The sequence below is a fragment of the Macaca mulatta genome, chromosome 7, assembly GCF_049350105.2.
Source record: "Macaca mulatta isolate MMU2019108-1 chromosome 7, T2T-MMU8v2.0, whole genome shotgun sequence".
Lineage (NCBI taxonomy): Eukaryota > Metazoa > Chordata > Mammalia > Primates > Cercopithecidae > Macaca > Macaca mulatta.
Window position 1 is genome coordinate 15189351 of NC_133412.1, and position 121896 is coordinate 15311246.

At 38.5% G+C, this 121896-nt stretch overlaps 1 protein-coding gene and 1 long non-coding RNA gene across 5 annotated transcripts; one reads left to right on the forward strand and one right to left on the reverse strand.

The window, feature by feature from the left end:
• Positions 1-59772: 59772 nt before the first annotated feature.
• TMCO5A (transmembrane and coiled-coil domains 5A) lies at positions 59773-121147 on the forward strand. Of its 4 annotated transcripts, XM_077938702.1 has the most exons (14): positions 59773-59827; positions 60396-60487; positions 61455-61604; positions 62012-62135; positions 62511-62561; positions 63324-63395; positions 66170-66226; positions 66692-66751; positions 67214-67278; positions 68381-68438; positions 72630-72670; positions 75999-76065; positions 119521-119590; positions 120679-121147. In XM_077938702.1, exons 3-13 carry the CDS (start codon positions 61465-61467, stop codon positions 119536-119538), a joined length of 753 nt encoding a protein of 250 aa, XP_077794828.1. In that variant the 5' UTR covers positions 59773-59827; positions 60396-60487; positions 61455-61464; the 3' UTR covers positions 119539-119590; positions 120679-121147. The 4 variants fall into 4 exon arrangements, with proteins under 4 accessions (XP_077794828.1, XP_077794829.1, XP_014997325.3 ...); XM_077938703.1 differs by lacking the exons at positions 75999-76065; positions 119521-119590; positions 120679-121147 and adding an exon at positions 92872-94003; XM_015141839.3 differs by lacking the exons at positions 119521-119590; positions 120679-121147 and having other exon boundaries at positions 75999-76385.
• On the reverse strand, positions 107445-114376 carry LOC144329719 (uncharacterized). Its single transcript, XR_013395319.1, has 2 exons — positions 111701-114376; positions 107445-107796 (listed from the first exon to the last, which is right to left on the reverse strand). It is a non-coding gene; the product is annotated as an uncharacterized LOC144329719 (long non-coding RNA).
• Positions 121148-121896: the final 749 nt, after the last annotated feature.

Genomic DNA, 121896 nt, shown 5'->3' on the forward strand with positions numbered 1-121896 from the left:
GGCTGTCAGGGCTGCTGCTACTTTCAGAAAATAAAAAAGAAATGATGAATTTATGGAGAATCCAATTTAATAAAGAGGGAGGAGATGCAACTGCTAATTATTAACATCCATCTGCAGACAGACACCTGATAGTAAAGAATTAGATGGATACATTTACATCTGTCTGTCACCAAAAGAAATCTCACTAATGGTGTTCCACACTGTCACCAAACTCTCCCCATCCAGCTTAGAGAGCCTTGGAGACATGTGAAGATGTTTTAATCAACAGCAGGGCATGGAAGACACGCAAAGAACTTTAGAAATGGGCACTGACAAACACCAGCACTTCCTCCTGCACTCTCTTCCATTCCCAAAACACCAAATAATAAAACGTGGTGTGGACTTTCTCTTTGTATCTAACTGATGTGGGGAGCAGTGAGTTTTGAAAACTTTTCTATTGAAGCAGCTGCCAGGCACATCCCTGCTGACATCAGGCACAGCGTAGAGACAGAGGCATGTATGAATGAAGAATGTCCAGCAAAAAAGAGAAGAAATGGTTTATCGTGAGAGAATTTTGTTGTTGTTGTTGTTGTTGTTGTTATTTTATTTTGATGCTGAACCTACCTCTTGTCTTCTGGACGATGCTTTCCAGAACGGGAGGGAACAGAAAATGGGATGTTTTGAAAACTCATGATCCTGAGCTGCTGCCTTCTTTTCTTAAAAGGAGCAGAAGAGAAGGATAAATATATTAAGAATTCGTCAAAGAAAAAGAAATGCTCCGTGGCTGTGTGAAGCTTGCTGATGAGGCGGGGGGAAAAGCAGCCCTTCTCTCTTGAACATCAGTTTAAGTCTACAGACCCCTGAAAGGGGTCACAATTTCAACTTTGCCCGTGTCATCTTATTTTCAGTAGCAAGGTCATCTATACTTGGGAGGTTTCAAATCACCTTTGAAAAATTTAGGGCACTATTTTTATCTGTCACCCTTCTACACACAAGCCTTGGGCTGGTTCCCATATCTGCTATTCATAGATTTGGCAGTTTTTTAGCCTGAATTTTTGATGTGTTGTCCATCATGTGATTTTTCCCAGTTGGTCTGAATTAGCCAGACAGGGTATGGGAAGAGAGGTTTTTCCAATTCTCTGACTTTATCACATATTTTTAAATCAGGCAGAAGGAAAGAGTGGTGTGACTCTTTTCAAAATTTTGGAGATGCCACTTTATTTATAGTTTTCTGTGCTATCGACAAAGTAAGACTTTCTGACAAGATCACACAGCTATTAGTTCAAACCAGATTAGTTTTCTTCAAACATCCTTATATATTTTGTGGAAATTTCCCCAGTTAATAAAACTGCCTTGCAAATTTTGATGAATTTATTTTAAAAGTTCAGGAAACACGGATTTAAAAAACAGAGAGTGACTAACCAGTCCTAAGATTTCATAAATGTTTCATTCATTTAGTGTTTAGTGCAGGAAGTAACGACCATCCACAGGAAGCAATGACTAATGTCAGAGACAAAGACTAAATAAATAAGTAAATAAATAAATAAATAAACCACAACCTTTGCTCTTTCTGGTTGGATACGACCCCCCAAGAAAATGGGACAGGTAGAAAAACGGATACATATTTCGCAATTATCTACAGGTTGATTTTGATCAAGTTATTTTCAAACATTTTGTAATAATTTATGAAATGGAAATTTTAAAAAGTGTTTTCTCTTATTTTCACTTATCATTAAAGTCCTTGGCTCTTATCGGGGAAATTAAATGCTGGAAATATGGCTGCAAATCTCTATAGAGTTCCATACAATGGAAAGCTGACCATGAATTTAATGGGGTCACATATGGTGAATTGGAATAGATGGGCCTGTTTTTAATAGCAATTTTGTTAGAAAGGTACAGAGAGGTCAGCCAATAAATCAATCTAAAATAAACTTTTGAGAATTGTTCATTTCTCATTTTTTCCCCAAATACTTTTCATTTATTATCTGGAATGTATAAGATGTACAGAAATTCCAGAAAAAGCTTTTCTGACATGGTTTACCAGATGTCAGGGTTACACTGGGAACCCTGGGGACTAGAGGCTCAGGAAATACTGTAGAGTGGAGGGACCAGTGTGGGGACTCATGGCTAGAGAAGTGACAAAAGGTGGAGACCTGTTAGTGTCTGGAGTATGACCCTTGCCTTCCAAAGGAACATACTCCCTGGTCTCTAAACCTCTAAAACTTCTACAGAGGAGAGGGAAATAATTGAGATTTGGGGGAGTTGTGAAAGAAAGGAAAGGAACAAAAGTAGATTAACAGAGAGCACTGAAAAGAAGGAACGATTATTCTGTGGGGTCTGTGCCCAAAAACATAGCAATTGAATCCAGCATCCCTTTATCTAGACAGCAGATGTCCAGAGGCCTATCTCAGGGGCTCATTTTCACTTACATGGATCGCTTCTTGGCCTTTTGGCTAAGATCAACTGCACTTACATGTGAAATTCAGTTACTGAAGTTCTGATATGTATGCCTCCCTGGGCTTAGAGAGAAGAAAGAAACCCTGGTTGGAAAAGCAGAAATCCTGCTCCCACCACAAATTAGCTGGTGGATTGAGTAAACTGCTTCCCAAGAGTTTGGGCCTCTGTTTCTTCACTATCTATGTAAAGAACCTTGGCAACAGGCGTCTTGTAAGAGAGCTGATTACTGGGGGCTGAGTTTAGGTGATGAAAGAAGAAGCTGGAAAAAAATTACTACCTTTAGTTCTAGAAATTATATGTTCCTAGAATGTAGGCTAAGGATATTCTAATCTTATGCTCTCTCTTACCCATACATACACACAAACACCTGAAGAATAACCTACATAGACTTCCTTTTGGTATAAATCATACCATATATTACAGGAAGGTGAGCTTTCAACTTTTTAACATTTTTCTCTTATCTAGATGTATAAGTTTTCCAAACTAAAAATTAAACCACAACCAAAGATTTACAAAGAACAAATTCTCCACTGTTTTCTTCATCTATTTTCAAGAGATTCAACCAACCACACTTTTCTCAACAACTGAACTGTGGGCCTACAGAAGTCAGTGAATTCTCAGTATGTCACATAGCACAATAAATGTTTGACGAAGGCACTTCAAGTCCTGAAGATGGGAATCATGGAAAGGAGAATGCACATTCTTGTAAGAAATAACTCCAAATTTATGACATTTGATACTAAGATAATAAGATAGAGCTGTTAATCCTTTTATGCAAAACATTACTGAAAAAATTACTATGATTTCATCTTTATACTTACAGATTCTCCTCAATTTATGAAAAGGCTATATCCCAATAAACCCACTGTACATTGAAAATGCCATCAAGTCAACAATGTATTCAATACACTTAATCTACCAAACATCGTAGCTTAGACCTGCCTACCTTAAACATGCTCAGAACACTTACATTAGTTGATAGCGGGGTGAATCATTTGGCACAAGGCCTATTCTATAATAAAATGTTGAATATCTTATGCAGTTTATTGAATAAACTGTGCTGAAAGTGAAAAACAGAATGGTTGTATGGTTACTTGAAGTATGGTTTCTACTGAACATGCATCACTTTTGCACCACCGTAGTCAAAAAATCTAAGTTGAACCATTCTAAGCTGAGGATGCCTGTACTTCTCTCTCATACCACACACCAAGCTTATCTGCTCCATACCTCCAGCACCCATTTCTCGGCCTGCGCTGTTCCTTGCCTCTACCAGTAGTGTTCCTTACTGATTCTCGTTTTCCCCGCACCCAGATTCTATTCACTCCTCAAGACTTGGCTCCTACATAGGGGGGTTCTATGTCTCTAGTTTCTCCCAAGACAGTGCATACTTAATTCTAGTGTATACTTAATGGCTCCATATAAATATTAACAACTGTCCCTTTTGCTTTCTGGTTTAGGGAGCAAATTATAGAGTCACTGTGCTAGTTATCAACTTACTGCTTCTCACTTCCTAATACATAATATTTCTTTGCTCAGCATTATCATGGTAGAGCTGGATCCTGTAAACTTTCTCCTTGACAAACGGCACAATGCTAGGCTTTGTGTAGAGGACACTGGAAGGACAAGACCAGGGGGCTTTTCTTCCTGGTTCTGTTTTTTTTTTCTTGCCCAGACCATGCAGTGGCCAGCAGGTGGTTTCCTGGCCAGTGATGTGTAGGAACCCAGAAGTACACATCCTTCAACAAGTTACATGGACACTCATGCAGGTGGCATCTCCATGAGTTTTCATAGTGTGCCAAGGCAGTTCCTTGCTCACCCATACCTCAGCAAACTTCACCATCAAGTGACCAAAAGGAGAGTTTACAAACCTAGTTTCTGCCTTTTCCAAAAGAAGTATTAGACTGAGGCACTAGGCAGACACCTAACTGCCCCTACTCTGGGAAAATTTGTATGGGAGTTGACAAAGGTAAAGAAAACACTTCAAGATACAATACTATAATGAGACAATGTTAACATAATAACAGCCCCTTGGAATAAGGAAATGTAATGCGACTTTTTGTTTAATGAGTATTCCTGCATAATACAAAAACGTAGAATTCAAAATCAAAACTATCTGGTGAACTCAGTGGGAAGAAGTTCTCTAGAGTGTGGAATTACAAACATATGTATGCTTGTATAGCTACCTAAATTTATGAGTTTTTAAACCGTTGTAATTTTCCTTAAGGTAGGACTAGTACTTTAACTTGATTATTTGCCCCTAGTATGTGATAAGAAAATATTGGTTGGAGAAGAGACACGCAGAATAGCACAGAAATCTTAGTAAGATGGGAATCTTTTTAATCTCAAACTATTTTTGTGAAGTCAAATACAAACTGACAAAGGATAAGAAGTGAGAATTCCACTGGTCCTCTGAAGAGAGATGTGATCCCAACAAAATATTTCAGCGAAGTCTAAATTGCATTACTTTTTCATCGGATAGTCCACTTTTCCTCTTTGTACCCTGATCCCTTGACCTTGTGGACATCATGCTTGGCCATGTAACTTGCTTGGGACATTGATAGGTAAGCAGTAATATGTGTCACTTCCAAGACAAATCTTTCAGAGCCAGGATGTGGTTTGCCACTTCTCACTTCGCTGTTCCACGAAATTTGACCCATATCCACAAGGAATATGCCTCACCCTGGGTCCCACAGCGACAACATGGAGCAGTCAACCCATGACGGACATACAAAAAAATAAACGTTTGCAGTTGGAAGCCACGGCAAAGATTAGGTTCTTACCATAGCATAACCTGATTTATTCTAACTAATTTCAGACAGCAATTAATAATTGGAAATAAGGTAAAAAGGAAAAGGAAGACTCCAAGAAATAGGTTAGCAGCCTGAATGATAGGGAGAATAGAGGAGCCCACGGAGATTGCAGTATTTTACTAAGAACATCTCCACGACATAACACATGTCCAGGCAGCCTGTTCTGAGTGACTTTACTCTGGCCTCTAAGTTGCTATTTTTATAACAGATGTGGGAGCCCCTCCACACCTCCATCATTCTAACGAAGGCACAAAATATGTTAGATACCACATATAAACCAAATATATGAGGGATAGATATGCATTAACAAGAGGACTGAGGCCAGGAAATACGAAAATTAAGTTAAAAATGTGCAAATGTGATAGTATGTTCATACCCTTAAATATTTACCCATGAAGGTAAGCTAAGGAACATCTTACTTTTTCCACAGTTTGTAGGGCTGTGTGTTAATAGGGGCTGATAGTTGAGTCCTAATAATGCTGGCAGACTGATTATATTGGACAAATTAGTTTATCTACCTCAATCTTAAAGTGAGAAGAGTATTACATTCTAGCGTATATAAAATATTATTGTAAATATATATAAGAGTCTCTATTATTTAGCACAATAAGGGGATTGGGTGCTTAAATTAATCAAATATTTCAGTCTTCTATAGTTTGCCCGTTTCTAAGCAATCAGAAAGCAAAGGCCAGAAAAATATACCGAACACCCATACTATGTTGAATATAATTCTGTTTTGCAAAGATTCATATGACACCACAGGATCTTGCAATGCTTCATGATCATCATTTATTATGATCTTTACCAATGGGAAGATGCAGACATCGCAACCTGTGAGACACTATAGAGTAATGAACAGAGTCGGGAGACCCAGAGACAAGTTCTCACTTCGTTGCTTATTAATAGGATGACCATACACTGATTTTCTCAGAATGGTCCCAGCTTGTGCTGTTGAACTGGCATGTTTATTAATGGTATTCTCATTCACTCTCAAAACTATCCCTATTGGACAAGAAATTATATGGTCACCCCACTTATATATGACCTCAAAAATCCATTTAAGATTTTAGAACTCCAGTTTCCTCAATTATAGATCTGAGGATACAATTGAGATAATATTCATAAAAGTGCTTTGTGAGCTTCTTAAGCACTACATACATGTATGGTATCATTATCATCACTATTATTGGAAAAATTTAGTCAATAGAGTACCAAACAGTAAAGGGTTCTGTCTTAAAAATCACTGTGTCCTTTTCATTTCCATTATTCACTCAAAAAATATTTCTTAGCTTACTACTATGAGCCAGAGACTGTTTGGCGCCAGGGATAAAGATGAAAAAACAAACAAATAAACAAAAAGTGACCCATACCCTACCATTGCTTTTACACTAATGCCCCTGTGAAAATTAATCCTATTAGAAAAGACCAAATAAAGAAGAGCAACTCTATTTTATCCATCTAATTGGGAGACAACTAAAGTGCAGAAAGGTGAGATTCTCAGATCACTCGGCAACTCAGTCCATTTTGCATGAAGGCTAAAACTTGGGAATCCTAGTTCACAACCATGCTCTGGCCAGTTCATTATGTTGTTTTTAAAGGATTAATGGAAATTCTCTCAGAGTCCTTGATCTTACCTCAAGAGATCTCCTAGATCATCCTGGCCTCTAGGCAGGATTGCCCTTAAAGGCAAAATAAGAATCTGGCTAATCCTCACAACTGTGCAAAGTTGGCCAGTCTTGTTTATACAAACTCCACAAACCAACCTTCAGGATGTATTTTCAAGTTTAATGGCCCCATCCTCAGAACTTTACGAGCTGCCATAGTCCTATAGACCTCAAAACAATTCAACATTCTACACTGAGAATGGAGGACTTTGAAGAGAAATAAAAGGAAGGAGGGAAGTCTTCCATATTCAAATGTCCAAACAAATCACCACGGAACCGACCTTTGGCAAAGAGTCTACAAAGGTAAGTTTTCAGAGTGAATATAAATATTCGTCTTTTTCTGCAGTCAGGAAGACAGCAGCTCCTCTCGACATTAATATATCACTACTCTACAAACACACAGGGAATAAGATTATGATTCTCTAATATTAAATACACCTAAATAAATGCCTGTCTTCAGTTTCAAAAGGCCAAAGTCAGAGCCTAACAAACTGCGTCTTCAACATTCCTTCCAGGTTCCAAAACCATATTTTAATCAGATCTATTCTACGGGAGCAGGAAAACATCCCTACAGTCTGAGCCAAAGGCCCTGCTCTGATGCAGCTGTAACAGCTATTCGGAGAGCTCCAAGTGCCCTCTTTTGGCCTATAGGGAGAATTGCAATCCCCTTCTGTTGTCAAAGAAGCCCTTTGGAAAAAGAATGTGTTTATAACAAAGCCCTTTACTTATGAGCAAAGCACAATGATGACTAGACAAATGGAAGTTTCCTCTAGTCAAGGCACTTCTGCTTTCAGAAAGCCTCATTAAATGAGTTTCATTATTCATTATACATCTCTCAACCCTGGTTGGCAAACAAGGCTCATTCTTAACCCCCTCTAGTCGAACACTGAATTTTAAAAGCAATTCATCAGGGAGCACACGGCATTCTATGTTAGAAGCTGCCTCCGAGGATGAGTTGTGGCCAACAGTTACTATCCTCTTCCTCTCTCTCCACTAGCATTTATTTCATCTTGTCCTATACTATATTTCGTTAGCTATTTACAAAAGAGTTTGTGCATTCCTTGAGGGCATGAACTATATATTGTTTATTTTTCCATCCCCAGAACACGCCGCAGTACTTGGCGTGGAGTTGGGGCTCTCTGATGATTGAAAGAATCATGAGAGGCAGCAGAGTTCACTTGGAGAAAATATTCTGTTTCATCGTTGTTGGAATAAATGTTCTTCCTTCAATCTATTTTGTTCTAATTTCCTGAAGAACTTCTCAGTAGCTTTCCTTTTAGGAACTTGAGCACAGCAATAAGAATCCAATGTGGTGGCAGAAATCTTCAAGGCAAATGGAGGAACTCAGTTTTATGGTCTCCTTAGTAGGTCTCTACCTTTTACAAGTCTAATAAAATGCAGCATAAAGTTAGTTGTAATTCTCAGACTTATACTTTGGCAAAGAATTATACAGCTAGTTTTACTCAGGTAACAAGTTCAAAACCTACTAGGTCAATATAAAATCTTATAATATATTGTCATGGGAAATGCATCTTTGAGAAATATCCTTGAGCAACGATAATGTGTATTAAGCAGTATCTTACAATAAACATTTTTCTGAGGCAATCTGCATATTGGCTTTACCATTCTGATTAGCGCTACTGAGGAATATAATGTATGTAAAGGAATGTAATTCCTTTACAAATTACAGTGAATTTTTAAAAATATAACATACACCCCCGATATTATATCATATCTTTACTGAATGTGAGTTTCTGAAATTCAAAAGGACGAAGCAGAATATTCCTAAAACACATAGCACAATATACGCTCCTAATGGCCACCGCGAGACCAAATTAAGTTTCATCAGTAATTATCCCAAAAGCGTATTGAAGATTTACTGCGCACACTTAGATCAGACAGGTCCATTCTTTGTCATGAGTTAGCAATTAATGAAGAGCTGCCAAAGCCAAGACACCTTGGCAGCTGTCTCACTGAAAAGGCTAGAAAGGCAGTGGATGGTGCCAAGGACTATGGTTCCCACACAGTGGAACTCAGTCCACGTCGGTGACTACCTGAGTGGTTGATATTAACAGAAAGTAGTTGAAACGTAAGCCCAACTAAAGGTACCCCAACATAAATGAGTAGAATAAAGCCTATCCCAGCAAGATGGCAATGGATGACACATTCAAGTCTACTTAATATCTACCAGGATCATAGAAAACAAAATTCATCTTTTGAATGACATTTGTTGGAAAGGGTATGTAGACGGTATAAACTACCTTCTCCTTTCCCCAGTTCAAGAAGACTTTACGAAGTAGCTAAGACAGAAACGTTGCTTCCAAGTCAGAGTTGTGGGAAAGGATCAAAAATAAAAGGTTAGCGGAGAGAAAGATACTTAGGGTAACACATAAATGGAACAATATCTTTGCCAGTAACCAACAATTTGTTTTAAAAGTAAATTTTTAAAAATCCAAAGTTTTACCTCTTTTTTGTAATAATATTTGAGGAATTGATAACTAAATTGCAATGTGACATGGAAAAATAATGAGATAAAAGTAATTAAACTGTGGATATTTTATACATTTTATAAATTATTTTTTAAAACACCAGTGGATAAGAGAGTGATACATAAACAAGGAATACCAGTCTTTAAGGTAATGAGAAAATTTCATTTTAAGTCTTAGGTCTAAAGTATTAACATTAGTAACAATAACTTAACTACACAATAGATAAAACCTTGATATCAATGTATTTCCATGTATGTATACATATAGACCAGTGTGTACAGATGTACTTGTGTGTGTGTGTGTGTATGTTATGTGTGTGTGTGTGTGTGTGTGTGTGTGTGTGTGTGTGTGTGTGTATTCCCACATACATAATCATGAAACATAGTTGCTTGGAGAAATATTCAAATCAAGGGACAAACTGATAAATCTCTTTTGAAGAAATAATCTATTACCATTTCCTAAACACATATTCAATAAAGAAAATATGTTATTAAATATAATATGTTTATTAACATTTCCAAGATTGCTCCAGGTATAAATTTTCTCTCTGGGCTGAAGCATTTTGTAGTTGCTCACCATGAACAATCATTCAGTTACGCAGAAAATAAGGTTTTGTGAAAAATATGCCCAGTCCTTTGTTATGGCTATAACTGTCAACAATTTAAGAGTATCCACTGTTGCTGAATCATCCTCTGCTTCACGACAGTAGGGGAGGCAAAGGAGGAAGTCTGTCTTTAAGGTGATGGTATCCATCTGTCTATGTATTTCTATCTATTTATCTATCTATGTATTATTCTAGCTGTAATTCCAAACATTACCTAATCCAGCATTCATAAGCTTTTTTGTGCCATAGACTCCTTCGACAGTCTGGTGAGACCTGTGGATACTTTCTGAGAAAAAATATTTTTAATGTGTATAGTAAAATACAGAAAATTACAAAGAAATCAATTATATTTAAATGTGTTTTAAATTTTCAAATTTGGAGGTATTGTTTACCTTTAAAATCTTTAAGATATTGGCCTATTACGTGTTACCCTATCTTTTTCTACCCTTTATTTTTGATCCTTTGCCACAACTCTTAAGTAAAATCTACATTTCTTTAACCTGTTACACATCAATATCTAGCAGTTTATTTAATAACTACCATAATTTAAAAATAGAGATGAGATGAGCATAAATGACATTTGCGAGATCTACAACACCTATAACATGTTGTAAAAATGTCTGTGATTTCTATTGGTGACAAATTCACAGGTATTGCTAAAACTAATGTGGTTTGTTGCCTTATTCCTAATTGAAAGAAATGTTCAATTTCAGTGAGAGATTATCGAAAAGAAAGACATAATTTTTTTCCCCATCCATGCTCATGGACTCCTGTATCTTAAAAACCTTTTGGTTTTTTTGCAGTACAGACACACAAGTCTTCAACAGTCTGATTTGGATAAAGCCATAGTGATATATATATTCCTTGTTTAGGAATAAAATGTGTCTACATCTCCTTCCTCTGTTATTGATACGACTTACGTAAATCTTAACAATGCTGAACTTAAACAGAAAAAGCAAGGCTTAATGTTACACATTTTAAGATAACTCATGAAATTGTCAAGGGCAACAGTAAAGCAATGAATTGTTTGAAGACCTCGTGACACACAAGGAGAATATTAGAGAATTAAATGATAAAGGAATAAAAGAAAAGGGACTTTGATATATATGGATATTTTAATGGAATAGGGAAGGCCCAAATTAAATGATGATTACGCCGTGGTCTGGAGATTTCACAGACAAAGATATTTACTACCCAGTGTTTCTAAATGTTATTCTGTGGCTGCAGATCTGGGATTGCATAGCATGAACTACAGAATGAGATGTAGATAGAGTCTGGAAAAGCTGGAGTGAAACAAACGTCTGCAAGAATAGAAGGAAAGCATTGTTCAGGAGCTTAGTTTGAGAGGAGAGTAGGGAGAAATAGTAGAATCAAGTTGGTGATGGTAAGGAGTGGAGCTCAGCGTGAGAGAAAAAGAAGTCTGAAAACCTGAAACAAAATTGATGTTTCCCATTGCCTGGACATTAGTATCCACTGTCCTCTGGGTAGCAGTTGAGGCTTTATAATGCATTCCTTACTTCCAGGCAAAACTATTCATTATTTTCTAAATACACTCATGTGCTTTCCCATTAGCATTACCTTTTTAATGCTCTTCATTTAGTCTGGAATTTACTTTTCATTTCTACTTATGAAAATCTCACTCATTCTTCGAGGTGCAGCTGAAAAGTCAACTTTTTGAAGTATCTTCTAATCAATAATGTTCAGTTAGAATAAATCTCTGCTCATCCAACTTTGGTCTTTCATCATAGGACTCACTACACTATATCTGTTCATTGAATTTGTCATATAAATAACTCATTAGAATGACTTGATCTTTATAGCAAACATCTTACGTTCCTCATGTTTAGTGTTCTCTGCAGCACTGAGTATTATAGCAAGACAATAGGTACCCAATAAATGTTTATGTACTATCAGTGACATCTCATCAACATGAACTGAATCAAATGATTCTGCACCATTCATAGAGCCCTGTTGTTTCTGACAAATAGAAATGTCTAGGATAAAGACATAAACAGCTACTCATTAGATGCCAGCTCCAGAAATGACCTTGCCAGCCATGTCTCCTTTGTTGCGTTTGGATGATGACAAAATTCGAGTTCAGAAAAATGTTCACAAATTTCACTCTAAAGATCACACAACCAAAACAATGATGCAGATTTCTCAATACCCAGTCCACTGATCTTTTTTGGTTTCACCACAAAATCTATTAAGAAGAGAAGATAATAGAAACTCTGGATTGAAATGCCATAATTTCTACCACATTAAATTTAGCTTTTAGGGAGTTTGAGTCATGCTTTTTTATTTAATAGCTACAAAATTAAAGTAAGGGGAACAATGGAGTACTATTCAGCCATAAAAAAGAATGAGATCCTGTCCTTTGCCAGAGTGTGGAAGGAACTGGAGGTCATTATGTTAAGCGAAATAAGCCAGGAACAGCAAAACAGACTTTGCCTGTTTTTACTTATTTTCAGGAGCTACAAATTAAAACAATGGAACTTATGGAGATGGGGAACAGAATGATGGTTGCCAGAGGCCAGGAAGGGTAGTGGGTGGGATGGAGGGGAAGGAAGTGGAGATGGCTAATGGATACAAAAAAATAGTTAGAAAAATGAATAAGATCTAAAATGGGATAGCACAACATGGTGACTATAGTCATAATAATTTAATTGTACATTTAAAAATAACTAAAGGAGTAGAATTGGATTGTTTATGGCACAGAGGGTAAATGTTTGAGGCAATGGATACCCCCATTTACCCTGATGTGATTCTTATGTATTGTATGCCTGAATCAAAATACCTTATGCACCCATAAGTAGATACATATACTATATATGCATAAAAATTAAAAATTAAAAAATAGAAAAGATGGCAAATAACATGTCACAGGAAGAACTGGAACAATCATGAGCTTCAAGGTGAAAGATACAAATGAACAAGCTATAAAGAGTTGAAGAAGGCAAAAGAAGCAATGTGGAGGCAGAAGCTAGAGAAAGAATAAAGAGCAAAGGAGAAGCTGACATGTCTCTGTGATGTCTCCCATCATCACTGTGATTCTTTCATTTCCTCAGATCAAAAGCCTTGGAGTCATCCCTACTTCTTTCTTACCACCTCATCAGCAAATCTTGTTGACTCTACCCTTAACATCCATTCAAATTTGACCATCTCTCACCATTCCCACAGTCATCTCTTAACTTAATTATTGCAATATCCACCTAAATGATATGCAATTTTGTCTTGCAATCTATTCTTATAGTAAATAAGGTGACCTATTAAATGTTTGTGAGATCACATAATTTCTCTGTTCAAAGCTCTCCAATGGCTCTCCATCAGTGTCAAGATAAGTCAATGTCCCTTTAACTCTCTAACCTCAACTCCTACTGTCATGCCCACTCACCCAATTCCAGCCACATTGGCCTCCTCTCTCTCTCTCTAATCCAGATCCACTACTACCTCTAGTCCTTTGAATTTTCTCTTTCGAGGCAAGGAAGAGCCCAGCTGATTCCATATGGCTATTTCAAAATTCGAGTTCTCAGTGCAGTCTTCCCTGGCCACGTATCTAGATTGAACGCCCCTTCTTCTCATGATTCATCTGCCTGCCCATGCTTTCTTTTTTCTCCTTAGGTTTTGGCACTAAACAATTTACTCAGTTATCTTGTGCATAGTCTGATGCTCAAATAAAATGTTAGCTCAATGAGAGATTTTTGCCTTTTTCATTTTTTGGGGGGGGGATCACTGATACATCCCCAGTACCTGGAACACTGACTGATATGCAGTAGGTGCTGAACAAATATTTGTTGAATAAGTTAATGAATAAATGTGCAAATCACACTCTGCTTCCAAGGCCACCACCGAAATTTCTGTCAACATCGTTTTCCTTAGGGTCACTAATTTCTCCCACCACATCTTCAAGTGCACACATCTTCAAGCCTTGCACACTCTGTTTTGTGGCTTTCTCCAATGCATATCCACCTACAGAGTGGTGAGATCATCAGACCAAGGGAAATATGATGCTTTTTACAAATAACAATTATGTCTTTTCTTGACATAGTCTTACTCATATCCTTGGCAAATTCTTACAGAGTGATTCCCAGTGTTACATAGAGAAGTGCAGAGAAGTCCAGACTACCTGGTTGTCACCTGTCTCCATATGACTGTTTGGATAGGAACAGTCGAAGGATATGTTAAAGGGAAACTCTCCATCTCTCTCCAGAACCACATTCTTCACCCAGAGTTGGCCCCTCTTCCTGGACCGAGAGAAATTTCATTTTTATAAAATAGGTAAGATAATAAATTCACTGAAATAGTGATAACTAAACAGAATAACCTCATTAACATTATGGGATTGAACTAAAGATAATAATTCACAATTGAATATCAGAAACAGCCTCTTATAAGGAAGACATATTAAGCCTTGCTCCTAGATAAAGGAAAACTATACCCACACTCTAAACTCATTTAATACCAAGCAAATTCTCCAAAGGATAGTTGCAATTTTTTATTTTAGAGATAGATTGGACAACTTTCTACTGACTAAAGAACTACCTACTTGGTCACCGGAATTTATCAAGTATACCAAATTACCAGAGTATGCATAAAAAGAGGTATATGTGCAAGGAAAAGGGACCAGAGTCACATATTTTGCTCTGAGAGAGGCCACTGTTCTTCAGACCAAAAGATTGCTAAAGCCATGATTGGCAGGTACAAAATCGTTTGGCTACCAAGAAACTGGAATAAAGAGTTTGGCCAAAACTGGAGAATAAACTAAGGAAATCTCCAGAAAGGACAGAAGCTACATCTAGAAGTCAGAAGTCATTCTTTTAAGCCTTTGGAACTTTCTGTATTTTACCTTTCCCCTAGTCTTTACTGCTTACTTTGTCAGTATTTTCCATGATCACGAATTTTATTCATTTTGTCTATTTTATTATACAAATTCATACAGTTTTAAATCATATATGGAATAAGGCAAAAAAGCTGGCTAGCTAAATATAGTAGATGTACATGTATAAAGACATATTATCCATATTTTACAGATAAGGAAACTGAAACTCAGAGAATTCAAATGAATATGTTCAAGGTGACATATCTCATGAAATTGTAGAGCAGAGACACATATGAGGATCATTTAGCCCATGTTCCTTCTACCAAACCACACTTCCTTTCTGTGATATGCCAACAAGTGTAATGCTTTGTCCAAAATGCTGGTCCAGTATAAAACATATTACCTTGTATTGTGTTTGTTTGCACAAGGCTGTTCCCCTAGTTATGGTATGAACTCTTCAAGTTTTCATATGTAAACATGGAGCGAGCGGTCAGATTTGCCTCTCTGCACATAGCCCTGTGATAAGCCCAGTGCCAGCACAGCAATATTCATCCTGGCTAGAAGCATGGTCATGTGAGTGCACACGCATTCGTGTGAGCCTCAGTCTCCTAGTGCTCTGCCCTCTGCCCATTTCTGGTTCTCATCCAAGGTCATTAATGTGCACACCAGGCTACTGTCCAAAGTAATGTGTTGGACATGAATGTAGGATTTGGGGCTGTCTCTCTTGTCATGGTGCAGTACCAGTCATATAGTAGATGTTTAGTACGAGAAGTTGAATTACTTAAAATGATTACAATGTTAAAATGAGGGACATTTATATTATATTCAATTTTTTCTGGTCATAGTAACATTCTTAGCAACAATTCATCTATGACTTTGTGAACCCTCTTGAAAATCCATATGCATCAGGAGGTCCCACCACAACCATTCAAGCCAAGTGAGGGAGGCTTCAGGAAACCCCCTCAGAGAGCTCCACATGCAACCCCTAGAATTTGGAAGGCACAGAGCCTGGAGAACGACTGTAGTATGGAAGAGGCCAAATGTACAAGGCTTGCAGGAGTTACTGCCTTTTATGGTCAAGGAGAAGAGAGGGCTATGGTGAGAGCAGATGACACTTCCAGAGTTTATGGGACAAAAGAGCCAAATGGTTCCATTTAGTCAGAATGGATGCCAGGGAAAGTAGCAGAAGTCGAGTTACCATCAAAGGGCCATGCCCAAGTGGCCATCCTTCAGAGTACGATGACTCCAACAGAAAGAATCAGGTCCTTGGGTCAGCCAGAGGGTGCATCTCCTCTGCCAGAGAACGAGGCTATAATAGGGGTCTCCAAGGAGCCCCCAAAATATCTCATCTGCCACCCAGAAGGCTACAATATCCTATGAATGACTACTACTAATTAAGAAATGCCATTACTCCTCCTTCCGCTTCTCTCCCTCACCTCACCCTGATCTTGAAAAGTGCACAGAACAAGGTAAACATAGAAAGCGAAGACAGACGGCACATCCTCTTTCCCCACTGCAGGTTTCTGAAACTGAGTGGGGGTGTGAGTTATGGGGCAGAGATAGGGAGAGGATCTAAACTGAATGAGAGGTTAAATATTTAACATTCCAGACACTGGCCTTCCAAGTTGTTTGATCATGAGTTCTGCTGAGTATTACTGTCACTTTTTTTTTAATTCCATCATAGACAATTAAGCTACAATAGCTAGGAAGAATCAACATCAAATGGACACAACTATTCTACAGGCAGGTGACTCTAAGCCAGGATTGAGAACTACTGGTCTAGTTGAGATGAATACGATCTCGGAGAGGCAGAGATTAGTAAAAATCAATCTCTCTCTCAAATATTTTAAGGGTCCTCAGCCTGACCTTGCTCTGCTCCAGGTCCATCGAATCATTTGGAACCCACATAAATAGGATCGAGAATATGTACATTATATTAATTCCACCTGTATATAGACGGCCAAGTAATTTCAATGCTGGAAGGAAAAGTTCAGCTCTTGCTGCCTTGAAAAATGCCCAACAATCTGTCCTGCAAAAAGGTTGAAACGTCAACTCATGTTGCTTCCTACAAAAGTGAATTAGAATGTGACCTCAACTGTTAATATATTCAGATCTTTCTTCTACCCTTAGAAGGTCAAGTATTCACAACAGCCATAAAATCTGCACTAACCCATCCTCTCAGGATTTCTGAGTCTGTAGTAACAAATTATACAACTAAAGAAAAAGAAATCCCCTATCGAAGGAAAGTTATAGTCTAAGAAAAAGTAAGATTTTATGAAGATGCAGCTAACCAGAGAAAGGTGTCATCAATAACAAATTAATACCTAATTAATAAGTAATAATAGTTATATCATGCATTGCAATTTATAAAACACTTTTGCCCTTGTCACCTGATTCGATCCTTGTAACAGTTGTATTTGGTGACTATTACTTACATTTCATTTTCTGTAAAGGGAAATAGAGATTATTAAGAGTTTAAGTGACTCATCCAAGGTTAATGGCATAGCTAAGACCTAAACTCGGGTCTTTTTCAGGAAATCCCGAGCCTTTCAACTGCCTTTTCCTATATGTGGGGATGTGTCAGTGTTTCTTGAACATGTTTTCCTGTTAGATATTACTAGTAAAAACTTTCTTACCACACTAAGTAAATGCAAAAATCTATTTTAAATTTTATCGATACATTATACCACTTATAAATCAGGAAGATTTAATTCATTCACTAAAAGAGTGTTTTTCACTAGAGATTACTGGGCATTTTCTATTCTTCATTATTATTAACAACAGTTAAAAACCAATAGTAACACAATAGAACCAGTTTGGGACAGAGTCCTCAAATACTAGATAGAATTCTTTTAAAACTTTTTTTTTTTTTTTTTTTTTTTGTCTCAGTATTGTCTAAAGCAAGCCAAATACACTATAATACCTCTGACAACTAACCAAATAGACATGAATGCAATTATCTCCAGGAGTTACTTCTGACTCAAGTAAAGAAACACGAGGATAAAATAAAGAGCTTTCTAGCTTGTCACCTAAAAATCCAATCTAGCAAAGAATGTGGTAATGGTAACTCACATAAAAGGCAAAAGTTTGAGTAATAGTGATGAATATGAGACCCAGTCAATGTCTCATTTTAAATAACATCTGTGGCTCTTTGTAATCAATAAAAATAATAGTATGATTCTCTTTACTCTGTGTTATTGTGTAGAGGCTAAAGGAGAAATAGCTGTCAGCATAACGAGGTACCAGGGACATTCTCCGCAGATTTTACAAAATCAAACAGCCAGAGCAAGGCTGGACAGAACAAGAGGCCAGGGGCCACAGAAAAGCAGATGCCTTGGCATGAAGGCAGCCTATGAATGTTGGTTTCCCAGGATTTTGATGGCAGGAGTGTTTATCTTACTGAAAGCAGAGTCTAATTGAATAAAAGAGTTTTTTTTTTTTTAAATAGTGAGCCATTAATTAGGCGGCATGGGGTAAAGCACAGGCTTTAGTAATGTACAAGGCTTCTGGGAGCCACAGACGATGCTCATCGATTCTGTCAGAGCGCCAGAGGAATGAGACAGCTGAATGGTTTGCCTCTTCTGGAAACCTACCTGATACATTTGGAAGTGGCTTCCTCATGCATTGCCTCTGTTCAAATCATCCCATAATTACTCTGGCACTGTAAGCTGCGAACTTGGCGAGCTCTGAGAGATATCAGATGTTTTTCTCATGCTTGCTGAACCTCTCTTAGACAAATTTTGCATTGTTTTTTGTGTCAGTTTTATCGTGGAACATCGTGTTGCCATCTGGGAAGAAAAACAACATGGCAGAGGAGCAGCTGGTGAATGGCAATGGCCAAATAAACATTGGCAGGCACCCGCCATTAGGTGAGATAAGAGGGATGGGCAGCCGCCAACACCAACCAGCCCTCACCATTGGAGCATCTCTCACTGTCCTCTTCTCTTATCTTCATTCAAATTCATGGCAGTGTGTTTTATTCTGAGGCTCAAGCTCTCCAAGTGTCAGGTGTCGGGCCTTCCCTCCTCTGTCCTGGAGGAAGAAGATAGGTCTGTAAAGTCCTGGCTGATTGAATTTCTCTCCCTGGGTAGGACGATGGGCAAGGGGAAGCATCTGATACCTTAACAGAAGGGCTCCCCTTTGGGATGAGAAGATACCAAACCTTTACCAAGCTTTCCAACCAATTTGTGGATCTTTTTTTTTTTTTCCCTCATACCTAACACCATCAGTATTCACGGATTTTAAACTCTTAAATCTTTTAAGGACTCTGTGTGTTAAACAAATAAAAATAATATAAACCTGCCTTTGATAGCAGGGCAACAAGAGAAGGTAAATTACGTCAGATTAACAAAATTATACCCCATACTTTTTTGTTACTAAGATATAATTTTTCCATCGTAACATTTCTAAAAGTGAGTTGCACAGAATAGATGTCTAAAAAATATTTGACAACATTCAGACAGCGGAATGAATTGTGAAGTGCCAACAGTCCTCATTGCCTGCACATGTGCAAACTAGTGAACATTTAAAGGTGAACATTTGTTCAACGACCTCCACTGCATTATTTCTATGAGTAGAACCAACATAGTTCAATTTTTAACTTAAGTTTGGATCCCAAGTTTTGACTTAAATATCAAAAAAGATTACATTGTGATATAGTATTAATTTCTTTAAATTGTTCAGTTTATAGAAATTTGCTTCATAATAGGCCATGTAATCAGAGGCAATAAGAATTGCTGAATCAATCAAAATAATTCAAAACTTTCCATGTTAGCAGGCATTGGCATGATGAGTACCTGTGTCCTGGAGACTGACCCTCGACATAAAACATCCGTCTGACATAGCCTTCCAACTGATTTTCTTTTTTTTTTTTTTTTTTTTTTGAGACGGAGTCTCACGCTGTTGCCCAGGCTGGAGTGCAGTGGCGTGATCTCGGCTCACTGCAAGCTCCGCCTCCTGGGTTCACGCCATTCTCCTGCCTCAGCCTCCTGAGTAGCTGGGACTACAGGCGCCCGCCACCGCGCCCGGCTAATTTTTTGTATTTTTAGTAGAGACGGGGTTTCACTGTGGTCTCGATCTCCTGACCTTGTGATCCGCCCGCCTCGGCCTCCCAAAGTGCTGGGATTACAGGCGTGAGCCACCGTGCCCGGCCTGATTTTCAACATATAATTCAATTAAGGGGAAAATTCTCTCTCCCCGCCCCACTGCCTGTGTGTGTGTGTGTGTGTGTGTGTGCGCGCGCGTGCGTGCGCACGTGTGTGAATTTAACCAAAAAAGAAATGGAAAAAAATGAAGTTACAAGCAAGAGGAGCAGTACTGTATACCACCATGTCATTTATAAAGGCCAGTGGCTGAGAACCTTTGAATGCTAAAGTGTAAAAAGCTTAAACACTTAATTTGATTATGCTAATTACAAAAATGACATCAAATCGTATGCATCATTCTTTTTTTTAAATGCACAAAACTGATGTACAGGTAATATATAGTTTCTTTCACAACCAAAAAAAAAAAAAAAATCGTTGATGTTATAGGAATTATGCTAACTTTCAGAATGGTTGAGAATCATCTAATTCATCCTTTTATTTTAAAAACTAAGAAACTACACCTTATTCAGTGCAGAACTCAAACAGAACTTACCAGCAAAGCAAGGGGACTTCTGAAAAAGAAGAATGTAAAAGCATACAATTGAATGCCTTGTCTCAGGGACAGGTCAAATTAGGACCAGGCAGTAACTCTCCTTAAACAACATTAGAACAAATTCTCTGAAAAAAAATCCCTGGAACTGAACCAATCCGCCTTTATACATCTATGATTAAACACAATCAAGACAACTGTTGGGGAAAATCTAAGAGAAACTATATCATAAAGAAAACTTTTTAAAAGCCTTTTTAGATTTATTTCAACATTACTCATGAAAAAGTCAATCACTCCGAATGTTTCAATAAATTATAATTAATGTGCAGCGAACTTCTTTCATCAAAATTCTATTCATTCTTTTGACATCTGTCAGGTAAGTGCATGACAATGGTTCTTAGCTTGATTTGATCTCCAGTGAGATTAATCGTATTCATCTCTTGTTATATTTTTAATTTAGAAAATTTGAGATTATAATCCATTAGTCTATGGTCCATAATCTCTCAACTTAATAAGGTTTTACCTACAGACCAGTCTTAATCAATATTTATAAGACATTTTGTTCTAAAGTGGCAGGAAAATATTTTCCAAAATAAACCCATAATTGTCACAAAGAAGCCATAAGCCTTTTCTTTTCCAAGCTTGAGCATTTACTATGTACATAAACACCAGATAGACTCTGTTGCGTAATGATGCCAAGAAAGGTGAATCTTGGCCCCATTTTACTGATGAAGAAAGAAATTGAAGTCCAGAAATGGCAAATAGTTTCCCCAAGGTCAAGCAGCTCAAAAACCTAGAGAATCTGACCCAAAGGCTGTGACTTTAACCACTATGCTGTAATTGGAAGGTGTTAAATAATCACCAAATTAGCAGACTCTTAACTAGACATTGTAACTTTTAAGTCAGTTACAGTAAGCAGGTAGGGTTCCTGGAAGAGCTGAAAAATGGTATAAGCTTGAAGGATAAATAAACTTGGTAAAGGTAGATGTTGTCAAAGTAAATAAATAAATAAATACAACTGAAAGGAAACTAAAAATAAAAGGACAACAAGGAAGGGAAACTCAGAAAGGAATAGTTGAAATTTTGCAGAGGGCCTTCAGGAGAAAAAATTTGAGTTGGAATGAAACGCTGGCCAAGGCAGTGCAAATTAATTTGTAAACGATGGATGTCCCAGTTGGAAGACTTCCAGAGAGACACAGCAGTACGGGCAGGAAGTAGCCTCCCTGTGATGAGTAAGTCACCACCTTCCTGTGAAGGGTAATAGCCTCACCTCTCAGTGGGGCTCAGATGACAAAATGCAAGAAGGTGACAAAGCTAATATGATCATTGCATGATAAATTAGAGCATATAATAACATGGAGATTTTTCACCCCCAAAGATAGGATATTTTCACTTAATAGGATCAATGAAGAAAGAAGCATATCTTTTCACCATTGCAAATCACCCAGAGCAGCTTTGCCTCTGCAGTGTTGCGATGAAGTGATTTTGAGATAATTACAAGTTAGTCTTCTGATCCAGCAGAAAGTCCCTGTTAGCAACAAAATTTCATAAAAACAGAATAAAACATAACCATTAAATAGTAAATGTCTTAGTCTGTGTAGCGATTGGGCAATTTTCAAACAACAGAAATTTGTTTCTCACAGTTCTAGAGTCTACAAGTACAAAATCAAGGCGCTAGCAGGTTCAGTGTCTGGTTACAACTGGGTCTCTGCCTCCAAGATGGTGTCTTGAATGCTGTGTTCTCTGGAAGGGATGGTTGTTGTGTTTTCACATGGCAGAAGAGATGGAAAGGCAAAAAAAGGCCTAGCTGTTACAGTTCTCTTCAGCCCTTTTATCAGGCGCTTTTCCCATCCATGAAGTTGGCGCCATCGTGGCCTAAAGGCCCTGCCTTTTAATAGTGTTGCTTTGGGGATTAAGTTTCAACATGAATTGTGGAGGGACACAAACATTCAAACCATAGCACCAAACACTCCAAGAATTTAACAATGGGGCTATGTAAGTTAAAGTCCGGGCTTTGAAGGGCCCAGATGCAAGATTCTGAGGCAGCAAAATCTTGTCATATTGACATTGGCAAAAAGGGCACATGGAGTTTGAAAAGATAAGCAAAGTATCCTGAGTAGAAATCAGAAACGATTCTAACATTGCATACTTTCAAACAGCCAGGCCTGGGATAAGACGAAGCAGGTACTGGGGGTGTGAGTTCCTGCCAGCGAGTGCTCATCGATGGGAACCCTGAAGCCTGCAGGGTCTGTATAAATACGGAAGGCAATTTATTATGACCTCTATATGGAGTGCTGGTAGGCAATGTCAAGTGCATGAGACCCTGCAAGTGGGAATCCTTTGGGAAAGCAAGTGCTAGGAGCGAAGAAGTTCAACCTGACAATAAACTCCTTACAAAATGAGATGATACCTTCTTTATATTAAAACCCCCAGAAGCAAACACAATTCTCAGGACACAGTAAGAGTTCCATAAACATTTGAGAAATAAACAGACGCATGATGTCCCTTCTACGATGCTGTGAGCTGTGGCAGAGAAAGAAGCAACCTTGCACAGGGATAAAATGGGATAACTTAGGAGCTGTTATCTGAGAAGCACAGGAGTCTCCTTCTTTCGCTGACCTCCAGAAGCTCCCCTGGCAGGCTCCAGTGTGCTCATGAGAGGGTAATTTCTCCGCATTAAGTATCACTCCTCTCCCTGCCAAATGGCCCTGGAAATGGCACGTTCATGAAGTACTAATATCTAACTGATGTCATTCTCTGAAACATGAGTGGCATTGATAGCCTGATTTGGAGATGTCAAAAACAAGTAAAGAAAAGAAAAAGAAAAGAAGGAAAGAAAAGAAAAAGAAATGTTTCAAAAAGAAGCTGCTGCTCCCTTAACAATTTGCCTTGAACTCCAAATGGAAAAGGCCCCTCATCCTTCGAAACACGTAGGTACTGCCACACTTTAAAGCATTAGGCAATGTTCGGATTCTCTGCGCCTATGTCCCTCCTTTCTTTCTCTCCACTTCCTTTCAACTATTCAGTAACCTCAGCTCCAGGAAAGCCCATGTGCACGGGCAGCCTCCTCTGAGTAAAAACAGACCCATTGTGGTACATCAGCCTCCTGGCACCAGGTCATTCTATGCCCTTTCATTCAACCTACCTATCGTGTACTTACCCTATCAAATATCAAAGTATATTAAACAGCTACAATAGCTACAATTCTATGGATCTGGATAAATTCAGACAGAAAAAAAGGTCAATAGATGGCTTAGAAATAAACAACACTAGCATTTATTTTAAAAGATATATAGAGAGAGTAAATGTGATAACCTGAATTTGTCTCAGCAATAAATGTTATCGAAATAAAACTATTTGGTTTTAAATCCACTTAATTCCTAGTTTATTTTAAAAATTAAGTGAAAAAAATCTAAACTTTAAAAAAATAGAGAAAAATAAAAGCTAACTTTATCAATTCCCTGGCCTTTTAAATGTTAAAGTTAGATAAGAAATTACAGAAGAAATTTAAATTTGACTACATATTACTTTAAGTCTTTATATCAGAAAACACCTTGAAACAAAATTTAAAATATAATAGAAATGTAATTTATTTGGCAGCTGTGCCTTAATTTTCCTTAGGGCAAACAGTGTTCTTGGCTTAATTGTGGCTGTCTCCATTCCTCCAGTGGTGGACACTTCAGATAACTGTGACCAATCCCACATTCTACATCCCTAGGCAGAATAACCATTTCAGAAATAGGCGCATGGCCCATGCCTGAGACTCAGTTCAAGAGGTTGTACTAAAATGACTGGGAAAGAGAATCCTCTTTACACAGGGATGGCTGAGAAGGCTGAATTTCTGCCTGGTCATTTTGCCTCCAGATAGAAAAAAATGTTGGCCTGAATGAGGTCAATCCAGAGGAAATCCAAATGGTGAGAATGGACAGATTCTGAGCCTGAATGATGCTATTAAGTCCTTCAACTCAGCTCTCTCTAAAGGCAGTTCTCCAGAGCCTTCAGTGGTGTGAACCAATAAATTCACATTTTTGTTAAGCTAGTTTGAAGTGGTTTTCTGTCTCTTACAACTAAAAAATATTAAAATTCAAAATGAGAAAAAAAGTATAGTAAACATTGCATAACAATGGTAATTTTCTGAATGTATAAATTACCCATGTAAATTGATAAGAACTTTGCCTCAAAGAAAAAACGAGCAATTTAATGAAAGGATAAAATAGTTAATTAAGAAAATTTTTAAATACACCATCTTAATAATGAAAGAAATTCAATTAAAGCATATTTCACCCAAACCATTTTTTATCTATAAAATTTACCCAAAAAGTTGTAATGATCATCCAGAATGGAAGTGAAGTTGAGGAAAGATAAGCAACTCTCAAAAACTGTTTATAGGAATATAAATCGGTACAAATATTTTTACAAAACTAAATTGTTCAATATACAGAGACACTTCAACATGCTAACACTTTGTTACTATCATCCTACATTTAGAAATCTATCCTAAGAAATTATCTGAGTCAGAGAGAAAATACTATGTATAAGGAATTTCAAAAATCATGCAATTACAAATGACATTGACAAAATGTTTTTAAATGCATAGTAAAATATTTTCATTATATCTCTAAATTATAAAGGCAATTAAAAAAACTTGTTTTTATAATATAACTGTAACTGAAAAATTTTGCAAACATGGAGAAAAATGAAAGAACAGATACCATTGTGGCTATCACTGGGTTGTTGGATAGCATTTCTTCTTACTACTTTCCTGAATTTTCCAAATTGACTATAATAAGCATGATGTTGGTAATCAATACGAATGTTTAAAATTCTTTCTAAAAAGTTACTTTCCCCTTTATCCCATTTTCTCAGAAGTATATAGACTCTTTGAGAGTGCAGAATGTCACAGACTCAAAGGGTACTCTAATTGGAAGGGATTTCGGAGGTGATGTGGATCAACATTTTCCCTAACACAGCTATCACATTCACAGCATCTGTGACAGGTAGTCATTCATTTTCTATTTGCAGACCTGCAGTGAGAGTGGGAGGGGCAAGGCTCAGAGCCCTTTCAAATTCAAGAACTCTTCTGGCTCTAGGTGATGAAAAGTTCCTCCTGATAATGACTCAGCATCTTATGCTGGATTTTCTTATGTTGACTCTTCCCTTGGTAACTTTAAGTCATTGATCCTAGTTATCTCTGGAGCAAGAGATCATGTTATAGGAAGATCTTGGCTTATCATCAGATAGATCATAGTTTGAATCTCCACTGCACCCCTGTATGTATGATGCTCTTGGACAGCAACTCTAAACCTCTGCTTCCTCACTTGTAAAACGGAGACAATGATACCCGGCTGTGAGAGAAGTAAAAGAGATTCCATGTATAATGTGCCTCTCGTAGTACACAGCAGAAGTTTACTGACTGTTAATTCTCTGTCCTTCCATCATGAGGGTTAAGCATGTTGCCAAAAACACATGAATCCAACATTTTTGTTGAATGAATGTATAGTTTTTCAAGCAGCTGTGAATCCTCCTAAGCAAAGACTAATCTACCCATGTTTCCCCATCCTATCTTTGAGAATGCTATGAAAGAATGTGAGGTGCTCTACAAAATTTACGATACATTATATTTCAACTTTACCTTGCATTACCAGACAAGGAAGAGATATGACTAGTCCAGCTAATGTTCTTCTTGAACTCATGTGTTACTCTCAGTAATCATACTTCCCTCACAACCACTCCTGGTTTTATTTACTTACCAGTCTAGTCAAGAATTATGATTAGAATAGATATCAAAATCACTAGGCTAGAGTTTTCAAAATCCTTTCCCTTTCCTTTTATTTTCCTTATTTTGATATTTTGGCAGGTTCTGTGTGAATTTCAATAAACTTTCAAGAAAAAAAGTGAAACAACTAAAAAATAAGCTCTTCATGAAAAGCAAAAGGTAATCAAATTTTTGTGGATTTTTTTGCACTCTGGATATAACATATTAGGGCCTGAAGATATGAACTTATTTAGAGCGCATTGGTGCTCTCTGCTTTGCCCTGGTACTTGTGATTTTAGTCCATCTTTAGGTTTTCAGTTCTACTCTTTGCATGAGAGACATAAGGCACTCAGAGCCAATAGGAGCAAACTGTGACTTTTGTTTTGTGGTAACTGTTGATACTGCATCTGCCACACATGGACAGTGGCTCTCACCTCCACTCCTTTTAGGATTTCTGGTAAGCCATCTCTCCTCTGGGCCAGCAATTTTTCCCAAATGGTTTATATTGGTTTCTGCCCATTTATCTTTGCTTATCTGACTCTGATTTCATTCTTTTAGGATAGGAACAGCTACAGTGATTTCATTTAATCTTCTCCTCCCTTTGTTTTTCCTCTGGATTGAAGCTAGATACAAAGTGGGAATTTTCCTGTTTTCCCAGGGTTGCATTTAAGATCAAAGTTGAAGACTAAAACATGCTAAGAACCCCCTCCATATTTTAATATATCAAACATCCCTGAAGAGTTTACTAGAGGTTTTGCTTTTTAAAAAAAGCCTTACTAGCAACCACTTCCACCTCTCCATGGACAATATAAGAACAGAACTTAGCGAGTAGTCAGGAAGATCACCTTTTATAGAGAGATACTATTTCATGAGGGAAAAGGAAAGTAGGTGATCATGCTACCTAAAATCAAAGGACGAAAGCTTCAATAGAATTCATTTTAATAAGCGGCGACTACATAAAGGCAAGATGGGCAATTCATTTTTCAGTTAGCAATCTGTGTGGCCAGCATACCTGGGCTACCTGAGCCAAAGGAAAGAGGATTAGAGAGCATGCTGAGGTTGAGAGAAGAGGCAGCAATGAAGCTCTCTGGCCCCATCATTTGACATTGTCTGATAGATGACTTTCCTGAGAGTCAGTAGACACTAATAAATGTTGTTGAATTCTGACTGACTTCTCAGACTTTACCAAGGGGACTGACCATCAGAAAAAGGGTCTTGGTGTTGTGGTGTGCAACTTTTGGCAGGGTTAAGGGAGCGGAAAAGATATAGCAAATTTCTCATATTGGGAACTATGTACTGGGAAAGGAGGAACTTTGAAGACCCTCAGAAGAACCCACTTATGCAAGGACCAGCAACTGCATGCCCGCCACACAGAGGGAACTCATGATGACTTTGAGACAAACAAGCAAGGACAACTAACCAAGTAGAGAACTCAACCTCATTACAAGCAGTTAAGTAGGGAGGCATTTGCCATTGTCCCTCTTCTACATTGCCTGAACGTGATTTTGAGGGAAAAAAAAACAAAAAACAAAAAAAACTCCTGGCCATAAGATAGAGGAAAGAGAAGTCAATTATTTACATAATAAAAGGGAGAAAAGAATGTTGAATTTAATTTAAACATTTTGAAATGACAACACTAGAGTATTCTAATAACAAAGTGACTGGAACCTTCTGCAATCTTCCAACATTTTATTATTTTATAGACTAGAGGCAGCACAACTGCTAAGTGAATAGTCTGTGCTTTCACCCACAAGGATCTGGGAAATAAGCACAAATAAAATAGTCAAGGGCTTAAAATTTAGTTGTGGGAAGTTTACTGCAGCTAAACAGAGAAAAAAACAGTTGATCTCAGGGGAAGTAAGTACATGGTAATGTAGGATGCAGTAAAAAATGGTGGCAAAGTAATTCACCACTACTGTTTGTTTCATCCAGTCACTCTGAGCAAAGGCTGCTGCAATGAGGGAATGGTCCTCTTTACTCCAGCATCTGGGGAATTCTGGGATTTTTAGCACAAAGACGCGTCAGTTGAAGGGCGAAGTCACAAGAGGATTCAGGGGGATTAGCTGGCTAATGGACAGGGGAATAAATTCTCCCCAGAACATTCCCCATTCCAACCACTGGAAATGGAGTCGCCCTTCAGATAATCTGTATGCCTGTTTCTTTTTTCCATTTTCAATTTATAATAACAATAACGACCTAGACATAGGACATTTCCTGGGCTTTAATGACTGTCTGAGGTTAATGGCCCTCAACTACACCTCAGGCCATCAACCCCTCCCAGCTGGTCATTAATCTCCAGGAAATATCCTGTTCCAGGGTCATTATTGTTTCAATATCAACTATACCTTAAAAGCTTTATGGATTCTGCAAATACAGATGTCTCACCAATAGAGGTTATAGAACCTGTTTAGAATTCTGAAATTATCTTGAGTTTGACCTCTCAGACACATTTTCTTCAAAACTAAAATTGGCCCAAGAAAGCACTCAACTTTATTTTTATTTATCTACTTACATTTTCTCAGGAAAGAGATCTGCTGGATATTACAAAAACTCAAGCAAAAGTCATTACAATTGGTGGGGGGAAGGTCTACTTTAAAGGGAAGCACCTTCTATCCTGAACAATAGCACAACTCAGCCTTTGAAAACATATATTATTTGAGAAAGGAGCTCTCTACAATGATGTATGTGCTTAAATGTCACCAGATTTTATCACATGCATAGAATTTTCAAAATGTATCTAATTCTAAAGTCTCCTTTTTCATTTTTATGAAATCTATATATTAATATTATTAAAACAAGCATTTCACCCACTACAGAATATTCCATAGGAGGAGAGGCTGAGACAAGAGTGAAATATAACTTCTGGACAGGGATGCTGTCCAGATTCTGATTCAGTAGCAAAGGAAACCATTGCAACCTAGAGGTCTAGTATAGGCAAAGGAGGAGGACAGGGCAAAATCGTGTTTAGAACCAAAGAAATCCAACAAATGGTAATAGTGGCATTCCCCGGTAAACAGGAAGATCACAGAAACAGGGAGACTTGGGCAGGCAGGGCCTTAGAGAGATGTGGAAGCCCTGGATGGGCCCCAGCTTTGGGGAAGAATTTGGAGTGAAAGATCCATGCATGGAGGTTTTGACAAGAACAGTGTCTCAATGCAGATTGGCCAGGACTACATTTGCAGGTCAAGGTCTCAGACCCTGAAACTGAAAATTAAGGTAGGACGTTGGTCACAGGAATGAAGCACAAGCTCAGGTACAAGACAAAGAGCGCAGAGTCAGTGAAAACAGGAAGGCAGGCTGTTTTTGGCTGCCCAAGCTGCTATAAAAACATACCATAGACTAGGTGATCTGAACAAAAGAAATATATTCCTCACTGTTCCGGGGGCTGGAAGTCCAAGGTCAAGACACCAGCCAATTAAGTTTCTCGTGAGGGCTCTCTTTCTGGTTTGCAGGCAGACAACCACCCTCTACTCCCATGGGAGGGAGGAGGGAAGGAAGAGAGGGAGAGGGAGAGGGAGAGGGAGAGGGAGGGAAAGAGAGGGAGAGGTAGGGAGAGAGAGAGATTCCTGTATCTCTTTTTTTTCCATAGTTATTGGGGTACAGGTGGTGTTTGGTTAACTGGGTAAGTTCTTTAGTGGTGATTTGTGAGATTTTGATGCACCCATCACCCAAGCAGTATACACTGCAGCATATTTGTAGTCTTTTATCCCTCACCCCCATCCCACCCTTGCCCCCAAGTCCCCAAAGTCCATTGTATCATTCTTATGACTTTATGTCCTCATAGTTTAGCTCCCACATATCAGTCAGAACATACACTGTTTGGTTTTCCATTTCTGAGTTACTTCATTTAGAATAATAGTCTTTAATCTCATCCAGGTCGCTGTGAACGCCATTAATTCATTCCTTTTTATGGCTGAGTAGTATTCCATCATATATATACACCAGTTTCTTTATCCACTTGTTGATTGATGGGCATTTGGGTTGGTTCCACGATTCTGCAATTGCAAATTGTGCTGCTATAAACATACACGTGCCAGTATATTTTTCAAATGATGACTTCTTTTCCTCTGGGTAGATACCCAGTAGTGGGATTGCTGGATCAAATGGTAGTTCTACTTTTAGTTCTTCAAGGAATTTCCACTGTTTTCCCAGTGGCTGTACTAGTCTGCATTACCACCAGCAGTGTAGAAGTGTTCCCTGATCACCACATCCATGCCAACATCTCCTTTTTGTTTAATTTTTTGATTATGGCCATTCTTGCAGGAGTAAGGTGGTATTGCATTGTGGTTTTGATTCACATTTCCCTGATTATTAGTGATGTTGATCATTTTTTTCATATGTTTGTTAGCCATTTGTATATCTTGTTTAGAGAACTATCTATTCATGTTTTTAGCCCACTTTTCCATGGGATTGTTGTTTTTTTCTTGCTGATTTGTTTAAGTTTGCTGTAGATTCTGAATATTAGTCCTTTGTCAGATGTATAGATTGTGAAGATTTTCTCCCACTCTGTGGGTTGTCTGTTTACTCTGCCGACTATTCCTTTTGCCATGCAAAAGCTCTTTAGTTTAAGTCCCAACTATTTACCTTTGTTTTTATTGCATTTGCTTTTGAGTTCTTGGTCATGAAATACTTGCCTAAGCCAATCTCTAGATGGGTTTTTCCAATGTTATCTTCTAGAATTTTTATAGTTTCAGGTCTTAGATTTAAGTCCTTAATCCATCTTCAGTTAATTTTTGTATAAGGTGAGAGATGAGGATCCAGTTTCATTCTCCTACATGTGGCTGGTCAATTATTCCAGCACTATTTGTTGAAAAGAGTGTACTTTCCCCACATTATATTTTTGTTTGCTCTGTCGAAGATCAGTTGGCTGTAAGTATTTGAGTTTATTTCTGCATTCTCTATTTCCATTCCGTTGGTCTATGTGCCTATTTTTATACCAGTACCATGCTGTTTTGTGACTATGGCCTTACAGTACAGTTTGAAATCAGGTAGTGTGATGCCTCCAGATTTTTTCCTTCTCCTTAGTCTTGCTTTGGCTATGCAGGATCTTTTTTGGTTCCATATGAATTTTAGAATTTTTTTTCTAAATCTATGAAGAATGATGGTAGTATTTTGATGAGAATTGCATTGAAATTGTGATTGCTTTTGACAGTATGGTCATTTACATTACTGATTCTACCCATCCATGAGCATGGGATGTGTTTCCATTTGTTTGTGTCATCTGTGATTTCTTTCAGCAGTGTTTTGTAGTTTTATTTGTAGAGGTCTTTCACCTTCTTGGTTAGGTATATTCCTAAGTTTTTTTTTTTTTTCTTTGCAGCTATTGTAAAGGGGGTTGACTTCTTGATTTTATTCTCTGCTTGATCACTGTTGGAGTATAAAAGAGCTACTGATTTGTGTACACTAATTTTGTATCCTGAAACTTTGCTGAATTCTTTTATCAGTTCTAGGAGCTTTCTGGGGGAGTCTTTAGGGTTTTCAAGGTAGACGATCATATCATCAGCAAACAGTGACAGTTTGACTTCCTCTTTGTCAATTTGGATGCCCTTTATTTTTTTTTTCTTGTCTGATTGCTCTGGCTAGGACTTTCAGTATTATGTTGAAGAGGAATAGTGAGAGTGGGCATCCTTGTCTTGTTCCAGTTCTCAGGAGGAATGCTTTCAACTTTTACCCACTCAGTATTAAGTTAGCTGGGGGTTTGTCATAGATGGCTTTTATTACATTGAGGTATGTCCCTTGTATGCTGATTTTGCTGAGAATTTTAATCATATAGAGATCCTGGATTTTGTCAGATGCTGTTTCTGCATCTATTGAGATGATCATGTGATTTTTATTTTTAATTCTGTTTATGTGGTGTATCATATTTATTGACTTGTGTATGTTAAACCATCCTTGCATCCCTGGTATGAAACCCACTTGATCATGGTGGATTATCTTGTTTCTATATTGTTGGATTCAGTTAGCTAGTATTTTGTTAAGGGTTTTAGCATCTATGTTCATCAGGGATATACATCTGAAGTTTTCTTTTTTGGTTATGTCCTTTCCTGGTTTTGGTATTAGGGTGATGCTGGCTTCATAGAATAAGTTAGGGAGGGTTCCCTCTTTCTGTATCTTGTGGAATAGCATCAAAAGGATTGCTATCAATTCCTATTTGAATATCTGGTAGAATTCTGCTGTGAATCCACCTGGTCCTAGACTTTTCTTTGTTGTTGTTGGTTTAATTACCATTTCAGTCTCACTGCTTGTTATTGGTCTGTGCATGGTATCTAATTCTCCCTGATTTCAGCTAGAAGGGTTGTATCTTTCCAGGAATTTTCCATCTCTTCTAGGTTTTTTTAGCTTATGTGCATAAAGGTGTTCATAGTAGCCTTGAATGATCTTTTGTATTTCTGTGATGTCAGTTGTAATACCTCCCATTTCATTTCTTATTGAGGTTATTTGGATTTTCTCTCTCCTTTTCTTGGTTAATCTTACTGATGATCTATCAACTTATCTTTTCAAAAAACCAGCTTTTTGTTTCATTTATCTTTTGTATTTTTTTTGTTGTTTCAATTTCATTTAGTTTTTCTCTGATCTTGGTTATTTCCTTTCTTCTGCTGAGTTTGAGCCTGATTTGTTCTTGTTTCTCTAGTTCCTGGAGGTGTGACCTTAGATTGTCAGTTTGTGCTTTCAGTCTTTTCATGTAGGTATTTAGGACTATGGACTTTCCTCTTAGCACTGCCTTTGCTGTATCGCAGAGGTTTTGATAGATTGTGTTACTATTTTTGTTCAGTTCAAAGAATTTTTTAATTTCCATCTTGATTTCATTTTTGACCCAATACTCATTCAGGAGCAGGTTATTTAATTTCATTTTCGACCCAATACTCATTCAGGAGCAGGTTATTTATTTAATTTCCAAGTATTTGCATGGTTTTGAAGGTTCATTTTGGAGTTTATTTCCAGTTTTATTCCACTGTGGTCTGAGACAGTGCTTGATATAATTTCAGTTTTCGTTTTCTTTTTCTTTTTTTTTTTTTTGGAGACTGAGTTTTGCTCTTGTTGCCCAGGCTGGAGTGCCATGGCACAATATTGGTTCACTGCAACCTCCACCTCCCAGGTTCAAGCAATTCTCCTGTCTCAGCCTCCTGAGTGGCTGGGATTACAGGCACCCATCACTATGCCCAGCTAATTTTTGGTATTTTTAGTAGAGACAGGGTTTCACCATATTGGCCAGGCTGGTCTCAAACTCCTGACCTGAGGTGATCTATCCGCCTCGGTCTCCCAAACTTTTGGGATTACAGGCATGAGCAAACTTGCCTGGCCATAATTTCAGTTTTCTTAAATTTATTGAGACTCATTTTGTGGCCTATCTTGGAGAAAGTTCCATGCACTATTGAATAGAATGTATATTCTGCGGTTGTTGCATGGAATGTTCTGCATACATCTGTTAAGTCCATTTGTTTCAAGGTATAGTTTAAATCCATTGTTTCTTTGTTGACTTTCAGTCGTGATTGACCTGTCTAGTGCAGTCAGTGGAATATTGAAGTCCCCACTATTATTGTGTTGCTGTCTATCTCATTTCTTAGGTCTATAAGTAATTGTTTTCTAAATTTGGGAGCTTCAGTGTTAGATGCATATATGTTTAGGATTGTGGTATTTTCCTGTTGGACAAGGCCTTTTACCATTATAAAATGTCCTTCTTGTCTTTTTTAACTGCTGTTTCTTTAAAGTTTGTTTGTCTGATATAAGAATAGCTACTCCGGGGGGGGCGGAGCAAGATGGCCGAATAGGAACAGCTCCAGTCTCCAACTCCCAGCGCGAGCGACACAGAAGAACGGTGATTTCTGCATTTTCAACTGAGGTACTGGGTTCATCTCACTGGGGAGTGCCGGACGATCGGTGCTGGTCAGCTGCTGCAGCCCGACCAGCAAGAGCTGAAGCAGGGCGAGGCATTGCCTCACCTGGGAAGTGCAAGGGGGAAGGGAATCCCTTTTCCTAGCCAGGGGAACTGAGACACACAACACCTAGAAAATCGGGTAACTCCCACCCCAATACTGCGCTTTAAGCAAACAGGCACACCAGAAGATCATATCCCACACCTGGCCGGGAGGGTCCCACACCCACGGAGCCTCCCTCATTGCTAGCACAGCAGTCTGTGATCTACCGGCAAGGCAGCAGCGAGGCTGGGGGAGGGGCGCCCGCCATTGCTGAGGCTTAAGTAGGTAAACAAAGCCGCTGGGAAGCTCGAACTGGGTGGAGCTCACAGCAGCTCAAGGAAACCTGCCTGTCTCTGTAGACTCCACCTCTGGGGACAGGGCAGAGTAAACAATAACAAACGCAGCAGAAAACTCTGCAGATGCAAACAACTCTGTCTGACAGCTTTGAAGAGAGCAGTGGATCTCCCAAAACGGAGGCTGAGATTTGAGAAGGGACAGACTCCCTGCTCAAGTGGGTCCCTGACCCCTGAGCAGCCTAACTGGGAGACATCCCCCACTAGGGGCAGTATGACACCCCACACCTCACAGGGTGGCGTACACCCCTGAGAGGAAGCTTCCAAAGCAAGAATCAGACAGGTACACTCGCTGTTCAGAAATATTCTATCTTCTGCAGCCTCTGCTGCTGATACCCAGGCAAACAGGGTCTGGAGTGGACCTCAAGCAATCTCCAACAGACCTACAGCTGAGGGTCCTGACTGTTAGAAGGAAAACTATCAAACAGGAAGGACACTTACACCAAAACCCCATCAGTACATCACCATCATCAAAGACCAGAGGCAGATAAAACCACAAAGATGGGGAAAAAGCAGGGCAGAAAAGCTGGAAATTCAAAAAATAAGAGCGCATCTCCCCCGGCAAAGGAGCGCAGCTCATCACCAGCAACGGATCAAAGCTGGACGGAGAATGACTTTGACGAGATGAGAGAAGAAGGCTTCAGTCCATCAAATTTCTCAGAGCTAAAGGAGGAATTACGTACCCAGCGCAAAGAAACTAAAAATCTTGAAAAAAAAGTGGAAGAATTGATGGCTAGAGTAATTAATGCAGAGAAGGTCATAAACGAAATGAAAGAGATGAAAACCATGACACGAGAAATACGTGACAAATGCACAAGCTTCAGTAACCGACTCGATCAACTGGAAGAAAGAGTATCAGCGATTGAGGATCAAATGAATGAAATGAAGCGAGAAGAGAAACCAAAAGAAAAAAGAAGAAAAAGAAATGAACAAAGCCTGCAAGAAGTATGGGATTATGTAAAAAGAACAAATCTACGTCTGATTGGGGTGCCTGAAAGTGAGGGGGAAAATGGAACCAAGTTGGAAAACACTCTTCAGGATATCATCCAGGAGAACTTCCCCAACCTAGTAGGGCAGGCCAACATTCAAATTCAGGAAATACAGAGAACGCCACAAAGATACTCCTCGAGAAGAGCAACTCCAAGATACATAATTGCCAGATTCACCAAAGTTGAAATGAAGGAAAAAATCTTAAGGGCAGCCAGAGAGAAAGGTCGGGTTACCCACAAAGGGAAGCCCATCAGACTAACAGCAGATCTCTCGGCAGAAACTCTCCAAGCCAGAAGAGAGTGGGGGCCAATATTCAACATTCTTAAAGAAAAGAATTTTCAACCCAGAATTTCATATCCAGCCAAACTAAGTTTCATAAGTGAAGGAGAAATAAAATCCTTTACAGATAAGCAAATGCTTAGAGATTTTGTCACCACTAGGCCTGCCTTACAAGAGACCCTGAAGGAAGCACTAAACATGGAAAGGAACAACCGGTACCAGCCATTGCAAAAACATGCCAAAATGTAAAGACCATCAAGGCTAGGAAGAAACTGCATCAACTAACGAGCAAAATAACCAGTTAATATCATAATGGCAGGATCAAGTTCACACATAACAATCTTAACCTTAAATGTAAATGGACTAAATGCTCCAATTAAAAGACACAGACTGGCAAACTGGATAAAGAGTCAAGACCCATCAGTCTGCTGTATTCAGGAGACCCATCTCACATGCAGAGACATACATATGCTCAAAATAAAGGGATGGAGGAAGATTTACCAAGCAAATGGAGAACAAAAAAAAGCGGGGGTTGCAATACTAGTCTCTGATAAAACAGACTTTAAACCATCAAAGATCCAAAGAGACAAAGAAGGCCATTACATAATGGTAAAGGGATCAATTCAACAGGAAGAGCTAACTATCCTAAACATATATGCACCCAATACAGGAGCACCCAGATTCATCAAGCAAGTTCTTAGAGACTTACAAAGAGACTTAGACTCCCATACAATAATAATGGGAGACTTCAACACTCCACTGTCAACATTAGACAGATCAACGAGACAGAAAGTTAACAAGGATATCCAGGAATTGAACTCATCTCTGCAGCAAGCAGACCTAATAGACATCTATAGAACTCTCCACCCCAAATCAACAGAATATACATTCTTCTCAGCACCACATCGTACTTACTCCAAAATTGACCACGTAATTGGAAGTAAAGCACTCCTCAGCAAATGTACAAGAACAGAAATTATAACAAACTGTCTCTCAGACCACAGTGCAATCAAACTAGAACTCAGGACTAAGAAACTCAATCAAAACCGCTCAACTACATGGAAACTGAACAACCTGCTCCTGAATGACTACTGGCTACATAACGAAATGAAGGCAGAAATAAAGATGTTCTTTGAAACCAATGAGAACAAAGATACAACATACCAGAATCTCTGGGACACATTTAAAGCAGTGTGTAGAGGGAAATTTATAGCACTAAATGCCCACAAGAGAAAGCAGGAAAGATCTAAAATTGACACTCTAACATCGCAATTAAAAGAACTAGAGAAGCAAGAGCAAACACATTCGAAAGCTAGCAGAAGGTAAGAAATAACTAAGATCAGAGCAGAACTGAAGGAGATAGAAACACAAAAAACCCTCCAAAAAATCAATGAATCCAGGAGTTGGTTTTTTGAAAAGATCAACAAAATTGACAGACCACTAGCAAGACTAATAAAGAAGAAAAGAGAGAAGAATCAAATCGACGCAATTAAAAATGATAAAGGGGATATCACCACCGACCCCACAGAAAACAAACTACCATCAGAGAATACTATAAACACCTCTACGCAAATAAACTGGAAAATCTAGAAGAAATGGATAATTTCCTGGACACTTACACTCTTCCAAGACTAAACCAGGAAGAAGTTGAATCCCTGAATAGACCAATAGCAGGCTCTGAAATTGAGGCAATAATTAATAGCCTACCAACCAAAAAAAGTCCAGGACCAGATGGATTCACAGCTGAATTCTACCAGAGGTACAAGGAGGAGTTGGTACCATTCCTTCTGAAACTATTCCAATCAATAGAAAAAGAGGGAATCTTCCCTAACTCATTTTATGAGGCCAACATCATCCTGATACCAAAGCCTGGCAGAGACACAACAAAAAAAGAGAATTTTAGACCAATATCCCTGATGAACATCGATGCAAAAATCCTCAATAAAGTACTGGCAAACCGGATTCAGCAACACATCAAAAAGCTTATCCACCATGATCAAGTGGGCTTCATCCCTGGGATGCAAGGCTGGTTCAACATTTGCAAATCAATAAACATAATCCAGCATATAAACAGAACCAAAGACAAGAACCACATGATTATCTCAATAGATGTAGAAAAGGCTTTTGACAAAATTCAACAGCCCTTCATGCTAAAAACGCTCAATAAATTCGGTATTGATGGAACATACCTCAAAATCATAAGAGCTATTTATGACAAACCCACAGCCAATATCATACTGAATGGGCAAAAACTGGAAAAATTCCCTTTGAAAACTGGCACAAGACAGGGATGCCCTCTCTCACCACTCCTATTCAACATAGTGTTGGAAGTTCTGGCTAGGGCAATTAGGCAAGAGAAAGAAATCAAGGGTATTCAGTTAGGAAAAGAAGAAGTCAAATTGTCCCTGTTTGCAGATGACATGATTGTATATTTAGAAAACCCCATTGTCTCAGCCCAAAATCTCCTTAAGCTGATAAGCAACTTCAGCAAAGTCTCAGGATACAAAATTAATGTGCAAAAATAACAAGCATTCTTATACACCAGTAACAGACAAACAGAGAGCCAAATCAGGAATGAACTTCCATTCACAATTGCTTCAAAGAGAATAAAATACCTAGGAATCCAACTTACAAGGGATGTAAAGGACCTCTTCAAGGAGAACTACAAACCACTGCTCAGTGAAATAAAAGAGGACACAAACAAATGGAAGAACATACCATGCTCATGGATAGGAAGAATCAATATCGTGAAAATGGCCATACTGTCCAAGGTAATTGATAGATTCAATGCCATCCCCATCAAGCTACCAACGAGTTTCTTCACAGAATTGGAAAAAACTGCTTTAAAGTTCATATGGAACGAAAAAAGAGCCCGCATCTCCAAGACAATCCTAAGTCAAAAGAACAAAGCTGGAGGCATCACGCTACCTGACTTCAAACTATACTACAAGGCTACAGTAACCAAAACAGCATGGTACTGGTACCAAAACAGAGATATAGACCAATGGAACAGAACAGAGTCCTCAGAAATAATACCACACATCTACAGCCATCTGATCTTTGACAAACCTGAGAGAAACAAGAAATGGGGAAAGGATTCCCTATTTAATAAATGGTGCTGGGAAAATTGGCTAGCCATAAGTAGAAAGCTGAAACTGGATCCTTTCCTTACTCCTTATATGAAAATTAATTCAAGATGGATTAGAGACTTAAATGTTAGACCTAATACCATAAAAATCCTACAGGAAAACCTAGGTAGCACCATTCAGGACATAGGCATGGGCAAAGACTTCATGTCTAAAACACCAAAAGCAATGGCAACAAAAGCCAAAATTGACAAATGGGATCTAATTAAACTAAAGAGCTTCTGCACAGCAAAAGAAACTACCATCAGAGTGAACAGGCAACCTACAGAATGGGAGAAAATTTTTGCAATCTACTCATCTGACAAAGGGCTAATATCCAGAACCTACAAAGAACTCAAACAAATTTACAAGAAAAAAACAAACAACCCCATCAAAAAGTGGGCAAAGGATATGAACAGACATTTCTCAAAAGAAGACATTCATACAGCCAACAGACACATGAAAAAATGCTCATCATCACTGGCCATCAGAGAAATGCAAATCAAAACCACAATGAGATACCATCTCACACCAGTTAGAATGGCGATCATTAAAAAGCCAGGAAACAACAGGTGCTGGAGAGGATGTGGAGAAATAGGAACACTTTTACACTGTTGGTGGGATTGTAAACTAGTTCAACCATTAAGGAAAACAGTATGGCGATTCCTCAAGGATCTAGAACTAGATGTACCATATGACCCAGCCATCCCATTACTGGGTATATACCCAAAGGATTATAAATTATGCTGCTATAAAGACACATGCACACGTATGTTTCTTGCGGCACTATTCACAATAGCAAAGACTTGGAATCAACCCAAATGTCCATCAGTGACAGATTGGATTAAGAAAATGTGGCACATATACACCATGGAATACTATGCAGCCATAAAAAAGGATGAGTTTGTGTCCTTTGTAGGGACATGGATGCAGTTGGAAACCATCACTCTTAGCAAACTATCACAAGAACAGAAAACCAAACACCACATGTTCTCACTCATAGGTGGGAACTGAACAATGAGATCACTTGGACTCAGGAAGGGGAACATCACACACAGGGGCCTATCATGGGGAGGGGGGAGGGGGGAGGGGGGAGGGATTGCATTGGGAGTTATACCTGATGTAAATGACGAGTTGATGGGTGCAGCACACCAACAAGGCACAAGTATACATATGTAACAAACCTGCACGTTATGCACATGTACCCTACAACTTAAAGTATAATAATAATAAATAAATTTAAAAAATAAATAAAAATAAATAAATAAACTTAAAAAAAAAAAAAAAAAAAGAATAGCTACTCCGGCTCACTTTTGGTATCCATTTGCATAAAATGCTTTTTTCCATCCCTTTAAGTTTATATGAGTCCTTATTAAGTTTAGATGAGTCCCTTGAAGGCAGCAGATAGTTGGTTAGTGAATTCTTTCAATTTCACAGTTCTGTAATTTTTAAGTGGCACATTTAGGCCATTTACATTTAATGTTAGTATTGAGATGTAGGGTAGCATTCCATTTATCATGCTATTTGTTGCCTGTATACCTTTTTTGTTTGTTTAATTTGTTTTTTAAATAGCATATTTTTGTTTTATAAGTCCTGTGTGATTTATCCTTTAAAGTGGTTCTGTTTTGATGTGTTTCCAGGATTTGTTTCAAGATTTAGAGCTCCTTCTAACAGGTCTGGTAGTGGTGGCTTGGTAGTGGCAAATTCTTTCAGCATTTGTTTTTCAGAAAAAGACTGTATCTTTCCTTTATATATGATGCTCAGTTTCTCTGGATACAAAATTCTCAGCTGATAATTGTTTTGTTTGAGGAGGCTGAAGATTGGGCCCCAGTCACTTCTAGCTTATAGGGTTTCTGCTGAGAAATCTGCAGTGAATCTGATAGGCTTTCCCTTATAGGTTACCTGGTGCTTCTGTCCCACAGCTCCAACCATTCTTGCCTTCATCTTAAATTTAGATAACCTGAAGACTATGTGCCTACGCGATGATCTTTTTTGCAATTAATTTCCCAGGTCTTCTTTGTGCTTCTTGTATTTGGATGTCTAGGTCTCTAGCAAGGCCAGGGAAACTTTCCTTAATTATTCCCCCAAATATGTTTTCCAAACTTTTAGATTTCTCTTCTTCCTCAGGAACATGGATTGTTCTAAGGTTTAGTCATTTAACATAATTCCAGTCTTCTTGGAGGCTTTGTTTATATTTTCTTATTCTTTTTTCTTCACCTTTGTTGGATTGTGTTAATTCAAATACCTTGTCTTTGAAGTCTGAATTTCTTTCTTCTACCTGTTCAATTCTATTGCTAAGACTTTCCAGAGCATTTTGCATTGCTGTAAGTGTGTCCAATGTTTCCTGAAGTTTCTAATGTTTTTATTTATGCTACATATTTCATTGGATATTTCCCCCTTCACCTCTTGTATCAGTTTTTTTATTTCCTTGCATTTGGCTTCACCTTTCTCTGGTGCCTCCCTGACTAGCTTAATAACCTCCTGAATTCTTTTTCAGGTAAATCAAGGATTTCTTCTTGGTTTGGATCCATTGCTAGTGAGCTAGTGTGATTTTGGGGGTGTGTTAAAGAGTCTCATTTTGTCATATTACCAGAGTTGGTTTTCTGGTTCCTTCTCATTTGGGTAGGCTCTGCCAGAGGGAAGGTCTAGGGCTGAAGGCTGTTGTTCAAATTCTTTTGTCTCAAGGGGTGTTTCTTTGATTAGTACTCTCCACCTTTTCCTATGGATGTGGCTTCCTGAGTGCAAAGCTGTAGTTATTGTTATCTCTCTTCTGGGTCTAGCCACCCAGCAAATCTACCAGGCTCCAGGCTGGTACTGGGGGTTGTCTGCAGAGAGTCCTGTGATGTGAACCATCTATGGATCTCTCAGTTGTGGATACCAGCACCTGTTCAGGTGGAAGTGGCAGGGGGTGAAATGGACTCTGTGAGAGTTCTTAGCTTTGGTGGTTTAATGCTCTATTTTGGTGCTGGTTGGCCTCCTGCCAAGAGGTGGTGCTTTCCAGAGAGCATCAACTGTAGTAGTATGGAGAGGAACTGGCAGTGGGCAGGGCCCTTATAACCCTTGAGTATATGCCCTTTGTGTTCAGTTCCAGGGTGGGTAGAGAAGGACCATCAGGTGGGAGGCATGACTAGGCACGTCTGAGCTCAGACTTTTTGGGTGGGTCTTGCTGTGGCTGCTGTGGGGGATGCGGGTGAGGTTCCCAGGTCAATGGAGTTATGTACTTAGGAGGATTATGGCTGCCTCTGCTGAGTCATACAGGTTGTCAGGCAAGTGGGGGAAAGCCGGCAGCCACAGGCCTCATCCAGTTCCCACACAATCAAAGAGCTGGTCTCACTCCCACCATGCCCTCCCCACCAACAGTGCTAAGCCTATTTCCAGGCAGTGGGCAAGGAGGGCTGAGAAACTGCTGTAGGCTACCCACCTCCCAGCTGTGAAAGAAAGTGGGGCTTTAGTTCTTCCCCATCCTCTGGAGTCTGCATGTCAGATTCATGCCCTCCCCGAGTTCTGGCCAGGTTTCTTGACCAGTTCAAACTGTTACAACATTCAGCTGGAGGTTTTGTTCTCCCTGTGGCATTTTTCCTGCATCTCTGGCCACCCTCCCAAAGAATCCCTGTAGTGCCAAGCAGGAATGACCTGCTTGGGGACCTAGCAAGCTCACAGGGCCTTTCCCATTGCTTCATCTACCCCTGTGTTGTGCTCAGCTCTCTACATTGGCTCAGCTCCAGGTAAGGTCAGAATCTTCTCCTGTAAACTAGACCTTTGGTTTTCCCAGTGGGGGTGTGTGTTCAGGGGCAGAGGATCTCCATTTTCAACTTCTACAGTTTGGGCACTCACAGTATTTGGGGTGTCTCCCAGGTCCTGCAGGAGCAATCCACTTCCTTCAGAGGGTCTGTGGGTCCTCTCAAGTTTCCTGATTCATTCCTGCAGTCGTGCTGGAGCTAAAATTCATGATGCGAGCCTCCACATGCTGCTCTGTCCATCCGAGTCAGAGCTGCAATCTAGTCCTCCCTCCTGTCCAGCATGATGGAAAGCTATGCCTATCTCTTCTTATAAGAGCACTAATTCCTGCATGGGGGCTCTACCTGCAGCACCTCGTCTAAACCTAATCACCACCCAAGGGTCTCACCTGCAAATACCATCATACTGGAGGTTAGAGATTCAACATATAAATTTTAGGGGACACAAACATTCAGTCCCTAGCACAAGCTGACTGGATTCTACCTTAATTAGACTCCCCATGATGGATGATGGAGCTTGGCACAGAGCTGAACCTGCAGTTGTATGAATGTGGGGCAGAAAATCAAACAGGTCACACAGAGTTATCTACTCCAATATTCTACTTCCAAAGGGGGAAAAAAACTTACATGAGATGCTACTGAATATTTTAAACTAGGTCATATAAATGTTAAAACTGCAAGGTATCAGGATGCAAAGCAGGGAGTAGAAGTCAACAGCAACTTCCCAGACTTTTCAAAATAAACTCTTAATCAGAGGGAAATGAATCTTTTAACATATAGAATATGAAATGATGTATTATTGTTTTTCTACATGACTGCTATTATAACACTTTCTGCAAGTACTAAAGCTGACATACTAATTGCTATTGGAATACTTTAACTATGAAATTAGAAAAGTGTAAAACAAAATGTGAATGTGAAAAACACTCAGATAAGGACTTGAGTGTAAATCAGTTTATTTGAAAAACTGTTCAGAATTCAGAATAATAATTTTAAAGAAGTTCAGGGAACTGCCAGAAAATACTAATAGAAAATTAGGAAATAAAATTTAGCTAATAATTTATGAAAAAAAATTAAAAGTTTGACAAAGAAATAGAAACAATAAAAAACATAAATTCTAAAGATAAAGAAGATGGTAACTGAACTGAAAAATTCAATTAAAAACTTCAATAGCAGACTTCATCAAGCAGAAGACTCAGTGAGCTTGAAGACAGAACATTTAAAGTTCTCCAGTTAGAGGAGTAATAAGAAAAATGAGGGAAAAGAATGATGAATTCAGGAATTATGGGACACCATCAAGCAAACTAACCTTTACATAATAGGAGTTACTAGAGGAGAAGAGAGAGAAGAGGCCTGATAATGATATTTAAGGAAGTAGTGGGTGACAATTTCACAAATCTGGTGAAAGGCAACATTCAGGTACAGAAAGCTCAGGGGTCATCAACCAAATTAAGGCCAAAAAGGAGTTAGTCAAGACACCTCATAACCATCATAACCAAATTATCAAAAATCAAATACAAAGAAAACATACCAAAAGTAGCAAGAGATAAGAAATGCCTGTAGATGTCTGAGTTCACTTGGTGCAGAGCTGAGTTCAATTCCTGGATACCCTTGTTAACTTTCTGTCTCACTGATCTGTCTAATGTTGACAGTGGGGTATTAAAGTCTCCCATTATTATTGTGTGTGAGTCTAAGTCTCTTTGTCAGTCTCTAAGGACTCTTTATGAATCTGGGTGCTCCTGTATTGGGTGCATATATATTTAGGATAGTTAGTTCTTCTTGTTGAATTGATCCCTTTACCATTATGTAATGGCCTTCTTTGTCTCTTTTGATCTTGGTTGATTTAAAGTTTGTTTTATCAGAGACTAGGATTGCAACCCCTGCCTTTTTTTGTTTTTTGCTTGGCAGATCTTCCTCCATGCCTTTATTTTGAGCGTATGTGTGTCTCTGCATGTGAGATGGGTCTCCTGAATACAGCACACTGATGGGTCTTGACTCTTTATCCAATTTGCCAGTCTGTGTCTTTTAATTGGAGCATTTGGCCCATTTACATTTAAAGTTAATATTGTTATGTGTGAATTTTATCATGTCATTATGATGTTAGCTGGTTTTGTTGCTCGTTAGTTGATGCAGTTTCTTCCTAGCATCAATGGTCTTTCTATTTTGGCATGCTTTTGCAGTGGCTGGTACCAGTTGTTCCATTCCATGGTTAGTGTTTCCTTCAGGAGCTCTTGTAGGGCAAGCCTGGTGGTGACAAAATCTCTCAGCATTTGCTTGTCTGTAAAGGATTTTATTTCTCCTTCACTTATGAAACTTAGTTTGGCTGGATATGAAATTCTGGGTTGAAAATTCTTTTCTTTCAGAATGTCAAATATTGGCGCCCACTCTCTTCTGGCTTGTAGAGTTTCTGCTGAGAGATCTGCTGTTAGTCTGATGGGCTTCCCCTTGTGGGTAACCTGACCTTTCTCTCCGGCTGCCCTTAACATTTTTTCCTTCATTTCAACTTTGGTGAATCTGACAATTATGTGTCTTGGAGTTGCTCTTCTCAAGGAGTATCTTTGTGGCATTCTCTGTATTTCCTGAATTTGAATGTTGGCCTGCCTTGCTAGGTTGGGGAAATTCTCCTGGATAATATCCTGCAGAGTGTTTTCCAACTTGGTTCCATTTTCCCCATCACTTTCAGGTACACCAATCAGACGTAGATTTGGTCTTTTCACATAGTCACAAAGTCCCATATTTCTTGGAGGCATTGTTCATTTCTTTTTACCCTTTTTTCTCTAAACTTCTCTTCTTGCTTCATTTCATTCATTTGATCTTCAATCGCTGATACCATTTTTTCCAGTTGATTGAATCGGTTACTGAAGCTTGTGCATTTGTCATGTAGTTCTCGTGCCATGGTTTTCAGCTCCATCAGGTCATTTAAGGACTTCTCTACATTAGTTATTCTAGTTTGCCATTCATCTAATCTTTTTTCAAAGTTTTTAGCTTCTTTGCTGTGGGTTCGAACTTCCTCCTTTAGAACAGAGAAGTTTGATTAGAATCCCTGAATAGGCTCTGAAATTGAGGCAATAATTAATAGCCTACCAACCAAAAAAAGTCCAGGACCAGACGGATTCACAGTCGAATTCTACCAGAGGTACAAGGAAGAGCTGGTACCATTCCTTCTGAAACTATTCCAATCAAAAGAAAAAGAGGGAATCCTCCCTAACTCATTTTATGAGGCCAGCATTGTCCTGATACCAAAGCCTGGCAGAGACACAACAACAACAAAAAAGAGAATTTTAGACCAATATCCCTGATGAACATAGATGCAAAAATCCTCAATAAAATACTGGAAAACCAAATCCAGCAGCACATCAAAAAGCTTATCCACCATGATCAAGTGGGCTTCATCCCTGGGATGCAAGGCTGGTTCAACATTCGCAAATCAATAAACATAATCCAGCATATAAACAAAACCAAAGACAAAAACTACATGATTATCTCAATAGATGCAGAAAAGTCCTTTGACAAAATTCAACAGCTCCTCATGCTAAAAACTCTCAATAAATTTGGTATTGATGGAATGTATCTCAAAAAAATAAGAGCTATTTATGACAAACGCACAGCCAATATCATACTGAATGGGCAAAAACTGGAAGCATTCCTTTTGAAAACTGGCACAAGACAGGGATGCCCTCTCTCACCACTCCTATTCAGCATAGTATTGGAAGTTCTGGCCAGGGCAATCAGGCAGGAGAAAGAAATAAAGGGTACTCAATTAAAAAAAGAAGAAGTCAAATTGTCCCTGTTTGCAGATGACATGATTGTGTATTTAGAAAACCACATCATCTCAGCCCAAAATCTCCTTAAGCTGATAAACAACTTCAGCAAAGTCTCAGGATACAAAATCAATGTGCAAAAATCACAAGCATTCTTATACACCAATAACAGACAAACAGCCAAATCATGAGGGAACTCCCATTCACAACTGCTTCAAATAGAATAAAATACCTAGGAATCGAACTTACAAGGGACGTGAAGGACCTCTTCAAGGAGAACTACAAACCACTGCTCAGTGAAATAAAAGAGGACACAAACAAATGGAAGAACATTCCATGCTCACAGATAGGAAGAATCAATATCATGAAAATGGCCATACTGCCCAAGGAAATTTGTAGATTCAATGCCATCCCCATTAAGCTACCAATAGTTTTCTTCACAGAACTGGAAAAAACTACTTTAAAGTTCATATGGAACCAAAAAGAGCCCATATAGCCAAGACAATCCTAAGCCAAAAGAACAAAGCTGGAGACATTACGCTACTTGACTTCAAACCATACTACAAGGCAAGAGTAACCAACATAGCATGGTACTGGTACCAAAACAGAGACCAATGGAATAGAACAACAGAACAGAGCCCTCAGAAATAATACCACACATCTACAACCATGTGATCTTTGACAAACCTGACAAAAACAAGAAATGGGGAAAGGATTCCTTATTTAATAAATGGTGCTGAGAAAACTGGCTAGCCATATGTAGAAAACTGAAAATGGATCCCTTCCTTACATCTTATACAAAAATTAATTGAAGATAGATTAGAGACTTAAATATTAGACCTAAAACCATAAAAACCCTAGAAGAAAACCTAGGCAATACCATTCAGGATATAGGCATGGGCAAGGACTTCATGTATAAAACACCAAAAGCAATGGCAACAAAAGCCAAAATTGACAAATGGGATCTCATTAAACTAAAGAGCTTCTGCACAGCAAAAGAAACTACCATCAGAATGAACAGGCAACCTACAGAAGGGGAGAAAACTTTTGCAATCTACAGATCAGACAAAGGGCTAATATCCAGAACCTACAAAGAACTCAAACAAATTTACAAGAAAGAAACAAACAACTCCATCAAAAAGTGGGTAAAGGATATGTACAGACACTTCTCAAAAGAAGACATTCATGCAGCCAACAGACACATGAAAAAATGCTCATCATCACTGGCCATCAGAGAAATGCAAATCAAAACCACAATGAGATACCATCTCACACCAGTTAAAATGGCAATCATTAAAAAGTCAGGAAATAACAGGTGCTGGAGAGGATGTGGAGAAATAGAAACATTTTTACACTGTTAGTGGGACTGTAAACTAGTTCAACCATTGTGGAAGACAGTATGGCAACTCCTCAAGGATCTAGAACTAGAAATACCATTTGACCCAGCCATCCCATTACTGGATATATACCCAAAGGATTATAAATCATGCTGCTATAAAGACACATGCACACGTATGTTTATTGTGGCACTATTCACAATAGCAAAGACTTGGAACCAACCCAAATGTTCATCAATCACAGACTGCATTAAGAAAATGTGGCACATATACACCATGGAATACTATGCAGCCATAAAAAAGGATGAGTTCATGTCCTTTGTAGGAACATGGATGCAGCTAGAAACCATCACTCTCAGCAAACTATCCCAAAAACAGAAAACCAAACACTGCATATTCTCACTCATAGGTGGGAATTGAACTATGAGAACATTTGGACACAGGAAGGGGAACATCACACACCGGGGCCTGTCTTGGGGTGGGGCGAGTGGGGAGGGATAGCATTAGGAGATACACTTAATGTAAATGACGAGTTAATGGGTGCAGCACACCAACATGGCACATGTATACATATGTAATAAACTTGCGTGTTGTGCACATGTACCCTAGAACTTAAAGTATAATAAAAAATTAAAAATTAAAAAAAAGAAATACCACATTCCAGGTAACCTTAATATGGCTTTCAGCAGATTTCTCACAGACACCCTACAGGCCAGGAGAAAGTAGGAGTATGATATATTAAAAGTGATGAAGGAGGTAATTGACAAATGGGATCTAATTAAACTAAAGAGCATCTGTACTGCAAATGAAACTATCATCAGAGTGAACAGGCAAGCTACAGAATGGGAGAAAATGTTTGCAATCTATCCATCTGACAAAGGACTAATATCCAGAATCTACAAAGAACTTGAACAAATTTACAAGAAAAAAACAAACAACTCCATCAAAAGTGGGTGAAGGATTTGAACAGACACTTCTCAAAAGAAGACACTTATGCAGCCAATGAACATATGAAAAAAAGCTCATCATCACTGGTTATTAGAGAAATGCAAATCAAAACCACAATGAGATACCATCTCACATCAGTTAGAATGACGATCATTAAAAAGTAAGGAAACAACAGATGCTGGAGAGGATGTGGAGAAATATGAATGCTTTTACACTGCTGGTGGGAGTGTAAATTAGTTCCACCACTGTGGAAGACAGTGTGGTGATTCCTCAAGGATCTAGAACCAGAAATATCATTTGACCCATTACTGGGTATATGCCCAAAGGATTATAAATCATTCTACTATAAAGACACATGCACACATTTGTTTATTGCAGCACTCCTCACAATAGCAAAGACTTGGAACCAACCCAAATGACCATCAATGATAGGCTGGATTAAGAAAGTGTGGCACATATGCATAATGGAATATGATGCAGCCATAAAGAAGGATGAGTTCATGTCCTTTGCAGGGACAGGGATGAAGCTGGAAACCATTATTCTCAGCAAATTAACACAGGAACAGAAAACCAAATACCACATGTTCTCACTCATAAGTGGGAGTTGAACAATGAGAACACATGGACACAGGGAGGGGAACATCACACACCAGGGCCTGTCAGGGGGCTGGGGGATAGGGGAGGAACAGCATTAGGAGGAATACCTAATGTAGATGATGGGTTGATGGATGCAGCAAACCACCATGGCACGTGTATACCTATGTAACAAACCCGCACATTCTGTACATGTATCCCAGAACTTAAAGTATATTTTTAAAAAGTGCTGAAGGAAAATAACATGCCAACAAGAATTTTTTTACTCAGAAAAGCTGTCCTTCAGAAATGAGAGGGAAATTAAAATTTCCCAGAAAACAACAACAACAACAAAAAATTAAGAGAGTTAATCACAATTAGGCCTGCTTTACAGGATTTTTAAAGGGAGTTCTTTAGTTCTTTAAACTGAAATGAAAATCTGCTAATTAATAACAAAAAACGTATAAAGTAAAAGAAAACCTCTATGGTATAAGTAATACATAGTCATACTCAGAATTCTCTTATTCCATAAGAATGTGTATAAAATAATTTTATCCCTACTAGGAGGTTTAAAAGACAGAAGTGTTAAAAACAACTGTCGCTACCACAAATTGTAAAGGAGTGCAAATTACAAAAACAAACGTATATTTTGACATCAAAATCATAAAAGTGGGGAAGGGTGAAAGTGTTAGAGTTTTTTATTGTGATTAAAGGCAAGTAGTAGTCAATTTAAACTAGCTTGCTTTAAGGATAAGATATTTTAGGTAAGCCTCATAGCAACCACAAAGCAAAATCTATAGTAGTTACACAAAATAGAAAAGGAAAGGATCCAAAGCACATCGACATGGAAAATCATCACACCACACAGGAAGATAGCAACAGAGGAAGAAAAAAACAATCTACAACACAATGAGAAAACAAATTACAAAATGGCAGTAGTATGTTCTTACTTATCAATAATTACCTTAAATGAAATTAGATTAAATTTTCTAATAAAAAGACCAAATGGCTAAATAGATTTTTTTTTAAATCCAACCATATGCTATCTACAAAAGATCTACTTTACTAGTAAGAACACAGACTGAAAGTAAAGAGATGGAAAATCATATTCCACACAAATAGAAACCAAAAAAGAGTAAGGAGAGTGATACTTATATCAAAGTAGAGTTTAAGTAAGAAACCATAAAAAGAGGCAAAAAAGGTTATTACACATAATGAAGGTGTTAGTTCACCATGAACATATAACAATTGTAAATACATAGGCACCCAACATCATAGCACATATATACATAAAGCAACTATTGAATGATCTGAAGGGAAAGATAGATTTCAATACCGTAATAGTAGGGGGCCATGATATCCTAGTTTCAAAAATGGACAGATCATCTTGACAGAAAATCAGGAAAGAAGATTGGACTTGAGTTGCACTTTAGATCAAAAAGACCTAATAGACATACACAGAACATTCCATCCAACAGCAGCAAAACACACATTTTTCTCAAGTGCACAGGGAACATTCTCCAGGATAGGTCATATGCTAGTCCACAAAACAAATCTGAACAAATATAACAAATATAATATGATTTAAATCATACTAAATGTCTTTTTAGATCACAATAGCATAAAACTAGAAATTGATAACAGGAGAAATCTTGGAAGATACACAAATATGTGGAAATTAAACAACACACTCATAACAAGCAATAGGTCACAGAACAAATAAAAAATGAAATCAATATTACCTTGAGACAAACTAAATTGGAAATACAACATACTAAAACATTTGAGATGGAGCAAAAGCATTTCTAAGACAGAAATATTTGGTGATAAACATCTATACCAAAAAGAGTAGGGCCCAGGCAAAGCGACTCACACCTATAATCCCAGCACTTTGAGAGGCCAAGGCTGGTGGATTGCTTGAGCCCAGGAGTTTGAGACTAGCCTGGGCAACATGGCAAAACCCCCCCTCTATCAAAAACACAAAAATTACCTGGATATGGTGGCATGTGTCTGCAGTCCCAGCTACTTGGGAGGCTGAGGTGAAAGGATCACTTGAACCTGGGAGCTTGAGGTTGCAACGAGTGAAAATTGTGCCAGTGCACTCCAGCCTGGGCAACAGAGTGAGGTGTCGAAAGAAGAAAGAAAGAAACAAAGAAAGAGAGAAAGAGAGGAAGGAAGGAAGGAAAGAAGGAATGAAGGAAGGAAAGAAGGGAGGGAGGGAGGGAAAGAAAACAAGAAAAGAAAAGAAAAGAAAAGAAAAGAAAAGAAAAGAAAAGAAAGAAAGAAAGAAAGAAAGAAAGAAAGAAAGAAAGAAAGAAAGAAAGAAAGAAAGAAAGAAAGAAAGAAAGAAGAGAGAGAGAGGGAGGGAGGAAGGAAGGAAGGGAAGGGAAGGGAAGGGAGGAAGGGAGGAAGGAAGGAAGGAAGGAAGGAAGGAAGGAAGGAAGGAGGAAAAGAGAGAAAGAAAGAGACAGAGAAAGAGAAAGAGAAGAAAGAGAAAGAAAAAGAAAGAAGAAAGGAAGGAAGGAAGGAAAGAAAGAAAGAAAAAAAAGAAAAAAGAAAAGAAAAGAAAGAAAGAAGGAAGGAAAGAAAGATCACAAATTAACAATCTTAGATTTAACATTACACCTCAAGAAACTAGGAGAAGGAAGAATGAACTAACCCCAAAATTAGCGTAAGGAAGGAAATAACGAAGATCAGAGAAGAAATAAATAAAATAGAGATCAGGAAAACAATAGAAAAAAAATTAATGAAGCCAAGAGTTTTTTTTTTTTTTTGGAAAAGATAAACAAAATTGACAAACCTCTAGCTATACTAACTAGGAAGTTAAGATAGGATCCTCAAATATAATTAGAAATGAAAGAGGAGACATTACAACTGATACCACCAAAATATAAATGATCATAAGAAACTACCATGAATAATTATATACTAACAAATATTACAATCTAGAAGAAGCAGATAAATACTTAGATACATACAAGCTACCACAACTGAGTCATGAGAAAATAGAAAGTCTGAACAGACCACCAAACACACACAAAGAAAGACAATAAAAAATGGGCAAAAGATGTGAACACGCATTTCTCAAAACAAGACTTAAAAATGGTCAATAAGTGCATGAGAAAATGCTCAGCATTACTCGTCTTTAGGGAAATGCAAATAAGAATCACCCTACACCTGTTAGAATAGCTTTTATCAAAAAGATAAGAGATACACACTGAATAGGGTGCAGAGAAACAGAAACTTTTAAACATTATTGCTGAGAAATGTACATTAGTACAGTTATTGTGGAAAATAGTATCAAAGTTTCTCTAAAAACTAAAAATAGAACTACTATATTATACATAATCCCATGTGTGAGTATATAGCCAAAGGAACTGAAATCAGTATGTCAAGGGGATATTTGTACTACTCCATGTTCATTGCAGCACCATTCAGAAAAGCCAAATTATGGAAACAGCCTAAGTGTCTATCAACAGATGACTGGATAAAGAAAATGCGATATAGATAGAGAGATAGATAGATAGATAGATATTCACACACACACACACAATGAGACATGATTCAGCCTTAAAAAGGAAGGAAATCCTGTAATTTTCAACAACATAGATGAATCTGTAGGACATTTTGCTAAGTGAAACAAGTCAGGACAGAAAGACAAATACCACACGATCTCCCTTAGATGTGAAATTTAATAAACTTGAACTCACAGAATTGGAGAGTAGAATGATGGTTACCAAAGGCTGGGGGTGGGAAAAGAGGGAATAGGAAGTTGTTGATTAAAGGGTACAAAGTTTCAGATAGGAGAAATATATTTTGAGATTTATTGCACAGCAGGGTGACTATAGTCAATAGTAATATATATTTCAAAATAACTAGGAGAGTCCATTTTAGATGTCTCACTATAAAAAATGACAGGTAAGTGAGGTGATGGATAAGCTAATCAGTTTGACTTAATCACATCACATTATATAGATATATCAAAACATCACATTGTACCTCATAAATATACATGATTATGATTTATCAATCAAATGGCATTTTTCAAAAAAAGTAATAAACAAAGTTGAGCCAAGATTAGAAGCGCAATCTCTTCAGAGGGCTGTGCTGTGACTGTATAGCCCCAAAGGGAAGGGTGCAAGGGCTAACCCTCCAAACCTAGAGAGACAAGAGGACCAAAAGTCTGCTCTCCCTATGCAAGGTAAGTGAGGTGGGCTGAGTAAAGAGCTTCTAAACATGTTTACATGCTAATCTTCACAACCTATAAATATACCTTACATGGTAAAAAGAGTCTCTGCAGATGTGATTAAGCATCTTTAAACACAGACATTATCCTAGGTTATCCAGATGGACTGGATGTAATCACAAAGATTTTTATAAGAGGGAGGCAGGTGGGTCAAAGTGAGAGAAGCAATATGCCAACGGATGTAAAGGTGAGAGAGTCCCAGAGAGATTTGAAGATCCCATGCTCCTGGCTGCAAAGATGAATGACAGGGTCACACACTAGGAATGCAGGTGGGCTTTAGAAGCTATAACTGGCAAGAAAATAGATTCTTTCCTAGAGCCTCCAGAAGGAATGCAGCTCTGCCAACACCTTGATTTTACCCCAGTGTATTAGTCTGTTTTCACACTGCTATTAAAAACTGCCTGAGACTGGGTAAATTATAAAGGATAGAGGTTTAATTGACTCACAGTCCAGCATGGCTGGGGAGGCTTCAGGAACTTACAATCATGGCAGAAGGCAAAGGGGAAGCAAGGCGCCTTCTTCACAGGCAGGAGGAAGAAGAAGTGCTGAGAGAAGAGGCAAGAACCCCTTGTAAAACCATCAGATCTCATGAGAACTCCCTCACTATCACAAGAACAACATGGGGGAAATAGCCCGTATGACTCAATTACCTCCACTCATTCTCTCCCTTGATACGTGGGGATTATGGGGATTACAATTCAAGATGAGATTCTGGTGGGGACAAAAAGGCTAACCATATCACCCAGTGAGAGCCATCTCAGACTTCTGACCTCCAAAACTGTACAATAGTAGATTTGCATTGTGCTAAGTCACAAGATTTGTGGTAATTTGTCATAGTGGCATAGAAAACTAATACAAGAGAAAAGGTTTTAGAAAGCCCACTAGGACATCTTACTATATTTCTTCTAAATCCCAGTGAACACTGGGTACTGCTATCTGACTGTCCTCTGAAAAGTCCAAGGGCTTGATACAGATTAGCTAACAACTTTGACATCAGAGTGAACAACTGGGAATTGGCCTGCGTTCCAGAGCCTGTTGAGAGACAAAGAATATGTGAGTGTGCCTTTCCTGCAAAGGACTGTCAAGGTCTTATTTATGAAACCCACCTGCGGGGCCAATTTCATGGACATGGGACTTGTGCAGCTACACAGGGACCTGCATTCAAAGGGAATCTGCTTAATTTAATGTTCTGTTTTCCCTGGCTTGAAATTCTTAATCATTTCTGAGCAAGGGGCCCTGCAATTTTGTTTTGCACTGGGTCTTGAAAATTATGTGGCCAATCATGGTCACCTAAAAGGACAAGAGACCAGCAAAGGGATGCTGACAAAAATGACAAAAGTCTTGCAGTTAGTAGAGAAGCAAGTGAAGAGCTAGATTAGACATGCTACTGTCCAGGTCAGGGCTACAGATCCCAGTTACACCAAGATACTGGTCGGGCAACCTCCAAAACATCTGTAAGAGCAAGTAAGAACTTTGTAAGTCCCCTTCCCTCTCCTATGTAGTAGGTGTATGTTCACCATCATAGCCAGCTTGGTGGGAGGGAAGAGCAGACATGCTCCATGTGGAAAGAGATAAGTAAACAGAGCCCCTTTCCTCAGTTACAGCTTTTCTGCCTACAGTAGACCTCAGCTGCCAGAGGGTTGAATACTCAACTCCATACCAAGTTCAGGGTTTTGATGACTGCATGATATCAGATGTCTTGATTATCGAACTGGAACATTGCTGTGTGACTGCAAGCAACCAGAAAATGTCATGGGATTTCCAAGTTTCCATTTGGAGGAAGAATTAGTCCCAGTGGAAAAAAATAAATAAATTTAAGGAACAATAGGAGACCAAACCATCTATGGATGAGCTCTTGTTCAGCCAATGATTATCTAATCAGGTCAAAGGGAGTCAGAGATAAAAACCCTCACAGCCAGTTTGACAGACCTTGTGCATGTAGAAAAACACTCAGCATTGCCTTTAAAAACTAACCAGAGTATAAATAATATAAAAGGGAAAAACTTCCAATATATTATTTTCAATAGAAAAAAAATCCACGGTAAAAACTTGTATACACGTATAGAATTATTAAGTGTCCATTAAAAACAAAGAAAAAAAGAAAAGATAACAAACAAAAATAAATTTCCAAATGTACTCTTTTTGGTTGGAGGAAAGAAAAAAACTTGAGCCTCCGTTATAAATGGAAATATATGTAATACATCTCCCCTCAGACATCTAATCTGAGTGCGTAGCATAGACAAGCACGGGGATAAGGAGGGGACTCCTTCCTTATATCCATCCTTCACTGCCTCTGAGTGATCTTTCTCAAAGACAATGATTTTACCACTCTTTGCTTAGAAGTCTCAAATGCCTCTTCAGGAGGTTTCAAGGGGAAACCCAAAGTCTGCAGCACACGCACATGGTGCTCCTCAGCCAACATAGCTGTTTCTTCCCCACCATGCCATGCCACATACACTCTTAGAGCTCTGTTTCCCAGACTTCAGTCACTCACACACTGCCTTCACAGTGTTTGCTACATTCACGTTCCCCCAGAATTGCTATCAATTTAATAGTTTTCTATAAACCAAGTAATGTTTTTACTTAAAATTATCCTCGTGCTAAGCAGTGTCTTTTAGCCAAGTTTTAATGTGCCACTTTCAATTTTACTAAATAGTTGACTATTACTCTTGAAATTAACTTTTTAAAATTAAGAACTTGCTCTCTGTGTCATGTTACACCACCAGTCGTTCATGTAACACACATTGGTATGCACTGCTCTAGACAGAAACTACAGTGACTTCTTTGTTGTACACTGAGCATACTGTGCCTTTGAAACTATTGTTTTCCTCCTCTTACCAAGCCCTTTTACATTATCTGGTAAAGTTATTCCCTTCCTTTAGGATTAACTTAACCCAAAGTTACCTTCCCATGGAAGCTTCCCCAAATCACTTAAAGCTAGATGTTTCTTCTCTGTATTCCAAAGCGCTTTCTACCTACTTTCTACCTTTCTTCAGTGGGACATGTATTACATTGTAGGGAGGGCCATACTAGGTACATGTCTGTCTCCCTTATGAAACTGAGTAGTCATCCATGGGTTATCCCATGATCTAGGTCGGTACATAATAGATGCTCAATAAAAATATGTGTTAAACAAAGAAAGAATGATAGGTATGTAGCCAAAGCTAAGTTAATGATGTCATTTATAGCATGACTATCTCAGCACAATATTACTTTGGTTGAACCAAAGATGCTCCAAACTCTCAATGTATGGAAGATTCTCTACAATTATCAAATAAGACTAATTAAAAAATTAAATGTTTGTGTTTTCCATATATGGCAGAAAAACACAGAGCTGGAAGACTTGAGAAAAGAGTATGCAGTTACATTGGAAGTCAGGGTAAATTGTTTATAAGACTTTGCATGTAAGTTATTCCAGTTATTCTTTTTTAGGAATCCTCCATTTAATTATCACTAACTAACTGCAAATTTTAAAGATAAAAGTTAGGGAAGCAAACTTTAAAATAAAGCAAAGGATGATGAAAGCAGCTACCAAGCATTGGTTACCTCTGATGAAATGACCTCATTAAAAACAAACAAAAAAACTGTTACTAAGATGAAGCATACATAAATCACTGCTCCATGGTAGCATCACCATGTGATAATCAAGAAAATTCCCTTTTCCTGTTGCACTTTTCCAGCCTTCCAGAAGAATGAGTCAGAAAATGTTCCGGGTATAGTCATACATGTGGGAGATCTTTTAATACTGACTTTTAATCCCAGTGAGAGAGTTATTCCTTCTTGTCCTTACTTTTCTTATATTTTTTATTTTGAATACTGATTTATAAAGGGTCAAAATATAAGTTGTTTTATATTTTGCTTATACTGAAAATTATAATGCTTATACAAATAAAATCTTTGAATGCTTTTATAGGGATGGGGTCTCCCAGCAGAATGGCGCAAGGCATGGCACTGAAAAGTTAACAAGACAAAAACAGCTGCTCTAAAGCTGCACTCTGTGTTAATCAAACCATCTCCCGAATAGCAGGAAGGCTTATATCAAACACCTTAATTTGCCCCCAAGGCCCTGTTTTTACCTTGATTTAACAATTCCCAATGATAGCAATCTGTTGTCCTCATCCCACACAAGGCCTCAAGCTTGGGGTTCTGCTGCTCATACCAGCTTGCCTTCAGTAGCCCCTCAAGGAGAAAGGCTCCCCAGGAAGGAGATAGAGCTTTATTTTTATCCCAGTTAAAGTCCCTGTCCAATCCATTAACAGCTTCGATAACCTTGGTCCAGGGCATTTCCTGCAGAAGCTATAACCAGCTGGGGTTAATGAACTCTCCCTACCATTAATTCCTGGGAGAGGCCATTGGCCTGAATTGTTACTTAATTACTCTTCTGTGTACAGCTTCATAAAGCAATGAAATGCCTTCTTTCAGGAAGAAGGGAGATGGTAATGGGGGTCATCAGAGGCCATTAATTTTACAAATAGTTTATTGGAAACGACAGTATGTTCAGAAGTCACTCTGGCTCACAAATCAACTCAATGTGGTCCTTCCTAAGTAGAGATCCAAAACTTCACAAGCTTCCGTGACTCGCATACACAAAAAGTCACAAACGGTACAGAATCTTATCAAAGGAACATACCTTCAGGCACGTAGAAATATATGCTTTAGATTCTGCAACTGATCATACCTTCCCCTCCAGCTCCTGTTCCTAAAGTTGGCAGGAAAGACTCACTCAAGTCAGTCTCAGATATCATAAAATTTTCCAATTTAAAAATCTCTTTCAGGTAATTTCTCAGTCTTTTAAGGAGATTCTCCCTCTCCAGTGTGCTGCTCTTTCCTAAGATGGTGGCAGGTACAAGGAAAAGCTACGTACCCAGGAAGCATCACAGGAAAGGGTTTGGGTTTTCATGCCTCCCCTGCCTGCTCCTAGATCTGCTGGACTCTGTGTCCACCTCAGCACAACTGGAGGGCTTCTCTTGTCCACCCAGCCTCTTACCACATCTGCAGACCACTTCCGGGTCTGAGAATGCTCAGCCGCTTTTTCTGCACCACCCTAGTTGTACTTGCAACAACCTCCCCACCATACACAAAACGCATATACACACTGCATTCGCTCTTACCTCCTTCACCTGTTTCTGTTTCCTCACGGCAGTGTTCCCAAGCAAAACAGCCTCACTGCCCAATGTGCTGGAAGCCAGTACTATGACGTGAGGTTTTTGAGGTTAAAAAAAAAGGTTTTTACTGTAGGTCTACCAACAAGGAGACAGGAATCCAACTAAAATCTGTCTACCTGCGCTGGCTTTCAGGCAGTACTTTTACTAGAAAAGGTTTAGGAAGTGGATTCTGGAATTAGCAAATGACTGGCAGAAGAAAAGGGGAGGTCTGAAAAGTCCTCGGGCATGCACAATTATCTCTTCATGCCTCCTTATGGGTCCCATGTGCAAATTTAGAGGAAATTAGTATGAAACACGCAGTGGAAACTCAAGCTGTGACATTAGTAAGCTTGTTCTGCACAGACTCCAGTTGGCCTTATTGGTTCCAACCAATTTCAGCTAGGTTTTTTGTTTTAAAACCTCTCAAATAGAGGGAGTTTCAGCATTTCTGCAAGTTGTTCATTTTCTTATCTGCTATTCTGCAAGCTCAAGAATTTCTGTTAGTCACTGGTTTCTTTAACTCTTTGGGGTATGGTTTCAGCAGTCTCCTCTTTTATCGTATCAAGTAAAACTAATTTTATTTATTTTATTGATTGTGTTACCAGTCCCCCCTACACACATGCATGCACATACACACACACACATACACACACACACACATCTTAGAATATAAACTTCATGAGGTAAATGGCTTTTGGCTGCTTTGTTCACTCTTTCTCTCCAGTGCTTAGAACAGAGCCTAGAAGACACACATTGTGCTCATTCAGTGTTTCACTGTTTGTTGAATGAATGAGTAGTTAGTTGGCTATATGTTGAAATTAGACTGCTGGCCAAAGGACCTAGACTTTCCATTTTAGTCACACTGGGGCAGGAAGAGAGCTTTATCTGCCAGAGAAATAAAAGATAGAGGCTGCTCCTCAAACTACCCAGAAATCAAATCTGTTGAACCTACTGCTACTTACGGCAGACTTGGCCATGAAATCCATACACTTATCTAGGCTCTAGACTCTACACAAATGATGAGAAACCATTGCCACCCACCCCACTATGACATGTTGCCCCACCCATCCTATGTCAAAAGAAGAGTCATGACCTCTCAGAATGTTCTGAGATTCTACTGGATAGTTCCAGTGGAGAAAGATTAGACTCCTCAGAAGCTAATTGACTAGGGAAGGATCAGGGAGACAAGATACACCAAAAGGGAGAGGTAGAGTTTATAGAAGAAATAAAGGGGAAAAAAGAAACTAAGGGGAAGAGAGAGCCAAATGATTTACATGTACTTGGTTTTCTGAGCCCGCTTTAATACTAAAGATCTTAATATCTGGAAATTCTGGCATACACCAAGATAGAGAGCAAACATTATTTTTCAGGGCAGTTGTAAACCTACATCCATGCCTATGGTGCTTTATGGAAAGCAACTGGCCTAGAGCAAAAAGAGACTTAAGTATTGATTACCTCTATTTCTTTATATTGTCTTGTATAAACTTCCACAGGGTTTTATGTTGATAAACCATCTCTGACTATGTCTACTAATAGGATGTATATTCCAGCATTATCTCTGTATACTGACCGTATCTTTACTAGGGTATAATCAGATCATGGGCAGAAGAATCAAAGGGCTGAGTTTTGTCATGGTTAAAATGTGGGGATTCGAGGGAGAAAACAAGTTAACTTAATTTGGTTTCTACATTTCAGGAATCTTCCCCAGTTACTCTGTTCTTGACAAATGCAGCCATTTTTCCAATTCATTAGATACATCTCTGTTGGCATTTTAGGGAATCTGCAATGGAAGGACACAAGAAAGATCAACTGGATTAAGTAGTCATGATTATGCAAAGCCACATCCAGAGACCAAGGTGTAAAGCAGGTTTGCTATTGACCCCTTCCCTCATCTTCCAGCCTTCTTCTCACCTTCTACTCCTGTTATGCACCCACCTCCACACCCGACCCCAAGCATGCCATACCCTCCTGAAGTAATTACTATAAATCCCCCATCCAAGCAAGCCCTTCCAAGATAGGACTTAACTTTCCAATATTATCCTTCATTCCTATCTAAAACAAAAGCCCTGGTGCCTCACTACACTAGTTGTGGTTAATCAATTCAAACACAAACCAATGAATTAATTTACATTAGAAGAAAAAGAAAAATATATCAAGAGCCTCCCATGTACCCTTTCTAAAATACTCTAGAGTTACCATTATTTCATTTGAATTTACTTCAAAAAAGATGTTTGCATTTTTGAAAGCTATGCCTAGAGCCTATGTGTGTGTGTGCTTAATGGACTGACTCTCATGGTAAAAATTTCAAACTTTGTAGCAGATAAGTGAGGGAGAGGTGTTGAGCTGGGAGGAGGAAGGGAAAGAATGAAGCCCTATTATGCTGGTGGAAACCCCTTGTGGCTATGCAGAATGCCAGCCCCAATCAGAAGTGATGTGCCAGGTGCTGAGATAAAAGTGTTCAATAGATGTGTATTGTATGAGTGGGTTTTGTGAATAGTTTATCTAAGAAAAGATTTCCAAGAGAAACATTTCTCTTCAATGCTAGGGGCTATCTAAGGAAGCAAAGCTTCTCATGAAACCAGAGTGGAGGTGCACTATTAGATTGAGCACTTTGGAGGAGAAAGCCTGGGAAAGACCCTTGCTGACTGAGCTGAGAATTATCGAAACAGTTGTAGAGCATGATCAAGAAATGTAATTTTTCAAGAATGAAAATGGTATGCCCTCAGAGAGAGCAAGGTTAATAAACTAGATGTCTTCTAAATATCCTTTTTGGCCCAATGATTATTGATCTTCAGATAACTGGCCCTTGTTCATTTTGGGGGCTGAGTCTATAGGTCGGAGAAAATGGAAATCTTTAGATTGGCTCAGTCAAAAAGAAACATTATCAGTTTGAACACGGACCTTGAAAGGGATATGCAGAGAATGGATGAAGCAAATCAGAAACTTCTTCTCAAAATCCAAGAGAGAGAAGATAAGATTCAGAGGTGAGTATTAAGGTTTCATGAGGGAAGGTCCCAATCCAAAGAAGGGGTGGAGGATCAAAACCAAAACTGAATTTTCCTGCTTGTTCTAGAGACCTCTATCTTGTGTGTCAGGAAGTTACTTCTTCATTCTTTGACATTTCTCTTGAACACTGAAGCACAGCAAGTTTCAAATAGATTCCTACGAGATGGAGTTGAGAGAACATTGGGGTATTTGGCTTAGGAATCAGGCAGGTCTTCCTTTTTATAATACTGAAGTGATCATGATCCTGTGGATTCAGTAAGGAAGAGTTTTCAGCTTGAGATTCATGTACATTGTCCCTAAAGTTCCCTTATATCAGACATCTGTGTTTTATCAGTTCTGAAACTGCCAAGCATGGGTCTTCATGGCATATGCTTGTGTTGTCCAGGCTGGAAAGTGAGATCATTCAGACGGGGGACCTGGTGGAAGATGAAGAGTGGGAGAAGGAGAACCGCACCACGATGGAAAGGGAAAGAGCCTTGCAGGAGCTGGAGGAAGAAACAGCCAGACTTGTAAGCAAGAAGTTAGGAAGAGCCGTTTAATAGGTTGCATTCCTCATTCCATCCTTCATCAATTATCAGATAAGCTTATCTCTCCTTTTTATACATGAAGAGTAGCCACCTCAAAAGTCATGTCAGAATTTGTCCATGCATGGAAGGGGATGTGTTTGGCTTCTTGGGCAATGTTTAATAATTGGGAAGCCCTACAGATGGGCATCTATATCCCTGTATTTTACCTGTTGTTTGATTTCAATATACACATGACATTATGCAAATAAGGTCAAGTTACTGAAGGAAAATATAGCTGGGGTGAAATGGACAGCAATCAACTGAATGAGAACAGGTGGAGTACAGAGGCAGACTTACACTGTTATTTCTCTCTCACAGGAAAGGAAGAAAAAGACATTGGTTCACAGTATAACAGAACTTCAACAAAAGGTGAGGTGGGGTTCTTGTGTTCTCCAGTGCCCCCACAACAGCCCCACTCATCAAAGAGGCAAGGTTGGGGGGAAGTGATCATAGAGGAACCCGTAAGTCAGAGAGGCCTGTATGGGGAGTGCATACTACTCTCTAATCCACTCTCCTGAGGCCAAGGTTCATGACCTAAATGTTATGGATTTTCTCTGTAAGCATGAGGGGAAAGGAATGGATGGAATATTTAGTAATCTCATGGGTTCTTCATTCTATCGCCAGAAAATGGGTTCCAACAGATACTCTGTTGAAGTCATTGACTGGAACCTTTGTGGTGAGAGGTTAATTTTACTTTTGAAAGAGAACTTTCAAACAACAACAACAATAATTAACTTAATCCCCAAGGATTTCCTTTTTCTTACCTAGCCATTTCCAATACCTCAATACCTCCTCAGAATACAGTGGGCTTCCAATGACTACCCTACTCTCTGACCATGAGTAGAGAGTAGCCCTCTACTGTAGAGGGCTGTATCCCTGAGTAACCCAGTATGAATTACGGGTTAAGGAAAGTACTCCTGCCTTGAGTGGACTCTAGCATCAGTGGCCAAGACTAGTGAGAAGAAGATGGAGGTAGAACAAAGATGTTTTCCATAGGTCACCAAATATCTACCAAAGGACTATGTCCTGGAAAGTTTTATCAAGGCCATAGTTACTAATCTCCACACACCAGAGAAAGTCTTTGCCTTCTACACCTTTTAATTTAGTACATTTTTTTATTTGAAACTATAGCTTACAAGGAAATCACAAAAGATAACCAATTGTGAACAAAGCAGTCCAGATGGAGCCCTAGAAGAGACAAAGGTAAATGAAAAAGCAATCCTAAATGTGGTCGGGCTATGTAACCAGGAAATAAGCTGTTAAGTTGGAAATCATTGTCAACGTTGTGACAAATTCTTGGTAGTTTTCCCCCATATCAAGCTTAAGCTTGAGCCACTGAGTGCTGAATTCTTCTCTGCCCTTAGTAAGGAATGTCACTCTTAAGTCTTATTTATTGTTCTCTCTTCTGTTAGGAAGAGGAGGGCACAAATGCATATGTAACATGTGGGGGCAGTTAAAGTCCCCAGTTTAAAGCCACAGCACATAATTTGGTGTATGAAGTTGGGTAATTTAATTATTCCCCCTTAGCCTCAGTTTCAAGATTAAATGAAATTGTGTATATAAAATATTCTCTCCTTTAAGTTTTACGTAATTATTTAAAAGTCTTGCTGAGGTGCATGTATGAATTCAGAGAGGAAGAACTAGGATTTGTAAGTCTACTGAGTGCTCGGCAATTTATGTACCCTGTCATGGATTCCAATCTAGAAAAGGATTCAATTAGTCACTCAAGTATTTAATGTGACCACTACCTGCTAAGCACATCACACTCTGCTTGGCATGTCTCTAATTGTGTTCCAGAGCTAAGAACCTGAGACCAACCACAACCTATTTGATGAGAGAGAGAGAGAAATTTTTTGTATATATTCAGGGGGTACAAGTGCCATTTTGCTAACATAGACATGTTGCATTGCGGAGACTTTATTTTTCTTCAGAGAAGAACAGATAAAATTTTTTTGACACCTTCTCTAGAATTACATCTTTGTCCTTGCCTTATCTAACTTCTCTTTACCCTCTAAAGCCTACACTTGGTTGTGTGTATGAAGCCTCTGAAGATTTGGATACATAGAAAATAGAAATAGAAAATGAAAGTATGGAGAATTACTCCCCTATCTTCTGGCCAATTTAGTTTTGATGACCACAAAAATAGGAAGTCCAAAGCCACCAAATAAGCTTGCTTGGCTGTGCTCATTCAGGTAAATTATCTGGAAAGAGAAATCTGGAAGAAATTGGAGCCCAAATTAGGAAGAGCTATACACACCCCTGACTGCACTTGCCATATGATTCCAGTGGTCAGGACACTGATTTTCTTACAAAATCACTTATTTTTCCCAGAAAATAAGCCCAGTCAGAATTGAGTGGTGACACTTTAAGTCTGGCTGTGCTCACTCTGTCAGGTAATAGAGAATAGAGTCTAGTGTTAGTCAGAATAATGGCCATTATTTTGCTGGCTAGCCCTAAAGAGTTCTAGAGTATTGTTTAATCCTTTGAACCACTCTTTGCCCACGTATTTTATTGAATTATCAGGTGATAGCTCTAATTCTGTGAAATGTACAGAATCTCTTTTGCGTCTGTTCCTCTGGCATGCTAGTCATCAGTGCAGCAGCTTTAATGGAGTGTCTAATTCAACCCTTTGTGACTCACACTATTGGCTTGAAACTATATATCCCTTAGCACATTTGGATAACTGGTCCTGGATGTAACTAACTGAAGAGTGAAGCAACTCTCAGAAGAATCTGGGTGTGAAATAATAGCACCTAGGTGAAAGTGGGAACAGCAGAGCCAAAAAGGGAAGGAAGAATGGGCATGTCTGCTCTTCTGCCAAATTATCTCCCAAATGTATCCATTCCTCTCTACCACTTCTGTTACTACTATCCTTTTGCAAGCCACCATAACCCCTTACCTGGACAAAAGGAGTCACCTCTCAACCAGTCTCCCTGCTTCTACTCTCACACCCAAACAATCCTTTTCTTCAGACACAGAAAAGGCTATTCTCTAAAAACATTAATCAGATTGTGTCTTTAGACTTCAAGCCTCTCCTGCCTTCTCACCGCAATTAGAACAAAGACCCGAAATCCTTTTAGAAGCCACAAGGCCCTACACAATCTAGCCCCTGTCTACCTTATCCCACCTTGCTTCCTACCTACCAATTGCCCTTACGCTCTGGTCACACGACTCCCTCATACAAGCCGAATCTGTGATAACCTCATAGTCTCGGCCCTTGCCATACCCTTCACAGAGAACATCTTTATTCCAGATCTCCATTTAGCTAGCATTTATCATTTAGGCTTTAGCTCAGGTATCATCACATCACAGAGGCCTTTGCCAACCACCTACCACCTCCTCTCACACCACCACTACCATCACTATCTTTAAACGTTAATGTTTTTGTTTCCTTCATAGCACATACCATTATCATGTAGACGTATTTGTCGTCTTCCTACTAGAAGGCCAGCTCTGCAAGGGTGGAGAGCTAGTCCGTCCTGTCTACTACTGTATCCTAAGTACTACTCCCTGCCCCCCGACACACACATGCTTCACTCCAGCATAGCAGCTGATGTAGAATGGTCTTTTTCCAAGTATTGAAGGAAATAAAAGGGCGAGCAAGGCATACAGGGAGGGAGAAAGGAGTGAACAAATGCCTTAGAGCCTGATCGACTATATTAAAGGAAAAGGAAGCGTGAAGTTTTTCAAAACTGGTATTGTTTTTCAGAGAAATGGCTAAGTAAGAGTAGGAAGCTCAGAACTGAAGTTTAGGGATGAAGGTAGCATCAGATGAAGACTAAAAGATAAGGAGTATAAAAGAGCAAGTTTAACAAGCAGCTGCAAAGGGTGCTGGGTAGTTTAACTCCTCCATCAGGAGACGTGTGAAGTCGTGGCCCTGAGGCTCCTCGTGGCTCGTGAGACCACCATGGTGACAGCATGCCATTCCTGCACAGCTTTCACCTTGCCAAGTTAGCAGTCTCTTTTGTTTTCTTTAGGTTAAGTTACAACAGCTGGAAGCTTCCTATGCACGCCAAGAGAAGGAGCTGCTCAAGGTAACAGCGGGAACTTCAGTGTGACTTCTCCCCGAAAAGGGAAATGTGATCTTTGGTCAGACAATCTATTTCTCAAATGATTGATTTACATAAAGGTTCCAGATCCAAGACCATGATGGGGCTAGGGAGGGGTAAAAAAAGGAAGATAAACACAATCCCTGAGGTGACCTTCTCTTCAGTGTTTTTTTTTTACAGAATACACTCAACAGTTTATATCTTGCAAATATTAGTATCTATCTATTCCTCTCCCAGCTGCTCCCAAATTCCACCTTTGACCAATAACTCCCATTTAGCTTATTTACCCTAAACAAAGGAAATCCATTTACCTGTACAGCAAAAAAGAAAACATATTTAGAATAATTAGAAAACCACATTTAGGAGCTGGGACACTGGAGGAAGCAAGTATGCTTGTGTTCTTACAGCAATTTACTGAAATATATTTACAACCAAATTTTGATTTCCCAGGTAATGAAGGAGTATGCTTTTGTGACCCAGCTCTGTGAAGATCAAGCCCTCTACATAAAGGTAGAGCTTCTTGGTAAAGGGCTAGCAAAGGGTTTATTAAGGTACAGGATGAAATAGAACCAGGATTTTCAAAGAATACTGTCCAGGGCAATTTCAACACTTCAAGGTGGTGCTACTGGGAGACTTTAAGGTCATCAGCACCCCACCTCGCTACCAATATCACTCTATTTGTCTTTGTCTCCCTGGGCATTCCTGCCCTGCTCTCCCACTCTCTATGCTGTTAAGATAATAATTCACACTTCTGCTATTTATAATGTCAATGATGCCCAGAAACCTATCCAGTGGTAAGGAGTAGTGAGAGATCAAGAGTAGTGGTGGGGTGAGGTTTATGAAAGCAGAGAAAGTGGCAGTGGAAATACCAAGCATTCATGGTATCATGTAAAATAACAAGTGCTCATTATGCTTAGAAAAATTAAAAACCTCCTAAGTAGTAACTGGGGCTTCCTTTGTTTCTCTTTGAAGAAGTACCAGGAAACACTGAAGAAAATAGAAGAAGAACTAGAGGCTCGGTTCCTTGAGAGAGAAGTGTGAGCTTTGGCAAAGGAACATCCCAGTTTTGGTAGAAACTCCATCTCAGCCTGAGTCAGAGCAAACAGTTCTCAGACCAGTTTCTATGTGGAATTGAATGAGTTCCGACACCACATATCTTTGCCCTCTGTTAGTGATCTGGTTGACCCCGGTAGATCACACCAACTTAAAACTTCCAGTCATTCTCCCATCCTTCTAAAAAGACCTCAGAAACACATCTCCCTTCATAATTTTATCACATTATCACATTATTATTTGGGTTGACATTGAGTATAAACATGTACTTTAAAAAGAGTTGGTGGTCAGTCACCTTGATAAGTAGGCTATTCCTTATATATCACAGAAAGGCCTTTTAATTAATACCATCCTCACTTCCCCCAAATATATGGACACCCAACCATATTGGGTAGGCATGAAACTAATCTCTAGACTCATACCACAGCTACTACATTATATAAATCAGAACTGTACACTGTATTGAACTACAAACATTTAAAATTAGACATTATAAAAGGAAAGCACTTCTCATAATACACTGAGTTTGTCAAGAGTCTAAATGGTGAGAAATTACCAAAAACCTCATCTTCATTTCTTGGCCCCCTTTGTAAGTTAAATCTTAACGCAGTCAAGCAATATTTCTATTTATGAAATATTTTTAAATCCTTAGATCAAGAACAAGAGATCAAAACTGCATATAGCTTCTATATAGGCCAAATACAAACTGTGGCCTAGGGGCCAGGGTCCTAGGACTTGTAGGTCCTTGTTTCTAAAGGACACCTTCAAGTCACTCAAGATCCCTGCTGAACATTGGTTTATGGCTTGACTGTTAAGCCAAGATTCTAGAACAGGTTGCCCAGCAGAATTTTCTGTGCTAGTTAGTAGGTAAAACTAACTACATATGGCAATTGAGTACATAAAAGATGTGCTCAACTGAGGAAATGAATTTTAACTTTAATTAATTTAAATAGCTATAGGAAGCCAGTAGTTACAATATTGGACAGTACAGATGTAGAATATAAAGCTTTTTTAAAATAACAATGGTGTAGTATGAATATTTTAGTGCACTTTGTTCAATTTCTGTCCTGGCTCTTATCTTCATAGATCAAAACTTGTGAGCATGAACTCTGTGGAAAAAGAGCATACCAGGCAAAATAATGAGGTAAACACTCCACTCTCTCTTCAGCTCCTCACAGTGTCATTGCCTTTCAAAGACATCTCCGGCAAACTCTAAGGCACCAAATGTATACCCAGTCTTGCCATGTGCATTTTCCAAGAGAAGTACCAGCTATAATTACAGAGCATTCCAACCCTAAACAAACAAACTAGACTCTAAGGAACAATCTACTTTCTTCTCATTCAGCCATACAAATAACAGGCTCTTAAAAAACTAGCCAAAGACCTAAGAGAACTCAGAATAAAGGCAAGAAGCAACCTTAATTGAGGGTGTGCTCTATAGAAAGAGGCCAGTATAGGGCACATACACCACTTCTTCCATCTCCTGCAATCACATTACTCTTTCCTGATGATCTCGACATGGTCCCTAATCTCTCTCAACACAGAGCACCCACCATCTATCATCATCTAGTCAGAGTTGGCCTGAGAGTTAAAACATAGAAAGCTATTGCTTCTTATTGCTTCTTTATGACAGTTTCAGTGTCTGTTCATATTTAACATTATGAACCCACCAGCACACATATAAAGGTCTGAAGGAAACAGAACAATTTTATGCAGAGAACCAATCCTCTTGGCCTGCTTGATATCTTGTGGCAGCAAGGATAAAAGGTTAAGCTTGGGTTGGGTTTTAATTTTGTAATTGATATTGACTTTAGAGTCCAGGTTAACAATCATCAGAAATTACATATAGTCAAGATAAATTCTCAGAAAAGAGAACTAATCACTTCCTTAAAAGCAAATATCAAATATTGGCCATTGTGCTTGGGTCATCCAAATGTTTGGATATATGTTAGGCCATGTCCGTGGTTCTTAGAGTACCGAACAAGTCATTCTGGCCCTGAAGCTTGCATATTCTGCTTAGTAAACAAAATCCTTGAAATTAACTCGACCTAGTTCTGTAGAACCAAGTTTTTGACATCTCCAATGTGTCCTACCATCTCTCCCCACAGCTCATCAAAATATTCCTTCTAACTATGTGTGAGAGGAAAAAAATAAAGTTGTCTACATCAAGCTCATCTGGGTCCCATGATGGTTCAATGACCTAATGTTGTCTGAGCATCTTTGGAGACAGGCTGCCTGAGAACTGACTGTTTGGCATGACATGTAATCTTACTCAAACTACAGAACAAAATTTGTAATCCTGAAAGTTTCTTTGTAATTCCAATTCTGTGAGCCTCATTTCCACAGCTCTAATTTTTCTTAGTAGAAAGAGGAATTCTCACTATGTTGTTCAGGCTGGTCTTGAACTCCTGGGCTCAAGGGTTCCTCCCATCTTCGCCTCCCAAGTAGCTAGGACTACAGGCACCCACCACCATGCCTGACTTGCTCTAAAATGTGATCGTAATTCCTCTTTTTATCTCACAAGGAAGGTTAAAGGACAATGAAATAACAGAAAATATTTTGAAACAAGAATGCCACAGAAATACAGGACATAGCCTCATCTTTAGATTTTTTTTTTTCTTCAACTTTTAAAGTTCAGGGGTACATGTGCAGGATGTGCAGGTTTGTTACACAGGTAAACGTGTTCCATGGTGGTTTGCTGCAAAGATCATCCAATCACCTAGGTATTAAGTCCAGCAGCTATTAGCTATTCTTCCTGATGCTCTCCCTCCCACTACCTCACCCCCACTGACAAGCTTCAGTGTATGTTGTTCCCCTGCATGTGTCCATGTGTTCTCATCATTCGTCTCCCACTTACAAGTGAGAACATGCAGTGTTTGGGTTTCTGTTCTTGGGTTAGTTGGCTGAGGAAAATGGCTTCCAATACCACCCATGTCCCTGCAATATGTATATGTATCACATATTCTTTATTCAGTCTATCATTGATGGCACTTAGGTTGATTCCATGTCTTTGCTATTGTGAACAGTGCTGCAATGATATTTGTGTGCATGTGTCTCTATGACAGAATGATTTATATTCCTTTGGGTATATACCCAGTATTGACATTGCTGTGTCAAATGGTATTTCTGCCTCTGGGTTTCTGAGGAATTGCCACACTTCTTCCACAATGGTTGAACAAATTTATACTCCCACCAACAGTGTAAAAGCATGCCTTTTTCTCTGCGACCTCACCAGTATCAGTCGTTGTTTGACTTTTAAATAATAGCAATTCTGACTGGCATGAGATGGTATTTCATTGTTGCTTTGATTTGCATTTCTCTAATGATCAGTAATGTCGAACTTTTTTTCGTATGTTTGTTGGCTATATGTATGTCTTCTTTTGAGAAGTGTCTGTTCATGTTCTTTGCCCACTTTTTAATGAGGTTGTTTTTTTCTTGTAAATTTGTTTAAGTTCCTTGTAGACTCTGGGTGTTAGACCTTTGTCTAACATAGTTTTCAAAAATTGTCTCCTATTCTGTAGGTTGTCTGCTCACTCTGATGATAGTTTATTTTCCTGTGCAGAAGCTCTTTAGTTTAACTAGATCCCGCTTGTCAATTTTTGCTTTTGTTGCAATTGCTTTTGGCATTTTCATCATGAAATCTTTGCCCATGCCTATGTCCACAGTATTGCCTAGATTTTCTTCTAGGGTTTTAACAGTTTTGGGTTTTACATTTAAGTCTATAATCCATCTTGAGTTAATTTTTATATATTATGTAAGGAAGCAGTCCAGTTTCAATTTTCTGCATGTGGGCTAGCCAGTTTTCCCAGCACCATTTATTGAATAGGGAGTCCTTTCCCCATTGTTTGTTTTTGTCAGATTTGTTGACGATCAGATGGTTGTAGGCAAGCAGTCTTATTTCTGAGTTTTCTATTTTATTTCATTGGTCTATGTGTCTGTTTTTGTACTAGTACCATGCTGTTTTGGTTACTGTAGCCTTGTAGTATAGTTTGAAGTCAGGTAGTGTGATGCCTCTAGCTTTGTTCTTTTTGCTGAGGATTGTCTTGGTTATTGGGGCTCTTTTTTGGTTCCATCTGAATTTTAAAATCATTTTTTTCTAATTCTGTGAAAAATGTCAATGGTAGGTTAATGTGAATAGCATTGAATCTAGAAATTATTGATTCTTTCTATCCAGGAACATGGAATGTTTTTCCATTTGTTTGAGTCCTCTCTGATTTCTTTCAGAGTAGTCTGTAGTTCTCCTTGAAGGAGTCTTTCATTTCCCTTGTTAGCTATATTCCTAGGTATTTTATTTTTTGTAGCAATTGTGAATGGGAGTTCTTTCATCATTTGGCTCTCTGCTTGACTGTTGTTGGTGTATAGGAACGCTGTGACTTCTGCACACTGAGTTTGTAGCCTGAGACTTCGCTGAAGTTGCTGAAGAGGCTTTTGGGCTGAGATGATGGGGTTTTCTAGATACAGGATCATGCCACCTGCAAACAAAGATAGTCTGACTTCCTCTTTTCCTATCTGAATACCCTTTATTTCTTTCTCTTTCCTGACTGCCCTGGCCGGAACTTCCAATGCTATGTTGAGTAGGAGTGGTAAGAGAGGGCACCCTTGTCTTATGCCATTTTTCAAGGGGAATGCTTCCAGCTTCTGTCTATTTAGTATGATATTGGCTGTGGATTTGTCATATGTGGCTCTTATTATTTTGACATATGTTCTTTCAATACCTAGGTTATTGAGAGTTTTTAACATTAAGGGATGTTGAATTTTATCAGAGGCCTTTTCTGCATCTTGAGATAATCATGTGGTTTTTGTTTTTAGTTCTGTTTATGTGATGGATTATATTTATCGATTTGTGTATGTTGAACCAACCTTGCATACCAGGGATGAAGCCAAACTTGATCACTCATCTTTAGATTTTTATAGCTTTTAAGACTTCTCTCTTAAGATATGTTTATGTAGTTTTCTTAGCCTATAAGCTTCTCTAAGAGTCACTGGTTAAGCAGAAGATAGAGTGGTATAGTTGAGAGCCAAGAATGTGGGGTCAGACAATCCAGGTTCCAGGCCCGATCCTGCCACTAACTAACTATGTGACCTTGGGCAGCATACTTTGACTTTCTGTGCCTTAGTTTAGTTATATAAATATGTAAAAAGTTAGGACAAATAACAATAATAATAAATATATTTTAAATTTTTGGCCTGAAAATTATATGTGCTTATGCATATAAAAAGAATTTGTTAACGTTATCTAAATAACATATAATTAATGGCTCACTAAATATTATTGGACAATGATAATAGCCTCCAGAAATTGCTTATTTATCAATATCCTTTCTTCTTCTTCCAGGGTACTCCTACCCAAAAGACAGCAACATTTTTCAGTAGAAAGTAAGTAAAATATCTTCAAGTAAACTTCCTATAAAACTGGGAGCCCTATTTAGCCATCCTGACAGAGAGAAAAGTCTAGACAAGGAGAACCTTGTACATGCGTGTGCACACACACATACACACAAGTCAGCAAACTAACGTCTTTGACTGTATTTCTCTATTCTAATGTTATGACTTATTTATTTAAAGGTAATTAATAATCTCAACTTTCCATTATTAAAAATCAACAGCCTTGTGGTATTAAGAAATAGAAATTTGATTATGTAAAAGAGATGTGGCAAATCTCTTATTTACCGCCTTTTCCCTTTAACAATTTGGATTCGCTTCATGTATCTGGTTTCCTAGTAGCATTGGTAGAGTAGAATGAAGCCTGTCACATGCTAGTATACCACTGACAAATAAGAGATAGAAGAGAGACAAGCATTATGAGAAAGAGCATCTAACACATAACGGTTGCTTGAAATACTGGTTAAATTGAAAAGAATTTAAGATTCAAACACCTGAGTAGATATTCATCCTGAGGGAAACACTGTGATAGCAAAGTAAAATTGGTATTCATGAAGCTACTACATTTTCAAGAAAAGGTCAAATTATATTCAATATAGTCTGTTTAAGAAGGCATAAAGAAACATATATTCAAAATGGTATGAAATATGATTTAGAGAGAGTTCCATCAAAATGTTTAACGTAAAATTATTGATGCTTAAAGGTCAGTTCCAATTATCTAGAAAATTTGCTTAAGTAGAATACCCCTTCATACCAGATAAATGAAATATTACATCTTTCAATATTCCTAGATACAATATTCCTGAAACAACTAGAAGAATTTTCTCTAGAACTCCTACTTGTTCTCTTATACTCCAACACAAGGGCCCACCATGGAATTGACTGTGTGGATTTCTAGAATAAGGACTGTCTGCCTAAACAGACTTGGCATCCTGAAGGAAATCTTAGAAAAGAGATCCTGAAAATCTAGCTAATCATGTCAAACTATAAATGTCTTTTTTCTTGTTCTGCTTCTACATCTTGTGGGGCACTGGTACACTGGACACTAACTCAAGAGACAAGAAAGCCAGGCTATTCCTAGGATTTTCCCTGAGAATGCAATCCCAGAACCTTCTCATGTGTATTGGCTCAAATTTCATGGAGAGTGGTGGGAAGATTTGTCAAGGGCTTCTGATTCTAATTTTGACCAAGGTGTTGTGCTATAATGAGTGCTGGCTCCTGTCACCAAGATCAACCATAGCAGCAAACTTGAGAAAAGTGGAGGGGAAGGGGCTGTTTTTGACCTTTAAAGGTGAATAGTGAATTTGTCCAGGGGCAGAGGCACCCCCAAAACAGCTGGGTAAGGATAATACAGGAAAGAAATGGTGAAGGTTTGCTCATGCAAATCATAACGAAGCCATAAGGCCTAAATAACTCATCAGTTGAAGGAAAAAAAACAATCAAGACCACCATAGGGTGGTTTATAAAAAATTATTACAGAATGTTACAGATAACATGAATGAAAGAAGACAACATAATCATGGGTAGAAACTCATATCAAAACAGTAAGAATTGCCTCCAAATGATTCATAAATTCAGCCAAATTTCAATCAAACTCTCCAAAGGGTTTTTCATGGAACTGAATAAAATAATTCTAAAATATACTCTATATGAAGAATAAAGGGTCAAGAATAACCTGGACAGTTTTAAAGAGCAGGGAGTGGGGAACACGCCCTTCCAGATATCAGGACTTACTATGACGTTATAGTAATCATTATGGTGTGGTATTGGGACAGGAATAGGAAAACTGCCTAGTGGAATGGAACAAAGAGTTCAGAAATTGTGCACATAGCAAACTTTGGTATGTGACAGTGACTGCATGTCAAAGGAAAAGGAAGAATGAACTGTTCAATAAGAACAGCAGGAAAAAAAAATGGTTATCTATATGAGATTGGATCACTAAATGCAGTATATACAAAAGGCAAGCCCAGATGTGTTAAAGATGTAAATGCTTGAAAAAAAAAAAATCTTCGAAACTCTGTATTATTTTCTATGCTACATAATAAATTACCCCAAAAACTTAGTGACTTCAAAGAACAAACAATTATTGGCACAGTTTCTATGGGCCAGGTGGTACTAGCCAAGTGGTTCTAGCTAATATCTGTCAAGAAGTTGCAGTTAGGATGTTGACCAAAATTGCAGTCATTAGAAGGTTTGGCTGGAGCTAGAAGTTATATTTCCAAGGTAAGTAACTTGCATATCTGGCAAGCTTTTTCTGGTAGTTGACACAAAGTCTCAGTTCCTCACTGCACAGACCCTCCCATAAAGCCACTTGAGTGTCCTCACAACATGACTGCTGGCTTCCTCCACAGTCTGTGGAGAAAACTGCAATACCTTTATGATGTAATCTAGGAAGCTACACTACATACTGTGACTTCCACCATATTCCATTCTTTAGAAGTAAGTTATTAAGTCCAGTCCACACTCCAATCGAGGGGAATTCTCTTGAAAGGAGGAGTAATAAAGAATCTGTAGACATATTTTTAAATGAACATAGACTTTTAATAGAAAATATGGGTATCTTTCAGGTCTTGGGATAGGGAATTTTTGTAAAAAGGACACAGAAAGCATTGATTCTAATTAAAGAAAAGATTGACAAACTATACCCTATTAAAATTGATAATTTTTTTCTTTAACATCTTAGAGCAAGTGAAGGTTATAAAGTTAGGAGGATATATAACACTACACACAATGCAAAACGATTGATATCAACAACGTAAAACAAACTCTTACAAGTCAATAAGAAAAGCTAAAACTACCTTGTAGACAAATGGGCAAGAAGAAACACGTAAAACCAATAAACCTATCAACAGATGTTCAGCATCACTGTTCCTCATGGAAATGCATATTGAGGCCACAGTGAGAGATTATTTTACACCCATTTGATCAGCAAAAGTGTTTACATCTGATAATCAAGTGTTGGCAAGGATATGGGTCCACAAAACCTATACCTTGCTAGAGGGTTATAAACCAATGAAACTGTTTTGAAAAACAACTTGCCAAAACAAAACCAAAAATAAAACAAAAAATAAGAGAACAAAATTATTTTAGTGATAAATGCTACCAAGAAAATAAAACATGGTAAAGGATAGAGAATAACCAATAGGCCAGAACATGGGAGAGGGAAGCTGCCATTATAAAAGGTTGTCAAGAAAGGGGGTGATAATCCATGAGAGACATTAGAATATCAATTGGGAGACAGATATGCATTCAGGTATGATTTATTTTTTGTTCCAAGTTTTCTAACCTTCTGGTTAACAGTTTCATGGCATTCTCTTTTTAGGATTTTTTGCTGTCTCTTTTTCATCACCCTATTTTTCATCAGACTGCTGAGCTACCTGTTTTTTCATGTAAGATTCATAAATCCAGATCTCCTCGTCAATGTACTGCCCAAGGTGCTGAGCAGGAGCACCTTGTGGAAGCTCAGATGCTTCTTCTTTCCATCTCTCACACTTGAGACAGAGGACATGTTACCCCACTGATTCCTCAAGAAATATCCTTGAGCAACAGAAGGGAAGTGGGATCCGAGCGTGTAGAAGGGAGGCATGAAACTTGTGGAGGAAAGAGATTTGCTTCAGTTTTTTCCTCATCGTTTGCCTACTTGACTACCTTCCATCATCACATCATCTTTCCAGGATTAACCTTGCCCAGTAAAAAGCTCTGTCATAGATTTATGTGGCTCTATGGATCGGCTGAATTAGTACCTGATAGTAAACAAATCTGACCTTGGGGAATTACATAGATGCTAAGAAAAGTTAATTCATAAATTATTCTAGTGAGTCTCAAAAATCTGACACATTGGATTCCTGAAATACAGAAGATTACTTACTACTTATATTAGAACTCATAGGTTGTAAGTGACCTTAGCTTGAGGTAATTTATAGCAAATCCATAAATATTTATATTTACATATTTAAACATAAAATAAAAAGCCTATGAATAAATACGCCAGGCAAGAAATCAGAAGACTCCATCAATTATCCGTCTTTCAAGGACATCAATTTAACAACTATCTACATAAAGAAAGCACCTTTATAAGAACCAAAAATCAGATGAGCACTCACAGTCTGTAGTTTTAACTTCATACTGCTGAAAGAGGCACTGAAGAGATAGGAAAAACAGTCTGGAATCGCCAACGCCACCCCTTCCCCATCCTCCCAGCAGCAGGGGTGTGGTGTGGAGAGCATTTCTGAGTGCTGGGGAGAGAAAGATTGCAGCATCTGTGAGATATTGAACTCAGAGCTTCCCTATTATAACAGAAAACAAAACCAGACCAAACTCACGTGACACCTGCCACAGAGGGATAATTTAAACCAGCCCTAGCTAGTGAAGAATTGCTGATCCCAGCTGTCGGAATTTAAGTTTCTGCAAGCCTTGCCACTGCCAAGCTAAAGTACTTTGGAGGCTTAAATAAAGTTGAAATTCCTAGGTGAGTCCTAGTGCTGCACTAGGCCCAGACACAGTGGACTTGGCAGGGAGCGGGGGTGGTCACCGAGTGGCTAAGGGAGTGCTGGAATTACCCCTCCCCTAATCCCAGGCAGCACAGCACATGACTCCAAAAGAGACCGTTTCCATCTGCTCAAGGAGGACTCAAGTTGGGAGGACTTTGTCTTGCATCTTGAATAGCAGTTCAGCCACTGCAAGATAGGGTACCAGTCAGAGTCATGAAGCCCCCTTTCCAGGCCCTAGCTCCCAGATGACATTTCTAGACACACACTGGGCCAGAAAGGACCCTGCTACTTTGAAGAGGACTCAGTCCTTGAAGGACTCATCATCTGCTAACTGAAAAGCCTTTGGGCCCTGAATAACCAACAGCAATACTTAGGTACTATATGGGTGGCTTTAGGTGAGACCCTGAGAATTTCTGGCTTCAGGTGAGACTCAGCATAGTCCCAGCTATTGTGGCTATAGGACAAGATTCCTTCTACCTGAGAAAAGCAGAGGAAAAAAGCAAAGTGGACATTGTCTTCCAGCTTGGCCACAGTGGGGTAGAGCACAGAGTGAGCCCTTGGGTCACCAGTTTCAGGACTTGGTTCTCGGAATACATTTCTGGAACTGCCCTAGGCCAGAGGGGATCTCACTGCCCTGAAGGGTGAGTCCCAGGCCAGGCAGCGTTCACTACAAGCTGACTGAAGAGCCTTTCTTTAAAGAAACATTAGTGGTAGTCTGGCAGTACTCCCCCATAGGCCTATGGTGGCAGTGGCCATGGTGTGAGGCATCTCTGCTTTTGGAAAGGGGAGGGAAGAGTGGGAAGAACTGAGACTTTTGGTTTGAAACCCAGCTCATCCGCAGTACAACAGAATATCAGGTAGACTTCTAAAGTTCTTGACTCTAGACCCTGGCCCCTGACAGCATCTCTGGACATGCACAGGGCCAGGGGGAACTCACCACCATGAAGGGAAGGACACAGGCCTGGTTGCTTTGCCACCTGCTGATTGTAGAGCCCCAGGGCCTTGAGTGAACATAGGACATAGCTAGGGAGTGATTACAGCAGACTTTGGGTAAGACCTAGTGCTGTGCTGGCTTCAGGTCTAACCCAGCACAATTCTAGTGGTTTTGGCCACAGAGGTACTTGTGTTACACCACCCAGAGCTCCAGGTGACTCAGAAAAGAGAGAGACGCCATTCATTTGAGGGAAAGTAGGAAAAGAGAATAAGAACCTCTGCCTGATAATCCAGAGAATTCTTCCAGATTTTTCTCAAAGTCATCAAGGTAGTACCTCTACAAGTCGGAAAGAACCACAGTATTACTGGGCTTAGGGTGGCCCCTACAGCAGGTAATGGCTTAGATCACAACATCAAAGTCCTTTTGAATATCTGGAAGGCCTTCCCAAGTAGAATGGGCACCAACAAGCCCAGACTGAGAAGACTACAATAAATGCCTAACTCTTCAATGCCCCAACACCAAACACCTACAAGCATCAACAACATTCAGGAAAACATGACCTCACCAAACTAAGTAAGGCATCAGGGACCAATCCTGGAGAAACAGAGATATGTGACCTTTCAGGCAGAAAAGTAAAATACCTGTTTTGAGGAAACTCAAATTCAAGATAACACAGAGAAGAAACTCAGAATTCTATCAGATAAATGTAACACCGAGATTAAAATAATTTAAAAGAATCAAGATCAAGCAGAAATTCTGGAGTTAAAATGCATTTAGCATACTGAAGAATACATCAGAGTCTTTTAATAGCAGAATTGATCAAGCAGAAGAAAGAATTGGTGAGGTTAAAGACAGGGTAGTGGAAAATACACAGATGACACAAAAGAAAAAATAAAATGAAAAACAACAAAGCACACCTACAGGATCTAGAAAGTAACCTCAAAAGAAAAAATCTAAGAGTTACTGGCCTCAAAGGGGAGGTAAAGAGATAGGCATAGAAAGTTTATTCAAAGGAATAATAACAAAGAACTTCCCAAACTTAGAGAAAGACATCAATATCCAAATATAGAACACCAACAGATTTAACCCGAAGAAGACTATGTCAAGGCATTTAATAATCAAAACTCCCAAAGGTCAAGGATAAAGAAAGGATCACAAATGCAACAAGAGAAAAGAAACAAATAATGTACAATGGCGCTCTAATATGTCTGGCAGCAGACATTTCAATGAAAATCTTACAGACCAGGAGAGAGTGGCATGATATATTCAAAGTGCTAGAGGAAATAAACATTTATCCTGCTATAGTATTCTGGTGAAAATGTCCTTCGAACATGAAGGAGAAATAAAGACTTTCCCAGACAAACAAAATCTGAGGGACTTCATAAACACCAGACCTATCCTATAAGAAATGCTAATGGGAGTACATTAATCAGAAGGAAAAGGACGTTAATGAGCAATAGGAAATTATCTGAAGGTACAAAACTAGTGCTAATAGCAAGTACACAGAAAAACACAATATTATAACATAGTAACTGTGGTATGTAAACTACTCTTAAGTAGGAAAACTAAACAATGAACCAATCAAAAATAACTACAACAATCCTTTTCAGAACATAGACACTATAACAAGATAAAAATAGAAACAATAAGAAGTTAAAAAGTGGGGGTACAAAGTTAAGAAATAGAGCCTTTGTTTTCTTTTTTCATGTTTGTTTATGCAAGTAATGTTCAGTTGTTACTAGCTTAAAATAATGGGTTATAAGATAGTATTTGCTAACCTCATGGTAATCTCAAAAAACATACAATGAATACACAAAAAAATGCAAAAAAAAAAAAAAAACCTAAATTATATCACCAGACAGAATCACCTTTACTAGAAGGAAGACAGGAAGAAAAGGAAGAAGGAAGAGAAGACCACAAAACAACAAGACAAATAACAAAATGGCAGAAGTAAGTCTTTACTTATCAATAATAACATTGAATGTAAGTGGACTAAACTCTCCAATTAAAGGACATAGACTGACTGAATGAATTTATGAACAGGACCCAAAGATCTGTTGTCTAAAAGAAACACACTTTAGGCAAGAATAACTATTCTTATATAAGACAAAATAGATTTAACGAGTAAAAATATAAGAGATAAGGTCACTACATAATGATAAAGGAGTTAATTCAGCAAGAGGATACAACAATTTTAAATATATACGCACCCAACACTGGAGCACCCAGATATATATAGCAAATATTATTAAAGCTAAAGAGAGAGATAGACCTTAATATGATAATACCTGGAGACTTCAACACTCTACCTTCAGCTTTGCACAGATCTCCTAGACAGAAAATCAACAAACAAACATTGGATGTAATCTGCACTGTAGTCCAAATAAACCTAATGGATACTTACAGAACATTTCATCCAGCGGCTTCAGAATACACATTATTTTCCTTGGCACATGGATCACTCTCAAGAATAGACCATATTTTAGGTCACAAAACAGCATTCTCAAAAATTGAAATAATATCAACTATCTTCTCTGACCACAACGGAATAAAGCTAGAAATCAATAATGAGGAATTTGAGAAAGTATAGAAATACATGGAAATTAAACAATATGCTCCTGAATGACTAGTAGGTCAATGAAGACATTAAGAAGGAAATTAAAAAATTTCTTGAAACAAATGATAATGGAAACATAACATAACAAAACCTACAGGATACAGCAAAAGTAGTACTAAAAGATAAATTTATAGCTATAAGTGCCTATATCAAGAAAGAAGAAAAACTTTAAATAAACAACAAAATGATGCATCTTGAACTACAAAAGCAAGAGCAAAACAAACGCAAAATTAGTAGAAGAGAAACATAAAGATCAGAGCAGAAATAAATGAAATCAAAATGAAGAAAACAATACAAAAGATCAATGAAACAAAAAGTTTCTTTATTGAAAAGTTAAACAACATTGAAAAACCTGCAGCCAGACTAAGAAAAAAAGAGAGACGATCCAAATAAATGAAATCAGAGGTGAAAAAAGTAGACTTCCAACTGGTCCTGCAGAAATTCAAAGGATTTATTAGGGGCCACTATGTGCAACTATAGGCCAATAAATTGGAAAATCTAGAAGAAATTGACAAATTCCTAGACAAAAACAACAAGATTGAACCGTAAAGAAATCCAAACCTGAAAAGACCAATAGCAAGTAATGAGATCAAAGCTGTAATAGTCTCCCAGTAAAGAAAAACCCAGGACCTGATGGCTTCACTCCTGAATTCTATCAAACATTTAAAGATGAACTACAGGGGTTGCAATCCTAGTCTCTGATAAAACAAACTTTAAACCAACAAATATCAAAAGAGACAAGGGCATTACATAATGGTAAAGGGATCGATGCAACAAGAAGAGCTAAATATCCTAAATGTATGTGCACCCAATACAGGAGCACCCAGATTCATAAAGCAAGTTCTCAGAGACCTACAAAGAGACTTAGACTCCCACACTATAATAGTGGAAGACAGCCAGGCGTGGTGACTTACGCCTGTAATCCCAGCACTCTGGGAGGCCGAGGCGGGCGGATCGTCAGGAGATCGAGACCATCCTGGTTAACACAGTGAAACTCCATCTCTACTAAAAATACAAAAAATTAGCCAGGCGTGGTGGCGGGCGCCTGTAGTCCCAGCTACTTGGGAGGCTGAGGCAGGAAAATGGCGTGAACCCGGGAGGCAGAGCTTGCAGTGAGCTGAGATCCGGCCACTGCACTCCAGCCTGGGAGACAGAGCCAGACTCCATCTCAAAAAAAAAAAAAAAGTGGAAGACTTTAACACTTAGACTCCCACACTATAATAGTGGAAGACTTTAACACCCCACTGTCAATATTAGATGGATCAACAAGGCAGAAAATTAATAAGAATATCCAGGACTTGAACTCAGCTGTGAACCAAGCAGATCTAATAGACATCTACAGAACTCTCCACCCTAAATCAACAGAATATACATTCATCTCAGCACCACATTGCACTTATTCCAAAATTGACCACATAATTGAAAGTAAAACACTCCTCAGCAAATGTAAAAGAACAGAAATCATAACAAAGAGCCTCTGAGATCACAGTACAATCAAATTAGAACTCAGGATTAAGAAAGTCTCAAAACCGCACAACTACATGGAAACTAAACAACCTGCTCCTGAATGACTACTGGATAAATAACGAAATAAAGGCAGAAATAAATAAGTTCTTTGAAACCAATGAGAATAAAGACACAATGTACCAGAATCTCGAGGACACATTTAAAGCAGTGTGTACAGGGAAATTTATAGGACTAAATGCCCACAAGAGAACCAGGAAAGATCTAAAATCAACACCCTAACATTACAATTGAAAGAACTAGAGAAGCAAGAGTAAACAAATTCAAAAGCAAGCAGAAAGCAAGAAATAACTCAGAACAGAACTGAAGGAGAGAGACACGAAAAACTCTTCAAAAAATCAGTGAATCCAGGAGCTGGTTTTTTTAAAAGATCAACAAAATAGATAGACCACTAGCCAGACTAATAAAGAAGAAAACAGAGAAGAATCAAATAGATGCAATAAAAAATGATAAAGGGGATAGCACCACTGATTCCACAGAAATACAAACTACGTCAAAGAATAACCTCTATGCAAATAAACTAGAAAATCTAGAAGAAATGGATAAGTTCCTGGATACATACACCCTCCCAAGACTAAACCAGGATGAAGTCGAATCCTGAATAGACCAATAACAAGTTCTGAAATTGAGACAGCAATTAATAGCCTATCAACCGAAAAAAGTCCAGGACCAGTTGAATTCCTAGCCGAATTCTACCAGAAGTACAAAGAGTAGCTGGCACCATTCCTTCTGAAACTATTCCAAACAACACAAAAAGAGGGAATCCTCCCTAACTCATTTTATGAGGCCAGCATTATCCTGATACCAAAACCTGGCAGAGACACAACAAAAAAAGAAAATTCCAGGCCAATATTCCTAATGAACATAGATTTGAAAATCCTCAATAAAACACCTGCAAACCGAATCCAGCAGCACATCCACCACGATCAAGTTGGCTTCATCCCTGGGATGTGAGGCTGATTCAACATATGCAAATCAATAAACATAATCCTTCATATAAACAGAACCAATGACAAAAACCACATGATTATCTCAATAGATGCACAAAAGGCCTTCAACAAAATTCAATAGCTCTTCATGCTAAAAACTCTCAATAAACTAGGTATTGATGGAACATTTCTCAAAATAATGAGTGCTATTTATGACAAACCCACAGCCAATATCATACTGAATGGGAAAAAACTGGAGGCATTCCCTATGAATACCAGCACAAGACAAGGATGCCCTCTCTCACTCCTATTCAACATAGTATTGGAAGTTCTAGCCAGGGCAATCAGGCAAGAGAAAGAAATAAAAGGTATTCAATTCGGAAAAGAGGAAGTCAAATTGTCCCTGTTTGCAGATGACATGATTGTATATTTAGAAAACCACATCATCTCAGCCCCAAATCTCCTTAAGCTGATAAGCAACTTCAGCAAAGTCTCAGGATACAAAATCAATGTGCAAAAATCACAAGCATTCCTATACACCAATAATAGACAAACAGAGAGCCAAATCATGAGTAAACTCCCATTCACAATTGCTACAAAGAGAATAATATACCTAGGAATACAACTTACAAGGGAAGTGAAGGACCTCTTCAAGGAGAACTGCAAACCACTCCTCAAGGAAATAAGAGAAGATACAAACAAATGGAAAAACATTCCATGCTCACAGATGGGAATAATCAATATCGTGAAAATGGCCATACTGCCCAAAGTAATTTGTAGATTCAGTGCTATCCCCATCAAGCTACCATTGACTATCTTCAAAGAATTGGAAAAAACTACTTTAAATTTCATATGGAACCAAAAAAGAGCCCATATAGCAAAGACAACCCTACTAAGCAAAAAGAACAACGCTGGAGGCATCACACTACCTGACTTCAAACTATACTACAAGGCTACAGTAACCAAAACAACATGGTACTGGTACCAAAACACATATATAGACTAATGGAACAGAACAGAGGCCTCAGAAGTAATGCCACACATATACAACCATCTGATCTTTGATAAACCTGACAAAAACTAGCAATGGGGAAAGGATTCCCTATTTAATAAACGGTGTTGGGAAAATTGGCTAGCCATATGTAGAAAGCTGAAACTGGATCCCTTCCTTACACCTTACACAAAAATTAACTCAAGATGGATTAAAGACTTAAACGTAAGACCTAAAACCATAAAAACCCTAGAATAAAACCTAGGCAATACCATTTAGGACATAGGCATGAGCAAATACTTCATGACTAAGACACCAAAAGCAATGGCAACAAAAGCCAAAATAGACAAATGGGATATACTTAAACTAAAGAGCTTCTGCACATCAAAAGAAACTATCGTCAGAGTGAACAGGCAACCTACAGAAAGGGAGAAAATTTTTGCAATCTATCCATCTGACAAAGGGCTAATATCCAGAATTTACAAAGAACTTAAACAAATTTACAAGAAAAAAAAAAAAAAAAACCCCACCAAAAAGCGGGCAAAGGATATGGACAGACACTTTCCAAAAGAAGACATTTATGCAGCCAACAAACATGAAAAAAAGCTCATCATCACTGGTCATTAGAGAAATGTAAATCAAAACCACAATGAGATACCATCTCACACCAGTTAGAATGGCAATCACTAAAATGTCAGGAAACAACAGATGCTGGGGAGAAAATGGAGAAATAGGAATGCTTTTACACTGTTGGTGGGAGTGTAAATTAGTTCAACCATTGTGGAAGATAGTGTGGCATTTCCTCAAGGATCTAGAACTAGAAATACCATTTGACCCAGCCATCCCATTACTGGGTATATCCCCAATGGATTATAAATCATTCTACTAAAAAGACACATGCACATGTACGTTTATTGTGGCACTGTCTGTTCACAATAGCAAAGACTTGGAACCAACCCAAATGCTCATCAATGATAGACTGGATAAAGAAAATGTGACATGTATACACCATAGACTACCATGCAGCCATAAAAAAGGATGAGTTCATGTACTTTGCAGTGCAACAGATGAAGCTTGAAATCATCATTCTCAGCAAACTAACACAAGAACTGAAAACCAAACACCACATGTTCTCATAAGTGGGAGTTGAACAAGAGAACACATGAACATGGAGGGGAACATCACACACAGGGGCCTGTCAGGGGATGGGAGGTTAGGGGAGGGATAGCATTAGGAGAAATACCTAATGTAGATGATGGGTTGATGGGTGCAGCAAACCAACATGGCACATGTTTATCTATGTAGCAAACCTGCACATTCTGCACATGTACCTCAGAACTTAAAGTATAATTAAAAAATAAATAAAGATGAACAATACCAATTCTATTCAAACTATTCCAAAATGCAGAAGAGGAGGGAATACTTCCAAACACATTCTATAAGGTCAATATTACCCTGACACCAAAACCAGACAAAAACACATCAAAAAAGAAAACTACAGGCCAAAATATCTGATGAATATTGGTGCAAAATCCTCCACAAAATACCAGCAAATCAAATTCAACAATACATTAAAAAGATCATATATCATGACCTGGGATGCAGGGATAGTTCAACATACACAAATCAATCAATGTGATTCATTATATGTACAGAATGAAGGACAAAAACCATATGATCATTTCAATTGATGCTGAAAAAGCAATTGATAAAATTCAACAATATTTCATGATAAAAGCCCTCAAAGAACTGGAGATAGAAAGAACATATCTCAACATAATAAAAGCCATATATGACAGACTCACAGCTAGTATCATACCGAATGAGGAAAAACTGAAGGCCTTTCCTCTAATTTCTGGAACATGTCCACTTTCATGACTGTTATTCAATATAGTACTGAAAATTCTAGCTAGAGCAATCAGAAAAGATAGAGAAATAAAGAACATCCAAATTGAAAAGAAAGAAGTCAAATTCTGCTTGTTTTCAGATGATATTATATTTGGAAAAAAATAAAGAATACACCAAAAAAGGCTATTTAGAACTGATAACAAATTCAGTAAAGTTGCAGGATACAAAATCAACATACAAAAATCAGTAACTTTTTTTTGTAAGTTATTGGGGTACAGTTGGTATTTGGTTACATTAGTAAGTTCTTTAGTGGTGATTTGTGAGATTCTGGTGCACCCATCACCCCAGCAGTATACACTGCACTATATCTGTAGTCTTTTTAAAAATATTTTTGTCCCTATATTTTTGTCCCTCACCCCCTACCACTCTTCCCCACAAGTCCCCAAAGTCCATTGTATCATTCATATGCCTTTGCGTCCTCATAGTTTAGCTCCCACATATCAGTAATAACATATGATATTTGGTTTTCCATTTCCAAGTTACTTCCCTTAGAATAATGGCTTCCAATCTCATCCAGGTCGCTGCAAATGCCATTGTTTCATTTCTTTTTATGACTGAGTAGTATTCCATCATATAAATATACCACAATTTGTTTATCCATTAGTTGATTGATGGGCATTTGGGTTGGTTCCACGATTTTGCAATTGCAAATTGTGCTGCTATAAACATGAGTGTGCAAATATCTTTTTTGTATGATGACTTCTTCTCCTCCTGGTAGATATCCAGTAGTGGGATTGCTGGATCAAATGGTAGTTCTTTTAGTTGTTTAAAGAATCTCTACACTGTTTTCCATAGTGTTTGTACTAGTTTACATTCCCACCAGCAGTGTAGAAGTGTTTCCCTCTTCACCACATCCACGTCAATATCTACTGTTTTTTTATTTATTTATTTTTATTATGGCCATTCTTGCAAGAGGAAGGTGGTATCACATTGTGGTTTTGATTTGCATTTCTTTGATCATTAGTGATATTGAGCATTTTTTCATATGTTTGTTGGTCATTTGTACATCTTTTGAGAATTGTCTATTCATGTCCTTAGCCTACTTTTTGATGGGATTGTTTGGTTTTTCTTGCTGACTTGTTTGAGTTTGTTGTAGATTCTGAATATAGATTCCGAATAGTCCCTTGTCAGATGTATAGATTGTGAAGATTTTCTGCCACTCTGTGGACTGTCTGTTTACTCTGCTGACTATTCCTTTTGCCAGACAAAAGTTCTTTAGTTTAATTAAGTCCTAGTTATTTATCTTTGTTTTTATTGCATTTGTTTTTGGGTTCTTGGTCATGAAATCCTTGCCTAAGCCAATGTCTAAAAGGATTTTTCCAACGTTATCTTCTAGAATTTTTATAGTTTCAGGTCTTAGATTTAAGTCCTTAATCCGTCTTGAGTTGATTTTTGTATAAGGCAAGAGATGAGGATCCACTTTCATTCTCCTACATGTGGCTATCCAGTTGTCCCAGCACTATTTGTTGAAAAGGGTGTCCTTTCCCCACCTTATGTTTTTGTTTGCTTTATCAAAGATCAGTTGGCTATAAGTATTTGGGTTTATTTCTGAGTTCTCTATTCTGTTCCATTGGTCTATGTGCCTATTTTTATACCAGTACCATGCTGTTTTGGTGACTATGGCCTTATAGATTCGTTTGAAATCAGGTAGTGTCATGCCTCCAGATTTGTTCTTTTTGCTTAGTCTTGCTTTGGCTATGTGGGTTCTTTTTTTGTTTTACATCAATTTTAGAATTGTTTTTTCTAATTCTGTAAAGAATGATGGTGGTATTTTGATGGGGATTGCATTGAATTTGTAGATTGTTTTTGGCAGTATGTCATTTTCACAATACTGATTCTACCCATCAGTGAGCATGGGATGTGTTTCCATTTGTTTGTGTCAACTATGATTTCTTTCAGCAATGTTTTTTAGTTTTCCTTGTAGAGGTCTTTCGTCTCCTTGTTTAGGTAAATTCCTAAGTATTTTATTTTATGTTTGCAGCTACTGTAAAAGGGGTTGAATTCTTGATTTGATTCTCCCCTTGGTCACTGTTGGTATATAGAAGAGCTACTGATTTGTGTACATTAATCTTGTATCCGGAAACTTTGCTGAATTCTTCTATCAATTCTAGGAGCCTTCTGGAGTAGTCTTTAGGGTTTTCAAGGTAAACGATCATATCATCAGCAAACAGTGGCAGTTTGACTTCCTCTTTACAGATTTGGATGCCCTTTTTTTCTTTTGTCTGATTGCTCTGGCTAAGACTTACAACAGTATGTTGAACAGGAGTAGTGAGATTGGGCATCCTTGTCTTGTTCCAGTTCTCAGGGGGAATGCTTTCAACTTTTCCCTATTCGGTATTATGTTGGCTGGTGATTTGTCATAGATGGCTTTTATTACATTGAAGTATCTCCCTTGTATGCCAATTTTGCTGAGAGTTTTAACCACAAAGGGATGCTGGATTTTGTCAAATGCTTTTTCTTCATCTATTGAGATGATCACATGATTTTGGTTTTAATTCTGTTTATGTGGTATATAACATTTGTTGACTTGTGTATGTTAAACCATCCCTGCATCCCTGGTATGAAACCCACTTGATCATGATGGATTATCTTTTTGATATGTTGTTGAATTCAGGTAGCTAGTATTTTGTTAAGGATTTTAGTATCTATGTTCATCAAGGATATCAATCTGTAATTTTCTTTTTTGGTTGTGTCCTTTCTTGGTTTTGGTATTAGGGTGATACTGGCTTCACAGAATGAATTGGGGGTGTGGGGGTTCCCTCTTTCTCTATCTTGTGGAATAGCGTCAAAATGATTGGTACCAATTCTTCTTTGAATGTCTTGTAGAATTCTTCTGTGAATCCATTCGGTCCTGGACATTTTTTGTTGGTGGTAATTTTTAAATTGCCATTTCTATCTCGCTGCTTGTTATTGGTCTGTTCAGGGTATCTAATTCTTCCCAATTTAAGCTAGGAGGGTTGTATCTTTCCAGGAATTTATCCATCTCTTCTAGGTTTTATCGTTTATGTGTGTAGAGGTGTTCATAATAACCTTTAATAATCTTTTGTATTTCTGTGGTGCCAGTTGTAATATCTCCTGTTTCATTTCTTAACGAGGTTATTTGGATTTTCTCTCTTCTTTTCTTTGTTTATCTTGCTAATGATCTATCAATTTTATCACTCTTTTCAAAGAACCAGCGTTTTGTTTCATTTATCTTTTGCATTTCTTTTGTTGTTGTTGTTTGTTTCAATTACATTTAGTTTTGCTCTAATCTTTGTTATTTCCTTCTGCCGGGTTTGGTGTGGTATGTTCTTGTTTCTGTAGTTCCTTGAGGTGTGACCTTAGAATGTCAGCTTGTGCTCTTTCAGTCTTTTTGATGTAGGTGTTAAGGGCTATAAACTTTCCTCTTAGCACTGCCTTTGCTGTATCCCAGATGTTTTGATAGGTTGTGCCATTATTGTCCTTCAGTTAGAAGAATTTTTTAATTTCCTTCATTTCATTTTTGACTCATTGCTCATTCAGGAGCAGGTTATATAATTTCCATGTATTTCCATCGTTTTGAAGGTTTCTTTTTATGTTGATTTCCAGTTTTATTCCACTGTGGTCTGAGAGAGTGCTTGATATAATTTAAATTTTCTTAAATTTATTGAGGCTCATTTTATGGCCTATCATATGGTATATATTGGAGAAAGTTCCATGTGCTGTTGAATAGAATGTGTATTCTGCAGTTGTTGGATAAAATGTTCTATATGTATCTGTTAAGTCCATTTGTTCCAAGATACAATTTAAATCCATCGTTTCTTTATTGACTTTCTATCTTGATGACCTCTCTACTGCTGTCAGTGGAGTATGGAAGTTCCCCACTATTATCAAGTTACTGTCTATCTCATTTCTTAGGTCTATTAGTAATTGTCTAATAAATTATGGAGCTCAAATGTTAGGTGTATATGTTTAGGATTGTGATATTTTCCTGTTGGACAAAGTCTTTTACCATCATATAATGTCCCTCTTTGTCTTTTTTAACTGCTGTTGCTTTAAAGTTTGTTTTGTCTGATATAAGAATAGCTACCTCTTCCTTGAATATTTATCCCTTCACTTCTTGTTTCATTTTTTGGATTCCCTTGCATTGGGCTTTGCCTTTCTCTGGTGCCTCCCTAATTAACTTAATAACTAACCTCCTGAATTCTTTTTCAGGTAAATCAGGGATTTTTTTTCTTGACTTGAATCCACTGCTAGTGAACTAGTGTGATTTGTGGGGGGTGTTAAGGAGCCTTGTTTTGTCGTATTACCAGAGTTGGTTTTCTGGTTCCTTCTCATTTGGGTAGGCCCTGTTAGAGGGAAAGTCTAGGGCTGAAGGCTGTTGTTCAGATTATTTTGTCCCATAGGGTGTTCCCTTGATGTAGTACTCTCCCCCTTTTCCTAAGAATGTGGATTTCTGTAAGCTGAACTGCAGTGATTGTTGCCTCTCTTCTGGGTCTAGCCACCCAGCAAGTCTACCAGGTGCCAGGCTGGTACTGGGGGTTGTCTGCACAGAGTCCTGTCATGTGAACTGTCTATGGGTCTCTCAGCCATTAATACCAACAGAGTATTTGGGGTGGCTTCTGGGTCCTGCAGGAGCAGTCCACTTCCTTCAGAGGGTCTGTGAGTCCTCTCAGAATCGCTGGTTTGTTCTTGAAGTTGATCTGGAGCTACAATTCAAAATGCGAGCCTCTGCATGCTTCTCTCTCTGTCTGAGTTGCAGCTGCAATCTAGTCCTGCCTCCCATCCACCATGATGACCTGTCCCCACGTTGTGAAAATCAGTAGGATTTCTATATGCCAACAGTGAACAATCTGAAAAAAAAATAATAATAATAATTCCACTTATCATAGCCACAAATAAAATTAAATATCTAGGAATTAACCAAAGAAGTGAAAGATCTTTATAATGAAAAATGTAAAACACTGATGAAGGAAATTGAAGAGGACACCAAAAAATGGAAACTTATTCCAAGTTCATGGATTGGAAAAATTAACATTGTTAAAATATCCATACTACCCAAAGCAATCTACAGATTTAGTGCAATTTTTATCAAAATACCAATGACATTCTTCACATAAATTAAAAAAAAAAACTATTCTAAAATTTATAGGGAGCCACTAAAGACCCAGAATAGCCAAAACTAATCTAAACAAAAAGAATAAAACAGGAGGAATCACATTACTTGACTTCAAATTATACTACAGAGCTATAGTGACCAAAGCAGCATGGTACTGGCATAAAAACAGACACATATACCAATGGAACATAATAGAGAACCTAGAAACAAATCTGCACACCTTGGCACCTACAGAGGTGCCAAGAACAAACATGGGAGAAAAGACAGTCTCTTCAATAAATGAAACTGAGAAAACTGGATATCCATATGCAGGAAAATGAAACTAAATCCCTCTCACCATATACAAAAGTCAAATCAAAATGGATTAAAGTCTTAAATCTAAGTCCTCAGCCTATGAAACCAGCACAAGAAAACATCAGAGAAACCCTCCAGTACATTGATCTGAGCAAAAATTTCTTGAGTAATACCTTACAAGCACAGGCAACCAAGACAAAAATGGACAAATGAGTTCTCATCAAGTTAAAAAGCTTCTGCATAGCAAATGAAACAATCAACAAAGTTAAGAGACACATCACAGAATGGGGGAAAATATTTGCAAACTACTCTTCTGACAAGGGATTAATAACTAGGATATATAAGGAGCTCAAACAACTCTATAGGAAATAAATCTAATAATCTGATTTACAATGGGCAAAAGATTTGAATAGACATGTCTAAAAGAATACATACAGATGGCAAACAGGCATGTGAAAGGTACTTGACATCACTGATCATCAGAGAAATGCAAATCAAAACTACAATGAGATATCATCTCACCCCAGTTAAAATGGCTTATATCCAAAAACGGAATAACAAATGCTGGCAAAGATAGAGAGAAAAGGGAATGCTCATACATTGTTAGTGGGAATGTAAGTTAGTACAAACACCATGGAGAACAGTTTGGAGGTTCCTCAAAAAACTAAAAATAGAGCTACCATATGATCCAGCAATCCCACTGATGGGTATATACTCAAAGGAAATCAGTATATTGAAGAGCCATCCACACTTTCATGTTCACTGCAGCACTGTTCACAATAGCCAAAATTTGGAATCAGCCTAAGTGCCCATCAACAGATGAATGAATAAAGAAAATATAGTACATCTACGCAATAGAGTGCTATTCAGCCATAAAAAGAAAATGAGATTCTGTCATTTGCATTGGAACTGGAGGCCATCATGCTAAGTGAAATAAGCCATGCACAAAAAGACACACATCACATGTTCTCATTTATTTGTAAAACCTAAAAAATCAAAATAATTGAACTCATGAAGATAGAGAGTAGAAGAACGGTTACCAGAGGTTGTGAAGGGTGATGGCAGGGAGGTGAGAATGCTTAGTGGATTTTTTTTTTTAAAGTAAGACCTAGTATTTTATAGCAAAACAGGGTGACTATCATCAATAACAATTTAATTGTACATTTTTAAATAACTAAAAGAGTATAATTGGTTTGTAAACACAATGGATAAATGCTTGAGGAGATGGGTACATCATTTTACATGATGTGATTATTACTCATTGCATACCTGTATCAAAACATTTCATATACCCCATAAATATACACACCTACTATGTACCCACAAAATTTTTTTAAGTGCATGAATAGATTTGGGGCTTTAGACAAGGCTAGAGCAAGAAACCTCAAAACAATGTCTTTGAGACATCGTTTCTTTTTCTTCTCTCTTCAGATGGGTCTTCTCTTTTTAGTGACAAGATGGCTGCCAACAACCTAAATCTCGTACTACCAGATTAGCAATCTTTGCAGAATAAAAGCATTTTCCAATAGGTTCAGCAGTAAAGTCCAGAAAAGATCATAAACTGGCCTATCTGAGATCAATTGCCTACCCTGTCCCACAGTCAATGTGGCCAGAGGGATGGAATACTCTGATTGGTCAAGCTTATGTCATATGTTCAGCCCCTTATTAAGGATTAAGAGTAGTAAAAGAAGAAGAATAAAGTAAGGGAATCACCTAAACTATGTGGAATGCATTTCTCCCAGTAAAACGGGCTCAGTTCCTATGGAAGAGAAAAGGGATGCTGGACATGCAAAAGCAGAGGTCTACTTCATTGTTAAACTCTGTGTCTTTGTATAAGCAAAAATTGTAACTTCTAAAGACTGTAGGTTAAGGTGGCAAAAGCTACTACACCACTACAAAGAGCTCAGTTTAAGAACCATGTAAATAATCAGGTCACTAGGGCTAAAGTAAGCAACAATTCTAAAATAACTAGAATATGACTGGTATAAATTGCTTCACCAACTCAAAGTAGCATATACATCACACCTCCTATTTTTCCAATTAATTGCTGAAATACTCACATGCCTTACTAATAGGATATACTCTACATTATTTTCCAGTACAAGAGAAAATTATTTTAAATGATAAGGTTTTAGGTCTAAAAATGTCATTAACTTTAAGAAAGCTGGTATCAAGCAGGTCATATTTTCTAGGCATTGTGCAATGACTATAGAAATTATGAAAATGTGTAACCAACCAGTAATATCTAGCCACATGCAAATTTTATAAAAGGTCCTTTTAATTAACTTCTCGATTAAATGGAAAATCCAAACTGAGGTTACATTTATAGGGTCAGTTACGTGCTAAGGAGGAAGCATAGAGAATAGAATAGTTCCCAGAGGCTGTCACTTTCTTAATTTAAGGTAAAAAATTCTACCCTATTAGCTTAGTATTAGATGAAAACAGAAATTCTGGTCACATAGAGTTACTATTCACTGCAGTGAAGTATATCTTTTCAGAAAGTTGCATAAAATTGAATAATATATCATGTATTAAATTAAAAAAAAAACAGGATATATTTGAACTCCTTGAAGTTATTCCTCCCACCTAAACTGTCAGAATCTTTACAGCTCTTAAGTCCAAGGGCAGGGAGCGGTCATTCTAGCATTCACACCAGCCAGGAGTCAACCTGGGACACCTTGGTCCACTGCCATTGCTTTGTGAGAACACATAATGTCGCTATTGAAAACTGATCCTACACAAAGTGGTCAAGAAATTTATTGTACAAATTGAGACATTTTTGATAATAGAAAGGAATGCTGTTAATAGTTATGCCAGGACAAGAGACGTTAGCCAGGACTGTTTCAGAAAACCAGGATGTATGGTTACCTTCTATGTAATTCAAGATCTTGTTCACCCTATGTGGTTTGCTGAAGCAGGTGGGTTTCATTCTTCAGTGTTAAGTGCAGATAACAGTGTTCCATGCTTAGTATCTCAGTGCCACACTCAAGGTGCACCTCTTCTTCCATTCAAATACTCAGCCCTACTCAGCCCTCTGCTTCAAGGTCAAGTTCCTAGAGGATCAAGATGAACACTGGTTTCTGCCTCCCTCACCCTTGCCTCTCCAGGATGCCCTTCAGGAAGTCAGGCTACTCTCTGGAGATCCACCCCCTCGGAGGTCAGAAGTCTTACCTTCCAAAGACCCACCACCCAAACACAAAGAGCTCAATGATACACTCCAAGGAAAGCTCCAAGGTGCACACCTTTCCTTCCAGACACTTTCCACACTCCTTTGAAGCTTCTGCATCTGGAGAAGAGAAAAAGTTTACTAAAAGCTAGTGTTAGAGACACCATTCATTTCTATGGTCAAACCTGAGTTTTCTAAGCTGTTATCAACTGGCCTGTTTAGCCAACATCTCTATACTTCTACATTTCTTTTTTTTTTTCTTTTTAATGGAGTCTCGCCCTGTTGCCCAAGCTGGAGTGCAATGACATGATCTCAGCTCACTGCAACTTCCATCTCCCAGGTTCAGATGATTCTCCTGCCTCAGCCTCCCAAGTAGCTGGAGTTACAGACGCCCACCACCATGCCCAGCTAATTTTTGTATTTCTAGTAGAGATGGGGTTTCACCAGGTTGGCCAGGCTGCTCTCGAACTCCTGACCTTGTGATCTGCCCACCTCGGCCTCCCAAAGTGCTGAGATTACAGGCAAGAGCCACTGCACCCGGCCTACTTCTACATTTCAAAATAATTATCCAAATGAGTTCACATTGCTCATGATTTGAGGAGAAAAGGGAAAGGAAGAAAAAGAATATTTGCTAAATCCCTAGTACTGTGTAGTGTTGGGAATATATGGATGAAGAAGACATAATATCTGGTTTTGAGAAGGTGAGAAGGAAAGACAGATATAATACATGTGTATATGATAACTCCTATAACAGAAACATAGAAGAAGGAGTAATTCTCCATGTCTACATTCAATAAGAGGTGACATTAAATGCTAGACTTAGAAGAAACATGACATGCCACATATTAAATAAGCTGACCATGTGTTAGCAAAGCCATTCTTTACTGGAGGACTAAAAACATTTTCCATCCTAGGTGAATATCTTAAATGGAAGTACCAAATAGAAATACCCCCAAAAATGAGCAACTTAATCTTTCAAGTTGTCTGGAGTTGGTAAATTCTTTATAATACCAGCCTTCAGGGAAAACCAAATCCTCTTCTACTGGCAATTATTAGAGTAATGCACAAATACCCACATTCTGATAATACAAGTAACGCTGAGATATTTACTCAAGACCCCATCACCCTAAATGGGAATACCCAACACGATGTCACTGCCTTGAGGGTTTCCAATAAGGTCTGCATTTTGTGTACAGCTTTTTATAAAACTTTTCTTTTAGGTTCAGGGGTACATGTGCTGGTGTGTTATATAGGTAAATCGCATGTCACAGGGGTTCGTTGTACAGATTATCTCATCACCTAGGTAATAATCTTACTATCCAATAGGTGGTTTTTAGGTCCTCTCCCTCCTCTACCTTCCACCCTCAAGTACACATGTGTTCATGTGTAGTCAATGTTTGCTCCCATTTATAAGCAAGAACATGCAATATTTGGTTTTCTGTTCCTGAATTAGTTTGCCTATGATAATGGCCTCAAACTCCATTCATGTTGCTGCAAAGGACATAATCTTGTTCTTTTTTATGGTTGCGTAGTATTCCACAGTGTATATATACCACATTTTATTTATCCAGTCTACTATTGATGGGCATTTAGGAGGTTGATTCCATGTCTTTGCTATTGTGAATAGTGCTATGATGAGTATATGCATGTATGTGTCTTCATAGTCGAATGGCTCATATTCCTTTGGGTATACACCCAATCATGGGACTGCTGGGTTGAATGGTAATTCTGTTTTAAGTTCTTTGAGAAATTGCCACACTGCTTTCTCCTATGACTGAACTAATTTACAGTCTGTGTTATTCTGTTTTCACACTGCTGATAAAGATATACCCGAGACTGGGCAATTTACAAAAGAAAGAGGCTTATTGGACTTACAGTTCCACATGGCTAGGGAGGCCTCACCATCATAACGGAAGGTGAAAGGCATGTCTCATATGGTGGCAGACAAGAGAGCTTGTGTAGGAAAACTCCCATTTTTAAAACCATCAGCTCTCATAAGACTTATTCACTATCACAAGAACAGCACAAGAAAGACCTGCCCCCACAATTCAATTATCTCCCACCAGGTCCCTCCCACAACACATGGGAATTCAAGATGAGATTTGGATGGGGACACAGCCAAACCACATCATTCTGCCTCTGGCCCCTCCCAAATCTTATTTCCTCACATTTTAAAACCAATCATGCCTTTCCTATAGTCTCTCAAAGTCTTAACTCATTTCTGCATTAACTCAAAAGTCCACAGTCCAAAGTCTCATTGGAGACAAGGCAAGTCCCTTCTGCCTATGAGACTGTAAAATCAAAAGCAATTTGGTTACTTCCTAGAGACAACGGGGGTACAGGTATTGGGTAAATATGGACATTTCAAATGGAGAAATTAACCAAAACGAAGGGGCTACAGTCCCCCTGAAAGTCCAAAATCCAGCAGGGCAGTCAAATTTTAAAGCTCCAAAATGATCTCCTTTGACTCCATGTCTCACATCCAGGTCATGCTGATGCAAGAGGTGGGTTCCCATGGTCTTCGGCAGCTCTGCCCCTGTGGTTTTGCAGGATATAGCCCCCTCCTGGGTGCTGTCATGGCCTGGCATTGAGTGCCTGTGACTTTTCCAGGCACTTTGTGCAAGCTGTTGGTGGATCTACCATTCTGGGGTCTGGATGATAGTTGCCTGCTTCTCACAGCTCCACTAGGCAGTGCCCCAGGAGGGACTCCATGTCGGGGCTCTGACCCCACATTTCCCTTTCATACTGCCCTAGCAGAGGTTCTTCTGCAGCAAACTTCTGCCTGGGCATCCAGGCATTTCCACACATCCTCTGAAATCTAGGCAGACAATCTCAAACCTCAGTTCTTGACTTCTCTGCACCTGTAGGCTCAACACCATGTGGAAGCTGACAGGGCTTGGGGCTTCCACCCTCTGAAGCAACAGCCTGAGCTGCACCTTGGCCCCTTTTAGTCACAGCTAGAGTGGATGGAACACAAGGCACCAAGTCGCTAGACTGCACACAGCAAAGAGACTCTGGGCCCAGCCCACACAACCACTTTTCCTTCTAAGCCTCCAGGTTGTGATGGGAGGGGCTGCCACGAAGACCTCTGACATGCCCTGGAGACATTTTCCCCATTGTCTTGGGGATTAACATTCAGCTCCTCATTACTTATGCAAATTTCTGCAGCTGCCTTGAATTTCTCCTCAGAAAATGGGATTTGCTTTTCTATTACATTGTCTGGCTGCAAATTTTCCCAACTTTTATGCTGTTTCCTTTTTAAAACAATGTTTTTAACAGCACCCAAGTCATATCTTTAACGCTTTGCTGCCTAAGCTTCCACCAGATACCCTAAATCCTCTCTCTCAAGTTCAAAGTTCCACAAGTCTCTAGGGCAGGTGCAAAATGCTGCCAGTCTCTTTGCTAAAATGTAACAAGAGTTACTTTTGCTCCACTTCCCAACAAGTTCCTCATCTCCATCTGAGACCACCTCAGCCTGGATTTCATTGTTCATATCATTATCAGCATTTTGGTCAAAGCCATTTAACAAGTCTCTAGAGAATTCCAAACTTCCCCACATTTTCCTGTCTTTTTCTGAGCTCTCCAAACTGTTCCAACCTCTGCCTGTTACCAAGTTCCAAAGTTGCTTCTACATTTCTGAGTATCTTTTCAGCAGCGCCCCACTCTACTGGTACTAAATTACTGTATTAGTCTGTTTTCACACTGTTGATGAAGACATAGCTGAGACTGGACAATTACAAAAGAAAGACGTTTATTGGACTTTCAGTCCAATAAACTGGGGAGGCCTCATAATTATGGCAGAAGCCGAAAGGCACATCTCACATCACAGCAGACAAGAGAAGAGAGCTTGTTCAGGGAAACTCCCATTTTTAAAACCATCTCGTGAGACTTACTCACTATCATGAGTACAGCATGGAAAAGACCTGCCCCCATGATTCAATTACCTCCCACCAGGTCCCTCCCACAACACGTGGGAATTCAAGATAAGATTTGGGTGAGGACACAGTCAAACCATATCACCATCGCACCAACAATGTATATGCATTTTCTTTTCTCTACAAGTTGGTCAGCATTTATTACTTTTTGAGTTTTTAATAATAGCCATTCCGAGTGCTGTGAGATGTTATCTCATTGTGGTTTTGATTTGCATTTCTGTGATGATTAGTGATGTTGAGCATTTTTTCATATGCTTCTTGAGCACATGTATATCTTCTTTTGAAAAGTGTCTGTTCATATTCTTTGTGCACGTTTTAATGGGGTTTTGTTTTTTTCTTGTAAATTTGTTTAAGTTCCTTATAGATTCTGGATATTCAACATTTATTGGATATATAGCTTGCATATATCTTCTCCCATTCTGTAGGCTGTTTACTCTGTTGATAATTTCTTTTGCTGTGCAGAAGATCTTCAGTATAATCAGATTCCATTTGACAATTTTTGGGTTTTATTGCAATTGTCTTTGGCAGCTTCATCATGAAATCTTTGCCAGAATGTATGTCTACAGTAACATTTTTTAGGTTGTCTTCTGGGTTTTTATAGTTGTAGGTTTTACATATAAGTCTCTAACCTAGCTTGCATTGATTTTTGTATATGGTGTAAGGAAGGAGTTCAATTTTAATCTTCTTCATAGGGCTAACCAGTTATTCCAGTTCCATTTATTGAATAGGGTGTCCTTTCCCCATTGCCTGCTTTGTTGACTTTGTCAAAGATCAGACTGTTGTAGATGTGTGGTTTTATTTCTGGGCTCTCTATTCTGTTCCATCAATCTATGTGGGTTTTTTTCCTTTTTTTTTTTTTTTTTTTTTTTTTTTTGGTACCATGCTGTTTAGGTTACCATAACCTTGTAGAATAGTTTGAAGTCAGGTAATGTGTTGTCTCCAGCTTTGTTCTTTGTGCTTAGTATTGCTTTTGCTATTGGCACTCGTTTTGCTTCCACATGAATTTTAAAATAGTTTTTTATAATTATGTGAAGAATGCCATTGATAGTTTATAGGAATAGCATTTAATCTATAAATTTCTTTGGCCAGTATGGCCATTTTAACAATATTGATTCTTCCTATCCATAAACATTGAATCTTTGTGTCATCTCTGATTTATTTGAGCAGGGTTTTGTAATTCTCATTGTAGAAATTTTTCACCTCCTTGGTTAGCCATATTCCCAGGTATTTTATTTCTTTCCTGGCACTTGTGAATGTGATTCATTCCTCATTTGGCTCTCGACTTGGCTATTGTTGGTGTATAGAAATGCCAGTGATTTCTGTGCATTGATTTGTATCCTGAAACTTTGCTGAAGTTGTTTATCAACTGAAGGAGCTTCTGGGCTGAGACCATGGGGTTTTCCAGATAGAGAATTATGTTGTCTACAAACGGAGATAGTTTGACTTCCTCTTTTCCTATTTGGATGTCTTTAGTTTCTTTCTCTTGCCTGATTGCTCTGGCTAGAATATCCAGTACAATGTTGAATGTGAGTGGTGAAAGTGGGCATCCTTGTCTTGTTCCAGTTCTCAAATGTTTCAAGTTTTTGCCCATTCAGTATGATGTTGGCGTGGGTTTGTTACATATGGCTCTGATTATTTTGAGGTATGCTCCTTCATTGCCTAGTGTATCGAGGGTTTTTAACATGAAAAGATTTTTCATTTTACCAAAGGCCTTTTCTGTGTCTATTGAGATGATCATGTGGTTTTGGTTTTAGTTCTGTTTATGTGATGAATCACATTTATTGATTCATGTATGTTGAACAAACCTTGCATCCCAGAGATAAATCCTACTTGATTGTGGTGGATTAATTTTTTGATGTCTTGCTGGATTTTGTTTGCTGGTATTTCGTTGAGGAATTTTGCATCTATATTTATCAAGAAGATTGTCCTGAGGCTTTCCTTTTGTTCTGTCTGTGCCAGGTTTTGGTATCAGGAAGATGCTGGACTCACAGAATGAGTTAAGGAGGAGTCCCTCCTCCTCAATTTTTTGAAATAGTTTCAATAGGGATGGTACCAGCTTTCCTTTATACATGTGATAGAATTTAGTTGTGACTTCATCTGATCCTGGGCTTTTTATGATTGGTAGACTTTTGATTACTGATTCAATTTCAGAACTCATTATTGGTTTGTTCAGGGATTCCATTTCTTCCTGGTTCAATCTTAGGAGGTGTAGGTTTCCAAGAATTTATCCATTTATTCTAGGTTTTCTAGTTTTTTGTGCTTAAAGGTATTAGTAGTAGTCTCTGAGCATTTTTTTTTTATTTCTGTGGGTTGGTTGTAATGTCCTCTTTGTTATTTCTGATTGTTTTTATTTGGATCTTCTCTCTTTTTTTTCTTTATTTGTCTAGCTAGTGATCTACTCATCTTATTCATTCTTTCAAAAAACCAACTCCTGATGTGTTGATCTTTTGTATGGTTTTTCACATCTCAATGTCCTTCAGTTTGCCTCTGATTTTGGTTATTTCTTGTCTTCTGCTAGCTCTGGGGTTGGTTTGCTCTTGTTTCTCCAGTTCCTCTAGGTGATATGTTAGTTGCTAATTTAAGATCTTTCTATTTGATGTGGGCATTTAATGCTATAAACTTTTCTCTTAACACAGCTATAGCTGTGTCCCAGATATTCTGGTATGTTGTACCTTTGTTCTCATTAGTTTCAAAGTATTTCTTGATGTCTACCTTAGTTTCATTGCTTATGCAAAAGTTACTTAGGAGCAGATTGTTTAATTTCCATGTAACTGTGTGCTTTTGAGCAGTTTTCTTAGTATTGATTTCTATTTTTATTGTACTGTATCCAAGAGTGTGTTTGGTATAATTTGGGTTTTTTAATTTGCTGAGGATTATTTTATGGCCAATTGTGTGGTCAATTTTTGTGTATGTGCCCACGTAAAGGAGGAAAATGTATATTCTGTTGTTTTTGGATAGAGAGTTCTGTAGGTGTATGTTAGACCCATTTTGTCAAATGTTGAGTTCAGGTCCCAAATATCTTTATTAGTTTTCTGCCTCAATTATCTAATACTGTCAGTGGGGTGTTGAAGTCTCCCCCTATTACTGTTTGGTTATCTAAGTCTCTTTGTATGTTTTTAAGAAATTGCTTTATAAATCTGGGTGTTCCTATGTTGCATGCATATATATTTAGGACAGTCAGATCTTCTTGTTGAATTAAAATCTTTGCCATTATATAATGTCCTTCTGTGTCTTTTTTGATTACCATTGGTTTAAAGTCTGTTTTGTCTGAAATTAGAACAGCAACCCCTGCTTTTTCCTGTTTTCCATTTACTTGGTAGATTTTTCTCCATCTCTTTACTTTAAGTCTATGGGTGTTATTACATGTCAGATGATTCTCTTGAAGACAGCATAGAGTTGGGTCTTGCTTTCTTTATTCCACTTGCCATTCTTTGCCTTTTAATTGAAGCATTTAGCCAATTTACATTCAAGGTTAATATTGATCAGTTGAGGTTTGATTTTGTCATCATGTTGTTAGCTGGTTATTATTCAGACTTGATGGCTTGATTGCTTTATAGTGTTAATGGTCTATGTACTTAAGTGTGTTTTTGTGGTGGCCAATATTAGTCTTTCCTTTCCATATTTAGCACTCCCTTAAGGACCTCTTGTAAGACAGTCTACTGGTAAGAATTCCAGTAGCATTTGCTTGTCTGAAAAAGATCTTGGTCAGGCATGGGGGCTCACGCCTGTAATCCCAGCACTTTGGGAGACCAAGGTGGGTGGATCACTTGAGGTCAGGAGTTTGAGACTAGCCTGGCCAACATGGTGAAATCCTGTGTCTATCAATAATACAAAAATTAGCCAGGCATGGTGGCACATGCCTGTAATCCCAGCTACTCAGGAAGTTGAGGCAGGATAATCGCTTGAACCTGGGAGGTGGAAGTTGCGGTGAGCCGAGATCGCACCACTGCACTCCAGCCTGGGTGACAGAGCAAGACTCCATCTTGGAAAAAAAAAAATCTTATTTTTCCTTCACGTTAGTCTGGTGCATTTCCCTTTTTAGTGATCTGCTCCTTCTTTCTAGATGCCTTTAACATTTTGTCTTTCATTTCAGACTTGGAAATCTGATTACTGTGTGTCTTGGGGATAGTCATCTTGTACCGTATCACACAGGGGTTCTCTGCATTTCTTGAATTTGAAGGTTGGCCTCTCTAACAAGGTTAGGGAAATTTTCCTGGATGATGTCCGTAACTATGTTTTCCAAGTTGCTTGCTTTCTCTCCCTCTTTCAGACTAGCCAATGAGTCATAGGTTTAGTCTGTTTTCATAATCCCACGTATCTCAGAAGTTTTGTCAATTCTTTTTTGTTTCTTCTTTACTTTCGTCTGATTGAGTTACTTTAGAGAACTGGTTTTTGAGCTCTGAGATTCTTTACTCAGCTTGGTTGATTCTGCTGTTAATACTTGTAATTGTACTATGAAATTCTTGAAGTGAGTTTTTCAGCTCTATCAGATCAGTTTGGTTCTTTCTTTTTTTTCTTTCTTTTTTTTTTTTTTTTGACAGAGTCTTACTCTGTCACCCAGGCAATGGCACAATCTCGGCTCATTACAACCTCCACCTCCCAGGTTCAAATGATTCTTCTGCCTCAGCCTCTCGAGTAGCTGGGATTACAGTGCCTGCCACCTTGCACATTTTTAATAGAAACAGGGTTTCACCATGTTGACCAGGCTGGTCTCAGACTCCTGTCTTAAAGTGACCTGCCCACCTTGGCCTCCCAAAGTGCTGGGCTTACAGGCATGAGCCACCGCATCCAGCCTGGTTCTTTCTTAAAATTGCCATTTTGCCTTTTATCTCCTCTATCATTTCATTGTATTCCTTAGATTCCTTGGATTGGGTTTCAACTTCCTCCTGAAAATTGATGATCTTTGTTCCTATCCATATTCTGAATTCTATTTATGTCATTTCAGCTATTTCAACCTGGTGAAGAACCATTGTTGGGGAACTAGGGCAGTTGTTTGGAGGTAAGAACATACTCTGGCATTTTGAGCTGCCAGAGTTCTTGTGCTGGTTCTTATTTGTGTGGGATAGTGTTCCTTTAACTGTGGTGTAATCTGAGTATAGTCTGTTGTCTTCATTTCTGGATATTTTCAGCAGGCCGAGGCTTCGTGCAGGGTCTCTTGTAGCTGAATTCTTGTCCTTGGTTTCATGGGGTGTATATTAGCAAAGTATTTTTGGTGTTGAAGTTTTGGGTTGGCAGACAGCACTTAAGTGTAATGGCCAGTAGATAGGTTCTTGCTCATCCACGTGGCTCCTCTGTATTTCCTTGTGTTTGCAGCCATGCTCCATCTCAGTGCTTTGAGAGTGCGGGCTCTTCTCCCACTCAAGTGTTGACTACAGACCTCAGTTTGGCACTCCTGGGTTGCACACCACAGCCCTGGGGCAAGCTCAGCCTTTAGGTTGCCTGCCTGGCTTGGGGGCAGGGATCTCAGCAGTGGCAATGGCCAAGGATCTTTCACTTGTCTCTTATGGCTCTACCTTCAGAGAAATGCAGGGCCCTTACCAATCTGGGCGATTGGCCTGGAGTGGGGCAGCTGTGTGGGCTCAACCTGGGGGCCCCGTCTGGCAACAAATAGTGGGGGCAGGGAGCTCATGGGGTAGACAGACTGGCCTCTTCTCCTTATGGCGGCTGCAGCATGCTAGAGGTATAAGGCACTCAGAGTCTTTGCTCCTTCTCAGTCTGAAGTCAGCGAGGGCAGTACCCCTACAGCGGCAGTAGCAGTGGCAGGGGTGCTCTCAGTTGCCTCTGGGAGTTCCACCCCAGAGAAACACAGCCACTGCCAACGGGAATGTTAAGCCAGGGACTGGGACAACTATACTGGGGGCCTGAGCCAGGGGCCCTCCTTGATAAAGAGCAGGGTGTCAGGGCTCACAGGGAAGAGAGAATGAGCTCCTTTCCTTATGGTAAGTGTGGTGTGCTGGGGCACAAATAAAGCCCTCAGACTCTGTTCCTTCCCCAGTCCAAGAGGAACAAGGGCAAAACTGCTGCAATGGCAATGGCACAGAGATTGTCAGTTGCCACTTGGAGCTCGATCCTAGGGAAACACAGAGCCACTACCAGTGGGAGCACTCAGTCGGGGGTGGGGCAGCTGCTCTGTGGTCCCCAGCCGAGGACCTGCCTGGTGAAGACTAGGGGGTGGGGGCTCACAGGAAAGAGAAACTGAGCTCCTCTCCATAGGGTGGCTGTGACATGCTGGAGGTGCCAGCAATGGGACCAGGCCCTTTGTTCCTCCCCCTGCCCAAGTGTAGTAAGGGTGGTACCACTGCCGCCGCAATGTGAGAGGGTCTGAGGGTTGTCGCTGGGATTTCCTTTCCAGGGAAATGCAGAGCCACCACCGGCTGACGTGTTCAGGTAGAGGCAAGGTGGTTGTGCTGGGTGACCTGTTTGAGAGGCTGTATTCGTCTATTCTTGTACTGCTATAAAGAAATACCTGAGAGTGGGTAATTTAGAAAGAAAAGAGGGTTAATTGGGTCACGATTCTGCCGGCCGTACAGGAAGCATGGCAGCATCTGCTTCTGGGGAGGCTTCAGGGAGCTTTGAGTCACGGTGGAAGGCAAAGTAGGAGCAGGCATCTGAATGGCAGGAGCAGGACCAAGGTGGGTGGGGGGACAGTGCCACACACTTTTTAAAAACCAGATCTAGTGAGAACTCACTATCATGACAGAGTACCAACGGGAAAATCCACCCCCATGATCCAATCTCCTCCCACCAGGCCACCTCCAATACTGGGGATTACAATTTAACATAAGATTTGGGCAGGGACACAGATCCTAACTATGTCAAAGGCCCTGCCCAGTGAGGATTGACAGGACCTGCCCGGAACACAGTCTGGTTGCTTTTCCATACCGCAGCGGTGCTGTGCTGGAGGTCCTTCTTAGTCCTTAGTCTTTAGTCGTTTTGCTCCCTCCCAAGCCTGAGGGCAGCAGGAGCAGGAGTTGTAGAGAACAAAAATAGCAGGTTTGCCCACTATTGCTGGGAGTTCTGTCCCAGGGCAGCGCAGGGCTGCCAATGCTACATGAAACTGGACTTCATTCTTGGCAGAATGTGGTAGGCTCCCATTTACCAGCACCCTGCCACACAACAGATCAAGAAATCCACACCCTCTAAACCTATGAATCTGAAAATTGGCATCATAAAAAAGTACTTTCACACATTGTGGGTTTAAACCCAAGCGGGGGTGGGTGGGGACCCAGGTTATGAGGCCCTTTCCAATAAGAGTAGCAGGGACAGAGAACCATGAGGAAAACAGAGTGGCCACTTTTCTTTAAGGGGGCTGTGCTCGGTGGAGGGCTGCATTAGTCCTTCATCTTTTCACTGTCTCCCAAGCCTGAGGGCAGCAAGGACAGGCGCTCCAGAGCAGCAAAAATGGCAGGCCTGTCTGCCACCACTGGGAGCTCCCTCGCAGAGCAGTGCAGAGCTGCTACCAGCACCCCAGGAGGGGCGAGGGGCTGGGGTCCCATGTTGGGAGGCCCTGCCCACTGAGGGTAAGTGGGGGCAGTGACCCACGTGGAAAACAGTCTGGCCACTTTTTCATAAGACAGCTGCGCTGTGCTGGGGGCTGTGTTAGTCTTGAATCGCTTTGCGGCCTCCTGAGCCTGAGAGCAGCGGGAGCTGGGAGCTGCAGAGCAGGAAAACTAAGGGGGCCTGCCTGCCACCACTGGGAGCTCCATCCCAGGGAAGGGCAGAAGCCAGAGAGCTCAGGCGGCACTGGGGGCTGCACTAGGGTCCTAGGCCAGGGGGCCTAGTCTGGTGGGGTACAGTGGAGGTAAGGCCTGCACTCCGTCCAGTCCCTAGCCCTGTCAGTTCAGCCTCTACCCCACAGACGTGTGACGGAGTCTTGCTTCCCCCATCACCAGAGCTGCCATAGCTGGTGCCAGGGTGCCCAGGGGTCTAAGGGCCTCAGGAAGCCATGTGCGCCTGAGTGGTGGCTCTGCCCAGGCTCTAAGCAGCTCTTCATGTCAGTCTGGAGGCCCGTTCCCGGCAGTGGGGAGCCTCTCCTGGCTCCGTGCCGATCCTGGGAGGGTAGCTGTCCGGTCTCTCTCTTCTCCCTTCTCCATGAGCTGTGTTGCTTCTCGGATGCATCCCAACTTGTCCACCTGGACGATCCAGTTGAAGAGCTAACGTTTATTCGCCACTCTTTCTCCTCTCTGTGAGAGCGGCGCACACCAGCTGCTTCTAGTCAGCCATCTTGGCAAAAAAAAAAAAAAAAAATCTAGTTTCTCTCTACACTGAATGGCAGTGGAACTCTAAGATTCAGTGGGACCTGGCAGTTTGTTCCCACTGGGTGGCCAATGCTACATCAAACTGGACTTCATTCTTGGCAAAATGTGGTAGGCTCCCATTTACCATCACCCCACCGCGTGATAGTGCAACAAATCCACACCCTCTAAACCCATGAATCTGAAAGTTGGCATCATAAAAAAGTACTTTCACACATTGTGGTTTTAGAATCAATTTATTTTAAGAAAACTTTTTTTAAAATTTTTCTTTCATGAATATTTCATTATTCATCACTCTATTTTCTCTGCTGTAGCTAAGCAGAATAGTGCTGAGAAAACAGTTCAAAAGTTATTGTAGAGGATTCAAATCTCCACTGGCAGCTTAAAATCTACAAAATTTTCCCTTTTGTTGTTTAAAGTAAAGGTAAATGTTGACTGCATTCTTTGGAATCATACCCAGAATATAGTTGCTGAGGGTGAGAATACAATGTACAAATGTTTGCTCAGGAGGTAAAGAAAGCCAGCACAAAAAAAAAAAAAAAAAAAAAAAAAAAAAAAAAAAAAAAAAAAAAAACTGGCCCCAGAAGGCAGAGCAAGCCAGCAAAATAGTTTTGCCATGTAACAGTATTACTGTAGAAGGAGATTCACTGGTATTTTAAATGGTTTTATTTTAAAAGATAAGGAAGAAAGGAAGAGAGAAAGATTCCTTGCCAGTATAAACTTTTGACAATGAACAGCTGCCACTTTATGTGCTTTTATTTTACTGCACCTATTAACTGTGCTTCCTTAAAATGATTTAAAGTTTTTGATTTTATAATACTCAGAAACTCAGGTCTTAAAGGCAACATCCAATGGTTAAAATCATTGCTTTAAAAATACCTTTCTAGCTGGGCACAGTGACAAGCGCATGTAGTCTCAGCTACTCAGGAGACTGGGGTGGGAGGATCACTTGAGCCCAGGAGTTCAAGGCTAGCCAGGGAAGCATGGCCGCACCCTGTCTCTGAAAATATAAAAAACAAAATACATTTCTGATAAGAAGCAAAACTAATAGCTGCTTTTCTGTGTTTACAGTGCAGACCTGGGAAGGTGACATTTTTATGTAGCATGAGGTCACAGCCTGACTAGAAACTATTGTAGGGGAGATAAACAGCTGTTGGCTGGCTAGCTTGCTTCTCCTGATGAATATTTACAGCAGAGACTGGCTATAGATGCCAGCGGCTGGCCTTCCCAACAGTGTCCTAATCATTACAGACAACTGAGCAGCCTGCATGGGCCTTTGAAGCAGTGTATTCCCTTACGATTTGACCACGGTAGCCTGTTTCCCTCATGAACAGTAGTGGCCACTATTCCATGACACTCGTGGGATCTCTTCAGCAGCTAGTCATTCATGTCAGCAAATTATATTCCTGCTAGATGCGGAACAGATGGACCAACGTCCAAGATAACAGCAAACTTGTCCCATTTTTCACAGGTTCATAGGCTCTAGCCAGATTTGAGCATCAAGAGAATAGGTGTGGAAAACTTAGATGTGGATGATAAAGTATTTGAGTATCAATCCCAAGGGCTGAGTCACTGCCTACAATTTTAATCCGCCTGAAATCTTCAGAATATGCATCCTGAGTGAATTTCTTTATGAAGTATGTGTCCTCATACCTATGCCCACATTGAAGCAGGACTTCACACTTTGACAAGTGCCAGAGATAGCTCTCACTCCACAATGTCACATATATTAGGTTACAATAATCTTATGTCTTTATAATTCTATATCTTATATATTACAATTATATACATATATATGACATCCATTATATAATATTTTATGTATTATATATTATCTCTATATAATAGATATATATTTTTATGATATATATATTTTCATATATTGTATATTATATATACTATTATATAATATAAAATAATTATATATTATATCTGATATATAATATAGATATATAGTAGATGATATCTTATATATCAAATATAATATATTAACACATGTTATATGATATATAAATATAATTATATAAGTATCTATAATATATAAATATGATATTTAAATAATATATAAATATATAATATATAAATATATTGGGTTATATTATATAACAGACATATATAATAGGTATTATATTTCACATATATGTGAGTGTATATATATATATATATGTGTATCTATATGATTCATGAGAACAAAGGCAAAGGATGCCTGTCAGTCATCATACTGCAGAAACTGAATCATCCCCTTGGACATGTTTATTTTTTCTATTCATAGTCCTTTCTCTTCCCATCTCTTTAGTCAATCTACCTTTCCCTTCTTCATCACAGCCTAAAAAAAAACTGCTGCCTAGAACCATTCAGCTCTCTCTCTTATGTTTTCTACTGAGTAAAACTAAAGTTTAGGAGCTATCTGTACAGTAAGCTGAGTTCATTCTACCATGTACATGCAAGTGTGTCAGCAGACCCAGAAAGAGCATGTCATGTGCTTGCCATGACATTCACCTCTCCCCCTTATATAGACATGATAATGATCCATTTATGGCCACTTACGATGTGCTAGGCACTTCACTTTAGTGCTTCATGTGCATCATTGTTTTATACAATCTTCTAAGGTAGATATCATTATGCTCAGTTTCAGTTCACAAATAAGACAGCTTCTAAGAGTAAACAGCACAACCTACGTTCTGAGTTGAAAAAAATAGGATATATGCCTGTGTCTGGCCCCAAAGCTTGGCCTGTCTGTAAAACCTCTATTGCTTCTGACAACAGGCATTGAGCAGATGGCTAGCGAGGGAGATGTTGGGGCACAGCCCAGGGTAGGGGAAAGTTCACCTACCTGTGAAAGGAGAAATCCCAACCTTGACTACATTTATAGAAGAACCAGGTACCAGAGGGACTCTCAAATCACAGACTCATAGAATTGGCAATAAATTTAGAGAATGTTTCTCAGGTACCATGAGGTACTTTCCCAAGACAACACAATTAATTAGTGACAAAACTAGAATAAGAACCCAGTCTTGTGAGTCCTTTTTTTCTCTTTTTTTTTTTTTTTTTTTTTTGAGACAGAGTTTTGCTCTTGTTGCCAGGCTGGAGTGCAATGGCATGATCTTGGCCCACTGCAACTTCCGCTTCCCAGGTTCAGACGATTCTCCTGCCTCAGCCTCCCAAGTAGCTGGGATTACAGGCATGTGCCACCTACATCCAGCTAATTTTTGTACTTTTAGTAGAGACGGGGTTTCACCATGTTGGTCAGGCTGGTCTCGAACTCCTGACCTCAGGTGATCCGCCCACCTTGGTCTCCCAAAGTGCTGGGATTGTCAACTACACTTATGTCTTCTGAGGTCATGAGAGGATACATGTTGCTCATCTAAGTCTTCTAAGTCTTATGTATTCTAAGTGTTGCCTCTGGGTAAATAAAACTTCATATTCCTCTCCCTGCTTCTGGAGAAAGTAAGGGGGGCAGGGTAGAGAAGAAAGGATAACACTTGAAATACATGAAGCTTTTTTTAGCAGAGCACATTAATAAATCTTAAGCTGTGTAAAGTGTGAATGAGGGAGGAGGTGGTAAGTGCTAGAGCTAAAATGCTCTTCATAATAATATCAGGATTTTTTTTTATCACAACTGGGAGACAGAGAAGCAGCAGGAGAGAAAGCTGAACAATGTCATGAGACTCTGAAATCTAAGTTGGTGGAAATGGAGAAGGGACTTTCAGAGGACCAGAAAAGCTAGTACTAAAGTTAGAATATTTTCTAAACAGCGCTGCAACATGAGCACATGATTACTTCAATATCCAGTAAAATCTACCACACATAGTTGTAGATATTTGCTTGTGCAAGTTGCTTCTTGTTGTCTCGTTGTTATGGTTTGAATGCATGTGTACTTTCAAATTTCATATATTGAAACCTATCACCAAGACAATGGAATTAGAAGGCAGGGTCTTTGGGAGGTGATTAATATCCTTAAAAAAGAGGCTGCAGAGAACATTTGTCTTTTTTTTTTTTCTTTTTCTTTTTTTTTTTTGCCCTTCTGCTCTTCCACCTTGTGAGGACACAGCAACAAGGTGCCCTCTTGGAAGCAGAAAGCAGCTCTCACCAGACATCAAATTTGCCAGCACATTGATCTTGGATTCCCCACCCTTCAGAACTGTGAGACATTTCTGTTGTTCATAACTTACCCTGTCTATGGTATTTTGTTATAGCAGGAGAAATGGACTAAGATACTCTTACAAGTGAATTTTGGAAGAAAGAAAGAGTCATGTCTGAACTTTAGGTCAGCGCTGGATCAGAGATAAATAGCCATTAGTTACAGAATGAAGTATTCAACAAATACTAGGAGAAGGTATTTGTAGAAATTTTCGGGGGAAAAAAAACCAACAGAACAGAACACAGAATGGGGGATGAAGAAAGGCAATCTTAGAATCAAAGAGTGGGTGGCTTCTGCTGACATCTAGATTATAGAAGATTCTTCAACAGTGTTGTCTTCTTTCCTCTTCATTCTCTCAAAGGAGTCAATAACTTTCCCACCACACAAGAGGCAAACCATGTGGAAGGTTATAGAATTCCACCAGATTTTAATTGTGAGGTTGTAGGGTAGGTAGGTGTTAATTTTTCTCCTAAAATTAGAATGATTTTCCCTGGGTTTTATTATTGGATTCCATGCTCTGTTGTAAGAATATTTTAATGCAAATGAACTAAAATTGTATAATTTTTTGCTGTCATCTTTCATCCAAAGCACATAAAATTCCTAAGTTTCACTCAAAGTTCTAGCAGTACATTGTAAATTTCTTAAAGTACTGTGGATAACTATAGAAAATGTTGTACTTCACTATGCTAAGAAAATATTTTTTAAACAAAATTTTCTGTTTATTCTATTTTTAGAAAATAATCAGTTAAATTGACTTTCTCACCTCTAGACACTTCTCGGAGAACCATGAAAACAAATTCAAGGCAGAATAGTGACCTTCCTTGAGTCCCTTTAATTCGTCATCTGCATCTGCGTCTCCATTCTGATGCAAGTAGATGGAAGTTTTGCCTTGGTCATTCCTAGCTGTTAATTGAAAACACTCTGTTATCTTTTCTAAAATCAAGTTACGTTCTTGAGATTGTATTTATTTTTAAAAAATTCTGAAACTCAATTTCTTACTAATTCATATTCGCTTTTTTAAAATGAACTTGTACCATATTCTCTGTAGAGTTAATATCTTGGTTGGAACCTTTCCACTCAAGAAATAAATGGTCCAGTGAAGAAAGTAATATGCCATTATCATCCTTATGCTTTGAAAATCTGTAGAATTTTGGAACTAGAAAAAACAACTGAGACAATTGAGTTCTAGAGAAGTTAAGTGACTTACCTTGGGTTACACAGACAACTAGTAATAGAAGGCAGAACACACAGTATCATAGAAACTTGGGTTTATGAGATTTTGAAGGGCAGTCCAGTCTCTCAAATACATTTTTAAAGAGAGGCTTGAACATAGTGAACATCTAACAAATAGAAATTAAATGAATGTAGAAATGGACATACTGACCAGCCTTGTAATTACTCAGCTTCTGCTTAGAAGCCATAAGGAAAACTCCCAATAAAAGCATTTTCTAAATTTGAAATATAACTGAATAAAAATCTTTCTGATAGAAGCAAAAAAAGAGCCAAGGGGGTAAGGAATAGGGTGTGTGTGTGTGTGTGTGTGTGTGTGTGTGTGTGTGTGTAAATAAAACATTTTTTATTGTGGTAAAAAACGCATACAAAATTTTTCGTCTTAATCATTTTTAAGTGTGCAGCTCAGCAGCATTAAGTACATTCACACTTTTGTGTAACCATCACTGCCATCCATCTCCAGAACTCTTTTTATCTTGCAAAGCTGAAACTCTGTACCCATTAAACAATAACACCCCATTTCCCTTTCTCCCAGTCCCTGGAAAACACTAATCAACTTTCTGTCTATGAATTTGACTACTTTAGGTACCTCAGATAAATGGAATTACACAGTATTGGTCTTTTCATGATTGGCTTATTTCACTTTATATGTCTTCAAGGTTCATCCACATTGCAGCATACAACAAGATTCCCTTTCTTTTTAAGACTGAATGATTCATCTATTAATTCCACATTTTAGCTATTGTGAATAATGCTGCTATGAACGTGAGGGTACAGATATCTCTTCAAGATTTTGCGTTGAATTCTGGCTACATATCCAGAAGGAGAATTGTTGAATCACATGATAATTCTGTTTTGAATTTTCTAAGGAACTACCACACTGTTTTCCACACGGTACCTGCCCCACTTTACATTTTGACCAATAGTGCACAAGAGTTCCAATATCTCCACACCTTCATCAACGTATGTTTTTTGTATTTTTGATAGTAGTCATCCTAATGGGTGTAAGGTGATATCTCACTATGTTTTTTATTTTCACTTTTCTAATAATTAATGATGTTTGGCATCCTTTCATGTGCTTACTGACCATTTGTTTGTATCGTCTTTGGAGCAATGTCTGTTAAAGTAATTTGCCTATTTTTAATCAAGTTGTTTGTTGTTATTGTTGAGTTCTCTCTATATTCAGGATATTAATCCCTTATCAGACATATACTTTGCAAATATTTTCTCTCGTTTTGTGGGTTGCCTTTTTCCTCTGTTAATTAAGTCTTTTGAGGCCAAAAGTTTTTAATTTTTATGAAGATCAATTTGCTGTTGTTTTTGTTTTGTTGCTTAGGCCTTTGGCGTTATATCTAAAAAATTGCCAAACTCAGTGTTATAAAGACTTTGTCCTGTGTCATCTTTTATGTTTAGGCTTTTGATCCATTTTGAGTTAATTTTTGCATACAGTGTTTTGTAGTCATATAGTTTTCCCAGGACTCTATGTTGAAAATACTAACCTTTCCCCCATTGAATTGTCTTGGCACCCTTATCAAAAGTCATTTGACCATATATGTGAGGATTTATTTCTGGGCTTTCTATTCTGTTCCATTGGCCTATATGTCTGTCTTTATGCCAGCACCACTCTGGTTTGATTACTATGGCTTTTTAGTAAGTTTTGAAATCAGGAAGTATAAGCCTCCCACTTTCTTTTTAAAGATTATTTTAGCTATTTATCATCTCTTAAGATTCCATGTAAATTTTAGGATAAGCTTTTCTCTTTCTGCCCAAAAAAAAGTCATTGGGATTTTGATAGGGATTGTATTGAATTCGTATACCACTTTGGGTAACATTGACATCTTATCAATTTTAAGTCTTTTAATCCATGAATGTAAAATGTCTTTCTATTTATTTATTCTTTAATTTATTTCAGCAATGTTTCATAATTTTCTCTCTCTTTTACTTCCTAGGTTAATACTTAAGCATTTTATAATTTTTGAAGCTATTGTAAATGAAATTTTATTAATTTCCTCTTCAGATTGTTTATTGTTAGTGTGTAGAAATGCAAGTGATTTTTGTTTATTTTGTTTCCTGCTACTTTGCTGAATTCATTTCTTATTTTAACAATTTTATTAGGTGAAATCTTTCGAGTTTTCCACGTATAAAATCATGCCATCTGTAAACAGAGATACTTTTACTTCTTCCTTTCCAATTTAAATGTCTTTTTACTTCTTTTTCTTGCCTTATTGCTCTGGCTAGAACTTCCAGTACTATGTTGAATAGAAATGGCAAACATAGGCATCCTTTCCTTGTTTCTGATCTAAGAGGAAAAGCTTTTAGTCTTTCACCATTGAGTATGATGTTTGCTGTGAGTTTTTTCAAGTATGATTTTTATTATGTTGAGGTAGTTTTGTTGTATTTCTAGTTTGTTGATTGTTTTTAAAATCACAAATGGTGTTAAATTTTGTTAAAGGCCCTTTCTGCGTCAATTGAGATAACTATGTAATTTTTCCTTTATTCTGTTAATGTGGTATATTACATTGATCAATTTTCACATGTTGGACCATCCTTGCATTCCAGGAATAAATTCCATTTGATCATGGTGTATAATCTCTTTAGTATGCTGTTAAATTTAGTTTGCTAGTATTTTGTTAAAGATTTTGCATCGATGTTCATAAAGGATATTGCTTTGTAGTTTTCTTTTCTTGCAGTGTTTTTGTCTGGCTTTTGTATCAGGACAATGCTGGCCTCATAGAATTAGTTAGGATGTAATTCCTCCTATACGATATTTTTCAAAAGTTTGAGAATTGGTATTACTTCTTCTCTAAATGTTTGGTACATTTCCCCAGTGATGCCATCAGGCCCAGGGTTTTCTTTATTGGGATTTTTTATTGCAGTCTTCTTACTAGTTATAGGCATATTCGGGTTTTCTAATTCTTCATGCTTCAGTCTTGGTAGGTTTTGTGTTTCTAAGAATTTATAAATTTCTTCCAGGTTATTTAATGTGTTAAAATTATTCATAGTACTCTCTTATAATCCTTTTAATTTCTGTAACATCAATAATAATCCTTTAATTTCTGATTTTAGTAATTTGAGTCTTCTTTTTCTTAGTTTATCTAGCCAAAGGTTTGTCAGTTTGTTGATACTTTTGAAGAACCAACTTTTGGTTATGCTAATTTTCTCTATTATTAAAAAAATTTTCTGCTCTAATCTTTATTATTTGTTTCTTCCTGCTAGCTTTGGGTTCAGTGTGTTATTTTCTTACTTTCTTAAATTATTATAGATTTAAATTGTTTATTTGAGATTTTTCTCAAATGTAAGTGTTTATATCTACAAATTTCCCCCTCAGCACTGTTTTTGCTGCATTCAATAAGTTTTGGTATGTTGTGTTTTCATTTTCATTTGTCTCAAGATATTTTCTAATTTCCCTTGTAATTTCTTCTTGGATGCATTGGTTAAGTGTGTTTTTCCACAAATTCATGAATTTTCCAATTTTTCTCTCTGTTATTTATTTCTTCCTTCATCCCACTATAGTTAGGAAAGAGGCTCTCTTAACACATTCATGCTGCTATAACAGAATACCACAGACTGGGTAATTTACAAAGAACGGTTTTGGAAGGTGGGAAGTCCAATATCAGGTGCCAGAATCTTATGAATGTCTTCTTGCTACATTCTAACATTGTGGAAGAGGGAAGCACAAAAGGTGGATGAACACTGTCCTCACATGGCGTAAGAGCAGAAGAAAACCCACTCCTACGTGCCATTTTTGTAACAGCATTTTGTAACGGCATGAGGGGAGAGTTCTCCCAAAAGCCCCACTTCTCAACACGGCCACAAGTTCCTAACACATAAATTTGGAGAACATATTCAGACCATAGAAGATACTTTATATTATATCTCTATTTCTAAATCTATTGAGACTTAATTTCTGATCTATCATAGGTTTCTCCTGAAGAATGTTCCATATGAACCTGAGAAGAAGGTTAATTCTGCTGTTGTTGAATAAAGTGCTCTGTATATGTCTGTTAGATCTGGTTGCTAATTGTGTTGTTCAAGTCTTCTATTTTCTTATTCATCTTCTATCTGGTTGTTCTATCCATTATTGACAGTGAGCTATTAAAGTCTTCAACCATTATTGTAAATCTACTTCTCCCTCCAATTCTGTTTTTGTTTCATATATTTTGATGGTCTGTTAGTAGGTGTAAAATTATTGTATCTTTTTGCTGTATAGAAATTTCTATTAAAATATAATGTCCTTCTTTGTTCCTTGTAATTGTTTTAATCTGAAGTCAATTTTGCCAGATATAAGTATAGCCACTCCTGCTCTCTTGTGGTCACAAGTTGCATGGACTATCTTTTCCCATCATTTTACTGTTAACGTATTCATATCTCTGGATCTAAAGTGAATCACTTGATGATAGCATATAGTTGGATCATGTGTGGGTTTTTTTTAAATTTATTCTGCCAATCTCTGTCTTTTCATTGGATAATTTAATCTATTTATATTTAAAGCACTTACTGATAACAATAAACTGATTTTAGTCATTTTGCTATATTTTTCTATATACCTTATAGCTTTTTTCACCCTCATTTCCTGCATTACTGTCTTCTTTTGTGTCTAGTTGATTTTTATATTGAAATGCTGTAATTTCCTTCTAATTTCCTTTTGTATATATTCTATAGCCATTTTTATGATTGCTGTGGGGATTACATTTAACATCCTCAAGTTATAATGCTCTCATTTCAATTTATATCAGCCTAACTTTACTAACATACAAAACCTCTGCTCCTATAGAGCTCCATCCTCACATCCTTTCAGTTATTGATGCACTGAATAACTGTATTGATGAATAAATGTATTGATGCAATTATATCTTTATACATTGTGTGTCCAAAAGTATAATTGTTTTATGCATCAATTTTATAAACTACATAAAAAACAAAATGTGGAACTACAAATCAAAGTTTCCATAACACTAACTTTTAGACTAGTAATTTTTTAAAATGTTAGTCTCTTAAATCATGTAGAAAACAAAAAGTAGAGTTACAAACCAAAGTTAAGATAATACTAACTTTTATAATTGCCCAGATATTTACCTTTACTGAGATCTTTGTTTCTCCGTACAGCTTCCAGTTACTGTCTTGAATATTCTCAAGTGCACATGGAACATTTCATTTCAACCTGCAGGACTCCTTTTAGTTTTTCTTGTGGGACATGTCTAGTGGTAATGAATTCTCTCAGCTTTTGTTTATCTGGAAACATCTTCATTTCTCTCTCACTTTTGAAGAACAGTTTTAAATGTTTCTGAAGGACTTTGGCTTCTCATGGTTTGATTATAATGTGTCTCAGTGTGGGTCTCTTTGAGTTCTACTAGTAACATTTTTGAGCTTGATAAATGTTTACATTTATGTCTTTTATCAAATTTGGAAAGTTTTCAGCTATTCTTTCTCTGAATATTCTCTGCTTATCTTTCTCTCCTTCTAGGACTTCCACAACATGTATGCTGGTCTGATGGTGTCCCACAGATCCCTTAGGACCTTTTCACTTTTCTTCCAATAGTCTTATCTTCAAGTTCCTTGATTATTTCTTAGGCTTGCTCAAATCTGTTTTTGAATCCCTTCAATACATTTTTTATTTCATCCAATCTTTGACAAACCTGACAAAAAACAAGCAATGGGGAAAGGACTCCCTATTCAATAAATGGTGCTGGGATAACTGGCTAGCCATATGCAGAAGATTGAAACTGAACCCCTTGCTTATACCATGTACAAAAACCAACTTAAGATGGATTAAAGACTTAAATGTAAAACCCAAATATATATATATATATATATATATATATATATATATATATATATATATAAACAAACCTGGAAAACAACCTAGGCAATAGTATTTTGGCCATAGGAACTGGCAAAGATTTCATGATGAAGACTCCAAAAGCCATTGCAGCAAAAGCAAAACTTGACAAATGGGATTTAAGTAAAGAGTTTCTGCACATCAAAAAAAACTATCAATAAACAGACAGCCTACAGAATGGGAGAAATTATTTGCAAACTATGCATCTGACAAAGGTCTAATATCCAGCATCTATGAAGAACTTAAACAAATTTACAAGAAAAAAACAACTTCATTAAAAAGTGGGCAAAGGACATGAACAGATACTTTTTTAAAGAAGACATACATGCGGCCAACAAGTATATTTTTTAAAAGTTCATTATCACTGATCATTAGAGAAATGCAAATCAAAACCACAGTAAAGTACCATCTCACACCAGTCAGAATGGTTATTATTAAAAGTCAAAAAATAACAGATGCTGCAGAGGTTGTAAAGGAAAAGGAACTTATACACTAGTGGTGGGAGTGTAAATTAGTTCAGCCATTGTGGAAATCAGAGTGGTGATTCCTCAAAGAACTAAAAACAAAACTATCATTTGACCCAGAAATCCCATTACTGGGTATATACCCAAAGAAATATAAATCATTCTATCATAAAGACACATGCACGTATATGTTCACTGCAGTACTATTCACAATAGCAAAGACATGGAATCAATCTAAATGCCTATCAATGGTAGATTAGATTTTTAAGATGTGGTATATAAACACTGTGGAATATTATGCAGCCATAAAAAAGAACTAGGCCATGTTCTTCGGAGGAACATGGATGGAGTTAGAGGCCATTATCCTTGGCAAACTAACATAAGAACAGAAACCCAGATATTGATTGTTCTCACTTATAAGTGGGAGCTAAATTATGAGAACAGATAGACACAAAAGAGGGGAACATCAGACACTGGGGACTACCTGAGAATGGAGGATGGGAAGAGGGAGAGGAGCAGAAAAAAATAACCATTTTGTACTAGGTTTATTACCTGGGTGATAAAATAATCTGTACAACAAACCACAATGAGACGAATTTACCTATATAACAAACTTGTACATGTGCCCCTGAACCTAAAATAGAAGTGTTTTAAGAATTAAAGTATTTACATTTCAGCTATGATACTTTTTAGCTCCAAAATTTTTTAGTTTTTGTTTTACATTTTCTATTTATCAATATTTTCATTCTGTTCATACATTGTTGTGTTTACTTTTCCTAGATCTTCTTTTAAGTCCTTGAGCATCTTTATCAGAGTTGCTTTAAAGTATTTGTCTAGCAAGTTCACCATCTGGATTTTCTTGGGGTTTCTTTTTTTTAAAAATAGGAGCTACATTTTCCCATTTTTTAATATGCTTGGTGATGTTTTTTGTTGAAAAATGAACATCTGGATTATAATGAAGTAATTCTGAAAAGAAGTTTCTCCTCCTTTCCCAGGGTTTGCTAATTTGGTTTTTTTTTATTATTATTATTTTATTTTTGATTGTTATAGACTGTCTGCGAGGGATGAGCCTGAGGTGTTAGCGTTTTCTCAGGTCTTTTGAGCCTGCACCTGTCCCTAGGCATGACAGTAACTCTCTGAATTTCTCTGTATATGTGGTTACTTTTGAATGTCTCAGATTTTAAATATCTGGCTCCCCAAACCAGATTACAATGAAGGGACAGCACATTGAGGGTAGAATATCAAAAGATTGTTGACCCTTTAAATCCTCTGAAAGTTGATTCATCTTTGAGGGAGAGTCTTGCAATGGAGTGGGGAGGGTGTAACAATGGCTGCCTACGTATGTGTCTGCATCTCCAAGATCGAAAATAGCAATCATGGATCAGATCATAGATCCTCAATTTATGAAGGGCAGGGCTTTGAGGCTTACCTGGCTCCCACAATGGGTATGGAGGTGTTGCCTGCCCTTGGGGTGGAGCGTGGAAGATGGGTAGCTGCTTCTCTGCTAAAAGCTGAACTTACCCACAGTTTGTCATCCAAACCTTCCCCTGGAAGTTGTAAGCCTTCAAATAGATTCTAAAGCTCCAGAAGTTAGATCAGATAGGTTTTGCCAGTGCAGTTGTTGTCTGGGTAGGAAGACAGATTCCTGGTGCTTCCTGCTCTACCATCTTCCCAGAATCCTCAACATAATTCAGTTTTATAAAACTGGGGAACCAACCCTAACCCAAAAAAAGAATTTTAACCTCTCCTCCATTGAGTCTTCCTCTGCAGAGCATAGGATCCACTGTGGGTGTCCCTGTGGCCCAGCTGGAAGGTGAGGGAAGTAATACAGTGACAGAGAGGGAGAAGTCTACAGTGAAAGAGTAGTGACCCCAGAGAAAAGAGCCCAAGAGGCTCCCAGGCCACCATTAACAGGCTTCCAAATTAAAACAGTGTTCAGTTAAAAAGGATAATGCAAGACTCGGCTAAGGGAGTAAGGAGCTAGAGAAGGAGAAGCATGACAAGATTTTCCAGTGGCTAGTAGGAAACAAGGCTCAAATATTCCCTGAGCTGGAGTCTCACTATTCTCATGGCTTTTTACCTGGTGCCCCTACCCTCAGATATGGATGTAAGGAAAGAGTTTTAAAAGATTATGCTAAAAGGATACTAAATATACGACTTGATAGTCATTGCAATTAGTTGCGCTCTTGATTCAACCTCTCATTCTAGCTGCTTGATAATCTCTGGGATCCTACATCTGCACTTATAGTGTCAGCCGGTCCACACAGCTTGCTGTCACACTTCAGTTCCATAAATGGCTGCCTACAGAGGAAAGCTTCACATGTGCCTAAAAACTCCCTCCAGATCGTCATCAGCCCGTATTCAATCACAAGAAGGTCTTTCAATCTGAAACTCCAGATATATTAATATCTACAGCTGTACAAGCCAGCCCAGTTCTGGGAAGGAAGGAAGGAAGGGAATGTGTGAAGACAAGAGTGAGTGGTGGGTGGGGAGGACCGTTCTGTATATGTTCCTATCACTTTAGTAGCTCATCAAAGAGAGCAAACGTCAGCACTTCTTGATTTGGTTTTGACTACCCCAAATTTCTACAATTACAGATTCTTGTTTTAAGTCCTGGTAAAACCTTTTCCCTTGGGGCTAGGGAAGTGTGCAAAGGAAAGAATAATACTGGAAGAGTGATTTGTTAGGTGTTCAATGGTGCTACATCTTTATAAGCAACAGCTCTCCCTACCTCCACCTATTTGTGCCCTCCCAACGCCCACATACCAGCCAATCTGGAAATGAGGAAAAACACTACAAAAGAGGAGAAGCAGACTCAGCCCCTCTTTAGGGACCTTGGTGCCAGCTACAAAGGAAAGGCCACTACAGAGGTAAAAAAAAAATCTTTCTCCTAACTTTGCCATCCACTCCCCCATCATGCTCTTAAGACTTAAAGCCACAAGTCAACAGAGCTTCTCCACATTGTTCTTTTTCCCTTTTCATTCGGATTCCAAAATAATCAGAGAAACTCCACATCACCTTCTCACTCCACAGGAGATGAACCATGCAGTTTGGTAAAATTCTTCTGCATCCTGCAATCAGATTTCTATTTCTCCTCGTTTCCTCTGATTTAGCTTTCATTTCTTGGACAATAATGGTTAGAAAGTTGCCTCAGTAACAAGCCTTGGCATTTCTCACAAAGTCCAAATTGGTAACTTCCACTGAAGAGCCCAGTGGCTAATCCCAAATGTGCTCTCTAATTTATGCTCTGTCTGATCCAAAACTGCTCTGTGAATTTCCCACCATCATGTTCCTGCAGTTCAGTCAGTCATTTTGTAGAAGCACATGATCCTTAGGATCCCAGCAGTATATGGCACTGCTGCAAAAAATATTTTTATCTCTGGCTGCTCTGTGATGACTCAGAAAATATATAAGACATAGATGAGA

Excerpts from the sequence above, each read along its gene's own strand:
- TMCO5A (XM_015141837.3), top strand. The coding sequence starts at position 60,445 with ATGATTATGCAAAGCCACATCCAGAGACCAAG. Across the intron at positions 63,396-66,169 it reads GAGCCCTAGAAGAGACAAAG|GTTAAGTTACAACAGCTGGA; the intron begins GTAAATGAAAAA and ends TGTTTTCTTTAG. Across the intron at positions 67,279-68,380 it reads CGGTTCCTTGAGAGAGAAGT|ATCAAAACTTGTGAGCATGA; the intron begins GTGAGCTTTGGC and ends TTATCTTCATAG.